The following is a 118834-nucleotide window of genomic DNA, read 5'->3' as shown; positions in this document are numbered from 1 at the left end:
GGTCTTGCTAGCCCACTAACGCTAGCACGCTATCATCAGCCGCTAATGTTAGCGCGCCATGATCGCTATAAAAATGATCATTATCTTTAAATAACGTGATAATATCACAAGCATGTCCAGACGCATGTCCTCTAGAAACACTTCTGTTGTGTTGTGGTCTTTGCAGCGAGTTTTCTAAATGCTGTGCTTGTGTTGTTCAATTGATGAAGATGTTTTCTCAGTTTGCTTGTGTTTTGTGTATTTGCATGCATTTCCTTATGTTACAGCGCTGTGAGCTCTCAGCGCCACCGTAATGGTGCCATCTTCTGTCCAAAAACAGGCATGTTTCTTAAGATATAAACTAGGTACAGTGTTGGGAAAACAGATCATTTTAAGATGAGATCAGTAACTAGTTCCAGTCTTATACTACTGACCTTAACTTTGTTGATGACTTCCTGCAAAATTTGAATACATCACCTTCACCAGTTAAGTGTTTTTCTTGTGTATTTTTCCTCATCTTCACCAGCAGACACCCCAAATCCTCTGGGTGCAGAGGGTCCTGAGGTCAACAGTGAAGTGTTCCAGGTATCTTTTTGCTTTATGCACATGCTAAACACTGAGACAATGTGTGTGTGTGTATGTGTATCCCTGGGTATCAGGGGTCAGAGGTGTAAAATAGCAGCTCTCCAGTGATGGGAGAGTATGACAGTTATGACTCTTCTGTGTGATGGACGTGATGTACGGGTCAGGGAGGACGAGGCATTCCTCAAAGACAATGTTGATTTAATGCTTCTCTGTGAACACTCGCCTGTCACTCTAACTGGGGACTTACTGATGTACTCACTGTGTCTCCAATCGGCTTATTATGATAAACAAGACAATAAGAAAATGGTCACTTTGTGGTTTTCATTGAACATAATAAACATTTACCTGAAGCTCTCATTCAAGTCTGAATAATGTTACTGCTATGTCTTCAAATGATTATCATGTGGAGAAGAAGAAGAGACAGTGTTGATTTCATGGTGTGCAGAGAATGAAGGTGTTACTGTCTGCTACACTCCTGCAGGAAAACTAATGCAGTGGACATGTGTCTGCAGTGGAGAGTGAGAGAGACATGCAGAAGCAAAGAAAAAAAAGAATGAATTATCTTCAGAGAGCTGTCATTCCAGAATGCCTCTTTAAAGTGAAGTGAGTGCATTAGAACATGTCAGTCACACTTCATCACTCCTGGTCTTGTCTCATGTTATCTAATCATTGAAAATGAAATGAAATGAAAGTATAATGTGATTATACTCATACTATACTGTTAGCATTTGTGTGTGTTTTCATACTTTTTTAGTGTTTTAATTTAAAATTTTCGATTTTGTTTTTAAATGTCATTACGGGTCTATCAAATACACACAAAAAAAAACACTTTTATTTTTCAATATTTTTAATTTTATTTCAGTGAGTTTAAGAATTCACTAAGATTTTAATTGGGGCCCAAAGTGTTCAATATTAAATACATATAAATGTATTATGACATAATAAAGGACAAAAGCAATACAATGAAAAAAGAAGCGAAATAAGAATTCCCTTACTGTTATGAAATAAAAACTATTATGAGAAGGGGCATAAACAAATTTAAATAAAAAAATAATAAAAATGAACTATTGATATAAAAACAATGATTAAATCATGATAATGTGAGTTACATACATTTAATAAATTACCTAACTTATTGATTCATTTATATATACATGCACAATTAATCATATAATTATCTATTTCATAATGTATTTATTTAATATCTAACACTCAGTGTCACTCTGAGTGCATTTTAATGAATTATATTTGTACAGGAGTCAGATTATTTCTCGTGAATTAACTGCAAAATTTAAAAGTGCTGCCACTTCAGCGTGTACTGACTCCACCTGTGTTTCTACACTAAACTGAGGTAAAGTGAAGTATTATGGCTGCAGTGTTCTGTCACCCTCTGCTGCCTGTAAAATGGATGACTCTATTTTCCACCAGCTTCAGCTGACTTCATTATCGATGAAGTGATCTGAACTTCCCCACTGCAGTTATAGCATCCAGCAGGGAAATATATTCTGATGTAACAGTGATTAACCTCAGTGACAGTATCATTACTGATCACCACTATCGTTACTCATAAGTAATTAATGCAGCCGTCAGTGGCCTATACTGCAACAAACTGCTCTGTAAGCATGTCATTGCATTTCCTAAAAATAACACATATGTGACCGGGGCAACTATAAGCCCCTGACAATGGATATGACAACGTCACCCTGGGAGTTTCACCCAGGGAAATACACATTTACTACCTCGGTTCTTAATATAAAAGGAGGAGCAGAGACGTGCGTTTCCAGGTATAGACAAATAGATGAGATTTTATTTAAATATAAAATAATGCACACAATACTTAAAAATGCGCAACAGTGACAAGCTAAAATGACTACCAGTACAAGGGAGGGGGTGTCAGGGAAGTCTGCAGGAGGGAGTGAGTGAGGGGAAGGGGGAACCACCACCAGGCCGGGATAAAGGGAAGTCAAACGCACTGCAACACAAAAGACACGCAATAAGTTTCACACAAAGTCAAAATAATCATGCAAAATGCCATAAATTATACATGCAAAACACAGGCAGGGGAGAAGCAGACAAAAAGGAAGACCTCCACCATGTGACTCACCGCCTACAGAAATATGGCCGCCCACCTGTACTGGCACCAACAACAACTATATAAAAATCACTCACAGGTAGTATACTAAAGCAAAATAACCCCAAAAATATACAAAGTAAATTAAACAGGGACAAAAACAGCAGTAGGTCAGAGCTCCTCCTAATAGGGCAAAAATAAACCATATTAACAAATTAAATAAATAAATATGCCACAAAATTGCTACTGAAGGTATTGCATTACCTTGGCAATTGTCTTACAGCAATTAGGTCATGCAGCAATCACCATCATCATCTCATTCCTGCCACGAGAGGTAAGAAGTCACATTAAACATGATGGCACACAACTCAAATGTAAAAGGTAGCATTTGTTAAAAGAAGGAGGAGTATCTGAAACAAAACCATAGTTAAAAAAAATATAACAAATGACCATTTTACCTATGTGATCTGGAATACAAATGCACTATGTGCTACACAGCACAAGGAGGGGAGGAGAGCAGCCACTGCATCCACATATAGCTCTGATCCTTCCGGGACAATATTGCTCCACCAGGACGGTAGGCAGAGAGAGCAAGGCCAGCCTGTTGCAGGCTGCTTGCAGCTACATTTCAAAGGGACTGTGGTGATTAGCACTCACCTGTTATCAGTTGGGTTGATTAAGGGGTGTGGCTGCACTGGCAAGAGGAAGGGGAGAGCCCTACTCATCACACATATAAGACTCCAGGGCTGCAGGAATGTGTCAAAGATGAATGAATTATGATTACGATGATAATAATGTTCTAAAGCTTTGTTGCTTAATCTAGTGTGGAGTCAGCAGTTAAAACCGTTTTGAATTGACTGAAAACTGTGATTCCAGAGGTGTAAATTAGATTAAACTCCTCTTGGATATGCCTACAAGTTGTATCCACATGAAACGGTTTTTGGAAAGCGTGGAGTATAAGAGAGCTGACCCACTTTTCTCACACTGCACCATCAGTTAACCATCAAATTCATATGGAACCCATATGGATTCAGGCTCTCTCATGTTTTCACATATATTGCTCTTTTTTTCGCTAGACAAGCTGAGTAGGTCAAATCTATTTATAACCCATACAAGATTCTGTATGTAGCCAGGACTACTGGTTTGAATCTTTTTGGTAGTTGCCATCTTGTTTTTTTTTTTTTTTAAACCAACATGTGACCATATTTGGACTGGAGCATGGAGCTGAGTTATTGACTAGGGCTAGTGCTAGTTAGCTTGGTAAACAGCTTAGTGTGGATTTTGGCTATAAAGTGTTTTGTGAGGTTACATTGATCTTGATTTTTGACCTCCAAATCTGATCAGTTCATCTCCGAGTCTAAGCGAGCATTTAGGACCAATTTAAGAAATTACCACAAGGCCTGATCTCTCATGTCACCATAATGCAGCTGTTTGTGTGGTGGTTCATAAGGCTAATATTGTCCAACTTGTTGATGAGAGAGCTGTTAAAAATAGGTGAAAACCCCCCCGCAGAATCTTGGTTCATTTACTAACAATGTAACTGCGTCTACTCACTACTGACTCACTACTGCCTCAAGGCACAAGTGATTGTATGCTTTGAGTGGTCGCAAAGCGACTAGAAAAGCGCTATGTAAGTGCAGGTCCATTTACAGAAAAAAGACATGATTTCCCTTTAAATGGTCACAGTTTTATCTTGTGGTGGTGTACGGTGGCCCTGAGAGCTCACAGCACTGCAATTTAAGAAAACACATGCAAATTGAGAAAACATCTTCATCAATTTGACAACACATGCGCAGCATTTAGAAAACGCAAAGACCACAACACAAGACAATAAGAAAAAGCGCTGCAAAGACCACAACACAACAGAAGTGTTTCCAGAGGACATTAAAAGTGATGCACGCACCTGGACACAAATGTGATATTTTCAAGTTATTTCAGGATAATGATAATTTCATGTCATAACCTGATCTATAGCATTAGCCGCTAGTCTGTGTCAATCAAACTGCAGTTAAACAAATCAAATAAATGAATGATACGTTTTAGTTGGTCTCTCTCAATGGCGAGTTGGTCTTGGTCTTGCTAGCCCACTAACGCTAGCACGCTATCATCAGCCGCTAATGTTAGCGCGCCATGATCGCTATAAAAATGATCATTATCTTTAAATAACGTGATAATATCACAAGCGTGTCCAGACGCATGTCCTCTAGAAACACTTCTGTTGTGTTGTGGTCTTTGCAGCGAGTTTTCTAAATGCTGTGCTTGTGTTGTTCAATTGATGAAGATGTTTTCTCAGTTTGCTTGTGTTTTGTGTATTTGCATGCATTTCCTTATGTTGCAGCGCTGTGAGCTCTCAGCGCCACCGTAATGGTGCCATCTTCTGTCCAAAAACAGGCATGTTTCTTAAGATATAAACTAGGTACAGTGTTAGGAAAACAGATCATTTTAAGATGAGATCAGTAACTAGTTCCAGTCTTATACTACTGACCTTAACTTTGTTGATGACTTACAAGTTGTATCCACATGAAACGGTTTTTGGAAAGCGTGGAGTATAAGAGAGCTGACCCACTTTTCTCACACTGCACCATCAGTTAACCATCAAATTCATATGGAATCCATATGGATTCAGGCTCTCTCATGTTTTCACATATATTGCTCTTTTCTTCGCTAGACAAGCTGAGTAGGTCAAATCTATTTATAACCCATACAAGATTCTGTATGTAGCCAGGACTACTGGTTTGAATCTTTTTGGTAGTTGCCATCTTGTTTTTTTTTTTTTTTTAAACCAACATGTGACCATATTTGGACTGGAGCATGGAGCTGAGTTATTGACTAGGGCTAGTGCTAGTTAGCTTGGTAAACAGCTTAGTGTGGATTTTGGCTATAAAGTGTTTTGTGAGGTTACATTGATCTTGATCTTTGACCTCCAAATCTGATCAGTTCATCTCCGAGTCTAAGCGAGCATTTAGGACCAATTTAAGAAATTACCACAAGGCCTGATCTCTCATGTCACCATAATGCAGCTGTTTGTGTGGTGGTTCATAAGGCTAATATTGTCCAACTTGTTGATGAGAGAGCTGTTAAAAATAGGTGAAAAAAACCCCGCAGAATCTTGGTTCATTTACTAACAATGTAACTGCGTCTACTCACTACTGACTCACTACTGCCTCAAGGCACAAGTGATTGTACAGGACAAGACGGGCTGGGGCTAGCTGGTTAATATGCTAGTATATGTAAATATTTCTGAAATACAATACACATCATTGACATCACGTCAACACTGGTAATTCTTCACATTCTGTTGATAATGGGTTTTAAAAAAAAAAAAAATCTGGCCAAATCTTACAAATTGCACTTTTATTTGTCAGTTGCCCCCTTTTATTGAGAATTGGGAGTTGTTGGTATAGGGGTGTTTAGGGGGAGATAGCATGTCAACAATAAATGTCACATAGAAGTGGTGTACATCATCTGAAATGCTCAACCATGCTCAACTATGTCCCTTAAGTTATTGAACCAATTTCTAGGATTTATACCATTTGATACACACATTTAGAGCTGAATTAGGCTTTTTAAAATTAGAGAATTGATTAAAATGGTCAAAAAACCCTCCTGCTAACAGGTTAAACTCTTCCGAGAATTCTACATGAGCCAGATCTTTTCTAGCCATAACTGCTCTGCACAGGCTCCCAGAGTAACCAGGAGTTAGTGAAGCCACAAGGACACGAACCCTCTCTGGCTTCCCATCTGCAAACACTATGTGTTCAAATGAGCATCTAGCCAAGCTAGCAACACCACAACATAGACCTAAGCTGTTTTGTTCTGGGAAGGAGATGTATAATGACTTTATCACCGCTTTAAAACTAAAAACAACAGCTGCGTGCTGGACACAATGCTGAACCTCAAACAAGTTGTCAAGTTGTGGCTGTAAAACCGAAAATAATGAGCTGAAAGACACTAAAACCTTCCATAGAGGAACTACAGTTATCTGATCATTTCCTGTGGTGACCTTTTCACATTAAAAAGCACTATTTCATCCATTGATAATATAAAATACTGGCTAGTATTTCAATGTGAGGGGTCTGTGTGTTTGTCTTTGGATAACGACATGTGTATTGGAGGCTAATCAATGAGGCTAATCAGTTAAGAACACTTCAGTTTGTCTTTCAGTTCCTTTGAAAGAGTGTCTGATGAGGGATTCAAGAGGGTTGTGATGTGTTTTCAAAGTTGCACAGCGAACAGAATGGTTAACAGACATCTCCCCACTGACACTGCAATGCTTGTCTTTGTTCTCTCCTCTTTAACCAAGAAACAACTGACGAGTGACCCCTGAACAGCAGGGGAGAAACAGAAAGACAAAAGGACACAGAGAGAAAGACAGAGTGGTTAAAAGAAAGAAAAGCAGAGAAAAAAAACAACATGAGACAAAGAAAAACAGAGGTGATATTAAAACCTCCATGCACACACACACACACACACACACACACACACACACACACACACACACACACACACTCACACACACACTCATACACACACTCCACCCGGCTCTGACTGTCAAACACACCAAACTGGCCTGTCAACTTGTTTCCCCCCCACCTGTTTAATAAACGACTTCAACTTCCCCCTACTGTAACAAAGACACATTTTCAGCCAGCGTCCACAATTAGAAACAGATCCAGGTGGTGACCCACTGAACAAACAAAAAGTCAGGGTCACACTGTGCTGACCTTTGACCCTTCCAGCAAATAGGTTTAACATTTTCTCCAGGGGATGCACAAGGTCTTTTCTTCTTGAGACTGAGCATGTGTTTTGGGGGCTGCTGTCAAGGCTCATTTAAAAAAATTTACCCTCCATTTACAGCTCCTGTTAACCTCTCGCCCAGTGGCTGTGAGGGGATAATGGTGTTGAACCTCAGCTGTGAATTGTGTTGTGCTTCTAAACAAGAAAAGGTAACTCTGAGGAGATGAGGTGATTTAGAGCAATTATAACAGAGTCACTAAGTTTTACTGTCGGACTTGTGGTTGGAAAAACTGCCCAAAATTTTGCATTGAAATTAATGGGACGGCCGAAAGAAAATGAGTGAAAAAGAACAATAATTGGAGATTTTCAAACTTCTACTTCTCCGGCATAATTTCAGCTAGAGACTCCATTTAAACTTTAAACAGTAGACACAAGTCTTGTGTATTGGTGTATTATTCCACATTTCGATAGGCCATATCGTTTTTTATCAATCCCTGTTCAATGACCATGATCATTTTTGTAGAAATTCTGAGATTATAATGGGTGTGTATTGCACGGAATGTTCGTGTCACAGTGTGTGATGTCATCGCTCAGAGTGTAGAGGGAGAGAAAACAATGTCAAAAAATAAATTTGAAATTTGCTTTGATCTGATTGCCTTTGATCTTTGATGTGATTACAGTTACAGATACACACACACACACACATGCGCGTAAGCGTGCACACTCCTCACACATACATACATATGCTTCAAACACACACACAGGTAACTTTATGCGATTTTCGCTACACACACACACACACACACACACACACAGAGGTAACTTTATGTGATTTTAATTACACACACACAGGTAACTTTATGTGATTTTAATTACACACACACACACAGGCAACTTTATGCGATTTTCGCCACACACACACACACACACACACACAGACACACATTTTGAGGTTAAAGGGCATAGTTTGAAATCTCTGAAGAATCTCATCATAGTGTACACACACCGGCAGTAGCCCCCGTGGCCCTTTCAGAATTTCCCCAGAGGAAATTTTCTAGTTTTAAATGTTGTGCTCTCCAGTGGTCCAGCAGGGAATACTGGGAATTTGGATCTACAATATAATATAAGCAGTTACGGTGTCGGGCTGCTTTTGAATAATCTATCCAACAAGTGCACTTCAACCTCAGAAATTCCTTCACTCTGTCAGTCAGGGGTCTCTGTTTTATTTTTAGATATAATCATATTTCCATCAATTAACCAATTCTGTAAAAATCTATACCTCATTGTGTCTGCCAAAATCCACAACACTGCTTTTCATGCATGCACTCAACTATTTTACTTTAGGTTTGCCATGTGGTTTGAATTAATCATGTTCTTTAGCTTGTGGCTAAATGGAACATATCAACATATAATGTCAGGGTATAAAAACATATCAGATACTGTTTCATAATGTTAAAGTCCTTCCAGTCTTTACTTCACTTTAAATCGATTAAATCTGGATTCTATAAGAAAATACACATGCAGTACAGATGCTGAATAGCATTTTAAAAGACTACGGACTGTTACTTTATGAATTAAACTTCATATTGCCACATGTGACTGACCTTTCATGAGTAGAAATTGTTTCTTATCCCATGTACAAAGCCAAATACATTTAGAAATGTTGGCAAATTTGAAAAAGAAAGTTATTTTGGGACAGTAATGACATTATATGAGGACAGGAAAAACAATTAACCCTGTCACTGGTAACAGAAAGCCTTTTGAGGATTTTGAAGTCTCCCTAATTCACTGGAATTTGGTGAAGAACTATGAACAGACCATTCTGCATTAGTTCAGCGTATTTATTGGGGCCAAACACAGATGTGTGCTTGTGGAAAAGTGAATTCCCCCCTCTGATCTCAGGGCCCGTCAGCTGACCACCACACTCTCATAAACCAAGGCCAGACCTCTGCCACGCCTTTGATCACCTTGCACCTTGAGGAACTGCTTCCCATTTATCACCACTTTAAAGGGGTGCTCAGAGATCAGATGATCCGATGCATTCCTCACGTGTTCCATCACAGCGTTTTCTCAGAAGGAGATAGAGTTTCTTGGTGTTCCCTCAACACAAAAGCTCTGTATCTAAAAACAAAACAAGTATCGGCTTTGGAAAAGAGCTGCTTTTCAATGGAAGCCCTTAACAGAAATTGAAGGGGTCTGTTTTTTTCTCCATGCTGGAACAGGATAAGTGCTTTGTGCTAAAAAACAGCAGAGAAATGTACAAAAATCATACCCTAATACTTTGTTTTGTTATTACCTCCAACATGGAGGTTATGTTTTCAGTTCATTTGGTGTGTTTGTCTGTCTTTCTGCAGGAATTTGTAAAAAAAAAACGATGGCCCGATATTTATGAAACTTGGTGTAAGGGTGTAGCATGGGCAAAAGAAGAGCACTTTAAATTTTTGAGCAGATCCAAATCACAGGGCGGACACATAAATACATTTTTACTCAAATTTACATTTTCAAGATGTATTTGTGCTGCATTCATGTGCCATCTGAATAATTGGAAAAATTATTTATAGCTCACCTGATCCGTTCATTGTGCCGCAAGTACTGGAAAAAGCTATCAATATTAAACGCTCTGAGCAATAAAACATGACACCTTCTTTGTAGTGTCCATGTTGTTTCCACATTATGCTCACGAATACATTGAGGTCGGAAGAATGACTTCCCAACTTTGGAAATGGGACCTTAAAGGAGCGCATGAATGCACCATTGGCCTTGATGAAGATCTGTGTGCCATTCTACTCATTGGTTTATTCTGCAGTTTAAATACTTAACTTAAAAAATATCTAATTAAAGCTGCACTTATAAATAACAACTTAAAATTTTGTGAAAAAAGTCCTCTTCCCCTGCCTCCTCCTAAATCTTGTAATGGCAAGAATCCACTGCTACTTAATGAAAAATAAAAAATGAAAAAATATTAATCATGTTTCTGTTACTGCATTGGTTAAATCTGAAATTATTTCAGAAACATTTTAGTGGCTGCTTAGCTATAAAAATGAGAACATAGCTGGCTTTTTGAAAACAAGTGCAAATGTTCTCAGTGGAGAGGAAACAGAACGCTAAAAAGAGGAGGTCTCACTCAGGTCTCACTCTGGCTGGGGTTTTCTTTTTGCTGCTTTTTCCAGTTTCCTGTCTATTTCAGCAATGAATGCAATGAACAATGAATCATCTGACAAAGTGCAATGTGGTAACTCATTTAGGAAAACCCACAGATATTCATCAGCTGACTTTGATTGTTTTGCTAGTCACTTGATCTGATTTATCATCCCAGGGCCTGATTAACAAAGTTATCGGCTAGCTGGTGAACATAATGGAGCATTTAGCAGCTAAAGAGCTGCATATTTCCCACAGGAGTCTGTAAGAACCAAAACATATCTACAATGTAAAAATGTGTGATAATTGGATTTGAATGAGCCAGATAGGTGTTCCTGACCATACTGTGTTGACTTTATAATGTCAGTTTATTTCCATCCACCTTTTCCTAAGTGCAATTTCAATTCATGCAATGCATTCAATGCAATTCATGTGTAAACGTGTAAAAAATATATATATAAAAAAAAAATCATTTCAATTTCAAGCCTGAAATCATTTAGATATTTTGTAACACTACATATTTAGTTAAAGGTTTTCAAACCACCATAAAGTGAACAACATTCAGCATGAACAGTAAGAGTAGCTCTAAAAAGTATGACCCCACTTTGGCTTTTTCAGTAAAACCCCTGCTGTGTGTCTCTTAACATCTTAGATTTTACCTTTACAGGTCCCGGCTGGTGTTTCCCCAGTGGTGCTGTTAAAAAGCAGGAAGGATGGAGGCATTCCTCCATCCAAGGCCTCCTGCTTTTGCCTATTAGTCCTCCTTTTGCTCTAAATCACGGCAGCAGGACCTGCAGGGGGCAGAGGGGAACATAAAACAGAGCAGCTCTGACATGCATGAAAGAGTGTGTCAGTGCTGCTCAGTACAGGAAGGCCGCTGGGAGCTGACGCCGGACAGATACAGATGAATAAATGGATGAGAGATGGATGGATGGATACCCTGAACTAATGTCCACCCCTACTGACTCGGACACGTGCAGGGAAAAACGTGAGGAACTCTCTTTACTGAACCCCCCTCGAATAGTGCCTCAACTGCTTTTCTAGAGTTTCACTAAAACTATGTGGCATTTTTAAAGGCTGTGTTATACTGTTTTTAATTTGAGACTAGGTAGCGCAGATATCTTTAACCCAATTTGTACATGAGCATTTAAAATGAATGTGATAAATACCCAGTATAATTTGAATGCTTCTGATAAGCCTTCCCATCTGGTTCTCACTCAGTGGAACACAAGAAAAAGTTATTGGCAGATGCAGAATGGTCAAGGTCTGGTTTGAATCATCTCTCAAAAACACAGCGCTACCTCTTCCCTGAACTTCACTAAGGCTTATCATATCTGCCTCAGTGCTTTTGTTTTTTAAGACTGATAATTTGACTTTCCCTCGCTGCCTCCTTTCACCAGGCTGTTAAATGTGTCAGGACAGATAGGGCAGTCAATTAGGAGGGGAGCAGCATTTCAGACAGGACAGTGTGTGTGTTAAGAATAGGCCATTACAGTAAAGCTCCGACACCTGTTATAATGTGAGTGGTAAGCATTCAGACAGTAAACCTCACTTACGGTTTTATTATGTGATTGTAGGAGTAACTTAGTAACAAGATTAGAATATATGATGTTGGTATCTGTTTGATGTGTTGAGCTCAACTTACAACAACTTATAAGTAACTTTTCTTTGCTTTGTAACCGTTAATATTTTACTACGATGTGCTACCATGACAAATAGCTCATGCTAGCCACCAAGCTAACGTTACAACAATGTATAACTCACTTTTTTCCCCGCTTTGTAACTAAAAATATTTTAATATGATGTGCTACAATGACTGTGTTGACAATGTAATTTTTAGTATGATTGTTTTGACCACAAACAACAGCTCTGGGCTACCCCATAATTTAATTCACCACATAACAAGTTAGTTGACTCATCGAATGGTAGCTTAGCATGTTAGCATGGCAGTGTTAGCTAACCTTACTCGCGGCTATAATGAAAAGCCATAAAATTCATAATTGTGATTAAATGTAACAAGAGTAAAACATCTAGCTGTTTTGTTGAGGTGCTGAAATGCTCTGAGATAGCTTAAGCTCCCTCTGGTAAGTGACAGTGATGCATTAGATATGGGCTTTTATTTTGAAAAGTAAGAACAGGAGTGAAGTGCTGCCCTGAAAGACTTTGCCATCTTGGTTCAGCCTAAAGAGTCTCAGTGTTATGAATCTATTACCTTCATACAAAACCCCTCAAAATTACTTCTGTCTGGGTCAAGTCATATATAACTGCAAGTACAGAAATGACTTAAAATGCCTGTCTTTGTAGATTATTATTGTCTTATATATGTTGTCGACTTTATCATGTCTTTTTGAATGGATTGGTTATTTTTTATTCGATGGTAACATTGGCTGGTTCAACACTTTGGTCTGGACTGAAATGCCTCAACAACTGTTGGATGGATTGCCCACATGGTCCCTTGAGAAAGAATCCTAAAGACTTTGGTGATCTGTCTTACAGTGCCTTTAAGGTTTATGGGTTTTTTGTGCGTAAAATATCTCATGAAACACATATTAAAGGTCTCCTGATGATGTTTTGAACTCACATTATTATCCACCAGAATACAACAAGTACCATCTCCATAATGTATTGGCATAAAATTGAATAGAGATAAAAACTTTTCAGACAATGTAGCTGAAGTTGGTGGTCCCCTGACTCCCATCTAGTTACACCAAAAGCTAAACATTTCCGTCCGTTTGGCACTTTGGTTTATAACCAACTACATGCAAAACCAATGACATTTCCATTTGCTCACTACTTGGCGAAAGGGGTAACAGGAATTTGTGGTGTAGAAACAAACAGTGTAGGTTTTGATTTAAAGCAGACTGTGCTTTATTATATCCCCCACTAAGTGTTTACATTGTTTTATTGTCTTCATGATATACAGATATTGTGGGCTATGACATATTTATACACCATCACCCATAAAGTTGGAATAATTTTGTTTTTGGACACAATACTCTGTTAATTGTGGTTTCATTTTCATTGGGATATGTTTGGAAGAGATTGATCAATAAAATTTTGAGAAGATATATACACTTTATCTGTCAAGAATAAATCACATTGTCACAATAATTTCATGGAAAGAGGTAAAACATATTTTATTCCAACTTTATAGATGGCCATGTAAAACTGGAGTTACATCCACATAACTGATAACATTTCCCCATGTCTCATTACTGAATAGGAGACCACTGTGCTACTGTCGTCTTTATGTTCCTTCAATCACTGTGATAATAGAGTTTGCAGACGAGATGTCTTTGTTAGATATGGTTACTGAAATGGAGACAACTACTGAGTGATCCTTCAACTTTATTAATGTTGTATGCATTATCAGCAGTTTCCATTGACATTGGAAACTTGGAGGAGAAAACACAAGCAGCCCAGGCTGACCTATCCTATTCCTGCAGTCCCGTGGTAACTCCATAGCCATTCTATCCCCAATGTTTAGATTCCTTACATACAGATGGACTCAATGCAGAGCTTTAAGTTAATGTTACATGCAAACATCAGCATGTTCACATTGTCACTGTGAGCATGTTAGCATGCTGATGTTAGCATTTAGTTCAAAGCACTTCTGGGCTCTGTACAATTTCACAGAGCGGCTGTAGCGTGCCTGTAGACCCTCAGTCATGTTTGTCTTTAACTTACATTAGAGCTTACAGTTTTACTGTCTTCTCTGTGATCTCATCATGTGCAATGTGCTTTAAAGATTAGCTCTCCCCAAATGCTCAAACAACTAGGCCATCTCATGCAGTTTCAGAAGAGCATAAATGATCAATCAGCCTTGACCATTAGCCGACTGTCTTAGAAATGAATCTTTTAATGATATCCACTGTAGTTTATTGTTGGTGAAAACTACAAACTCTACTTGAATTGTATTTCATAATTTTAAACTACATTTGGCACATAATAAAGACAACATAATCTCTATAAACAGATATCATATGAAGGTAGAATCTGGTGAATGGACAAGACTTTGGTATTGGAAGTGTTCTGTTTATTGTTCGTAGTCAGTTTGTAGTCCGAGTAGTATTCAGTCACAATCATGTAAGATTGGGCTTTGTTTGAATGCAGAAAAAACGTCTGTATGGAGGTAAAAAGAGATGGAATACATTAGCCAAAACGCATTCTTAGAACCAACCTTTATACATTTTTTCTGTGTCCCAGTGTGCGTAACATTAGGCATTTAATCTACACCATGTTTTTTTTTTACTAAACGTATCTGCTTAGTTTTGCCAATTTATAACTAATTCCAAAGAATTCAATGAAGAACAATGAAGTTTTTATTTTCTAAACCTAAACAGTAGTTGCAACAACAACATCTGGTGTAATCTTGTGGTAAGATTCTAAATGAGCGACACACAGAAAATATTGGCTATAGTCAGATGACGTTTCAGCTTTTTGTTTTCAGCTTGTTAAAAAATGTATCTGGATCACATCAGCTGAAATATTTTGTGGACCTAATTCTTCGGGGGTCTCAAGTTGCTAATCAGACAGTTAACAATGACTTACACACAAAGGAAGTTTTGGCCCAGATATCTGTTATCCACATATCCGCTAGCTACACCGGAACCCCAGAAATACTGTCTGTTGGCTCCAGGAGGCTAAATCGTTGTCAGACTGATAGCCAATGGGTTGAAAGAATGTAGACAACGCTACTGTTCTCAGACCCTGAGAAAGTGACTTATTGGAGATTCAAGGCTTTCACCTGACAGCAACCATAACTATCAAGTGACCATTGCCCAAAAACAGGAATATGGCTGTTTTTCAAACTGTCACCATGGCAGCTCAGAGGAAGTGTGGAATGATTATACTGCACTACAGGGAGTGTGCTTCAAGCATTGGGGATTTTATTGGGGAGAGGTGTGGGAGGGCAGAGTGTGAAATGTGTTGGCGTGTGTGTGTGTGTTTGACATGTGTTTAAAAGTGTGTGTTACAGTGCCTGTCAGGTCTGTTACTTCAGGTCTGTGGAAGCTATGCTTTGTTGGCGCTGTCGCTACTGTTGTGTGTGAGTGTGTGTGGTAAATTAACTTCTGTCTCTTTCCATTTAGTCTCGGGGCTAAACGTACATGACAGCCCCTAACTGTTGCAGCTGACCTCAACAGCCTCCAGCTTCTGATCATAGACCAGCAGGAGAAGCAGCTACTGACTCCAGTCACACAGTTTAATGCTCAGACAGAAGTGCTTCTGTTTAGTTATCGCTTTTAAAATTAAACTTTTACTTGAATTGTACCACACCATGATCAATGTCCCTCATCTGAAATATAATATAAATATTATTCTATAAAGAAAAACCCACCATAGAGGATGTTTAATATGAAACATATTTTAAACATCATTACAGTACATATAATATTACCTGTTGTTTCCTACTGTCCTTATTTTATGATAGTGATATTTTTATGTTATAACGTGATATATAGCGTTAGCCTGCTAGCCCGTATCAATCACATTGCAGTTAAACAAATCAAATAAATGAATGACACACGTTTTAGTTGGTCTCCCTCAACGGCACCGAGTTGGTCTTTGTCTTGCTAGCCCACTAACGCTTGCGGCTAATTTTAGCATGCTATGATAGGGCGCTAACTTCAGCATGCTATCGATCGGCCACTAACGTTAGCATGCTATGATCGTTATAACATGAAATTATCATTATCTTGAAATAACGTGATAATATCACAACTGTGTCCAGACGTGTGCATCACTCTTAAGTGTCCTCTGGAAACACTTCTGTTGTTGTGGTCTATTTGATCACTTTTTCTTATTGTGTTGATTTGTGGTCTATTTGATCACTTTTTCTTATTGTGTTGATTTGTGGTCTATTTGCATCGTATTTTCTTATTGTGTTGTGTGGTGGTCTTTGCAGCATGTGTTCTTATTGTTTTATGTTGTCAAATTGATGAAGATGTTTTCTCAGTTTGCTTGTGTTTTGTGTATTTGCATGTGTTTTCTTAAGTTGCTGCGCTGTGAGCTCTCAGGGCCACCGTAGGTAAAGCAATATTTGAATTCACAAATCAACTCCTGTGAGTAACCACCTGAAGACAACACAATGACAAAAAGTGCAACAGTACCGCACGCGGTTGTTAAATAGTGCACTCAATTTTAAAATTAAAATCCAACTCTGAAGATGGTTAAATTGTCCACAGCTGTAGCATCAGAGACAGAACACAGACATAACATAATGAAAAAATCAGCATGAAGTGTCTTTAGTGATGGTTGGCTTGCTGTGGCCATGCCTTCAGATATATGCTCTTGAAATAGATTAAAGGATACTTGAGATATTTTGACACAATGTGGTTACAAGTTCCCCACTGTTAGTGACAGCTGGAGATATACAGCAAACAGCCAGCTCAATGTGTAAATATGCCATATGTTACGGCCCTGCTAGCTGCCTTATTATTTATTTGTGCACACCACATACACATTTACACACATCGACATGCACACTGATGTTACTGATTTTCACACCTCCTACTTGTATTTAGTAGGATTTTCACACCTCCTACTTGTATTTAGTTTACTTTATATCTATACGTTTGGCAATAAACCATGTAACTTATTGGCATTTTGTGTCTCTTCACGTTTTTGTCATGACCCTGAGCCAGGTTTATGACACATATCTCCATAGTAACTGAGGCTACATTTGATACCTTTCATATAAATACAATTTTCTCATATCCTGACATAACAACATGAGACAGATAAAAAATAAAATGTTCCTCTGTCTCCTTCTAATGCTGTTAATTGTATATGCAAGAATGCACCCCACCTGACTGAAAAAAACAATAAGAGCCGAGCAGTCTCAAATGCAGCTGTCAGTCATGCCTATGGCAGCCAGTGTTTACCCGAGGAGGTCAAGATTTAGCACGGAGGTCAAACATGTGGGGTTGTGTCTGTGTGAATGCATGAATGTGGATGCAACAACAACAAAAAGAGGTTGCTAATCAGACAACTTTGGACACCCATGAGAGAAAATGTAGAGACATCTTCAGGAATTGTTGTTTCATGTCAGCTTGTCAGATCGGAAACAGCTGATCAGTCATGTGAGGTAAATGTTTGCTACGTCGGCATCTATTTGGAAAAAGCGTCTCCATCTCCCGTTTAGCGCATTAACTATTTTTGGACAAAGACAAAAAACATCTCAAGTGACACAATACTTTTTTGCCCAAATTTCGGTGAGTCCATCAAGCTTTTCTCATGCAAATCTTTAGAATGCAAATATGTTAATGGAAATATGACTACAATCTTACTTAGCAAACTGAGTTTGGTTAGTAGTCATTCAGACACACTGTGATTCTATTTACTGCATCACTTCTTATGACACAAAATGAGTCTGAGAGAAAAATTTTCACTGTGAGAAGTTAATAACGTTCTTGAGCAGCTTCAGTTCTTCTCTAAACAGTCCCACTGTAGGTTGATGGAGGTCAAGGTCAAGTAAACAAGCTAGCTGGATTCCTTCAGCTTCATTGGCCACCTGCTGCTAATCTGCATGGCTACTGGGCCTCTGGAACCATAACACTTTCTGCCATTTGTACTGTGCATGCAGAAACACAATTAATTCTGGCCTGCAGTTTTTACAGTAAAGTGTGTTTCACATCATGCACACACAGAACATGGTTGTAAACCTTATTTTATTTTATATTTGGTATTCACCTTTGGTAATAAATAATTTACATAAAGCTATTTCCCAAATCTAAAGTATGGTGTCTCCCACACTTTCACACACAGATATAGATCCAGCGCTACAACCTTGGCAGACATTCATCAGCTGGACCCTTTGCTGCTGCCTGTGAAAAGGGAGATTTCCAAAGTGCAGTGTGAAATTAGAAAGAAGAAATAAGGTAATGTCAAAGGAATGTTTTACCATAACATTACGCCTGTGGAAGGAGGTGCTGACTCAGTGTGTATATTTCCCATAATCCAGTGAAGCATAAAGATAGTTGAATGGCTTGAGAGCGATGGACAAATTAAGGCACAGAAGTTAACAGGGAAAAGAAACGCATAATAAATCATCTGAAGTTGAATTTACAATGTTTTGAACCACTAAAACATTTTTATTCTTTCACTTGAACCTAGTCAGAGGAATTTATGTGAAATATATCCAGAGTTCAGTCCAGAGGTGGTGATGTCATGGCATGGCATGAGAACAGCCCTTGATAAGACAAACCGCTCAGCCTGCCAGTTCTCAGAGATAAAAGGAAATCTTGTTCTCAGATCAGTGAGCCCAGCCTATCTCTGGCTTGTTGCTGAGGTCAAGGTGGCTGGCCATCCCACACAGCTGGCACACACAGTGCTCTGCACTAGCCAAAGCCTGTGGCAACACTTATTAAAGGAACATTTTGATGTTTTTAAAGAGACACAACTACAAGAATCTTTCAATTGTGTTGATTTTGGCAGCCCCTGTGGACAAAAATCACTGTGTTTCCATAAGCATAAACATAACAACGTAAACATCTTGATCTGGCTGGTGTGTGAAATCAAATGAAATAAAGATACAACTTGTTTTTTAAATTATCTGTCTTTTTTAAACAGCTGTTTGCAGAAAATACTAATAAGTGTATTTATTTGTGGCTGTGTAAATTAAAGACTATAATCCGACAATGTTGATACAAAATAATCTTTAAACAAACACTTTTGCATACCCTAATTTCCCCAAGCAATTCGGAAAAAAAAATTCTGTTGTGACCTGACGTAAGATTCTAGATGATAATGTTGCATCATATATCCTTATCCATAGGAGATCACACTCCTTAGCCCCTTTCAGACTGCCGTTTCTAGCTGCAGTATTAGGCGTCTTTCCACTGAATACTTTTTGAGTACTTTTTGGAAAGTGGCTGAGTGTTTGGCTATGCCCACTAGCTAGTTCCCCTCTGTTCCCATACAGGTACTTTTGGAGGGGCTAACCAATAGAGTTTGAATGTGACAACAGACCGACCCAGCAAGCAATGTTGCCAACTTAGCGACTTTGATTCTCTAAATCTCAAATCTAGCGACTTTTCCTGGTATTATTGGAGACTCGTTCCTACACTTCTTCACAAGTAGCACTTTCCCAAAGCACTCACAAGCGGCCCAGTCCTCCAGGCAGCGGTCTCTCCCAGCTGCAGTAAGAGGGAGCCAGAGATGTTAACCCCTCAGGGTTCAGTTTGCACCAGTCTGCAAATAAATCATGCATGCTAGTTGGTAGCGGCTCAGAAAGTACCTACTCGAGGCAGGTACTTTCTGAGCCCCTACCTGAGCCGCTGACCGGTGAAGTTTCGCAGATCTTCTCTCACAAGCCACACCCATAGAGGGAAAAGTACCAAATGGAAACGCGCCTAATTACACCTCTGTGATGTTTTGCTGTCAATCTGAACGTGCCTTAGGCGTAATGGGGGGACCAAGCTATCCTGGCTCTGTACCGCCTTCAGAGGTATTAACAGACGTATTACTTGAGTCCGGCAGTAATTGAATCATGTTAAGCAAAATGCAGAACAACTTTGCTCCATTATGTAGAATCTCTACAGCGAGAAACAGCACAACAGCAGTTCTTTCACCATCATTGTTTTGAATGCACTCGCTGCTGCTGTCACTTAGTGTACACATACTGCCACTGCTGTTGCATGGCACTACCACACACAAAAAAGTGATCTATTTAACTTCTCCTCTCTTCTCTGCCACAATGCCGGATTGCAATGTGAATGAACGCCAATATTACGCCATTGCAGAATCAGTATGAATGTCCTAGGTGTCATGACAGCAGAGCTTCGTTACAGAACCTTTGTGGAAACACAGTATCTTCTTGGTTCGAGAAGCAAGGTATCGTTACAGGCACAGAAGCAAAGTATTGCTCTATGCCATGTTAGTTCGTATCCGAGACCGGTAGTCACACAGCAAAACAAACACAATAACAGACAACTCCGTGTTCTGTGGGGTAGAATTACTATTTTTTTCAAAGGAGTCTGGTGGCTCTGAAGAGAGCACCATTTCCATTTAAAAAAACAAAACAGAAAACACACAGATGGAGTTGGCCTTTAATCAATTAAATCATTTATTTGAGACTTATGCTGCTTGCTCAGATGTAGACCTGAGTTTTGTTCCTGTAGTCGTATTTTCTAAATACCTGACATTGTAAGTGCAAAGTTATATGACTTACAGTCAAAATAGCCCCAATTATGATTAATAACACTCACACAAAACAAGTTTAAAAATATGACAGTTTCCCTTTAAAGCTTCAGGGCTTGAGATTCAAAGCCCTCAGTTACGAAGCTGAAGAGGTCATTGTGTGAAAGTGGGCTGTGCATCAGAGACCAGATCCCTGCTCACATTTGATGTATGGAGCATACATTCTCTAAGTGGGTTCTTACTCCTGTGAGCTGTAGGAATGAGCGCTAAAAGTGAGCGCTAAAACCCCCAAGTATAAATAACTGTCTCCAACCAAAGTCTTTTTCACACTATTCTCTGTAGTATAAACAACTTTTTCTTCCTGGGGATATACTGTAGTAGCAGTTACACCTTTGCTTTCCTTGATAATTAAAAGTACTTGAGCTTGAAACACTGCTGTGTTGTCCTCAAACACTACCCCTTCAGAACTCAATGCTAAAAAACTGCCTAGGTGTGTTGAGGGGACTATTCATTCAGTGCTATTCATGTTTTTCCTTTCCATGAAATATCAGCTCTACGTTTCTCTCCATCCTGTTGGCTGCTGCTTTTTGTATGCTGTCAGAGCAGTGGGCGTCGAGGACGGTGGACGAGCGTATGAATGCCGGGCTTTGTATGCTGGCATGTGTGGGCAGCGATCACCTCTAGTCTTACAGTTTAGTTGGAGGCGTGAGAGGGAAAAAACATTGGGTTCGCCTTACTACTGCTGTATAAAACCCTACTTTTAATAGGGAATTCCTGACATTTCCAGACGGGTGCTTATGATTTTCAAAACCAAAGTGGGTTTTGTTGAGCTCATCGAAGCACAGGGAGGAGCTGGGAAAGTTCTGGTTTAAATAAAAAACAAGTTATTGCAATTGGACATACAAGCAGTGCTGGTCGAAGCTTTGGGCCTCTTGCTTCAGGGGGAAATTCACAGGAAGGAAGGTTGAGGCAAGGGGTGTGGGCGAGCAGGGACCTACTGCCAGGTCTACGAGGACCAATAATCAACTTTGCAACTAATCGTCAGCGTGCATATTCAGGTGGCTGTATCTGTTTCAGCTAAACAGCCCTCATGGGTCAGTTTTAAGTAAGGGTTAACTCCCACGTGCCTTGCCAGATCAATACACGTCAGTGGGGACAAAGAGCGCCTTTTAGAAAACAAGAATTCCAAGTAGCGGGAATCCAAAGTGAAACAGAGGTCCTGCGGTGTTTGCTTTGGATGGAGTTTCACTGTAACACTGCTGCCTCTGCAGCTCAACCTGCTGCTACAGGCGACGGCTGATGAAGGTGGTGGTTTAAAAGTTGGGGTACTCCTACAAACACACTCCAACATGCACACACTGAAACAAACAGATTTAAACGTATTCTCTCTTTGTTTCTCTCACACACATACAACCTCTATTTTAAAAAAGTTAGGATACTGTGTAAAATGTAAATGAAACAGAATGTGATTGTTTCCCATTAGCTTTTTGACATAAATTAAATTCAAAATTGTACAAAAAATATATTTATTGATTTATGGATTTTTGTATATGCCCTTTCTGCAAGGAATTGGGACAGGGGCATCAACCCATCAAGAAACACCTGTTTGGAACATTCCTCAGGTAAACAGGTTAATTGGTAACAGGTGAAAGCATCATGATTGGGTATGAAAGGGGCATCCTTCTGTTCACAAGAGGTTCACTTTGTGAAAAACTACATGGGCAAAAAAAGAACAATGTTTCTCAACAAACAAATGCACAAATTTAGGGACTTTATGATCTACAATCCATAACATCATTAAAAGATTCAGAGAATCTGGAGGAATCTCTGCATGTAAGGTACACAGCTCAAATCCAACTTTGGATGCCTGTGACCTTTGACTCATCAGGCAGCACTGCATTAAAAACCAACATGTTCATACAGAGGACATTACTACATGTGTTCAGGATCCTCGCTGCATCTACAAATGCAAGTTAGGTCTTTACCATGCAAAGTGAAAGCCACGTATCAACAATATCCACAAAGCAGCCGACAGCTGGAAAATTGTCTTTGAAAATCCTGCCGAGCAGGACCACAGCACGACACCCTGTTTTGGAGCAACATATGATGCCAATGCCAACGTCTTTTCCAGGGACGTCCCTGCTTATTTCAGCGAGACAATGCAGAGACACATTCTGCATGTTGCAACAGCATGGCTACAAAGGACATTAGACTGACCTGCCTGCAGTCCAGATCGGCTCCCACTGAAAATATGTGGCACATTATGAAACCCATATCACAACAACAGTAACCCCGGACTGCAACTGAAAGTCATTTATCAAAGAAAGACTTTTGCTTTCAAAACTTTAAAAAGTTCCTGAATGCTTACTGACTATTGGTAATGTAACACAGTGGTAAACATGACAGGCAAACCCTGCCCCAACTTTTTTGGAATGTGTTAAAGGCATCAAAATCAGAGTGTACATTTACAATTGACAACAATTAACAATAAATTAAGTCAATTTGGACATTAAAAATATTGTCTTTGTACAGTTTTAAAATTAGTATATAAGGATTAAAAATTATCATATCGTTTTATGTATTTTCTCCACAGCGTCCCAATACACTCATGGAAAAGCGTCCTTCCTTTTAGCTCTACTCTCATTAAAGCCCGTGCTCCTGCTGCAGCCTGGCTTGCTGGTACATGAGTGAATCAGTTGAGCGGTCAGCAGTCAAGCATGCGTTTGGCCCCAGAAGACCCTAAATTCTCAAGGTTGGACATTCCCTTCTAGGGAGTTAGGAAACAAGGCCACGGCTTTGGAATCACTTCAGTATTAAATTTTGACATTTTACAATCAGATTATGCAGGATTAATTCACTTTGGTGACGTCTTTGAAAAATGATAATCTCTTTGGTGTATTGACATGGTGTACATTGCATATTGTATGTCTTTTGTTGTATATCTTTCTCCCTTTTTATTTTCTTTTTCAGCTACCGAAGCCATAATAACTATCAATACATTGCCAGATTCTCCTGGTTATCCCGTAAAGGCTACTGTTGTTGCTGCTGGAAACATAAAACATATGACTTCCTGTGGGGATTTATCCTGAGAAAGACCTACCTGACACCAGATTTTGGAACAACAGAGTAAATGTTTTCATGAATTGGATATAGGTGGAATCACAGCTGTGTTTAATCAGTTAGCAATAGAGAGCAGAATATAGTAAAGTGGTCATTTTCTATGAGACTTATAATAACGATTTAAAATTAATGAAATGTTATTTTTTACTCACAGCCAACAGATCTGACCTGCTGCTCTGACCTCTGTAGCCTAGAGTCATGCAGTGGTCTGTCTTTAACTCGAGGACACTTCTGCTACACAGCAGCAAGTCACCACTAGAATTGGCATTTTACATTCCTTCAAACCTCATTTTCATTGTGACATGTGACAACTGCTGTTTAAAACATGCTGGAAACATTACCGCAACACATTGTAAACATGTAATTATTGCCGTTTTGAACACTTAAAAAGACCAAAACCATTTGTTTAGGTGTGAAAATGACAGGGTTAGGTTTAATGGTACAAGGCAGACTTATCTTATCAATTATCATTATCAACAGAATGAAGTGTTAACATTATGTCAAAGACATCTATTTTTTGTGTTGTAGAGATATTTAATGCATATTACGATATTTACGGCCCGTAATACCACTTATGCCTCAAGAGGCAGTAGTGAGTCACTGTAGCGTTCAGTCTGCCCTCAGACAAAATTAATAAAAGACACAACTACACTGCTCCTGAGGCTGTACATCAGTTAGCAGCTTTAGTTTAAAACTTAAGCTACAGTTAAAACCAACACACAAACTGAGATTCTGCATTTAAAAGACTGTTACAATGGTTAAGTCTCCAGAGTGTTTACCCTCTTCCCAGCAGAGATGAGTCACAGAAAGGGGCGCATAGAGAACAACAGCCGGCAGAGAGGAGTCACATCTTTGTAAGAGGAAGCAGAATTGAGTAAGATGATCCAGGATCCAGTCTAGGCTAGGAGTAGCCCCACATAACCTGCTGTACAGCATCTTTCTTGCCAATGCCCGCTCTCTCATCAACAAGCTGAACAACAGGGGGATGTGGTTTATGAACAGCTGCGTGTTGGTGATATCAGAGACCATGCTGCATGAAAACAAATGGACTGAGCTTAGCCGTGGAGCTAGCAGGCTGTATTGCCTGAGATAAGACTCTCTGGGGACCTGTCCATTGCAACAGTTTCTTAAACACAGAATATCAGTTCAGGTGTGGGTCTTAATTTTACATTGGAAAGTTCACTCTACATTTTGAACATTGCAGGTTTAATGCATGTCTAACGAGATTACTCGAACGCTACATTTGGTTGCACAAAGTGAAATACTGCCCCCTATATTTTTGGAGCATGTGGCCAGTGATTACAAATTGCAAAAATCACTACTTCTGCACAAAACTTCAAACACTGGGACATGAATGGCAGCCTCTTTAAAGTCCTGGGTTAGCTGGTGCCATTCACCACTCCCATTCCTCCCCTCAGCAAAGCTACACGACTTTTAACATCACATTGCTTTATCACAGGACAAAAAGATAAATCATCACAGAGCAACATATGCACATTGCTTTTCATAAACGTAAAAATTGCTTACATTTTTTCCTATAGACCAGGTTACTGATTGACGAACAAGCACTATTACAACAAGGAGACAGACAACAACATGTCTTATCTATTTTTTGTTGTCCGCCAAAACTTTTGACCTTCCATCGGCACAACACACAAAGCACAAATAAGCTCACTCACAGTTGGGTAAGTAGAGCACAGTGTAAATGTCAGAACAGGCTGTTACTATGCCAGAATCTAGCTGTTGTTCTAAGTTCAGACCAATGTTTTGCCCAGGAGTACCAGCTTCAGAATGAAAGTTCAAACAAGGGGCTGCTGCAGCTAAATGGCCAAAATAAGCTGAGCACTGATAATGAAGACTACTTAGTTTCAAACAAGGGTAAGGCTTAGGTTTTTGTTCCCATGGGAGAGCTACACAACGACAAAGCAGCCGCCACAGGATGCGTGCAACTGCTGCAGACACATGGTAAACATTATGCAGCAAGTGGAACGCTCATAAACGCAGAAATTGTGCAAATGTGTTGTTTTTATTCATGTATTTGGACCATGTGTGTCACGGTGTTGCACTTCTGGTTTATATTCGGGGTTAAGACTTTGCAGATGGCTCCTGTACTGATAGACTCTCCCTCATCTCTTCCTTCCTTCTCTGCCTGTCTGTGTCTCACGTGCAAAACCTCCCCATCTGGCCTCTCCCGCAGTTAGTGTGAGAAAACGACTTTTATAGCTCACAACAAAATGAAACAAATCTTGTTAAGGTTATTTTACTGAATATAAAACTGGTGTTGCTGAAGTAAAGCAGTGGTTTCAGCTTTTACTGGACTTACTGTGTGCAGGATATACAGAACTCAAGATTGTTTAGAGCGGCATTTTGTGTACATCTGTGTATATATATATATATATATATATATATATATATATACAGTGCTCAGCATAAATGAGTACACCCCCTTTGAAAAGTAACATTTTAAACAATATCTCAATGAACACAAATAAAATTTCCAAAATGTTGACAAGACCAAGTTAATATAACATCTGTTTATCTCATAACATGAAAGTAAGGTTAATAATATAACTTAGATTACACATTTTTTAGTTTTACTGAAATAAGGGCGATGCAAAAATGAGTACACCCCACAACAAAAACTATTACATCTGGTACTTTGTATGGCCTCCATGATTTTTAATGACAGCACCAAGTCTTCTAGGCATGGAATGAACAAGTTGACAACATTTTGCTCCATTGATCTTTTTTCATTCCTCAAGAATGGCCTCTTTTAGAGACTGGATGGAGAGTGATGCTCAACTTGTCTCTTCAGAATTCCCCATAGGTGTTCAATTGGGTTCAGATCAGGAGACATACTTGGCCACTGAATCACTTTCACCCTGTTCTTCTTCAGAAATCCAACAGTGGCCTTTAGATGTGTGTTTAGGGTCATTGTCATGTCGGAAAAGTGCACGACGACCAAGGGCACGGAGTGATGGTAGCATCTTCCCTTTCAGTATGGAGCAATACATCTGTGAATTCATGATACCATCAATGAAATGCAGCTCCCCGACACCAACAGCACTCATGCAACCCCACATAAGGACACTGCCACCACCATGTTTCACTGTAGGCACCATGCATTTTTCTCTGTAATCCTCACCTTTGCGACGCCACACAGTTTAGAAGCCATCAGTTCCAAAAACATTTATCTTGGTCTCATCACTCCAGAGTACAGAGTCCCAGTAGTCTTCATCTTTGTCAGCATGGCCCTGGTAAACTCTAGACAGGCTTTTTTGTGCCTGGGCTTTAAGAGAGGCTTCCTTCGTGGACGGCACCCATGCATGCCATTCCTCTGCAGTGTACGGCGTATTGTGTCACCAGAAACAGTCACCCCAGTTTGGCTTTCTAATTCCTTAGATAACTGCAATGAACTTGCATGCTGATTTTCTTGGACCCTTCTCATCAGAAGACGCTGCTGTCGAGGTGTTAACTTCTGCGGACGGCCTGGACGTCTCTGTGAGATGGTTGCAGTTCCATCTTTTTTACATTTTTGTACCACTTTTGCTACAGTATTCTTGACTGATAAGTAAAGCTTTGCTTATCTTCATGTAGCCTTCACCTTTGCGGTGTAAAGAAATTATTTTCCTTCTCAGGTCTTGAGACATGTGGTGCCATTGCTAACAACATGAAATGGGAAGGGGTTTTATTTAAGTAACACCCTTTTATAGTCAACTGTCTGCTGGACATCTGTGTAATGAATAATTAGACTCACCTGGGGTCGATTATTGTTAAATTAGACATTTGTAGTCTAAAACTTAGCTTTGCTCCCGAGACTTTTAGTGGGGTGTACTCATTTTTGCATCACCCTAATTTGAGTAAAACTGAAAATTATGAATGAAAAGTTATATTATTAACCTTACTTTCATGTTATAAGTTAAACAGATGTTATATTAACTTGGTCTTGTCAACATTTTGGAAATTGTATTTGTGTTCATAGAGATATTGTTTAAAATGTTACTTTTCAAAGGGGGTGTACTCATTTATGCTGAGCACTGTATATATGTGTGAATGAGCGTGCATATATATGTGTGTGTGGCAAAGGCCCTGGTGCTTAAACCCCTGCGGTTCCTAATTCATTCTACCTCACATCCCCATAAACATCCTGCTGCAACTCCCTCGTGGTTTGTTTATGAGCTCAGCCTCTTCAAACAAAGCCCACACAGGAGGTCGGTTTCATCTTGAACGGCGCGACAGGGGATTCACAGCAAATGGCATCACATCATTCACATGGAGCACAATCACTGGCAGCTATTAAGTAGCTTATAATGTGCTGTAAAACAAAAAGGAATAAAAAAAAACTTTAGCAATTATCTAAAATACAAAATAAAAGAAAATAGGAGGCTTTTCTTGGTAGAATGAGCCTGATTATTGTGTAAATAGAGGCATGTGGCACTTAGAGTAAATTGGTGGCTGAAACCATGCATCTATTTTCCATTTGCACTGCATGATTTCCCTATTAATCACCTGCCTTGTCTTATGCAAGGACAATATAAGACAATTTATATGATTTGTGGGGTGGTGTGCTGCACATTGAAGGGCTGCTTTCTACTGAATAAACTATGAATGACCATATAGTCCTGCTTCATCAGAGACATCTTCTATCTCACAAAGGATAATACCGTCCCCATTCTCATAAGGGCCGTGCTATTGCAGAGTTTCTTAGACAAACATCCGTGATAAGGGCGAGGGGTAATGACTACAGTGATAGAGAAATTGCTTCCCCTGCACCCCACCCTGCATCACTGGGACACTAGTTTCAACAGTGCAGCAGAAAGGGCCAAGACCCAGGTCTGAGTATTTATTTCTACATGTGATAGTGATGTGAAATTATCTTGAGAAAATAAACGGAAGCGTGCCTGTGTTGGTGTTGGAGAGTATCAGATTTGACAAGCTTTTAAAGTGAAAGTACAATAATGAATCTTTAGGTGAAATTTCGGTGTGAAGGCTGAAAAACAACACACATCTATTTAACAGCTGGCCTCATTACAACTTTTATAACAACAATCAGTCAGATGACTGTGAAATGTGAAAGAGGCAGCTCATGGTGACAAATCCACTGATAACTAGGCCTGCAAGCAGGACTGAACGGGACCGGGCAGAGTGGAGCCGTCGGAGGAGGCCACATCGGGCGTGTAAAACACAGACACGCCAAATTATGGCATCTCGCCATAAAACACGAAATCGTTATAATTTCTCCATTCTTTGTCCGATCTGCTCCAAACTTCTCATGCTTCATCAGAGTCCAGCCCTTAACACTAAATCATAAAAATTCATAAAGCCCCGCCCCTTATGCTATATCCACGCCCCCTTTCATTAAATGACCACATTTCATATTTTAATGAACTCCTCCTACAGATTTAACCTGATTGACTTCAAAGTTGGTCAGTACCATCACAAGGCTTTTGGGATCAAAAGCTATTCAAATCTTTACCAACAGTCACACTATGTGGGTGTGGCATGGCGGCAAAATATGGCGTCTCACCATCTAACACCAGACTGGATCACTTGACCATACACTGTCCAATCTGTCCCAAATTTCACACACGTGATTAGGGTCCAGCCGGAACACACCCACGTGTCAATATTGACACACAGTCATAGCGCCCCCTGCTGGCTACAGGAATTAACATCTTTTTCACCTACCATGAGCACTGTAGTAGGAGACACGCCATTTGGTACTCATAGGTAGTGAACCCAGCGCAGCGCCCGACCTGGCCTCCCCCGACGGCTCTACTCTGCTCGGTCCCGTTCAGTCCTGTTTACAGGCCTAGTTAGTCTTAGTCTAAGTTTTCTCTGTGCTGCAAAAAAAATATGATTTGTAATATCATGGGCGAATTGAAGACATGCGCACTTCGGATTACCATAATAACTGAATGGTTTACGCTATCGGAAAATTCCAATGTTTTCTGAAAGCTGAGAAATTGCTCTTGGTAATGGTGTCATTATGGTAATTTCACTGGCGTCTCTCCTGGAAGCCCGCAAAGCAGGAATACACACACTCAGCTGTGGAGAAATAGAAACACTGGATTAAGTATGAAGAAAAGTTGAGAAAGACGAAATACTTAAGACATTTTCACTATAATTTTAGTTAGTTTTGTAACCACACAAAACAGTTTCAGTAAACTATTGCTTTTAAAAAAAACTCTAGCTTTTATTTTTATTTCAGGTAAGGAAAATGTTTTTTCAATTCTAGTTTTCGTTATTTCGTTTTCGTTTTCAGTAACTATAATAACCTTGGTTCACAGAACTGGAATTATGTCCAGTAACTAGTACTTCCCATTGGTAAGAGTTGGTAGAGCAGTCGGCCACTGATCAGAAGGTCGGGGAATTTGATCCCTGACCACGGCAGCCTACATGTCGAAGTATACTTGGGCAAGATACTGAACCCCAAATTGCTCCTGATGCTGCGATCATCGCATGAATTCCTGATGTAGGGTAGCTTCAGCCACCATTGTGAATCTGTGTGTAAATGGGTGAATGTAATCTGTAATGTAAAGGGCTTTGAGTGTTCACAAAGACTAGAAAAGCGCTATATAAGCACAGTCCTTTCCCATTTTACCATTGCTGGTCCAAATAATGTGCTGTCTAGTTGTGAGTTATCAGTTCCACCTCCTCTGCTACTCGTGGCGTCTTCATACAAGTTGTATATATGTGATATGGTGGTTGGATGTGATCTAAACTATTTCACCAAACCCTCATCCTCTAACATGTTAATTGGTCTGTGACAAACTATAGATGTTTTAGGGCTAATAGGTATCTGAGACTAGATGTACTCCAGCAACATATTCTTATGAACAGGTTCATATGATTCATGCAAAATCAATTGCAACGCGAATTGTATGATATCCTCCAAAACACAACAAATGACAAGCACTGCTTTCTACATGTTACTGACACATGACCACAACACATTGCTGATATGTGACGATCGGTGTTTTAACACGTATGTTGTAAAATGGTTAGGACAGGCATCAAAAACACTTTCTTCAGACTAGGCACCGCAATCACCAAGAGAACAGAGCTAGGCTCAAAAAACACTTCACCAGTGTCTTGGCTGAAAGTGCTGAGCTCATTTGTGCGGTCCACTTCCCCTCCTGCCCGCCAGATAGCTTACTTTCATCATACCCATATAAATTCCAGGGCATTACTTTTTGTCAGAAATTATACAAATCCTTCATGAAAACAGCCTGACTCCTGCGGTACCTACTTTTAGTTTAACAGTAACTGAAAATAACTTTCTCAAAGACAGACCCATTGGTCAGGGTTTTGAAGGGTTTCGAACTTGCCATTCAAAATAAAATGTCTTTATCCATTGCTTGAGAGTTGCTATCCACCTTTGGGCAAAGGGTTATCATAACATAACCTGCCTTCATTCATCAAAGCAATTAGTGCTGTCAAAATAAAGTTACCATAATGTGTCATTATCACGTAAACTCTGACAGTCCTGATAAGTCCAAAATAAACAATGCAAAATTAATATTCTGTTCACCATATGATCATCATCATCTTGGCTTGCCAATTCCTGAGAGTTTTCTACTTTTTTAGATTCTATTTAATTTTTTATTTGCTTATTTTGGCATCGCAACTTAGTTCAGTTGGAAAATTCTTTGAGTCCCAGCTGCCTCAGGGTCTTTATGCAGGTCTCTGCTGTATTATTATCTCTTGCAGCCAGCTACTGAAGGCTTAGATATTCTCTCATCTAATATCTCTGTGACTGTCACGTCCAGTCGTAGTGTAATAGTCATGGAAATGTTTGCTTTAGGAAGACGTTTTTTTAGTGCCCAACGTATTTCCCTTTCACAGTACAGGGCTGCTCTGATGACATGTTGTTGGCAGCTATACTACTATTGAAGCTCTGCGGCATGAAATTCTTTTCACTCTTTTGTAACTGCCTTAAATGGCAATTTTACAGTGGATGATGATAAGAATGATGAAATCTCATCAACATGCACCTTCTTAGTAAAAGGGGACAGGCTCAAGGCTGGTCCAGTTTGGTGAATGAGAACTAAAAGACTTGTACAGCCAAGTCTCAAACAAACAAACAAACAAATAAACAAACAAACAAACAAACAAACAAACAAACAAACAAACAAGAGAGATTAAGGAATAGAAACATTTTTAACTGAGGCTTGTTATGGATTTATGACTTGCATTGTCTCACAGCTCTTAATGGCGTTGTTTCCAGGCACAACAGGCAGCTTCAGTCTAAAAGCATTGATAAACCTACATGCTCAGCACTAAACAGTGGACAAAGTTAGCTTTTCTTCATTAAATATGATCCAATGAAATGGATGATCGTACTGCACCGTTCTCCCTATTGCAGTCACTGTAGAATCAAAATGATTTTAAACCTGCAATTTAAAGGTGAAATTGTTATGTAATCTTTCTTTAAATTGTGTAACTACAGGGCTAGCAGTGGGGCTTGGAATGATGCATGAACACCCTCATTTAGAAAAATGGGATTTTTGTCTACATTGTGTGAATGCAGCAGCTCAAATGCCACGTTTCCCTCAGGAGTTAGGGTAGGGGACCAAAACAGAGTTCAAACAAGATTGAATATTTTATTTACATTCACCAGGTCCATGGAAACACAATTTTAAAAAATGCTAATGATGCTCTCTATCTGCTTTAAGTATAAAATAGGCAGCTGTTTGCTAACAAGTTTGTTTATCCACTTTATAAGGTGACTATATGTTTACAGCTTAACATTTGCGTCAAGGCCTTGCTTTGAAAAGTTCTAAATATCTATTAAGCAAGTAAAACACATTGTAAGAATAACTGTTGTTTTTATAAATGATGTAATCCTACTTAGAAGGGAAAGTCATCCGTTTTATTGGTACCAGAAAAGTGTTTAAGCGTTACCAGTAAATGTCTGACCACCACAGCTGACTTCAGCAGGATTAAAGAAATGAAACATAGCATTCGTCATCCTAAGAAACACCTTGATCATGGTCCAAAAACACAGCTCAGCTTATGGATTATTACTGGGGGATATAAGTCATGCTACCGTTCTCTTCCGTGCCTCTGCATCATAAAGAATTCCTGTCACAACACAGAGGTGAAACAGTAAACCTCAGAGTTGAAGTTTCCAATAACTTGTTAATGAACTTGGGCCCTGTGTGGGAGGGTCACTGCAAGATAGAATGTATTTACATTACCTTCCTTTTAGGAATGTGAATGTGCCAATCCTAATGACTTCCTGTCAAACTGCAGCTTTTGACTCATGATAGTAACTCTGATGATTAATTCTGAGTAAAAACAGGCTGACCACAGTCACATTACTTTTTGTTTTTCTTTGTCTGACAAGAGGCAGACTTTAAAGTGAAGTGACTTTTTGTTGGAAGAATATAAAAGAGTTGAGATATGTTTCAGAAACAGTGGCTCCTGTTGTGTGTGTAAAGTCTGGCAAAGCATGTGTGTGAGGAGCCTGGGTTTGCTTAGGACTACTGTATGTTTGCTACACACACACTGCAGTGTGACTCATGAATGTAGGCTGTCTTGTAAGCCATGTGGCCTGGGCATCTAAAAACTCAGAAGAATAAAATCAGTCAGTGAGTCCTGACAGAAGTACACTCTAAAGACACCTCCCCCGAGGCTCAAGTGTTTTCTGTGCAGCAGAGCATACCACACCAGCAGAGGCATTTTTAAGGTTCCTTCAAAGTGCAAAATAACAACTGGGGGTCTCCCATAATAGTTAAAGCAAACAAAACACGCTGACCTGCACAAATGTGAAATGCAGGCCAAGCCTCGAAGAATGTCAACATGGCAGCCGCAAAGCATCAGAAACATGCACCGGTCACACACCACACACATACAAAGTCTAGATAAGGGGTGTAGAGGAAGCAGTGGGAGTAGATAGAAAAGGAGTGGGGTACAATGGGAACAATTGAAAGCCACAAAATTGTAGTTTTTCAAAGTATACACATTTCAGACTTGTATGCTGTTTAGAGAAACTGTGCCCTCATCAACACGTACTGTATGTTGCTACAACAGAAAGCCTTGTTTGTTTTGTTGTGTATGGTCTAATCCTGCCTATTTATAATGGCAAAGAAACAGTGGTCCCCCCGCAGGAATGTTAATCTGCCAAGGGCTTTGGTCAAGAGTCCAGTGGCCCAGCCAACGAACGCCACACAGCTGACAGGGTTGATCCAAGTACATCCCAATGCAAGTTGGCTCTTTAAGGAAGATGCAATTAATCGAAAGCCACAGGAAAGGAAAGAAATGCTGTTCAGTTGCATTTTTTAAAGGCAGCTTCATGGTGCAACCACAGAAACCGACAAAAAGCCAGAGATTCCAGTGAAATGAAGTAAACTGTGAGAAGGAGAAGTAGAAGGGACTCATCAGCAAGTTTCACCCTGCAGCATCCGCAGGAGAAAATAAAAGTTAACAACACATGAAGTGAAAGAAACAGCCTGTCACACTGTGAAATGGTATAGACCTCCCATTGGACATGGGCTCTCGGGTATCCTAAACATGAATGTTATCACGGCTTGGGGACCAGAGGAGGGTAAAGCCATGTGGATCCTTAGAGACCGGGAGGGAAGTATTACTATCAACATGGGGGTTCTTTTTGAAAAAGTTTATTTTTCAGTAGCTAGTGCCATGGCTCTAGAATAAAATATTTAAAGCTAATTGGGTGGATTGCCATGAAATTGGGCACCAACATTCATGGTTCCCCTGAGGACAAATCTTAAATACTTGGTGGTCCCTGTACTTTTCCCTTACAGCCACCATGAAGTTGAGCTGTGGTTTATAGTGGAAAGTCTGCACAACTATTGGATGGATCTTCATGACAATTTTGCACACATTAATGTTCCCTTAACAATGAACTATATACAATGGATGATTTTCATAAAAAAACAAAACAATGCAAAGACTCAAACAAAAATAATCCCTCTCAATCAACACTAATGACCAATTAGAAGTGTGTGGTTGTGTCTGTATCAGGCGCCAACCTCCAGGTCTGAGCAGTGAGGCAAACCAGGAAGTGCCTTCAACCTGCATTTTACCGAAAATTCCAGTTGGGGGTGCTGATGGTGGCTGCAGAAGCATTTGCCTCTATTCATTTCAACACAAAATGAGAAAACTTCTCACTTGATTTATTAACTCAAACATTTTTTAGGACAACATTATGGTCTCCATCGCTAGCAAAAGATCTTCTTCAAGAAAATTTTATCTTAATAATTCTAATAATGGCTCCATTTAGAAGAAAATAGAAGACAAAGAATCATATGATTTGGGGCGTGGCTACCTTTGATTGACAGGTCACTAACGTTTACCGGTTTTCTCTCATAACTTTGACCCTTTCACTGTATTTTCACTTGTTTAACTTTTTAAACATTTTGTTCATTAAAAATGTCTTGTTCAGTGTTTGGTTGTACTAATAGACACTCCAAGGAATCGCTGTTCAGTTTTCTTAGGTAAGTAACGAACATTTTGTTTTTATTTTTTGCTAGCCAAAATGAACATCCCAGTTAATGCTCAAGTTAATGCTAACATGAATTAGCAGCGACTTTGCTCAGTCAGGCAGGTGTAGAGAGGTGTGTAGTCAGTGTCGTCAGATCCCCAAATATGTTCTGCTCCCCGTTTCATAAAAAAGGATGGCTACACAAGATGGCATGAGAGTCTAACGCTGAACTTGATGCCTGAAATGGGCAGTCCACAAACCAATGGGTGATGTCATGGTGTCTACGTCCATTATTTATACAGTCTATGGTTTGTATCTGCAGAGGAAACCCAGATCTCTGCCTGTATTTTCTCTTTTCTTTTCATTTTGCTGTGTTTGGGATATTTTTAGGCGCCACCATTTGGGCTCAAAGTTTTAAAAATAGCGGACACTGCACAGAGAAAACTCAAATTTGGTGAGCGGAAATGCCTAGGGGACAAAACTAGTTCTAAAATCTTGGTTTTCTTGGTTTTACTTTCAATTTGTTGAGCGGGGGGGAGGAGGAGCCAAGTTTGCATCTTGTAACTTGTAAACTACTCACAACACAGCCTCACAACTACAGGACTGGATCTGGACTGACTGACTTGTACATTGACAATAAAGACATCTTTGTAAACAGAGTAAGCAACACTTGCTACATAGTATGCCTTTGGCTTTTTCCTAGTACTATCACCAGGTTAAAGTTGTAACCTATGACATTCCCATCAGCCTCAGCTGTAGTTTGTCTTTGGCACCAATAAGCAAATTAGCATCAAGCGGCAACATCCAGGGCTGAAAAATGAAGCCAGTTTGAAAGTGGCAGTTCCTCAAATGGCCACATGAGGCTGGCTCCAGTAATGAGTCATTAAACATAGACTTCCAATTTATGAATAAGCAGGTGGTTAGAAAGAGTAAGGCACTGCTAAGATGCCACCACCTGGAGCCACAGGACCCACCCACATAGAGCTTCACATTGGCTCTCCGGAAACGTATAGATAACGTCATGGAGGATCTGTTCATATTTTATACAGTCTATGATTAGCATGCTAAAACTAAGATCATTATATTTATACTTGCTAAACACTGAGAAGTTAACACTGTGATTGCTAGCCTGTTAGCATAATTATTTTACCATTTAAACAACTCTGAAACTGTTTACTGTACATTTATTTGGTTGCACTTTTTGTTACTTTTGATGGGGTATTTCCAAACTAAGTTAGCACACAGTCAGTCTTATTATTGTAGCTATCACCTTTCTCTTTCATGGTAGAAAGAATTCGGAAAAAGTCCTCCACACACTCATAAGAAGTGATAATGAAATATACAATGCCCTGCACAGTACAGAGAAGTTGAATGAACTTCAGTTTGTTGTGCGTTAGATAAGCACCTGTCTCTATGACACACAGGCCCATAACGCTCCTTAATCATAACTGGTACTGATTCCCCCATCTGACTCTGGAAATGTAACAGATAAATCTTGGCAAGCTTACTTCCTTCAGAAAAGGAAGTAATTTAGGGGAAGGAATGTAACAGGGTGTGACTCTGTCTATGTGTATCTGTCTAGATGAATTGCTTTTTTAAGATTTATAGTTAACAAATGGGGAATGTTAGTAATAATTTGTAAGTCCTTACAAATTGAATGCCAACCTTCATTGAAGCCTTCCCCCCTTCTTTCAACTAACCCGCAGTAGAGTTCTTCTTCTATCTGGTCTGTGTCACGTATCACGTGGTTTGTGATGCCTCTCATTTATTCTCAGCCTTATCACCTATACCACTGCCTGGCCAGCATCTCACACCAGCCACACATCATTTGAAAGGTACAGTAGCCAAATTGCAGCTGCAGTTAATGAGCCATAGGCCCTTTGGACAAAGTACAGACGGCCTCCTCATCACCAAACAGAGGTCACCACTTCCTAAATCTGGCAAGCATTGTAATGCATTGTTTTGCATGGACCCAAAAAAGGTCAGAGGTTTGTGCACTTGGAATCCATTTTACAGGAGATCTAGCTGGCTCTGGCTAACTTTATGTATCTGCCAGACACCTTGACTCTTTTAACTGTCATCTAGATTTATAGTGATGGTGAGTTACTAGCTAGAATGCATACAAAGCAAGACAAACATAGCAATCACGGAACAAATGTGCCACATTTGACTTTAAACACTGGCACTGTATCTTCATTCATCAAACAATTTATTTGATGCATGCCTTGGGTTGGTGTAGCTGATGAATGTTGGAATTAGATACATTGTGTTAACATTATGCATTAACAAGTTTTGCTTGTATGTTTCTGCAATGGTCATCCTCCTCAGTATGCCTGGTTACCCTCTCAGAGGGGAGTCAGAGAGTCTGTGTCAGAGCAGCTGGGAGAGCTGATCTCATTAGTGGGCTGATGGGAGGATTGCTGAGCCGGGCATTCCTCTCCGGCAGCAAAGGAGGAGATGCTCAGCTTTCATTCACTAAAAATGTAGAAATGAACTGGCATTGCATGGGAATAGGAAAAGAAAATAACCCCCTACAAAAGTTCTCACAAAAGTTGGTCATGAGGAAAAAGACAGTGTTCAAGTCTCTGTGAAGACGAATAACCAAATAGAAAAAGGAGTAACGGAACTGGATGACATGGAATTTCACTGCTGAGATTGCAGATGTCTATTTTTAACTTTTTGGCATGTATGCTAAATTTGGATACAGATAATGACAGGAAAGAGGTACAGGGGAAATGAAGACCAGTGTAAATCATGGCATGGAGTCAAAGTCTCACTCGGCTGTGGGAGTACAACAGCATCAATCACACCTCGAGAACAGCCTCCTTATCCAGTAGATTAGGAACAGCTACTACGTGCTCAGTGTGTCTGTCCCAAGAGTGGGGCTGTTAGAAGTCATGCACTTCTTGGATTGGAATCTGCCATACTAATCAAAATGGAGACGGGGCAGACAGGCTTATTACGTTGAGATTGACTGTGATTATGACAAAGCAGGCAAGGGTGCTATAGCCATCACTATACACAGACATTCATAGGCACACTCACTCCTCTATTTACTGAATGTAATTAACCTGCTGCTCAACCCATGCACTTAAAGGTGGAGTCAGCAACTTTACAGAAAGATTGTTGATATTTAGGGCCCGAGCAGGCAACGACCTGCGAGGTCCCTATTGTATTTCGAATGTTTATTTATTAGGGCCCGAGCAGGCAACGACCTGCGAGGTCCCTATTGTATTTCGAATGATTATTTATTATTTTTATTCTCGTGACGAAATGATTGCATTTTTCACTGCCTGAACATACCCCAAAACTCATGAAACTTTAAATATAAGTCACACATGGTGAAAAATTTTATAATCTATTGTCATCCTGAATTTCCACCACTAGGTGGCGCTATAATAAAGGAAAGTGCGTTTTGGCTAATAACTCCCACATACTTTATCGCACATTCAAAAAACTTATATCCACGCGTTCACTGAGTTGTGCTGAATCTCGTGATATAGGCCACTCCTATTTTCGCCTAACGATTTTTTTCGCAAATTCGCAAAATGTCGGAAACCTACTTTTTCGAACTCCTCCTAGGCAATTTCATCGTTTTGCACCAAACTTTGCACACAGCATCTATGGACCCTCATGACAAAAAGTTATTAAAAGAATTTTGATTACCCAAATAATACTCAAGTTATTAAATAACAACTTCCTGCAGGTGGCGCTATTATCAAGACAAAACACGAAGTGTTGCATATCTCCACATTGGTGTGTCTGAATGACATGAAACTCAGGTTCCTACTTCCCCATGAGCCCCTGAGGCTCGCTGAAAAATTTTGGGCGATGACCACTAGGTGGCGCTCTTTAAATTGAAGTATTTTATATCTCCAAATCGGTTGGTAGGATTAACACCAAACTTGATATACTTATTGTCAATGCCCTCCTGAGGATAACCCTTGAAGGTTTTATTGATCGGCCCCTAGGTGGTGCTTTGGCGGCAGTTTAATTTAATGAGTCCCACTGTGCCCAGACCATAAGACTTAAGGCAATGAAATTCATAGGGGTGGTATAGACTGGCCACTGTAACGCACAAACCCCGACGGCAGCATGCCCCGACACGCGTGTACTGCGAGGGCCCGTTCAGTACTGCGCGCAGTCCTAGTTATTATTATTTTTATTATTTTTATTCTTCTTCCCAAATGATCGCATATTTCACTGCCTGAACATACCCCAAAACTCATGAAACTTTAAATATAAGTCACACCTGGTGAAAAATTTTATAATCTATTGTCATCCTGAATTTCCACCACTAGGTGGCGCTATAATATAGGAAAGCGCGTTTAGGCTAATAACTCCCACATACTTTATCGCACATTCAAAAAACTTATATCCACGCGTTCACTGGGTTGTGCTGAATCTCGGGATATAGGCCACTCCCATTTTCGCCTACCGTTTTTTTTCGCAAATTTGCGAAATGTCGCAAACCTACTTTTTCGAACTCCTCCTAGGCAATTTCATCGTTTTGCACCAAACTTTGCACACCGCATCTATGGACGCTCATGACAAAAAGTTATTAAAATAATTTTGATTACCCAAAGAATACTCAAGTTATTAAATAACAACTTCCTGCAGGTGGCGCTATTTTCAACACAAAACACAAAGTGTTGCATATCTCCACATTGGTGTGTCTGAATGACATGAAACTCAGGTAACTACTTCCCCATGAGCCCCTGAGGTTCTCTGCAAAATTTTGGCCGATTACCACTAGGTGGCACTCTTTAAATTGAAGTATTTTATATCTCCAAATCGGTTGGTCGGATTAACACCAAAGTTGGTATACTTATTGTCAATGCCCACTTGAGAATAACCCTTGAAGGTTTTATTGATCGGCCCCTAGGTGGCGCTCTGGCGGCAGTTTAATTTAATAGGTGTCACTGTGCCCAGACCATAAGACTTAAGGCAATGAAATTCATAGGGGTGGTATAGACTGGCCCCTGTAACGCACAAACCCCAACGGCAGCATGCCCCAACACGCGTGTACTGCGAGGGCCCGTTCAGTACTGCGCGCAGTCCTAGTTGAACTTGTTATTTGAACCCAATGTTATTTACGATTTATTACAATCATGATGTAGCTCTATTTCTCATGGAACAATAGTGTTGTGTGGCCCAGTCTCAGCCCCTTTGTTTGTTTCCCATTTAAAGAGCCAGGGCTGTGTATGAACACCAGATTTATTTTCAGTGTGCACACAAAATGGACAGCCAGCGGACCATGAGGAGATATTTGCCTAATTTGACAAAAAGTGTATTGGATGAGAATCACTAAACCTTTAAAGGGATTTAATTTTGTTTCTTTTCTAAATTGTAGCCTGAGAACCATACAAATCTCTGAGCTCATGTTTTATTTGCTCTGGCAGATATGTCTGGTCCCCCCTCCCATTCCAGCAGACATGGCCCGGGTCAGGCCAATCACTGTTAATCTTATATATGGGGTGGTTTGAGACAATTGTGACAGCATGCGGAGACTAAACGCAAAGTATGTGATGACGTCATTCTTGGCCTGCACATCGTTGTGCCAAAGATAATAGCTTAGTAAAGAGGAGCACTGAGTATTTTCAAAATCAAGCAAGAACCGCAACACTCATTCACAGACATAATGATGCTACATTATCACAGCTCAGCTATGCATGTTGTAGTCTGTTTACATGCGTCCTTCATCACTGCATCAAGCTTCATTACACTGAATGATTTAAGGTCTCCACCCTATATTTATCTATGGCTGTTGATAGTGCCCTTTTTCTCACATTTTCAATTTGGTCAGGGATATCAGACCAAGAGATTGAAAGTTTATTCTTGCCATTGAGAACAGTAGCTGACAAAATGATCTCACCAAATTTTGTAGCTATTCTAGAGTTCCCATGATCTCTATCAGCAGATGGAGTTTGGGCAGCTGTCGTGAAATTGTACAAGGTTAGCTGCCAGAAATAAAAAGATTGTGATATGAAATGTTTTCTGCCCTCTTTAGCATGGTGCACTCTACATCACCTCTGTAATGGCGCCCAGTATTTTTTTTGTTTTGATTCATGTTAACCGTATTTTTGAAACTGTGGGGCTCACTGGTAGAGAGCAGTGCTTAACGCAGTGGACGTGGGTTCAAATCTGTCCCAGGTCCCTTTGCTGCTTCTCCTCTCTCTCCCCATTCCATTCTCTCTGTCACCATCTAATAAAGTATGAAAAAAAGGCTTTTCCCCCCTAAAAACTTGGGACCACAATTTAAAAAACAAACATCATGCTGTATTGAAGAACACTTGAAACTAGCGATTGAGAATGGTAAATAGACTGCACTTGTATAACGCTTTTCTAGTCATATACCACTCAAAGCACATTTACACTACGGATGATCATTCACCCGTACACACACACACATTCATACACAGGTGGCCAAGGCTACCCTACAAGGTGCCACCTGTCACCTGTCAGTAAACCATTCATACACCGATGATACAGCATCAGGAGCAATTTTGGGTTCAGTATCTTCCCCAAGGATACTTCGACATGTAGACTCAGGGAGTCATCGTTCGACCCACCGACCTACCAACTCAGCCACAGACCCCCCACAAACTTATTATGAGAATGTTTAGTGAGGTGATAAATCAAGTGAGAAGTAGGGTCATTGTTTTATTGACTTTTTGCAACCGGTGGTGTTGCCAGCAACTGGCCATTGGATAAAATTCAGGTTATAGGCACATCTGCACTGGGACATGCTGCTTAGGAGGAATCTATGTCATGTATTTATTTTAATCCCAAACATGATCTTTATCAAAAACCTAACCAAGTTTTTTTTTTGTTTCACAATGTTAACTATGTGTTTAAAACTGAAACAGCTTAACAAAATTAAATGGATTGGTCATATAGCCTATTTGTCTTTTTAGAACGGTCATAAATGTCATGGTGGGAGTCACAGGCAAATGGCCTTTTCCGATCTTTAGGTATGAGGACCTGTTGACTGATACACACTGCTCCTTTAAGCTAACATGAGCAAAACATATCTACACTGCTGTGAAATAAATGTAAATTCAAGCAACTACAATTCACAATATAGAGCTGTAGCTCACTGGAACAGTCTCCCCCCACACTTGATCACAACCAGTGGAGCGTCAAATTTTAAACTGAAACTGAGAGAAGCACTGTTTCGTCATAATATTATGTTACAAAAGCCTTCTATGAAATTAGGCAATCATGTTAAGTTGAACTCAAGCATGTTAATACATCTGCATTGAACATCATGGTACATTTTATGCTTACCTCGTATACTCATCTATAATCATGTAACTCTTTTATAATAGATAGATAGATAGATAGATAGATAGATAGATAGATAGATAGACTTTATTTATCCCAAGCTGGGAAATTACAGTGTAGCAGCAACATTACACACTTAAATTATTATTAACACATTACATTATACACTTAATAATCATGTTAATATACATTATAATCATGTAAGGATGAATGACTTCATGTTATTCTCTGTATAAATGCTGTAATGATGTAATTGTGTAATAATTGTTTGATTTAATGTGGACCCCAGGAAGAATAGTCTTCATCTCTATGAAGACTAATGGGGATTCAAAGGATACAATACAATAAACAAATGGTAAAATTGGGATCAGTGTACACTAAAAAATTTAATGTTTAGGCTTGAAAGATTTCTGGACTCTCCTTGTTTCTCTTGGACTGCCTTCTTCATTATTGTGTAGTAAAATTGCTTTGGCAAAGCTGAAATAATTACCTTACTATAGTTTCAATTGAATGGGACTGAAATTCGTTGAGCTGAATTGAGCCTAAAAGAGAAACAGAGAAAATATACACGAGGGTAAAGGGAGGGAGAGAGATGCAGAGAGCACAGAGGGAGGGAGGGAGAGAGAGAGAGAGAGAGAGAGAGAGAGAGAGAGAGAGAGAGAGGGCATGACTGCTGCTGGAGCCCTGACAGGAAACTTTCTTCTTGTTGCTCCGCTCTTCAGCAGCAGCAGTTAGCAGACTCCACCGCTTCAGCCGCAGTTAGTTTACCATCTGAAATGCACTTGACTGGACTCTGCGGGGCTAGCTGGAGTTTGTCATCCTGTGAAGTCATGGCTCTCCATCTTCATCTACAGACAGCACGTCACTGAAGATAAACATACCGCGAGACTTTTTGAGGATAAACTTTGGAGCTAAATGACATTTAACCCACGCCGGACATGAGGATGGAGACGGTGTTTTACCTGCTTGTCTTCGTGTCGGCCCGGGTTAGTTGGGGTCTTGGATATGCGGAGTCGAGTGTTCAGTCCGGACAGAGAGCAGCCAGCAGACACAGGTACGTCAACATGAAGGATTCACACGTGTGTAAATGATTTCACCTGTGGCACGTTCAATGTAAGACGTACTAACAAAAGAAAAGAGCTGCAGTTCAAAACCTCTATTGGAAAAAGTGTTAATTTAAGACCAAGGATTACTGCTACAGCTCTTGTTCTGTGGTTCCCAAAGTGAGGTCTGGGGAAGCTCAGGGGTAATGTTGCACTTCCAGTGGGTCTTCCTAATATTGTCTAATGTGAAAACTCTGTTTTGGACTAGTAAGGTGAGAAAACATGGTATTTGAAGACATCACCCACAAAGTTAATTGATAATAATAATAATAATAATAATAAAAAACCTACAGATTAATTGATAACGAAAATGTTATGCAACCCTTACACTACTGTACAACAAATCTAAAAAAATCTCACTGAATAATAATGAATAAAAATAAATGAATAATGAATACTCCGTCAACCCTCCCATATTGGGATAAATGGGAGAAAATCATCTCAATATTGAGAAACATTTTCTACATGAATTTCTCTTTCAGACATAAAATATAATCCCTTGTAGAAGTATATGAAGCAAATTGGTTATTTTTAGAGCAAGTATCTTATTGATGATAAGATCTCTTACTGCTGGATCCCTCACTGAATGGGAGGTGATGGGTGTGTGAGGGGGTGTCATGATGCAGGGGGCCCTGAGCTGCACAGGGCTTATAGGGATTAGAGATATTTACTGTTTCAGGGCCCCAAGTGAAAAGTTTTCAGGGGGCCCAGAGTTTCTTGCAGTGCCCCCAGCCTCTGCCCTGTTGGAAGAAAATTCATCATTTTGGCCAACAGCATGTTCCAGTCAAGTAAAGGCTAATGGGCTCTACAGGGAGTGACAAGTTGCAGGGATACCGCACTTTGGACGCCATCTATCCAGAAGACTGATAGCGTGTAATCTTTGGATTTTAAAATGAGAGATTCAGACTTCCTAAACTGCCACCTTGCTCTCTTTTATGTTGCAGTAAGGAAATAATTTAGATCTTAGAGACAGTTGATTAATGGTTGCTTGTAAATCAGTGATGGCTGTAGCTCATAAAGCTCTTACTACTGTCAGTGAGCCAACACATGTATGTTTTTATTGTGCTTTTGCTGCCCCACAGTGTGTTATTAGCATGTAATTGAGCTTCTGCCTGAGGGCCCTGTGTGTGGACGACCCCCTCACCTCTGCGGACAGATGTGTGACTTGTGTGTGTGCTTGTAAATTAACTGCAAGAGGAAGTTTTGGCAAATTGAATGACTGAAAATGTAGGTGTGTGTACATGAATAAAAGAGTGAAGGAGTGAATGAATGACAGAGTCCATCTCTCACATGTGGTATGTGTCTGCCTGCATGCCTGCATGTGTTTGTACTTAGCGTGTGTGTATGTGTGTATGCAAGGCAGGCCAGGCTTCAGAGAGTTGAGCTTCTGCAATATGAGCTTCTATCAGGTTTCTCTCCACATCTGAGCGCAGTGTTCTGCTGCTGCTGCTGCTGCTGCTGTGGCTGCCTGAGTGATGAGACATGGATGGCTGGCCTCTTTGGTGTATGATGAAGCAGAACTGGTGGCTACTATGAAAGAAAGAAAGTGGGAGGCATAGAAAGAGTAAGACACAGGGCATAAGTTGGAGGAAAAGAAAAAAATATTGATTGACAGTGAAAATGATTTATTAAAAAGTCAAGAAAAAAAGGTGAATAGAAGAGAATGAAAAAGATAAATTATCTGATTTAATTGAAATGATTAATAGTATGATGCTAGAAAACAAACACACAAAAACACCAATTATACATCATGTTGCTGTGTAGACCACACATTGTTAATTTCATGTCAATCAGACGATGTTTATCAAATAAAGACGACTTCCACTTGTCAGTAGGTGGCGCTATGACTCAATATGGACATGAAGATGGGGCAGATTGGACAATGTAAAGTCAAGTTACAACAGCTTCCTGTGTAATGCCGAAACTTGCAAATCTGCTGGCAACAGCAATGCCCTCTGCGAAAACACAAAAGCCTCCCAATGTGAAATCATTAAGGTCTTGAGATTCTGCTGACCAAACTTTGGATTGATCTGTTGTTATCCTCTAAGAGGAGTTTCAAAACGTTTCATACCTCTGAAGTGCCTAAAATGTCTTATTGTCATATGATCTGTGACATCATCGTTCAAGGTATCGAAATTCCCTCACAGTTTATTGCCCCATCAGTCAGAGGGTTATATCTACGGCATTTGAAACAAATCCGATAAATCTCTAGGAGGAGTTGGAAAAAAAAAAAAAAAAAAAAAAAGGCCGATATCAGGTGGGTGGAGCTTAGGGCTGGACCAAAAGTTATATCCCGATATGTTTAGGCTGAATATCGATATACTATATATATATATCCCAAAATTTTTATTGTAAAGTGAGAGCAAATGTTCAGTCAAAGCCAAATATGACATGTCACAAGTAAAATAAAATAAAAATATCCTATGAAATTAAATAGGCCAACCTTTTTCTGAAATAAATATATTTATATGAGAAAATAATAATGAACATTATAAAATAACTAAATATGACAAAACCTAGTAAGGTCAGCATTTATATGTATAAAGAAAGGCTTTTTTTTTAAACTATATAGATATATGCGATATGGTCTAATTCCATATCACATTTAAAAATATATCGATATATTTTTTATATCGATATAAACATGCATGCAAGTGATTGCTCAATTGGAATACCCACGAGTTTAAACATGGGTTTCATGGGTTTGTGTATCCTAAAGTCCTAAAATATGCGTCTTTAAAATAAAAGATAATGCATGAAATCCAAGATGGCAGACTTCTTGTCGGATGAAAAAAAATCTTGAGTCTGTTCTTTAAGATGAGCGCAATGATTCCATCAAATATCATAAACATCAAAGAACTGGAGAGAAAGAGAGAGAGCTAGAGCATGAATGACAAGAGAGAATGAAAGAGTGAGAAAAGGCGGAGAGGAACATAATTACAGGAGAAAAAAAACAGACTAGTAGACTAGCAGAATTTGGGACCTGGGTCCTCAAATGCCTTCCCCCTGCTGAAACTAGTAGGAGAACCAGAAGGAGTCAGCATGGCTGACCTGCGACGTACACACACACATACAAACCACACACACGCAAAGTGACGCATCGGGGGGAAGAATGCGCTGGCCCATGGCAATGCGGTTTGCCCCTCTGACATCTGTTTGAACTCAATTGATCTGTTTTGACAGATGTGTGAAGTATTCCATAAGTGGTAAAGGCTGTTGAATGAACTGAAGACATCCAGCAGGGGTCTGAGGGGCTCAGGAGGACCCTGAGCTGTCTGTCCGACACATCTCCTGCCAAAATGTCAGAGCTACACGTCATCCCGCCAGCTCCAGACAGTGACAGGAAGAGGGCTGGATGCAGGTGGACTACTGATCTGTTCAGGCTCATGTACAGTTGAAGGACAAGACATGACATCACCACTGGGGGGTAGCAAGGAGAAGATACAGAGCATCCTTTATCATCATCTTTCTCTTTCATTAATCACAATTACTTTCCCTTCACTTTTTTCTTTACATTAGCAATGGGATGCTCTATACAGGGGCCATAAAAATAGACAAATGTAGCTTTTATTCAGACACTGGAGTCCAGCTGTTTAAAATTGACTGTTTTATGGCCTTCTGCTTTGTGGATTGTAATAGGAAAAACAGAGGGGTCAAATAGACAAAATTTATGTTCTAGAGCTATTAGCCAAAACAAGCCAAAAACATGTTGACATGCCAAATTAATTTCCCCATGAACTGGGCAAGGGCATGAATGAATCCTATTCACAGAATATAATCTTAATTACTAGTGTGCTTCCAACTTTGTGGCAAGTATGGGGAAGGCCATTTCCTGTTTCATTGTGACAATGTTCCCATGCACAAAGCCAGGCCCGTAAAGTAAAGTAGTTTTCCCAGTTTGGGGTGGAAAAACTTCACTGACCTGCGCAGAGCCCTGATTGAAACTCCATCCAACACCTTTGGGATGACTGTATCTCCCAAGGTCAGTGCCAGAATCCTGACTGTAAAGCCTACTATGTTTGAAAGACATGTGGCGGCTGTGTAGTAACACAAAACATGATTGTAGCCGCATTAAAAAGCCCATAGTTTAGTAATTACACAGCTGAGAGTTGCATGTCTACATGCTTTTGGTCATATGGTGTAAATCTCACACATTCTGCAATTGAAGCTCATTCATTAGGACACACCAACATGATATTGCTCTAGAAGGCACATCACTTGAGGAGAATATCCAAATGGTCAGTACAAATGTTGTCCTGGCAATTAATAATTCTAATGGTGATAGAGTAGCTAAGGAATTACCCTTGATAATGGAGTAGGTTTAGGCAATCTGGGCACTCAGACAGAAAAATTGTCAGTAATTAAGCTTCTTTTAATAATTGCCCCAGAGCATGCTAATCGACCCAAGTGGCTCCAGTGCAACAGAATCAGACTCTGTCTACTGTTACTCAGAATTCAAATGGATAGTTTTGGTTTTTGGACAGTATGAAATACTTGTTAGTAGTTTAGTTGATAGATAGATAGATAGATAGATTACTTTATTCATCCCCGAAGGGAAATTCGGTAATGCCAAACCATTACCTTACTTTCTGACCTCCGGTGTCGGAGTTCTGGCTGGTTCCAATCGTAGAATAGATAGTTCTTTATACTTATAGTAACAAAAGGTTTTACTCCATAAAACTACGCTACACTAAAAGGTCACCCATTCCACCACAAAACAATGGTCCCCGTGCATATTAGAAACCACCTTCATCCCCATCAGCCTCAGTTTCACTTTGTGTTTAGCAATACTTAGCTAATGTTAGCATTCTGACATGCTAAAGTAACAAAAATCTTTTGCAGACTGCATTCATGCAAAATCTGACAACGCTTCACCTTCACCTTGTTTCACTGTGAAACAAGCAGAAAATAACATTTCATTTCTGTAATTCACTGTTCTCGCTCCCTCTCTTCATTCACTGTCTAGCACGCTTGATCACCAACTTTAAATGCTGTGTGTTTCCAATCACCATCTGAAAAAGTAACATGTTATAACTTTACCTTAAGTACCTCAAAAAGGTACAGCCTCACAAGCCGTTAGCATGACTGTACGAAGTTAGTCTTGTGTCTTGGTGTCTGAATCTTAAGGCACAACTGTGGAAAAGCTTTATAAATTATATATTTCCCACAGTGCATTGTAACATCGTAAAAAGGTTACTATGATGGTGACAGTATACCAAATCGCGCCTTCATGTCGCCAAGCAATTAGACTAACAGGATTGTCCTCTTGTTGACCAAACTTCGGTAAGGATCCAAATTCACATAATCCGTGTGATTTTCTGCTTTCTGCTAATTAGGGCAGTAAACAAATCTCATTATATATGGTGAAGCAAATGTGGGAAAAAGGATCCTTTCCGGTCACAGCCATTGTAACTTAATTACCATAGTTCCCAGCATGCATTTCATTTGAGAAAGCTTTCTTTACCCTGTTTACATAAATTTACAGAATACTATAGAGATTTGGATCCCTTCCCAATATTCACTCCAGCCTGCCACACAAGAACTACTTAAACTTTCACGCTCCTCTCAACTTAAAGGATGAATGGAACAACTGTTACTCACTGTTTTGTACTTCAGAGACCCTAATAAAGTTTTACCTGCATAAATAGCCTGTGCTATTTTTGGCATCAGCAAATTTAGGGCTTTGAGGAGACTTGTGTCTCAAGTGCACATGCCTCCATAAATGGTTAAAATTCAAGTGAGCCACAAAAACTCCTGCAGCCCTCTGAACTCTGACGTATCTGAGCAATAATGCTAAAGCAAATGTCAGTATCATGGCCATTCTCTGTATATCTTCATGACCGCCAGGCTAAACAATCAGAGAGAAGTTTACACAGTCTCGTTGTCCCTTGATTCTGGAACAGATCCAAAGAAAAGTGTGTGTGTGAGTAAAAAACTTGATTTTAAGACAGTGCAGAAAGACTGGAGGAATGTGTGTGTCTGCCTTTGTGTTTGTCTGTCGGCGTGCGATCACTCAAGCATGAGTGAGTGCACTCGAGTGTGTATGTTGTCGTCTGTGACAGTCTGTGTGCTTTTCTGTGTGTGTACGGGGTATACCTTTACAAGGACATTGGAGGGGTGCTTGACCTTTGGGCCACAGTTCAAACACTGGGACACGCCCCTTTCCGCCCTCTTATTCAGGTCGCTGTTGAAGCCTTCTCTTGAAGCTAAATGAAAGATCCTTCAACAATAGGCGCCGCCAAGTGATTTCTTTGTTTAAGTAGCAAACCTCTACTCCCCTTTTTCTTTCTTTCATTCCCTTTCCTCCCACTAACTCTCCATGTCACTTTTGTCAATGATTATTCCAGTTTTACACACAATTCTCCTCTGCAGGGCTCATGCAGAGATAGTGTTGAATAAAATGAACATGGTATGTGAGGGTTGAGATGTCAGACCGCAGCTTCCTGCTTGTCTATGAAGTGTCTGTCTGCAGTTTTATAAGGAGGTGAAATTTATTGGGAAATAAAAAAGATGCTCAGACAGGTGCAAGAGTTCCACCCATGCTGAGTTATGGCTCAATAAATAAAAATAAGACGTGTACAATGAAAGTTTCACTACTCGGTGCCTGGCAGAGAAGTAATAAAAGCTGTGTTTGTATGTATGTGTCTGTAGGAGAAGGACAAAGAGTATTTTGTGTTAATTTACAAGCATGTCACAGTGTTCAGGTTTGTTTCCTGTTCTTGTTTGTGTATCTCTCTGGCTGTGCTGTATTAATTGTGAAAGGTCACAAACAGCTCCTGGTATGTCAATCTTACTTTGTGTGCCAACATTTTGTCACTTGATGCTACTGTCGGTTTCATCAGTGCATGTTTCATCATATGTGTCCATGTTAGCTTACATCTCAATGCTGCTATAGTCAGTATTTTATTATATGAAAAAGTGGTCACTTTTTTATCACTTTCTCTCAGCTCTTCCGAACATTTTAATGTCTTTTAGCTCATTGTTTTGTTTTAAGCTCTTAAAACCTACTTTACACCTGCTCAGCACCAAACAGCAGACAGACAAAGTTAGCAAATAGTTGCTGAACATTGTGAAGTGTTTATCAGCTTAACAGGTGGATATTGGGCCCCACAAGAATGAATTCTTTAACCAGGAAGTAAGTGAGCACTTTAGGGCCATGGGGTCTAACCTCTCAAACTGAGGATTTTGAATGGGTTTTTAGTTAGAAGCCTGAAAGAAGGTCTGTGGTTAACACAAGCTGAAGATATGTTGGCGCTTTGTTGTATGACATAAAATACGTTAGTAAGTACCTCCATTTATTGAATTTTGGAGTTTTTACGTGTCCTTAAAAAGGTGGTTGCTAACAAGTGGCTAAATAAGACTACAGTGGTTGTCGGGGACATTAAATGTCATCAACACGGACCGGAACTCACTCACTAGTCCGCTGTGACACTGGAATCAAGCGAACGTGGTGTAGTTCTCCAGAGCTTAATGTTAGCTTACTATTACTTTCATCGGCTGCATTAAAGCTACAAACGTCATAAAAGTTGTGTTAATTTGTGAAGTTTATCCTGCTGAACAAAACGTGTGTTTGCCACAGAGCTTATTTTCTGCAATGATCCAAAATCCAATGCAAAAATAACAGACTAATTCTCAATAGACCCCATGGAGATACTACTTCTTGACCGCTACAAACGTAATACGTGATTTTGTTTGCCCTCTATTTCACTCAGGAGTTAGTAGTTGGCATATAGACTGTTAAAAATAATGGACAAAGTCAGAAGTTCAGTCTCTATATTGTTTTTTTCAAAGAGCAGAGGCTGGAATGACGATACATCATCAACTATCACTATAGTGCTAGCTAGCTTAGCTTAGCTATATGGTAGCCCCACCCTAAAGCATACCCTGCTTTATCATCTGTTTTACTCTAAATGGGACCATTATCAGAGACCACATCACCCCTGCAGCTTGTTCAATTCACAGTGAGTCATGACAGTTACAATCCAAAAGGTCATGCAAAAGCCGCCGCAACAAGACAAGCATACTTTATGGTTGTTTTTGTTATTTTGTGTCTCTTTTTAGTTGTTACGCACCTCTCTGTTTTTTTGTGTTTTTGTAGATGCTTTGAGTTCTTTGTAGTCATCTTGTGTCTCTTTGTGGTTGTTTTGTCCCTTTTGATGGTCATTTTTGGGGTCTGTTTGCACTTGTTTTGCCTTTCTTTGTGCTTGTATTGTTGTCTTTTTGTGTCTCTTTGTAGTCAATTTATGTTTCTTTGTGGTAAAGCTCTTCCTAGTTGGTCTCTTTGAGTTTCATTTTGTAGATGAAGACCAGGGAGGTCCATGGAAATGCTATACACATTATCACTGATGGTTAAACTCTGCTCCACTGATGACTGACTGACTTCACTTTAGTAAACCAGATGCAAGTTTGCCAAACCAACCAGTTAGACCTCATCTTTGAAGTCTTTCCACTTGTGAAAGGGAAACATGGTGTTACCCAACACTTGAGATAAAAAAAAAATTTGGTTTTACAAGACAGAAGGCATTGTGGCTGAGGACTAACTGGTTGGTTGGTTTGTCACATCTGGTTCACTTTCCCTCTTATGAGAAAAAGCAACAAACAACTGCGTCCACAATGTCTTTTTTTTAAGGGAAGCATGAGGCAGCACTAAGTGGGGATAAACATGACCCCAAAACACAGCCTGACACATTTGGTATCGTGGAAATGTCTGATTGACTCTCTGCAAGAATTGAAATAAAGTTCTGTAGGTTTAAACAATGTTTTGTTGAACATCACCAATGAGCATTGTACTCTAGCTTTCCATTTCTGTCTTTATCTGCCGCTTTCTGATAAACATTCTCCAAATACATATTGTGGCTATAAACATTCAGTAATATGTGCAGGAACTGGACTGTTTATGTGCAGTGTTATCCTGTGTTGCTGATATAGCAAAGGAAACGGGGAGATTAGCTCCTGTATATGCCATTGAAGGGAGACATTAGGTTGTATACTGTCATGTTTAAGTGTCCTCAGTTTATAAAAGCATACGGTGTAGTAAAGTGGAAAAATGTATCTACGCGTTTTATCGCCTGTGTCCTTGTCTGGCTGTGTGAGTTTCTTGTGAGTGCATGAATGCGTGTGCAGTGTGCTTGTCAGTCTATAAATGACGTGTGTGCTGGTAATTGTATTTTACACTTATGGAAAAGATGCCAAGTCTATTAGTGGACTTTCATCTGAGCGATTTCTCTGCAGCCATTTGGATTAATGGGACTTTATAGGATTACTGTTTGGAATGCTTAACTTCACGCTGGTTAGACAGAGAGAGAGAGAGAGAAACCAGGCCTTTGAGCTTGGAGCAGAAATGTTGTTTTGAAGGTGTCACCCATGCAATAGAAAACTTACATGCAGGCACACATGAACAAATCCACTCTTTTTTTGTGAAAGGCGTACGTCTAGGCACAAGCACACCCACACTTTTTTTTAGAGCTGCACTAACACTTAGTCATTCTCCCAGAAATATAAAGGCTCCTCTTATGTGTTTCATCGGAGTGAGAAGCTCATGATGGAAAGATGGAAAATGAAGCATCAGGGAGGGGGGTATGTACAGTAGGTGTGGATGTTTAAAGTGTTTGCATCTGTATTTATATGTGCGTGCATGTGTCCACATCTGTGTCTGCTCAGTAGTGAAAAAAGAGGGATGTTAGGTTTATTCATATAGAACGCAGTGCCTGTTCTCCATCAGTGAAGATAGGGTGTAAACGCTGCCAACTTTTTGCTTTATCTGCTGTGTCTGTGACCCTGGGAGTCAGTAAGTCAGGATAATAGATTGGCAGAGCTGGGCCACTGAATCACAGTGACAAAAACAACACAGTGGAACTCCAGGGGGAAAACAGAGCTGTTTTGATTTATCACCACTGTCTTACTTTACATGTTGTCTATCCCTTCTGTATTAGTCGAACTCCTGATGGAGATGTTAGATTCCTGTTTCTTAGAAACTTTGGGTCCAACATACATAGTGCAGTGTAACAAACCACAGATAACCCTCACAGAGTGTAATGCACTAAGAATCACTGCGAAGAACCGCAAAACTGTGGAAATACATGAGAGGAGAGACAGCTGTGTTTGACTCATTTCAGATGTATGGTGGCAGAGTTTTGCTCTGAGTCACCAGCGATCCAAACTCTGACAGTAACATTAAATGCAACGTAACAAACCACAGAATAGCGTAATACTATTCAATGCATAGCTCGAGGCCATGTGGATCACCGTGAAGAACCACAAATGTTTGGAAAGGGAATCACAGAGCAGTTTGGATGCATTACAATGGTTGATTTCAGCCAAATGACTTTCGCTTATGCTCCGCTTGGTGTTGACTTCAGGCTGAGCTGAAATTAGATTTGATTTCAAATCAGCTCAAAGCAACATGATATACTGTGAATGTCAGCAAAATTTTTCAGTGAAACATTTCTGCACAAGCTATTTATCTGCAATCCATACTCGTGTTTTTTTTTTCATAAAGCCGGGCCTCCAAGAATACATTCTGTATTGTTTTGCATAAAACACCCAACCATCACACACATTACTTGTCTACAGTACTATATATATATGTACTATCAATTATTGTATAAGTATGTTAATTAAGAACTTTTCCTTAATTATATGATGATATAATGACTTACATAATATTGAATCATTTTATGTTGACTGGATGCTACTGTGACACACTCACTGTGACACTCAAGTCATATGGCCCAAGTCTCAAGCAAATCCTAAGTTATCTTGTCTTGGGGAAATCAAGTCAAATCATGTCACAAGTCAAGTGTCATGTCAAGTCAAAACATAAAAAATAAATGTTCAACAGATAGCTGCCATTTAATGCAGCATCGAATGACACAAAAATTCATCATGTCTCTAGGCGGTATAAGTGAATTTTTAACTTCCAAGTCCTTTTCAATCTCAAGTCATTCATTTTCGTACAGGTCAAGTTGCAAGTCATCAAAACACATCTCTAGGTTTTACAAGACAGGACAGGCCATGACTGGCTGGTTAGTATGCTAATTTCAAGTCATGATAAGTCACGAGTCTTGAACTTCCAAGTCCAAGTCACGTGTCAAGTGATTTAAGTTCTGTCAGTCATCAATACATTGACTTAAGTCAACAAGTCCAAGACACTACAACTTAAGTCCACATCTCTGGGTTTTACAAGACAGGACAGACCATGGCTAGCTTGTTAGCATGCTAATTTCAAGTCATGATAAGTCATTAGTCTCTAACTTCCAAGTCCAAGTCACGTCACTGGTCATTTATTTTCTGCCTGGTTGCAAATGATCAAAACAGTGACTTAAGTCGAGTTGAGTCCAAGTCACTACAAATAATCCCACATCATTGGGTTTTACAAGACAGGACAGGCCAAAGCTAGCTGGTTAGCATGCTAATAACACTATCTCTGCAACACATAGACTCTTTTAACATAATGTCATAACTGTTACTTCTTCACATTCATTTGATAATATTAGTTTGTATTTCAAGGTTTTTAATAAATGCTGGCCATATCCGACACCTTTAACCTTTAAGTTGACCAACCCTTTGAATGCTTGTGATTGCGGAGAAAAACCTTGACAGTATTACCGAAGAATGGGTTAATTATTTTTGTTCACTTTCCCACGTACAGTAGCAACAGGAACAGGAGGTCATGGGGTACAGGGGAGGATCAAATCATGATAAACTCTTTCTGTCAGTCAGAAAGCTCTGGAATGAAGGGGAGGATCACGTCTAAGGGGAACAGGGGAGAGCTGTAGTCACACAGAGGGGGAAACAGAGGAAGAAACAAGTTGAAAGGGTGAGAAAGAAGAGGGAGATAATAAACAGAGATGTACAGGGAGAGATGTGGAGTGAGTGAATTGAAAGAGACAGCAAGTGTTAGATGGGAAGAAAGAAACCCACATGGACAAGGAGCCTACAAATAAACATAAAATGAGTGAACAGAGCCACAGAGACAGAGTGACAGACATGGAGACGGACAGAAAGAGACATAGAAAGACAGACATGAAGACAGACAAAGTGAGGAAAGCTGCTGATTGACTTCCCAGCATGAAGGAACTCCTTGTATGTTCCAACTTTTATCTGTAAACCCTTCATAGCGCTGCTCTGATGAATCTGAGAGTGACACTAATTGGCCATAATAACCACTGGGGAAATAGCAGTGGATGAGGATTCTGGGTAATAGGAAAATGATGATAGAAAGCGACTGAAGGACGTTTGTGTCTTAAATCTGTCTGCAGTTGTTATCAAGAGAGATATCTGAGGGTCAAAGGAGGTCAGAGGGATGAGGACAAATTGGGTAACATGTAGACAGAGGGAGTGCGTGGGAGTGTGTGTTTCTTGTAATTCTGTCCCTTTAAGTTTGAGTTCAAAGACATGTTTAAGGACATTTTTGTTCTGTGTATTCCTTTTGGTCAGCCTTCACAGGGTTGTTTTAGGATTAGTATTTGACTTGGGTTAAAGGTTAAGAATAGTTTAAACATGAAATAACATTAAAGCTGCTGTAATCAATATTTTTTATTAACAATAGGTCAAATGTAATATGAAAAGTTGCTTGTATTGTCAAACCAACTGCTATTTTGGCCACCACAGGCAGCTGTTTTTCTATAAAAGCCCATTGTTCACCAGGGCTCAGACAAAGTTAGCAACTAGCTGGCGGACGTAGTGGAGCATTCAGGAGCTGTGATCTAGAGATTTCCCTTAGGAGTTGGTGGAAACCGAAAAAATACCTTAAAGAGTGAATATTCCATTTATATTTGCCAAGTGTCCAGAAACCAGACTCCAAATAAATGCTAATGTTGCTCTGTGTCTGCTAAGACACTCACTATATAACCTCATGTGGCCACAAATGCAATGACTTCCAGGTTGCATATTAAAAATAGATATTTTACATTATACACATTAATTTTTGTCATGCTGTCCGTCTATATACTTGTATTCACTTAGACCCACCCATCGTTGTTGGGTCGCTGCTACTCTGTCAAGCTATTGGAGCTTGCATGGAGCCAACACTGATACTGGCTGCATTCCCTGAAGAAATCAAATTTTAGGGGAAATTAAAAAGGTATTTCAGAGAGACGGGGAAGGTCTTGTATGCATTTGAAGGATATATCCAAGATGTCAAAATGACTCAGCGGAAACAGGTTAATTTCCCGTAAACTGAAACTGTAATTTCCCAGCTTGGGATAAATAAAGTCAGTCTATCTATCTATCTATCTATCTATCTATCTATCTATCTATCTATCTATCTATCTATCTATCTATCTATCTATCTATCTGTCTATCTATCTATCTATCTATCTATCTATCTATCTATCTATCTATCTATCTACACCTAAACAGGTACAGGCAGAAGCTAAAGCCTGCAGTTCACAATGTAAAAGTGAACCACCATTTTAACTGGCTATGGAGACAGAAGAAATTACGCTTTGGAGGAACAGTTTAACTCCTTAAAGGGATAGTTCAGGATTTTGGACATTAAGTTGTTTAAGAAACTTGCCAGTAGTGTCTCGGATGCAAAGCTATCAGCTTACTTGCCAAGTTCTGGTGTCCGAGTTGTGGCCGATTCTGATCTTAGAAGAGATAGTTATAGGAAGCTGTCAGGGTCACAAAACCACAAGGTTAACTCTACAAAACTACGTGTACACTAAAGGGTCACCCATTCCACACAAAAAATGGTCATCATGGTGGTAATGTCCAAAATCCCGAAAAGCTATCGTTTTAAGGGAAACATTGCAGATTTTCAGATGAACATTTAAAGTCGGCTACGTCTTTATTCACTGTTACAATGTTTAAAAAGCAAAAGCAGCATGTATATAGTATACATTCAGAACACCTTGACTAGCTTGCATAACATAAAAGTGCTATCTTAGTTAATAATATGCTGTACTCTTCTGATTTTAGCTCCACAAATTTGTACATGTCCTTCAAACCTCTCCAGATAACGAGTTTTACAATTTAACATGTCTGATACTGAATCTCCAACGTGTTCAAGGGGAGAGATTTAACGAAGGGTTAATTCATCCTAGATCTGAAACACTCTTGGCGTCTCTGCACCATCATTGCAGCCGGGGAATTTCTCAGATTCAGAGTTTGGATATTATCAAAGTATTTATAAAAAAGACTTGGAAATCTTTCAAAAAGGAGGTTCAACCTCAACTGATGAACCATAAATTATATACTGTGTATTACCTTTAACACAAATCATTCTTTGTAATGTAAGTAGCTCTATGCAGCCAGTTTTAGCCCCATGTTTTGGTTTTCCAGCTGTGTGGAATGAGTATAACCAATGGTAGTTTTTACATGGATATGCAGGGTGTGTGTGTGTGTGTGTGTGTGTGTGTGTTGTATGGATTGGTTAGTGTGGAATTTGGGAGGCATACAATGGTAGCCATTGTTGAAATCATGCAGTTATCATGAACTGATCTGACATTTGCACCAGCGGAACATTTCTCTCGAATGTTGTACAGAATAATAATCAGTGTGGGGTTTGAGATATTGATCTTGAAACTCACAGTGGAGCCTCACAGTCAAACAAGTGACCAGATTTTTGATTATTATTTTTGCAAATCTTTCCCTTATTTTGCCTGGAAACAAAGAGCAGCCACAGAGTGTATACTGAGTGTGTAAAGGGACTGCTATGTTTGTGTCACGCCTGACGCTGAACTTACAGTAAACTGCTGGTCATCACACAGTTCATTCATTTGTCATTTCCTCTTGGCTCCGTTTTGTGTTTTTTCTTAGGAACTGGTGTGCTTATGTGGTGACACGCACTGTTAGCTGTGTGATGGAGGATGGGGTGGAGACGTATATCAAACCAGACTATCAGCGCTGTACATGGGGCCAATGTCCACGAGTTGCGTAAGTATCTGTTGCCCCTTTTCTTCTGTATTTTGTATCTCCTTTGATTCTTCCTCTCTGTTGCTGGAATCTCATCTGTATTCAATCTTGCTCCTACAACTTCCTGTCCTCTGTTCCACAGGAGTTTGTATCCTCTGTCCGTCCATCGTCTTCCCCTGTTTCCTGTCTGTGGACACTGAATACACTAATTTCTTATTTACTTACTTATATTCTTATTTTCTCAGGAGAGTCTGGTCAGGAAAGTGTCTGGTTGTAGCTAGGCTTGTGCGTATCCAGAACATCACAAAAGAAATAATTACAGCTCAGTATTTGGCCGGTTAAGCCTCTGAGACCTTTTTCTGGGGCTCAGTCTTATTGCTGATATCATATCATAGGAACTAGAAGACCTAAGGAAACCATATCATGTCAGGAAGGGGAATTAATAACACTCCAAAGTGAGGCTAAATTTTGACGTTGAAAAAACTGCCAAGGCCATTTCTCTAAAGGGTCCCTTGACTTTTAACCTCAAGACATCTGAATGCAAGTGGGTTCTATAAGTACCCACAAGTCTCCCCTTTATGGACATATCCAATTTTGCTAATCCCTGTCTTCTATTTCTTCATCTATTCTAAAATGGTGTATCTGACTATTTCTGCATACTTGGTAGGGGTGTGCCATATCGTATCGTTCACGATAATACCGGTATATTTTTTTTATGGGTAAAAAAAATGCATATCACGATATTGGCAACATGCCCTACTTCTTGACAAAGTGGCGTAAGGATTTCCTATTAATTACCTAGACCTTGGCGGCCCGCCAGAGTCTCTTGTGCTGCTCTAACGTCACATTTCAAGCTACTGAAAGTATATCTACACTATTCATAACATAAAGTTATTTTGCGTTGTGTCTCTGCTCAGCAGTGTCTGTCACCCGTCAGTCAGTCTAAGCCCCGACCCACCTCTCTGTCCTCCTCCGAGACATGCGCACGCATTCACACACACGTACTGAATATACGGAGCTGCCCTCCCACTGCGCTTCAAAACAAGCACCTACCTGTCTGTAATGTATCAGTCGCGTCCCCTCTCTCTCTCTGTGCGTCTGCGTGTGCGTGAGCCGATCTAAATACTATTAACATGTCCTGTCAGAGGTCCAAACGGTCCGAACACACTGTTGCATTGTGCCGTTCGTTAGCCGCGAGCTAACATTAGCTAACAATTAAAGTTGTTTTAATCACAAAAAGCTACTATTACTTCCTGTCGCTTCACAAATGCAGCTTTCAAAATAAGAGCACAGAATCCACCACAGAAATTACAAGAAGACAGTCAAAATAAGATGCCTTAAATAAAACATAGAAGAACCTTTATTCTGCTTTACAATAATTAATTAAAATAGCCAATGATGTGTTTGTGAGGTGTTTGCTCACATTTAGCTCTCAAAGTGGACGAGATTGATCACATTGTACTATAAAATGTACAAAATTTTCTCCCAGGGGGCCCCAGACCCCCTAGAAGGTTATTTTTTATTATTATTCGCTAATACTCAAGTAAGTAATTTTTTTGTATTTGGCAACTGTTGAGATTTGCAATGTACACTACATTTAGATTTATGATTGATTTTTATTTTGTTGTACAATTTTTATTTATTTATATGGACTAAAAAATAATTTTCTATATATTTTTCAGTATTTTTGATATCATCAAGAATATCGTTATCGCGATAATACTCTGAAATATCGTGATAATCTTTTAGGGCCATATCGCCCACCCCTAATACTTGGGTCCCTAAACAGTCTCGGAATTGCATAAATGTGGGTGTGACTGGAAAGCTCAGATTCTTGTGGATTCAGTGAGATCAACTGTATTTATTAGATGTTCCCATAGTTACATTTCATTGCAGTGATAAAACTTGACCTCACTGTATAAAATGACCTGTTGTGACCTCTAGGAGAATCACACCATGAAGATGATATATATATATATATATATATATATGTGTGTGTGTGTGTGTATGTATTTATTTTTTTGTCAATAAAGGGGTTTCTCAGCAGTTTCCAGAACAGAAGTGCTAAATTGCTGAAAATACAGTAATCTCCAAACATTTTGAAAACCATTCACAGCATGGATTCTTCTTTTATTTGGTGTTCCCCGAAGTCCTGGTGTCTTGAGGAATTCAAGTTCTGGATTGGTCAATATTTTTTCAACTTAGAACCAAATTTGGTCACAAATGGTATCCCAAAAATTGTGACGAATTATGAGACATAATTGAGGGAAATAGCCTTCATATACTTCCATCATATGTTCTAAGCCTTTCTACAGTCTAAATCTTTCAAAAATTGAAGGTGCCTAACATTTTGATACAATGTTTGTTACAGATTCAAGACTAGAAAAACTTGAAACACATCTCAATTTATTCTTCAGATCCCTAGCTTTCAGATAATGTACACTACTTTTATGTGGCACCTACTGTTGACCTGCTATCTCCCCCTAAATACCTCGTTATCTCACAAATATCACATTGATGGAGCAACAGTATGGCTTACAAATATCGATGAAAATGTATTCTACATATGACTGATTTAATGATTCAAATGTGGATATTGTGCTGGCAAGACAACATTAATCAAGCGCCTCCTGATGTTTTTCCTCTTTTGAAGTTTTCACCATTTTGTCTGACCCTGTCTTGGCTGCCTGATCCCCCGCGCCTGCCAGAGGCCTCAGCCTAAACCTGGGCTATGCTAAGAATGACGCTGACAGGGGTTCCAGGCACCACAGTCTAGTCTTCTGCCCTGTAAAAACAACCTCTTCTTCTTACTCTGTCTTTCTTTTTATGACTCTCCTCCTTTCTTACTCTTTCTCCAGCTCAACCAACTCCTCCTCCAGCCACCTCTCCAGGCTCTGTTTTTGTTTTTCCTCTGAGAGTACGTCAAATCCCTTTTTCTCACGCTCTCAGAGCAGGGAGCTGGAAGATGAAATCTTTACTATGGCACAGAAAAGGCTCTGCGATACCTACAGTGATGTTTGTGGGTTGGCATAAAGGAGAGCAACCTGCTGAACTCACAGTCAGGCTTGTTAATGTGCCTGTGATGCTGCCATAAATCTTTAGGGAGACTTCCGGCCAATTCTGGTCTATTTATTGCATTGTTACTGTAACAGGGAGTCTCTTTAGTTGCAGAGCCAAATGACACATTAATGATAAAACTACAGAAGAGCTATCCAAATAAAACATTCATATTTTTTCAGATGGATCGTCTTGGAGCACAAATTTAAGATTTAGTACTGGCTAAATGCAGTGGATTTCTTTTGGAAAATGGGACAGAAATAACATTCGAAAGTTTACAAAGCACTCTTAATCCCATCCATCATCAGCAGATGATTTGGAGCTATTTCCCAGACATCCAGTGACTTACTGCATATTAATATGAACAGAGTACAGGGGTGGTATTTAATACAGGGTTCAGGGACTGCTTTGGGTCTTTGACTTGGTAATAACGGTTACACTACAAATTTTAAGTCTTAATGTTATGGTCTGGCACAAATCAGCTTAGCTCAAGTCCAAAATTGGTCTGGATTGTGATGACACAAATTTTGTCTTTATTTAATCTGTTCAACAGCAGCATACAGAACGGAATATAAAGCCATTTGAGGCTAATTTGTGATTCTGGGCTAAAAAAACAAAATGTAATTTAAATGGTTATAGTTAGAAAATGCTGTCAGGTAGTGAGTCTCATGAGTCTTCGCTAATCTATGGTTAGCATCTAGACACAAGCACATTGTAGTGCTAAGTTAATAAGTTAGCCAATATATATAGTCTCTGGAGCTGCTGACATACTTTACAGCAACACTTTAGTATTTTCACCATGACAACTCACAACTATCACCATTTTGTTACGTGCCAATCAAATGACTATGGAGAACAGTGTAATATCCTTTCTACTTTTTTTTCTCTCCATTGGCTGTATTTAGGCGCAATAGTTCTTTGAGATAAATGCTAACATCAGCATGCAAATGTGCTCACATGATAATGCTAACAGGCTGCTTTTTATTTGGCATAATGTCTACCATGTTTTTGATCCTAGTTAAGCATGCTAATTTCTGTTAATTAGCACTGTAAAGGATAGATGGGGATGTCAGGTTGGTTTTGCAGGAATGTGGGCATTAAACCAAAGAAAATGAAATGTTCAGCCTAATAAAAAGCCTGAGGATCACTAAGATCGATATTATTCATTCCTGTTGGAACTGTGATGGATGTACAAACTTTCTTGACAATCCAATACATGCCAATAGTTGCAGAGATATTTCAATCTGGACACACCAACATTGCCATGGATGGAGCGGCGTCTCAAGCATTGCAAAAAAAATCAAGTCAAACGTCCATGTCATTCTCTTGTCCAATTAGAACAGTTTAAAGTTAAGATGATATTTTATATCTGAAATTTCCATTTCATCTACAGATACCGGACATACAGAAGACCAAGGTATAAGGTAGCCTACAAGATGGTGACAGAAATGGAGTGGAAGTGTTGCCATGGTTACTCTGGGGAAGACTGCCATGATGGGCCAAAGGGAACCTCCGACACTCAGGTCAACGGAGGACGACCTCGCGTCACACAGACAGGCTACAACACAGGCGGTGGACAGAGAGGAGAAGGTAGAGACCATCAGAAGGCTCAATGAAATACACAATGCATCTTAAAAATGGTTTAAGGTTGTCAGGATTTTTTGAGACAGTATCAAAACTCTAAATAGTTCCAGATGTGCATATTTCTCCCACTATTAGTCTTAAATATGAACGAATAAATGAATTAATATGCAAAGCAAATGGATGAAAAACTGCTGATACTAATACAATTATAAAAGACAGCATTGTCATCACTGCAGTCAGTTTCTTCCTATTAGAATTCCTTCAGTGTTCTTTGTTCAGGACGTTTTTACCAGGAGTAAATTATCCTCAGAGTTTTCCAAAACAAATAAACCAGATGATTAAAACTGTTGAAAACACTGACTATAGAAGTTTCCCCTTAAAAATCTGTTTTTCTCCAATGCTGTTCAGCACATCAGCACAGGGACTGCTAGCCAAACTGCTACTAACGTTTCCTTGGCCGGTTTTTCTGATAACTTATGATCCTGACATTCAGGAAGTTTTTACAGTAAGCCGAATTACCTGCTGACGTCTCCTCCTCTCCAAAATAAATGGACCTGGTGATTTAAACTGGTGCAAAAACACTGAATAAAGCTGTTTCTCTGATGCTATTCGGCACATCTGTAGAGGGCCTGGAGCCAAGCTGCCACTAACGTTTGCTCACCTTGTGTCGCTGACAACCCAAGATCCAAACATCTAATGACAAAAATCCTTTAACCAGTTAGAATAAGATCTAAAAAGTCTACCTTAAAAATGTAACGTAAAACTGGATAAAATTCCTGGCAGACAACCACACGGTTAACATAGGGGATAAGACACCTTTGTAGTGTTTTACAGATATCTCTCAGCTTGTTGGAAACATTTGAGATAATGTAAGTACACACCTTAAACATGAAATAAACATTTGTCTAGTCACTTTCATGGATTTTTTAATGGGAAAATGTCACATTATATTTAAAACCCCAGAAAACTTGGTTTCAATCTCAAGTACCTCTCTTATTCATGATAATATAAGTTGAGGTTCAGGAAAAAAAGTGTCGCACAGCCACCTCATTCAAATGATGAGGTAGTGGCGCAACAGAAACTTTTAAAAAGGGATCTTTAAAAAGCCGCACAGGAAACACGATGAATGCAAAAAAAAGTATTTATTTACAAAAGAAAACTAACTCAAACAACAAACAGAAAAACAAAAAGCAGAGAATGACACCGTCCAAATAAACTAAACTGAGGCAAATTAAACTCAAACAAAAGGAAACTGCAGCCTTGGAGCAAGCTGCCTCCTCCCAGCCTCACCCCCCAATAGAGACTGGAACCACTTATACCTTTAAACCTCACCTAAATGGAACTTACCACCTGGTCAGGTAAGTAGAGGGTGAGCTAAGCTGACAAGGCACCATTTAACACTTAATTTACAACAATACTGGTCATTTATTGTGATCAGTTCCTGCTGACATTACTATATGTATATTTTATGGGAACACCTAACCAGACGCAACCCAAATATAACCCAAATGTCATCTACTATCTTACCTGTTGTCCTTCACATTGGAGAATAGAACCAGCCTTTTCACATTGAGTTTAACACTCAAAAAACCAGACTGTGCGGGTTTGGTTGACAGCACCCGCAACACAAGAAAACAACCCAACTGTCATCAGAGTGAAAATGTTGCTTCAGACTCTTTTCCAACACAAATACAAAAATATCACAATTCCATAGGTTCCATACTTTGTTGGCTTGTATTTTGCAAGCAGTAAATATAACATATTGGAATATAACTGCACACTTCCTCTTTAAATTTGGCTGTTATTCTTTGTCTGCAGGTGACAGTGAGAAGATCAAACAGCTGGAGGAAACGATCCGCGGTCTGACCAAAGACCTCCACAACATGCAGACCACCATCCACGGCATGAACCAGAGGCTGTACGTCAATGTTGTTTTCTATCATCATCATGTAGTGTATTCTCCCGCAAACCAAAATCCTGTTTACATTGAGGAAACTCCGATTTGCAAGTTTTGTTGTACTAGTATCACCCAGTGACCTGTGGAATGTATACTATCCTGTCTATTATTTCATGTATATTGTTTATTATAGCAGTTTAGTTTAGTGGGAGAGGATACGGTTGTTTATTAACACATACAGAGATGTGGTTCAGAAGATATAAATAGTTAATCCTCAACAAGAACTTCATAGATTGCTACATAAATACATAGAAAGTGTCCTTTGACACACATCACTTTTCTGTGTGCATGTACATTTTCATATGGAGCAATGGGTCTTTCATTCTCTTCTTACATATAACATATGTAGACTCACCAACATGTTGGATATGTTGTGAGTTCAGAGATGGTCTTCTGCAGAGCTTGGTTGTAACTAGTGGTTATTTGAGTTCCATTTGAACCAGTCTGGCCATTCTCCTCTGACCTCTGGCATCAACAAGGCATCAAGGCTCACTGGATATTTGCTCTTTTTCCGATTATTCTCTGTAAAACCTAGAGATGGTTGTTAGATCAGCAATTTGTGAAATACTCAGACCAACAACCATGCCATCTCCTTTCTTCTCCATTCTGATGCTGCTTTGAACTTCAGCAGCTCGTCTTCACCATGTCTACATGTCTAAATGCATTAAGTTGCTGCCATGTGATTGACTGATTAGATATTTGCGTTAATGAGCAGTTGAACAGGTGTACAAAATAAGGTGGCTGGTGTGTGTCTATGCAACCCCAATTCCAAAAATAATGGGACACTGTACAAAACATGATTGAAAGAAAGTGTGATCATTCGCTTAACCATTTTCAAAATATATTTAATTAAAAACTGGACAAAGATAATATATTCATTCATCAAACTTGTTAATTGTAAATACACAATAATTCTGAATTCGATGCCTGCACCATGTTCCAAAAAAAGTTGTGAGCAGGGGCATGTTTTACATGTGCTACACCTTTCCTTTAACAAATGTGTTTTGTCAGACCACAGCACACAGTTGAGTTCAGGTCCAGAGAATTGGGAAGCATTGCTGGATGTTGATGATCTATGGCTGTCGGTGCATCAACAGACTTTGCTTATCTACAACTTTTTTCCCAAGTGTCCCAAGGCCATGTAGTAGTGTCGTTTATATGTCTGCCAAAACTTGAGGAAATCTGAACTCTGCTTCTGTGTAGGCCTGGTCTAAATGGGGCTGTTGTCCCAGCTGATTCAGCTCAGCCACACATGAAGGAAACCATCAACAGCATCCAGACCAAGCTGGACCACCTCTACAACAGGACGCAGGTAAACACTGTCTGTTTATTTGTCTTGGTATTTCAAATTTACATCCATTGATAGACCATTTTACTTTATGTGGACATTTGCTTATTCAGGTCCATGACCAGACCCTGCTCAACATTAACAACCATCTGGTGAATGGGGGAGGCAATGAACTGGACGGAGCGTCCAGAGGAGGAGGACCTGGGGGAAACCAGCTGAACACTCTAAAGGAGGAGATACTGACGGAGCTGGAGAGGAGGGTGACTCTGTCCTGCTCCGCCTGTCAGGTGAAGCTCAATATGTGAAAATGATTACTTTGTTGTTGTAACCATTTTTAGATGTAACCCTGTGTGGTTTCTAGTTGTAGCTTGTGCAGCTCTTTTTATGTTTTTACTTTTTCCCCCTGTGGGCTTCTGTAAGTGATTTTCTGCTGCCTCTAGCAGTAAAAAATATTAGCCACATCCAGGCAGTAAACAAGAAAATGGCATTCCAACATAAACTGCTGCACTAACAAAAAATAAAACAATAAACAATACTGGGGAAAAAAGAAAGATTGAGCGGTAGAAGAAAGATTATAAAGAAGGGAAATGGCAAAATGACAAATACAGTTTTCCAGTGGTTTGAATTATTGGAGGGTTGGAATTTAACATTAAAACAATAATTATTTTTCTAAATTGAGTTTTTCTTCGTCTTACGTTCAAGCAAAATCCTGCAGCCCTGGGCACAAACACATAAAAGGCCCCTCACTGCTACCTACCACAGCAGTAACCCCCACCCCTTGTTGCTCGCAGTTGTTCTGCACATTTTTTAAATTAAGTTGCTCTTAATGTTTGGAAACTGCACCTGAAGTGCAGCATTAGTATCGTTGATATAGGCAATGAAGAGGGACTATATAAGCCCTTTCCTATTCTTCCTACCTCAGAGGATCCACACTGACAAAAATCATGAAAATAAATTCAACATTCAGGTTCTGTTTTCTTAAACAGTATATTTACACATATATATTTATATTCTTTTTTAATTTACTGAGATTTTTATCCTCAGTCTGCACTGTGCAGCTGTATGTAGTAGGAAATAAATATGCTAAAAATAACTGTTTCTTTTGGAGTATGGTGACGGTTCAGGAGCAAAATAACAAATGGTGAGGGGATCCCAAGTTTTGACTGAGCTCTCCACCCCTCCCGACCAAAGAACCAGTTTGTCTTTAGGTATTTGGCACATAGAAGTGGTGAACATCATCAGAAAGGTGGAAACCTGAAGGTGAATTTGAGATGCAGCTTAACACTGTATGTCAAGATGTTCTCATCATACATTTGTGATAACTGTTGTTTTTGTTAGGTGCTCATTTAAATGTTAAAAGTTTAGAGCAGAAGGGGTTAAAACCTAATGATAGGAGTGTATGAAGGCCTTGTCCATGCTCAGTTATGTCTTATTACAGCAATTATTTGGGTTAATGCAATTTGTAACCAGAGACCTTGATGAACACACTTTTGCTCTGATTTGGTATCAAATTCGCAGATTTCTGCTGAGGAATCCCATAGAATCCATTTTCATTCAAATGTCTTGAGGTCAGAGGTCAAAGGACCCCTTTGAAAATGGGCATACCAGTTTCAAATGATACCAAACCTTAATGCCCTTGATGCTCAGGTGGCACTTTAAGAACACATTTCCTGCCATACACATTGCTTCCTATCAAACAATTTGTGGTGCAGATACACAGCCAAAACCTAAAACCAGCATACGTTATTGATACAAATTATACAACTAGCAAATTAATTCCGGTCCTCTTATTCTCTGTTCCCTCCAGGCTGGTGTGGAGGACCTTAGGCGCCAGCAGCAAGAGGACAGGGAGCGGATCCAAGCACTGGAGAAGCTGATGAGCTCCATGGACCAGCACCTGAGACAGAGCCTGGACATCTCCCGCAGTGAGACCCAACGCTCCCAGGCCTGCTGCAACACAGTCACTGAGCTGGAGAAGAGGCTGTCTGGTCTCGATGTCCGTGTCACCTCCACAGCTAACAAGTGTGACACCATTAAAGGGCGGCTGGACAAGGAGCTGGCTGGGACAGGGGGAGGAAAGGGGAGAGTGACAGAGGACAGGTTGAATGGTAGACTCAGAGAATTAGAGAAGAGAGTGAACAACACGGTGAGGAAGACGGAGCAGAGGTGTACTAACACCGGTAACAACGTGAAGGACAACGTCCAGAGAGACGTCACACAGCTACGCAACATGGTCCTCACGCGACTGGATGACCACACCTTTAGAATCGGCAAGATAGAGCTGGACGTGACTGTTCTCGGAGATACGGTCAGTGACCACAGTCGGCGTTTAAGCCAGTTGGAGAACATCACAACCTTCCTAGACAGAAGGCTAACATCAACCACAAAAATGTGCAATGAGACCTGTGGACCTAATGGAAAAGGCCGTAAGACTGATGACACTGTGAAAACTTTAGAGTGGAGAGTTGTGACCAACCAAGAGGAGATCCAGAAATTTAACACCAGGTTAGATGACTTGTCTGTGTCAGGGGACTCGCTGATTGACAGAGTGATCAACTTAACAAACGATGTCAAAAAGATAATAGCTGTGACGGGGGAGAGCGGTGATAACTTCAATCGGATTGTCACAGAGGTTGAAACATTGGGTCGTGATTTCGAGGACTGCTCTATTTGCAGAAGTTTCGAGGAGGACTTGCGCTCGCTCACCAACTCCACCGAGAGCCGCCTCAGCAAGTGCCAGACAGAACTGACAGACCTGCGGAGAAAGGTCGACTCAGGAGAATCTGTCTGCTCTCAGGTGTGCTCCAACCTACAGGAGGAGGTTGGGCGACTCAGAGAGGAAGTGGAGGAGTGTACAGGACAGTGTAAAATCAACATAAATGATCTGAAGAAACGCCTGGACAACCATGGCGTCCATAGTGGAAGATTAGGAGGGGACCTGAAGTCCATCCAAGGAGAGCTGGCTGGGGTCATGGTCACATTTGACTCCATTAATAGCACTCTGAAGGGCCTGGGAAGGACTGTTCAGAGACATGGGGACACACTGACTGACCTGAGCAACACGAAAGACAACATCATCTCTGAGGTAAGATCAGGTGGTGATGATGGAGATAATATGATGCTGATATTGCTATGACACTTTGTGCATTAGATTTGGCTTCCATCACCCTTAAAACTGAACAAATGTCTAGTCATGACCATAGTCACGACTATGACAGGGTCATAGCCACGTACAAATACTTAATGGCATTTTTCATAGTTAGCAAAGTTAGCTGTTTAATAATATTATCTGCAAGTTGTTGAATGGACCAGGTATAATTCCTTGATGGTAGATACTGTCTTGCTGAACAGGGAATATGGTAAATGGGCTGCATGTGTACAGCACTTAGCTACCATAGCAACCACTAGTGTTTTTACATTACAGATCATTCACCCATTCACACCCATTTACAGATTGGTGGCTAAGGCTACCATACCCTTCTCATCATTAAAATAACCATTAACGCCCATTCATACACCGAGGGTGCAGCATCGGGAGCAATTTGGGGTTCAGTATCTTGCTCAAGGATACTTCATCATGTAGACTGCCATGGCCAGACCTCTGATATTTTGAGTTCCGACCTTCCATCTATTCTACCACCTGCGCCACAAAATATCTTCAGTATTTCAAAATAAGAAGACTAACTCTGTGTTCCAATATCCAAACTACCATACTATTTAGTATGCAAGATACATATTTAATGCCCTGAGCTAAATGCTAACCAGCATGTTATGATGCTGATGCATCATAACATGCTGGGCACATATAATGTTATACTCAGAAGTCTGTTGTCTTTAACAGATCAACTGAGGGATCATTCAATCAGACTCTACACTTCTTACCCTAACATTATCCAGTCTCACTCATCATGCCTAAACCTAAACCTAAACAACTTAAAGGCAATGAGTACTAGCCAATCAGAGTGTACCAGTGTGGTGGAAACACTACCTGCTATATCTTAAGCCATGTTGGTTGTGTGGCAAAATATATCAAAGATTTAGTGAAAATAACGATTATCTGTGTAGCATGATGTGATTTCTGCCCTCGTTTCTTGTTGAACATCTCTTGACCCCTCAGATTTATCTGTGACCCCTTTGGGGGTCCTGAGCCCCAGGTTGGGAATCAATGTCAGCAACTATAATATGTAAAACTAGCCCCCAGAATTAAACAGGAAAGATCAAACTTCCATTATGATAATAATGATGGTATTTGCACTGATGATGTATGTGTTGTTTTATGAACTGTACCTATTGAAACATAACTTTTCTTTATGGACTCTAAAAACAACTCTATGTTAATCAAATATGCCTCATGGTTATCTTGGCAACAGTGTTTTTACATAATATTATTATAGTTAGAAAAATATTTGAGCATATTACAAACAGAGTCGTAATCTTGACAGACATGGCTCAGATTAATATGCTTACATATTTTTGTGTGTACAAGATACCATAGGAAAATAAATTGGAGCAAAGACTGACTAGAGTATATTTTTTGAAGGACTTTGACAAACAGAACTCATCCAAAATACACACATTAACAATAATCTACATTCTTTACAAGGTGGACCATTTGCAGAAGGAGCTGACAGATCATGTTGATGATTCGAAGATTCGATTCGGCAGTCTGGGCAAAGAGATCCAAATAATTAGGAGCAATTATGTGACAGAGGTGGGGGAGTGCCGGCGCTCCAGCGATGGCCTGGACAGAAGACTCTCCAAGCTGGAGGGAGTGTGCGGACGCTTCGACTCTTTCTCAGACAGCCTGGAGAGGATCAAGGAGGGCCTGAACCGACATGTGTCTGGGCTGTGGAGCTGCGTTAATGGACTCAATGTCACTGTAACGTCCCAAGGAGATCTTATCGACGGTATCCTGAACGTCCAGCTGGAGAACGTCCACTCTGACATACACGGACTGAACTCTTCAGTGGTGAACCTGGTCAAGGAGTTCCACAGTTTCATAGAGCAGGACTTCGTGGGTGAGTCACACAGGACGGAGGGCATGGGATTTGACTTGACAAGAGATAGCACACTGTTGAAGGGAGGCAAGGTCAGGGTCGGGGAAAAAAGACCAAAGAAAGAATCCAGGCTGTCATCCAAAGAAGCATTTACTTAAAGAGTCTATAAAGTCTGCAATCTGTCTGAAAGAGGAGTTTGAGGGTGAAAGACACATCTTGAGGCACGCCAGGTTAAATGTCTTCTTGGCTTGCTGTGCATGGTTTTAAGAATTCTGCTACACTCAGAAATAATGTGCTAAATTTGTACCTCTAAGATAAAACGGATTGTCACTGGGGCCTTATCCTCTAAGGTACAGATATTGTACCCTTGACAACATATACTGCTCTACTGAACATATGCTGCATGTAAGTTTTTGGCCTTAAAAAAGTACATGTACTAATTGAGATCCAAAAATGAACCCTTGGAGGTACTTTTTTTGGTGCTTGGGGACCAGAAATGGACTTCTACTGTAGGCCTATTTCTGATAGTGCTAATTATTGGACCTCAAGATTTGTATCTTTTTAAAGGCCCAGAAGATATGTTCCCAAACTAATGTCAAGGGTACTACAGCTGTACCTTAGAAGGTACCGTCCCTGTGTTGTACCCCTAAATGTACAAACTTTATTTCATTACATTATTTCTTAGAGTTTATGGGATGGTAATGTCTCATTAAATATTGGTCCCCCCAGGGCCACCTGGTCTACCGGGCCCCCGCGGAGAGAGAGGCGAGCGTGGATACCAAGGTCTTGTAGGACCCCAAGGGAGGGTAGGACCTCAAGGCATAGAGGGCAAGCAGGGACCAGCTGGACCCCCAGGTAAAAACATCAAACCTAATTTGATTACACCTGTTTAATATAATAGCATCTTTCTTTCTTCACATCTACTGTGGAAACACTTTGATAAGAATTAAAAGTAATCAACAATAAAGATATTGTTGAATGATTAACCCACTGTTTTTATCTTTCATCCTACTTCACAGGTCTCAGAGGTGAACAGGGTATGTGTTGTTCTTACTAAACAGCAGATGAAAGCACTCTTTGCTGTTTGATCTTTATTTTATACTAACACTGTTGTTGTCCTTCTCTCCACCATGATCAGGTCCTGCAGGGTCTGATGCCCACGTGCCACGCCTTTCTTTCTCTGCTGCACTGACTCGCCCGATGAGAAGCGCAGGAACCATAGTGTTCAACGAGGTCTTTGTCAATGAAAACAACGTCTACAATCCCAGAACAGGTGAGCTTTAGATTATCTGGACTTTACACAGTTGCCTGCCAAGATCAGTACTCTCTTTTTTTTAAGTCACCTCCAGTTATTGGAATTTAAAGTGCCAGTTCACCTTAATTAAAAAAAAGTATTCATACTTACTGCTAGTGTTACCTAGCCTTGCAGAAGTTTTATCCCAGGTTTTGTGATATCCATTGTCTCCCACAAAGACTTTACTTAGGCAGGCCGCCCAGGTAAAGGAGAGGCTGCCAAAGTATATTTGGTGACCGATTTTAGCCTCCCTTAAATTATTGGTGGGACCCAAATTCAATGGTGAATGGAATTCTGTTGCATTTTTGGAACTTAAAAATAGTACTAACAGTCCTCAGACCTTACTGTGAGCAGCTTGCATTTAAAGTCATTTCCTATACAGAAAAAAGTCGCCATTAAAACTTTTGACAGTTACGTTTGTAGATTACCCTGCGTAACAGTGTTGTTGGCTCTAAAAAAAAGTGCCCAAGATTATGTTTATGTTAGCAAATTTATTAGGGAGGTTATTCTGTTTTGGGACCCTGGGCAGAAGCAAGAGCAAAGCAAGACACGGAATTTGTGATGGTTTTGCTTCTTTTTTTGTTGTTGTTGTTTGGTGTCTCTTTGTAGCCGTTACACACCTCTCTGTGTTTTTATGTGTGTTGTTTTGTGTTTTATGCTAGCAAGCAATGTGGGGAGAGAGCGTCCACATTCATAGTCCCAACTAAAAAGCTCTAACTAGTCAATTGTTTCTCAGCTGGGGAAACATAATAAACTCTGAGCTCTTTATCACAGAAAATAAGTCTTGCTTGTTTCTTGCTTCTGTCCTCCAGGTTATTTCACAGCTCCGGTGAGTGGGAAGTACTTCTTCAGCGGCATCCTTACCGGCCATAAGAACATGAAGATCGAGGCCGTGTTGTCTAAGTCCAACACTGGTGTGGCCCGAGTGGACTCAGCTGGGTATCAGCCTGAAGGTCTGGAGAAACCCATGGCAGAGGCCAAGCACATCCCTGGAGCTCTGGCTGTCTTCAACATCATCCTGCCCATGGAGAAAGGGGACACGGTCTGCATCGACCTCGTCACTGGCAAACTGGCTTACTCCTCCGAACCGCTGACCATCTTCAGTGGCACGCTGCTGTACGAGACCAACTGATTGGATTGTCTCTCAGGGAGTGGAGTCTCTCTCAGTGAAACATTCAGCATGAGAGCTTTTAATTTGTCTGCTAGACTGTAAGAGACAGAGCCACCTGCTGAACAGTCAAGATACTTAAATAGCAACTGGACTGAATTAATTCAGTGAGGAGAAAAATACTTAATATTTTACTTTATGTGCTGAGAGGAAAGGACAAAAGAGTCCTCTTAAACCACATTATTTTTGTGTTTCACAGCTTTAAGGAAAACTATCTGTGCAAAAAGCGATTGTGTTTTTAATCTATGGTATGTTATGTTCAAGAAAAAAAAAGCCACCGCAGGGTTATCTTATAATTCCATACTTTATGCTGTTCTGTAAACTTGAATTCTTCTCATTACACCAAGATAGCCTTCAGGTCTTTAATGAAAATTAAAGGACATTTGGCAAGATGATAACAGATTAAGGATGTGAGGGTGTTTTGTTTTTGTGTGTAATCCACCTAAAGCATTTTAAATGTTCAGAGGTTATTGCACACTATTTCCTTTCTTCATGCTCATAGTTTCATTTTGACCACAAGCAAATTCCCAGAAACATAACACTCAATGCCAATTGTGTTGGAAAAAAATGTAGTGTTGGAGGCGGAGGGGACACAGTCCAAACCACTATTCTTTTAGAAGGAAGTACACAAATGAAGTCACTGACAGTTCATTCGAGAAACCACAGGATTTTATAAATCATACAACAGCAAAACAATAAGACCATTTTAGGGCATTGGCCATGCCCAGAAACACGAGGAGAGGAGGAAGATGGCCAGGAGGAAGAATGAGGATTTTTTCCCCCTCTATCCTAATAAGGGCCATCTAAACTTGGCGGAGGATCAAGTCTTTAAAGTTATGAAGCTGTTACTATCATTTTATCTTACAGTGGAATTCTTTTGTAAAGCTAACAATAACAAAAGTTTGAAGCTGAACCCTTGTTTCTATGCTACAAATCCCTTGTCTTTCACGAATAGACACACTTCCTGCTTTTAAAAGTCAAATTAAAAATTCTCCAGAAGAAAATATGTGCATAATATCAGGTTTGTAGATATTCTTGAATGGATTTTAAAAGGAACATTGCACATTTTCTGCAGAGATGAAACAGGCCACATGTTGCATTATATTGACATTATGAATTAATATCAGCATATCAGGGTTGGCTCACAATGTGTATTTTTTTCACGTTTTCCTCTGTGTTCAATGTGGGAATGTAATTTTATATGTTTCTATGCATTGTATAACCTTGAAGGAATGTAAATATTTTTCAGTGGTTTTGCCCATATAAGATTTTTACGAGTTACCACTTCACCTTGCCAGGTATTGTATATGTTTTGTATGTTTTTGCCACATGTGTGCCTCAAATACAGATACCCAGTTTTACACAGCTGATGTCCACAGTCTCACCTTTGTCTGGATCATGTTTCTTTATTAAATTAGCCAGTATGTGCCATTTCCCCCCGCATTGTTTAGTCTGCTATATACTTATTTAATCTGGCACCTTTTTTGGTTTTAAAATACACCCAGCTGGGTTGACTTTTTATTTCTGGCTCCTGCTTAAACTTTTCACATCTCCTTCTCTAGAAAGTTAATTTTAGCTGAACACTTCAATGACATAGTTGTAGCTCAATTTCTTTTTCTGCACTGCAGTGACACCTTGTGTCCGTTATCATTACCATCACAGCTGTGATGATGCTGCTAAAGAACTTCAAGACTTTTAAGATGTCCTTTTAAGGAAGTAGTATCACTTGTCTTCCAGTCTTTGTGCATTCATTACTTATCAATGGGAAGTACAGGTCTCTTTATAAACCTCTCTCGGCTGAATAGCTGTCATTCCTCTGTGACTCACACAAACAAAGTCATCCCCAAGACAATGTAAATTGATCTATGCACTGGCGGTCGAGGGCAAAGAACAGGTAATTCTACCTAGGCTACTCAAGGACGTAAGGATGCATAATCAGTGGGGATAGATAGATGGGGTAGATGTACATAGTGTCTATGCTGGTAGTTCTGTAAGGGATTGGATGATAAAAGAAAAGTGGGACTATTCTGACACATGTTGCTGAAATGTGACGTTTAAGGAACAAAGTCTGGCTCGTCCATTGTGTAAGGTAAAATCAGTTGACTAGTTTTAAGTGTATTTTCTTGTTTACTTATTTGGCTAGTGAAAAAAAGGATATATATTTTTTTTTTTATCAGGATAAGATTAAAAGTAACATAAGGAGAGTTACAGATTAATTGGCCTGCCTGGTTATTGCAGGTTATTTTTCTATAGCAGATAGAAGACACGTGCTTCACATTTATCCTTACTACAGTCGTGTTTTCAGTCAAAAACACCGTATTACCGAGCTCACCACCAGTACTTGAATGCAGCATCAGACACCACCAAAACACAAATGTCCTACCGGGATTTCCACGTTCGTCGTTGCCATGGAGCTGAGTTTGTTTCTTTTCCCGGCTTACACAAAGTGAAAGGTTGAGCTTTAGATACAAAAAAAGGACTTTGAATAGAAACTCGACATTAATGCGACTGTCTTCGCTGTCCAGACGTGCTGGGCATGTGAACAACAAAGTGCAAGGACTTTTAAAGTTTTCCAGCAAGGTAAGAAGCGCCTGGCAAACAAGGAAATGCAGTATAGCAGGCTAACGTTCATTTACATCTGACCCAGCTAGCTTAACTCCATGGAGTCTGGGGCTATTTTGTCTATATTTGAATCCGTTTCATCCTGCCTGTATATACACTATAAAAATGTTTAAATGCCATGTTGGCATATATTTTTTTCCAGCACAACCTCACCTATATCAACATTTTGATCCAAAAAGAAACAAAGAAAACCCAACATAAATGTGATCTTGTGATTGTGTGTGATCCTGTCATCCAACTCTGGTTTTTATTCTAGTGTGACTCTATTTCATTTGTAGTCATTTTGTGTCTTTTTTGGTCATTTTGTGTCTTTTTTTTATTATTTTGTGTCTTTTTTTGATCATTTTGTGTCCTTTTCAGTACTTTAGTCCAACATAAAATATAATTTTGTATATTTTTTCACACTATCACTATCACTATCATGTTCAATAAAGAATTTTAAATATTGCAAATGTGAACGAAGGTTGCAACTATAACATATAAGAGGGTTATATCCAGTTCTGTCATTTTATACAAAATATATTTGACCTTGTCTCCAGTTTTACTTGGTATATCATCATCAAACTGAAACTGGTTTCATGGGGTTTACAGCCAGAACTTTAGAGGTAAATTCACAGTCGGGCTCCGCGCTGCTTTGTTTTTACGTCTGGATGTGATGAAGTAGTCATGCTTTGGTGCTTTTGGTGACTCCAGAGGGTTAAGTTAGATATTGTTATAACGTCAGAATTGTATCAATTGAAGTTAAAATGAGGTGAAGTAAACTAACTTGCATAATATACAAGCAAAACGCCACTAAATGGCATCTAGTTTCGAGTTAAACTGAGGTCAAACTTGTTTTAGGTGAAAGCGTAACAATGAAAAAACACAATGCCCAAATAAAGCAAAGCAGGTGTGCTGCACTGACTACCCGTGGTGGAAAAGATATTCAGATCCCTTACTTCAGTAAAAGTACTCATACCACACTGCGAAATTACTCCACTAACTTACATTAGTTTCATGTAAAAGTCCTGTATTCAAATCTTACTTATATTAAGTAAAAGTACAAACCGTAGCAGCATCAAAATGTACTTAAAATGTTTTAATATTATTAGCTATATTCTAACGTTAAATGTATCATCAGATTAGATTAGAGTATTGATACATTTATGTAAACAGTGTTTTATTTTGCAACGGTATGGCTCATTTTAACTACTTAATATACTGTTGTGAGGTTTAATTTTAAAAAATGTCGAATCACTTTAAATTGATCATGTTTTTATGCTGAATCTCACCCTGAAGAGTAACTAAAGCTGGCAGCATAATGTAGTGGAGTAAAAATACAATATATGCCTCAAAATGTAGTGTAGTATAAGTATAAGTTACATAAAATGGAGATACTCAAGTAGAGTACATGTACCTCAAATTTGTACTTAAGTACTGTACTTGAGAAAATGTTACATTCCACCACTGCTGACTATTTACTATAACGACTCCACAGATTGTTGTTAAGAGAAATAACATACAGTATGTTGTCTGATATTAATGAGTGATTTCAACTTTACAATACACATGTTAAAAACCTACCTGAATAAAATGAATGACTCTTAAAAAAAATCCACAAAATTCCTTCCACACATTGCCCTTAGAAAGTACATGTTGTCTATTGAAGTATGAATACGATTGGGACGTATTCCTTCATCCTAATATTGCGCCTTGAACCCTGACCCTCACAGTCATCAATACACACACATCATACATAAAGGATTCAGAATAGCTAGAACAGCATGCTGGCTTTCATACTGCTAGATGCTACTAGATGTAGTGGGACATCCTGGTATTTTTGAAATGCTGCATTCGACTTACTATGTATTGGAATGAACAAAATATTTTTCTGGCATACTAAATAGTGGGTATTGGAACGCACCTTATCTCGCTCTCTTTTTTTTTTAACCAGCCCGCCTGACCCCATAATGTGTAGCAGAGTAGCAGAGGGTCGCCTGCAGGTCCTTCAGGTTTACCGCCTGCTGCAGTATGTCCATGAACAGGATAAGGTGCATATAGAGAAGATGATGAACCTTGGGACAGAAAACCTCATCAATCTCACTGAGCCAAAAGACGGTGTAGGAGTGCTCCACGTGGCAGTTTCAGCCAACAATCAGGGTGATAGTCCTCTTCTTTAATACTGTGAATATCCAGATTACTCTAATCTAATTTTTATTACTTCCAAAATCCCTATTTTATATAAAATTTTATAAATAAATTGTATTTTTTTTAATTGATAGATTCAATTTAATCTTCATCCAAGGCATTTTTGCTGTTCAGTAGTTTAAGTAATGTTTAAAAATCATAAGAGTGCATGTACACAACACTGTGTAATTGTGAGAGAGAAATTTAGCAGTTTACAGAATTTACTGCAAACTAAAAACAGTGTTGTTTCAAAGCCACTTCACTGACCGGACTGTTTCTCTACTCCTCCTGACTTCTTACAGACATTGTCAGCTTCCTTCTCTCCCAAGGAGCACACCCCGACATCCAGGACAAAAAGGGCCGCACCCCAGTCATGTTAGCTGCTGAGCTGGGCAATGATGGCATAGTGACACTGCTGACACAGAGCAATGCTGATCTAAGGCTCCAAGACACTGAAGGCAAAGGTGAGCAGTAGCAGGCATTGCCTTTTGCCATATAATGTGCAGATGGTGGCTTCTGGAGAAAGAAGAGCTTCTGGAGAGCAGAGTTGTACATTGCTTTATAGATTTAATACTTTAATAGGTCAAGTAGTTTTATTGAGATTGAAATCTTTAAATAGCATTTAACAATGAACAAAGAAAGTGTATTGGCTAAAACATCAAAATTGTAATATTATAATTGTACATTGTAACAAAAATCCAGATACAGCACAGAAGAGGTGGTATATAGATGAGCAGCTGGATGAAAATGGTCACATCTACATTTACTGCATCCAGTGGATTTAGTAAGAAGTGGAAATATGCTAGAATTATAGGTAAGGTTTAAAAAGATTACTTAATTATTTAATAAGTGGCAGAAAATTGATGACAATGCTCATAATTAAGTACTCATGTGTCAGGTAAAATTTCAAACATTCGCTGCTCATTGATTGATAAATATTTCAAATTAAATCAAGTTTTGGACAGATAATATTTCTTTTTTTAAGTTTTTTTTTTTAGCTACTTACGGCACATAAGAGACTGGCCAGTGCTACTCCCACTATGTTTATCTTTATACATCAGTGGCCTTTTTTTGCTGTCTTGTGCACAGTGGCTGGAATAGTGTTTTTTTCCATTTAAAGGGGGCGAGGTCTGTGTATGAACACCAGATTTTTTTCATTTCAGTGCACACACAGGACAGACAGCTAGTGGACTGTGAGGAAATATTTGCTGAATTTGACAAAAAGTGCATTGGAGTAGAAAAAGGGTTGGATTTTTTTCAACCAATACTAATGACCATAATTCCCTCCTTCTCATGGCCAGTACCGATAAGATAATCAATAATTTCACATTTCCTTTAAAAAAAACCTCATAACCAGTATTTTATGCACCCTGAGGGGAAGGGAGGCTGTGATGTTGTGAGCAGAGATGGATGGATTAATATCCCATAGCTCTGACCTAACCAAATCGAACTGACATCATTATTATTAAGACAACAAACAACAGTTATAACTGAAATTATTTTTTTTTTTAAGAATTTGAATCAAATAATTTGTGATTTGTATTATCGGGCAATAATTTATCGGCTATAATTTCAATATCGGAATAATACATAATAACATTCATTTCCCATTATCTGCTAATAATTTATCGGTTAGGATGAGGATCACTGAATGTACCGTAACTTGAATGTATACTCTTAATTTATGATATATATAACCATCATTGCTGCTGTTTGTATAATAGGATAACCCTCATGTGCTGTGCATAAGCACATGATCCCTGGTCATCTCTATGGCTATTTCTGTTAATTCACCTAAAAAGGCACAATCCATGATCTAAATCTAAAAGAGAGCCCTACTGATAGAAACACAAGATTAGAAACTGCAGCAACTCTCCAACACAGAGGGAATGGAACTGTCAGCTCTGATTTGCACTTGACAACTTGCCTTTATTGCAATTAATATTTTCTCTAGCAAGAATTTTTTAAAAAATAAAATAATGTTGTATAATGCACAAAATGTACATATTATATAATAGATTATATGGCTTTAATCGTGGAAGGCAATGGAACAACGTCCCTTCCACTAATGTATTCTCATTTGAGCCTGAAGTGTCGATTTCTCAAATAGAGGTGTTATCCATCTCATGTTAGACCAGCAGGTTCACTGTGAATGCCTTGCCTTGTCTTACAACTCATAAAAATGCATGCTGCTTCTGTTTAGATATTGATGAGGAGGCTGTATCCCAAACAACTCCAGTCAGCAGGCCTACACTTCTTCTTCAGGAGCTTTTTAAACCAATTGTGATAATGACCCAAATTACAATGTGACCGGGGCATCAGTTACTGCAAATGGCTCTCTTTTCAGAGTGAATGAATGAGAGAGGGAGACATAGAGAGCTCAAGTTAGGAAGAACAGTATTTATGTGTGTGCTTGTGTGCATGAATACATGCTTTTGTGTAATATGTGCACTGTACGTGTATGTGTGTGCACGATTGTGCGCAGTGTGTGTCAGACCGTGTGGGTACACCTAATTACAGATCAACCTCTAATGGTGATCCTCTCCTGTGAAACATGCAGAGTAACCTGATATCATCCTGCACTCCCCAAGGACTCTTTAGGCTCAGTCTTAACACTCACAGCCATGCATTTTCCCCAGTAGGCGTGGAGTATCAACAGTCACACGTTACCCTGTATTATCCTCAGGGTTATAGAGGGCTAGGTGGGGAAAGAGCAGCTCTTGCCCCTTCCTCAGTAAAGTGACTTATGTACCAGTTAGGCAGCACACCTGCATTTACAGTTATAGATCTGTTGGCCTGAACACACACTGATTTACTGACAAAATTAAAACCATGGTGTGTGTTTACTAGATAACACCTATAAACCTATGAGCAAACGCATCTGGTAGCAGGTAATAGGATTCTTCTCCATTGTATGGTAAAAACAAACTTGTTTATATATCTTCCATCTTAACATCGACCACTCTAGTGTGACCAAAATTATTGATATGATCGTTTTTAAATTTGTTCTAAGTTAGGGTGGGGGGGTTGTGTGTGTAATATATTGTAAATATCGTTTGTATATGTCCAACAACAGAGGTCCCTGGTCAGACTTGGAACTGAGATATTGCAGTTATGTTGTTATTCTGCTGCAAGGACAGCCCCGCTCAAAATTATTTTGATCATGTTAATGTTAAAGTAACTACAAGGAACTTTAACTGTTGACAACACTCTCAATTTAATATGGATGCCTCTCTATGACCTACATACGTAAGCAGATGACCGAGAAAATGGTCTAGTTCTATCTATTCCGACAAAATCATGCAGGTTCTCCTGAACCTCCTTTTAGCTCAGACTTGAGCAGTGAAAAACCTGTTCTGGATAGACTCTGATCCAGCTTTTCTGCTGCCTTGGACCTGCAGTCAGCCACTAGCAGTGGCCTCTCCCCCCCGCCACCAGTAAAGCTTCACCCAGTTCCTGGGAGCAATCACTGACACTGACCTGTTGGAGGGAAGCGAGGCACAGAAAGCCCAGAACAAGGAGTGAGCAGGGGGGGCTGTCAGACCAGTCTGGTGCTCATGAAACACTTGTCTTTGTCCACAGCCTTTTAGCTGCTAAAATATTTTTTCTTCAGTTGCAGCTTAAAAACCAAATGTCAATCAGATGTATCTCCCTCTATCACTCATTTTTTAATCAACCTTCAACTTTTTGTATCCCTTTCCTTCTCTCACTTTAGGTGTGCTATTTTACTCTATGTACCCCACCAAGCGCCACATCCGCTGCCTGCAGCTGGCTCTGAAGTGTCAGGCGGACGTCAACAACGTGTCATCGCAGGGGGCTCATGTGTTCCAGTTGATGTGTGAAAAAGCCTTGGAGTGCACCACAATGTGTCTCATCATGCTGGATGGAGGGGCAGACCCCAATGCAACAAATCAGGTGAAAAAAATTGATTGGGACAAGCACTGAGGCATTATGGGAACTGAGGCAGAGGCATGGAGTATGTGGGATCTTAGCCTATTTGAGTACACAACACAGCGTGATGCTGAAAATTCGCTGCTGACATGCTGTTTGTTTAACCTAAGCCTGACTCCTGTCCTCTCTGTGCTCTCTCTTAGCAAACCGGCATCACAGCGTTGATGGAGGCAGCCAGGGCGGGCTCCCTGCCACTCGTTAGAGCCATTCTCAGGAAAGGGGGAAACCCAAATGCCCTGGATCGTAAACGCTTCACAGCAGCACATTATGCTGCCATGGGGGGCTTTTTTGAGGTGTAGTATGTGGTAACCAGTTGTCACTATTTTACTATTGAAAAGGGAGAAAAAATAATATTCATAATTAGGGCAGGGACTTTAACGTGTTAATTAAGATTAATTAATTACACAAAAATTAACGCCTAAAAAAAAAAATTTGCACCACGGAACGTTTCTCACTGGATGAGTTTCAGGCGGACCGATTATACTGGAGCACCAACTCGCGTTTATGAGTTCAGACAACAATAAACTGTGGTTTGTTGTTGTCTGAACTCATAAACGCTAGTTGGTGCTCCAGTATAATCTCCAGTATAATCTCAATACTAATCAAATCCTCAATGCAAAACATATAGCAGCTAGCGGCTAGTGTGGGAGCTAGCGTGGATTGTGTTTTACAGGGCCCACTTTAATTTACTACCCTTTCGAGCCCTTTGGGCTGAAAATGTCCACCTCCAAAAAAATGCTATAAAAACTTTACAGATTAATATTTTTTTCTACTTTTTTCTGCATAAACCTCTTAAACCACGTCTGCCCTGCTCAAAACTATTAAACATTCAAATATTTTGAGGATTTTAACCCTTTAAATGCCAGTTTGATTGCATGATGTCACTGATGTTTTATATGAAAAAAACACAAAAATTTAGTTATTTTTCATATAATAAATAATTTTTGGCTGGGGCCCTGGTTTTTATCACAGCCTTGGGTAGGTCAAAGATTAAGAACAAAATTGATTTTGATGCATTTTTAGTTTTTGTGTAGTGTCAGATTTAAAATGAAAAAAACCCTTTTTGGCAGACATGTCCACTTCTAAATAACGCTTTAAAAATATTACTGATATATAATTTTTTCCAACTTTTTTGGATTAAATCTTTCAATCAACTTCAGTCCTGATAAAAACTATCAAATATTCAATTATTTTCAGGATTTTAACCCTTAAAATGCCAGTTTGACTACATTATGCTAATGTTTCTTTTGAAGACAGATTTGCTGTGTTTTGTTAGATGTGTGTGTGTGTTTGCGGTTTCGTGTGTCTTGACCTCACTGTAAAACTGTTGTATATGTCATATATGCACTCTTCCAAGTCAATAAAAACATGGGTACTTAAAAAAAAAAGCTACAGACAGTTTGTGACAGGACTCCAGCCAGGTGCAGAAACTTACAAACCGTCGTTTTTGTTTTCTCCACAGTGACCTCTTTGAAGTGTAGTAAGAGAAGAGGGACCATGTTTTTATTGACTTGAAAGAGTTAATATATGGCTCTGTATGACAGGAGTAACTTTATTAGACATTACAAGTTTTACAGTAAGGTCTAGACTTTTGATTAGGATGGAAGTTGATCAAAAGATTTAACCCAAAAAAGTTGAAAAAAACATCCATCAGTAATAGTTTTATAGTGTTTTTGGAAGTGGAGATGTCTGCCATAAAAGGGTAGTACATTTTAAATATGACACTACACAAAAAACTATAAATGCATCAAAATGAATTTTGTTGCATTTATAGTTGCAATTTTTGACATAGCCAAGGCTGTGATAAAAATAAATGCCCCAGCCAAAAATTATTTATTATATGGAAAATAACTCAAATTTTGTGTGTTTTTTATTTTAAAAACAGTGACATCATGGAATCAAGCTGGCATTTAAAGGGTTAAAATCCTGAAAATAATTGAATATGTGATAGTTTTTATCAGGAATGAAGTTGATCAAAAGATTTAACCCCAAAAAGTTGGAAAAACATATATTTCAGTAATATTTTTATCTTTGAATGTTTGGTAGTTTTGAGCAGGGCAGAAGTTGTTTTAGAGGTTTATGCAGAAAAAAGTAGAAAAAAATATTAATCTGTAAAGTTTTTATAGCATTTTTTTGGAGGTGGACATTTTCAGCCCGAAAGGGCTCGAAAGGGTAATAAGTTTGTACACAGTGTATTATAGAGCCATTAGAAAAAATTAAATAAGATTTTCAAAATATATCAAGAAAGAAATCCTTCTTCCAAAAAGCATGTCATTTGCAGTATTACAGCCAAAATTATTGCCAAAAATAAAGTGAAAAATTTCTGAAATGGCTGAAAATGTCCCTAGTGGGCCCTGAGGGTTAAAAAACCAAAGTATTCCAGTTTATAGAAGATCTACCTACCTATAGGCTACCTGAATTTCTGAAATGTACTATATTTCTAAATATGCTATTGCTACACTTAATGGCAAAAATTGCACTGGTCTGTTGGACTTCAACAAAAATAAACAGTATTTTTGTTGCTTAAGCTTATGTATTCATTTTTCAATGGTATACTAAAAATCCATGTGAAAAAAATTACTTCTCACTGTTCTCAGGTCAAATATTTATATGCGATTTAAAATGCAATTAATTTTGATTAATTAATTACAAAGCCTCTAATTAATTAGATTTTTTTTTTTAATCGAGTCCCAGCCCTATTCATAATAATAGTAGATGGGCTGTTACTTTCTCCTTACATTAGCGGGTTTCCTTTTATACCCTAAATCAAATTACATGGGATTTTAGATCTAGGATTCTGTCGTTGACATTTTGCTCTTTGCTGTTTTATGCCTTCCAGTTGATTCAGGTGCTCTCTGCATACTCAGCAGACATGGGGGTGATTAACCTGGAGGAGTGCACAGCTTTACACTACGCAGCTGCCACGGGCAATGCCAACTGCTGCAAGTTCCTGGCACAGAGAGGTGCTGTAAAAGAGTCCAACAATAATATGCATCCTGATGTCAATGCATTACATTTCAGGGTTTTTTTTGTCAAAGAGAAGGCTCTGTGGTAACTTTTCCTTGTGCCTCAAGGATATCTGTCACAGGGTCAAGGCGGGATCTCTGTTGGATGTTTTTGTAATTGTATGTCTTATACCTCTGTTGTCATACTAAGTTGAGCCAGGAAATTAAATGTTCTTGCTCAAATATTTGTCCAAAAACAGAAAGTGGTAGAATATGCAGCTGCAAACACTGTCCCAAGTTAAATTAAGTAATTTGATCATGTGTTTACAGAATATTATCCGAAAACTTTGCTCTGTGTTCAGGTTGTAACCCCAAACTAAAGAACCAGGAAGGTTTGCTGCCACGTCAGATTGCCAAAGACGCCGGTCATAAGGCAGCAGCCAAGGAGCTGAGGAAAGCAGAGCGGAAACAGGGAAAAGGCAACAAATCCAGTGGCATCAGCCTCATGTCAGATCTTTGGAGCTTGACTCTCCACGACTGGTCTAATGAGTACGAGATGGAATTACGGCAAGCCTTTGGGAATTCAGATACAGTTACCACTGAGATGTTTACTTCAGTGATAGAAGAACTAAAAGCCCCGGTTGAACTGGACCAGCTTCAAACAATCATCTCAGCCCATGATAAGGGAAGAGAGGGGTGCATCAACATTAATGATTTCATCAAAGGTGTCAAATACATCAAGAAACCATTCGTCCTTTCTTCTTATATGCCTAAAAAGAAAAAGGGAGAAAAGGGAGGAAAAGGAGGAAAGAAGAAGAAGGGTAAATTTGTCCTCCCATTCCCCATTTGCACTGTCCCACCAGAGCTTATGCCCCAGCGACCAGACGGAGGCCCCCTCTTCATGATTGAGAAATACAACAACTGCTCAGACATCCTCCGCTTCGACCCCGATCACCCACCAGAACATCCCATAATGAATGACTCAGCGTGGTACATAGAAAAACCAGAGAAGGTCTATGTCAATATCAACTACTGTGTGAGAAGTGGAGACCTGGAGTCTCTGGACCTGGCTTTCAGTCAGGGGGTCCCTGTGGATGTTCATGACCAGTTTTACCAGACCCCACTGATGGAGGCCTGCTCAAGTGGCAACTACGAGGTGGCTCAGTATCTCCTCAGTCGGGGGTGAGAAAGATCATCTTATCTATTTGGTTCTAGACTTTGGAGAAAAAATATTTTACAATAGCAATGCAGACATGCTTTTTGGTAACATTTGAGAAAAGTAGCACCATTAAAGGAGCACCATGTAGGATTTAAAGGGATCTATTGGCACATTGAATCTAATATTCATAACTATGTGAGTGTTAGTGTAAAATCACATAAAACTAGAAATCGTTGTGTTTTTTAGTTTAGGATTAGGGCTGCACAATATGGCTTATAAATAATATCCTGGTATTTTTGCCATGGTATATGAGATGTCTCAATATTTTCCCTAACACAATTGTTTGATTTAACCCTTCGATGCGAATGATCAAACCAGTTGGATCATTTTGGAGAACAAACATTTTAGAGGGCGATGAGAGCGAGGTTTTTTTTATTCTTTATTTTTTAAATCATTTTATTAGGGCCATGGGGCAATCGCACCGAGCACTGGTCCCATACAGCAATAGCTGAAGGGACCAGACACACACACACACACACACACACACGCACACGCACACGCACACGCACACACACACACACAAACACACACACACATTTTGAGTGTTGTTCTTTTTCTTTTCTTTTTTTACTGTGTTTGTCAATTGGTGATTTATGTTGTGTTTTGTTTAAATTAATTTAAAAAAAATTAGGTGTATTTTGCTTAAAATAGAAAAATTATCTGCCAATGGAACAAGAAAATTTGGCTTGTCAAGACTTTCCAAAACAAGTAAAAAATATCTAATATCTTTCTCATTTTTTTTCGAAGCATTTATAGATATTTCTAGATCTTTTCCTGGATTTTCTAGATTTTTTCTAGGTCATCTTCTAGACTTTTTCTAGATTTTTTCCCCTAGTTCTTCTGAGAGCTTTTCTAGATTGTAGATTGATTATTCTTTTGATTTTTGTTGATCCTTCTCTAGATTTTTCTAAAGTATTTCAGATATTTCTAGATCTTTTTCTGGATTTTCTAGATTTTTTTTCTAGAATCTAGAAATGCTTTAGAAAAATCTAGAGAAAGATCAAGAAAAATCTAGAAAATAATCTAGAAATATCTAGAAAGATTTGGAAAAATTAAAAGGATCTAGAAAAATCTAGAAAATGATCTAGAAATGCTCTTGTAAAAACTAGGAAAAAAATCCAGAAAAACATTTAAAAAAAATCTAGAATATGATCTAGAAAACAAATATCTAGAAAATCCAGAAAAAGATCTAGAAATATCTAGAAATGCTTTCCAAAACTCTAGAGAAGGATTAATAAAAATCTAGAAAAAAATCAAGAAAAATCTAGAAAAGCTCTAGATCTCTAGATTTTTTTCCAATATCACCTTCTAGGTTGTTCTAGATCCTTTAAAATTTTCTAAAGCTTTTATAGATATTTCTAGACTTTTTTCTCAATTTGTTTCCTAGTTTTTCCTAGTATTTTTGTTTCAGTGTGTGACATCATTGCAAGAGTGTAGAGGGAGAGAAAAAAATATCAAAAAATGCATTTGAAAAGTGCGCTCTAGGCCGCAAATTCCACTCTACAGAAATAATTTATACATAGAAACATAGGAAAATTTGTCTTCTCACTCACAATCCTCTGGTAAAGCTGTCAGAGTTATAGTTTGGGCGTAGGACGCACAGACGCGCCACCAACACACACCAACAGCCTCACTTGCTCCCATATTAAAAACGCAGGAAGATTTCTGAAAAAGGGAGATGTAAGAGTTTTTTTTAGATCGCTCTAACAAAGCTATTTTTTCATTTTTCTTAAAAAAAACAAAACATGTAGATGTGAAGTCGGATCAATGATAGGTATTATGGTTTTGCCAAAAATGCTTTCTGTTTGAGGCCAGAAAGTCTGTCCACCTCTGGCTGCTGTCACTCTTCCGGGACATTGGCGGGTGTCAGTTAATTCTGTTGATTGCTTTGATCTGATTGCCTTTGATCTTTGATGTGATTACAGTTACAGATACACACACACACACACACACATGCGCGTAAGCGCGCACACTCCTCACATATGCATACACATGCTTCAAACACACGCACGCACACACACACACACACACACACAGAGGTAACTTTATGTGATTTTAATCACACACACACACACACACACACACACACACACACACACACACACACACACACAATGCTTTAGAAAAATCTAGAGAAGGATCAAGAAAAATCTAGAAGCATCTAGAAAAGGTTTCGAAAAATTCAAAGGATCTAGAAAAATCTAGAAAATGATCTAGAAATGCTCTTGTAAAAACTAGAAAAAAATCCAGGAAAAAGATTTTTAAAAATCTAGAATATGATCTAGAAAAATCTAGAAAATGATCTAGAAATGCTCTTGTAAAAACTAGAAAAAAATCCAGGAAAAAGATTTTTAAAAATCTAGAATATGATCTAGAAAACAAATATCTAGAAAATCCAGAAAAAAATCTAGAAATATCTAGAAATGCTTTCGAAAAATCTAGAGGATTAATAAAAATCTAGAAAATAATCAATAAAAATCTAGAAAAACTCTAGCTCTCTAGGTTTTTTTCAATATCACTTTCTAGAGTTTTCTAGATCCTTCTCTAAATTTTTGTAAAGCTTTCTAGATATTTCTAGACTTTTTTCAATTTGTTTCCTAGTTTTTCCTAGAGCTCTTCTAGATTTTTCTTGATTATTTTCTAGATTTTTTGAAAGCATTTCTAGATATTTCCAGATATTTTTCTGGATTTTCTAGATTTTTTTTTCTAGAATCTAGAAATGCTTTAGAAAAATCTAGAGAAAGATCAAGAAAAATCTAGAAAATAATCTAGAAATGTCTAGAAAGATTTCGAAAAATTAAAAGGATCTAGAAAAATCTAGAAAATGATCTAGAAATGCTCTTGTAAAATCTAGGAAAAAAATCCAGAAAAAGATTAAAAAAAAAATCTAGAATATGATCTAGAAAACAAATATCTAGAAAATCCAGAAAAAGATCTAGAAATATCTAGAAATGCTTTCGAAAACTCTAGAGAAGGATTTAAAAAATCTAGAAAAGATTTCAAAAAATCTAGAAAAATCTAGAAAATGATCTAGAAATGCTCTTGTAAAAATTAGAAAAAAATCCAGAAAAAGATTTTTAAAAAATCTTGAATGTGATCTAGAAAACAAATATCTAGAAAATCCAGAAAAAGATCTAGAAATGCTTTCGAAAAATCTAGAGAAGGATCAAGAAAAATCTTGAAACATCTAGAAAAGATTTCGAAAAATTAAAAGGATCTAGAAAAATCTAGAAAATTATCTAGAAATGCTCTTGTAAAAACTAGAGAAAAATCTTGAAACATCTAGAAAAGATTTCGAAAAATTAAAAGGATCTAGAAAAATCTAGAAAATTATCTAGAAATGCTCTTGTAAAAACTAGAGAAAAATCCAGGAAAAAGATTTGAAAAAAACTAGAATATGATCTAGAAAACAAATATCTAGAATTCCAGAAAAAAATCTAGAAATATCTAGAAGTGCTTTCGAAAAATCTAGAGGATTAATAAAAATCTAGAAAATAATCAATAAAAATCTAGAAAAGCTCTAGCTCTCTAGGTTTTTTTCAATATCACTTTCTAGAGTTTTCTAGATCCTTCTCTAAATTTTTGTAAAGCTTTCTAGATATTTCTAGACTTTTTTTCAATTTGTTTTCTAGTTTTTCCTAGAGCTTTTCTAGATTTTTATTGATTATTTTCTAGATTATTTTCTAGATTTTTTGAAAGCATTTCTAGATATTTCTAGATCTTTTTCTGGATTTTCTAGATTTTTTTTCTAGAATCTAGAACTGCTTTAGAAAAATCTAGAGAAAGATCTAGAAAAATCTAGAAAATAATCTAGAAATATCTAGAAAAGCTTTCAAAAAATCTAGAGAAGGATCAAGAAAATCTTGAAATATCTAGAAAAGATTTTGAAAAATTAAAAGGATCTAGAAAAAGCTAGAAAATGATCTAGAAATGCTCTTGTAAAAACTAGAAAAAAATCCAGGAAAAGGATTAAAAAAAATCTAGAATATTATCTAGAAAACAAATATCTAGAAAATCCAGAAAAAAATCAAGAAATATCTAGAAATGCTTTCGAAAAATCTAGAGGATTACTAAAAATCTAGAAAATAATCAATAAAAATCTAGAAAAGCTCTAGCTCTCTAGGTTTTTTTCAATATCACTTTCTAGAGTTTTCTAGATCCTTCTCTAAATTTTTGTAAACTTTTCTAGATATTTCTAGACTTTTTTTCAATTTGTTTCCTAGTTTTTCCTAGAGCTTTTCTCGATTTCTCTTGATTATTTTCTAGATTATTTTCTAGATTTTTGAAAGCATTTCTAGATATTTCTATATCTTTTATCTGGATTTTCTAGATTTTTTTCTAGAATCTAGAAATGCTTTAGAAAAATCTAGAGAAAGATCAAGAAAAATCTAGAAAATAATCTAGAAATATCTAGAAAGATTTCGAAAAATTAAAAGGATCTAGAAAAATCTAGAAAATGATCTAGAAATGCTCTTGTAAAATCTAGGAAAATGATCCAGAAAAAGATTTTTTTTAAATCTAGAATATGATCTTGAAAACAAACATCTAGAAAATCCAGAAAAATTTCTAGAAATGCTTTCGAAAAATCTAGAGAAGGATTAAGAAAAATCTAGATGATAATCGAAAAAAATCTAGAAAAGCTCTAGATCTCTCGACTTTTTTCGATATCACCTTCTAGGTTGTTCTAGATCCTCTAAATTTTTCTAAAGCTTTTCTAGATATTTCTAGACTTTTTTCTCAATTTGTTTCCTAGTTTTTCCTAGTATGTTCGTGTCACAGTGTGTGACATCATCGCAAGAGTGTAGAGGGAGAGAAAAAATTGTCAAAAAATGTATTTGAAAACTGCGCTCAAGGGTGCAAATTCCACTCAACAGAAATAATTTAAATTTGTCTTCTCACTCACAATCCTCTGGTAAAGCTGTCAGAGTTATAGTTTGGGCGTAGGACACACTGATGATCCACCAACACGCACCAACTGCCTTATTGGCTCCCATATTAAAAATGCAGGAGGATTTCTAAAAAATGGAGATGTAGCAGTTTTTTTAGATCGCTCTAACAAAGCTATTTTTTCATTTTTCTTAAAAAGAAAACATATGTAGACGTTCAGGAAGAACTCAGGATGCTCAAAGTGAAGTCGGATATTAGGATATATAGGTATTATGGTTTTGCCAAAAATGCTTTCTGTTCGAGGCCAGAAATTCCAGTCTGTCTACCTCTGCTGTCACTGAGCCGGAACAGGTGTCAGTTAATTCTGTTGATTGCTTTGATCTGATTGCCTTTGATCTTTGATGTGATTACCGTCACAGATACACACACACACACACACACACACACATGCGCGTAAGCACGCACACTCCTCACACATGCATACATATGCTTCAAACACACACACAGGTAACTTTATGCGATTTTCGCTACACACACACACACACACACACACACACACACACACACACACACATTTTGAGGTTAAAGCGCATAGTTTGAAATCTCTGAAGAATCTCATCATAGTGTACACACACCGGCTGTAGCCAGAGGAAATTTTCTAGTTAATACTATTGTGCAGTAAACAAAAACCTGTTTTTGACATGATACCAGCAGAGGTCATTTTGATTAGATATTGGCAACTAAATTCATATATGATGCAAATGATTAAAAAAAATGAAAAAATCGAACCTAAAGACAGTCAGTTAACATAAAGGCAAATATACTAAGAAGTACACAGGTCTGATTTATTGTAAATGTGGCCAGTGCTCTGTTCAGGGACTCTTTAAACACACCATGTTAACACTCCTGTTCCTGACAGGGCCGATGTGAATGTGTGTGGCCAGTTCTTATGGACAGCCCTTCACCACGCAGCCTTCGCCGGCCAATTAGAAATTATTGAACTTCTGGTGGAGGCCGGGGCCACCATAGATGCCCCGGCCCTCAATGGAGGCACGCCCCTCATGAGGGCCATTGAGAGCTCTCGACCTTCCTGTGTGGACTTCCTCATCAAGGCGGGTGCTAGTGTCAATGCAGAGACCAAGAAAGGTTTGACTGCACATTTAAAATAATAATAATGTATACGTTCATTTAAGATGCTTATGTTTAAATAGACTTAGAAATAAGTTTGATGTATCCTATTATGAATAGATGAATATAAACATATGGAATTATAACTGAATGCGATTTCATTCATTTTGAGGAAGGAAAATAGGAAATATGAGGCATTAGATTTGGTTTAAAGGGCACACTGAAGCATTCAACTTTCAGGGAAACTGTCCCTCTTTGATGGTTAACACTGTTCATTTTGTAGTTATTTTATTGACCATATTTTAATTTCTCTTTAGGAGAAAACTGCCTCGACATCGCCAGAGCTTTTGCAGACTCCAGGACCATTGACTTGGTCAAAGACAAAATGGATTCTCTGCCTAAAACAAAGGAGACAGGGAAGGGGAAGGGAAAGGGCAATGTTCAAAAGCCTAAACCTGCAAAAGCAAAGGTAAAAAAGTAACTCCATTAAAATCTCCATTAAAACCAGCTAGTTACAAACATTAAAATATTGTGGCCTCTCTTTCACTCTGTTCTTTGTTCACAAAACCCATTCAGGTTTATTTCCTTTTTTCAAGTCATAAATTAATATATATATATATATATATATATATATATATATATATATATATATATATATATATATATATATATATATATATATATATATATATATATACTATATTTATATATCTATATATATTTATTATATATATATACATACATATAATATATATATATATAATATATGATATATATATATATATATATATATACGTTTTTCCAACAGAATATTTTCAGACTTTCAGATTGTGAGCGGTTAGTGTTGCGTCTTGGCAACCTTGCTGTTCTGTATTTTGAATAGGCGACAGCAGTGCATGACAACACTGCTGCTCTCCACTAAGTAGAGTTTCATCACATAGCTGAATAGAGGAAATGGTTAACAGAATTACATGATTACTATAGCAGGCTTGGACTGAGACAACAGGATGAGATAGAACACTGGATAGGCTACCAGATAAATCAGCTGCGCTTGTTTTCCTGTGGTCTATGTGGCTGCCATGGTCACATGGCAAGTTGAAAAGTATGTACTCTAAATGTGCATATTTTTCACTTTGTGTGTTCACCAGAGACGCAGTCACCCTCTCCTTATATGGCATTATATGGCATTATGTCATAGAAATACGTAACAACATTTGCCTGGATGTACTCTCCCCACTTTTTTCATATGTGTACTCCAGCTTCTTCCTTCAGCATGAGAAACCTAAGCCTGTCAGGAGATCTGATTACTGTAAGGCAGCAACTTGTAAGCAAATTAGACCCGATGTTTTATGTTACAACTAGAACATGTTGGCACTTCACTTTGCATTTCCTATAATCTGACAAAATCTATAGATTTTGTGATTAGGAAAGTAGAAGGTGGTTCTGAAGCAAATATTCATAGTTCAATACAGCTGCAAGCAGCAATTCTGGGGTCAAGAAAAGTCCATCACAGAATAAACTGCACACAGGTACAATATGGAGCTGTCTACCCCCTGAACATTTATTAATCCTAAATGAGGAAAGCACAAGATATTATCTCAATACCACTTACAGAAACTGATAAGCCTATTAAACATTCATCCACTGTGATTTATGAGAAACCCAATCACTGTAAATAATGCATGCACCTTCAAGATGAAGTATATCATTTTCAATGTAATTAACATTAACATTGATATACGGCTTTGAACCTATAATACCTGTTTGAACCACACCTATGATCATGTGTAAGTTTTAAATGTTTTAACCCATAGGAAAAATGAGTTGCTCATGTGTTTCTCAATTTCTTCTCTGAGATCAGTTTGGGCTTCTCATATTCATATCATTCTGTGATCATTTGTCTCTGAATTACTTCTAAGGGACCCTTAGGAGCAAGAGATAAGCTAAAAAGAGACAAGACATCACTAAGACAAAGGAGGTTGAGTTGAAAAAAAAAAAACATTTCAGCAATACTTGAGAAGTGGGATCAACTGAGGAGATCTCATAGTTGTATGCCCCTGATCTCAATTATGTCTCTGTTATTTTGAAGGAGAATTGAATTGAGACATAACTGAGATCAGGGGCATACAACTATGAGATCTCCTCAGTTGATCCCACTTCTCAAGTATTGCTCAAATGGTATTCTCAACTCAACCTCCTCATTTTTCCTACGGGAAGTTGGGAAAAATAGTTTCCAGTGTTGTATCATAATTTATTCACACTGGATCACGGTTAGACAACGTCTCAGTATCTTTGAACCAACCAACTGATCCAAACTATTGCCCCCTTAGTGACTGTTGCTAGATTGGACAAGCTTGAGAAACTGTGTTGACATTTAGCCAGGTGTCGGCATATGTATTAGTTTTTGGACATCAGGTATAATAGCTTCAATAGGCTTCTCTTTCACATTACCACCAGGATTGGAAATTCACTTCTTTGTCCACCTGCCACTGTGGCTGGTGGATTCCAAAATCTACCTGCCACTCATTATTGTTTGCTTGGTGAGAGAAGTCTAGCAAATTTTACCAGCAATTGGCTGCTCGCTGGCTTTAATTTCCAACCCTGGTTGCCACAAAAAAAATGAGGAAGTAAACTTAACAGACAGTACCAGTTATCTAAAAGTGTTTTATTTTTCCTATTTTGCTGCTGAATTGATTTGCATGTCAGTTACCGTAAATGTTTTGGGTTTCAAAATTCAAATGATAACCAATAATAGTGACACCAAAAGGCCTTTATAGGTTTAGCCAGTCTTTACTTCACTGTTGTCAAAGTTAAAATGGTTATTGACCAACCCAATGATTATTGAATACAATCTGACTCAAAGAATGTAAACCAACAAAATGATGGGGGAAACTTATATGCCAAAATGTTAGTTGAACTGTTAAGATTGAGCAGAGAGATTGTTGTATTAACTCAAGAATTAGAACCTGCATTTCTTGGACTGACTCCATCATATTTAATTTAGACATCAATCCGGTGGTCTGTCATAGAACACATTCAAGCGTTGAGACCTACAGAATACACTTTACTGTACGTACAGGTTTGTTGCTAGAATGGTGTTTGAAACTAAAAATCTTCAAAAAAAATAAGATAAGACAAGGACTGTCATTGATGTAAACACCTGAAACGTGGCCAAGAATGTATCATCCACCTGCAGAGGCACACTCCAATCTACACCACCCATAGGCCAAAGTAACAGCAGCAGCAGGTTAAAATTCCAAATGCTAACATCCTGATGTGTGCCATATACAGGCAAGAAAAGACAAAATTGTTGTCACAACAGCAGACTTTTGTAAGTTGTGTTTGTGCGTTTGTGTTAAGGGATTGTATTTGTAATTACTAATTTTAGATTGGATCTATCAAAAGTAAAACAAAATATCTGTTGTTTTACTTGTTGTCTATTTGTAGAACAATTTGCTCTGGACATATTACTATTCCAGGGCTACATAGTGGTGTACTGGTTAGCACTCTCGCCTCACGGAAAGAGGGTTGCTGGTTTGACTCTGGCCAACAGCTCTTCTGTGTGGAGTTTGCATGTTCTCCCCGTGTCAGCATCTCTCCGGGTTCTCCGGCTTCCTCCCACAGTCCAAAAACATGCACTTAGGTTTAATTGCTGACTCTCAATTTCCCGTAGGTGTGAATGAGAGCGTGATTGTCCGTCTCTATGTGTCAACCCTGTGATAGTCTGGAGACCCCGCCTCTTGCCTAATGTCAGCTGGGATCAGCCCCCAGTGACCCAAGTTCAGATAAGCGGTTAAGGATAATGAATTATTGAATGAATGTTACTATTCCTACAAACAATTAGTGTCTGAAATAAGTAAATGGTTCGCCCAGCCAATCAATATTTGATCTTTATGACTGTCCCTGAACACTTTTTGATTTAAAGGCACAATGACTAGGATATGTGGACACAACATTCAAAGTATTATTTCTTATATTTAGAAATCAGAAGTATTGCCGAGATGTCCTGGCCTACGGATCGTATTCTAGATACTTGAAAAAACCCATGATTATATTTTTCAATTAAAATTAGAGTAACGGGGCAAAATTGATCATCCCTTCCAGTATCATAAATCATATCAACTGCTTTATCAATCAAAATCATCACAATTGGATGTTTCTTCCAAGCGGTGCAGCTCTAGTTGTAGAGAGGTTTTATGTCCTCTATGTAACAAAGGCTAATTTCTACAACCCCCTCCCTGCAATATACCTCTGCAGTGATTTATTAAATAATCAGTAAGGTCACTGTTTTATTCTCTCCCTATTCTGTCTTACATTTACATTTTATGAACTTAATGTGTGTATTATTCTTGATGTAGCAACTGCACTTGGATAAATTTAGGCAAATCTGAAAGTCTCGGTGTCCCCTACAGAGCGTTGCTGCAGAAAGTGCAGTGCATGCAGAGACATCGACTGCAACAGCAGGGAAGTCTTCTCCTCCGAAGGATTCAAAGAGCGTCATCCTGCAAAACACCAGGATCACCACAGGGAAAGCCAACACTGTGGATGTCTCATTTGTGCCAAAAATGGTAGGGTTCATCACCATTCACTGCAGGCTGCCTCAATATAATGCAGCATCTGCTTACTAAACACAAGTTATTACTTCCTGTCTAAACATGTCAATGAAAACATCCCATAAGCTGCCTGTGGAATTGATATTGAACTTCACAGATTGTAGATGTTTAGCTGCTAAGTAGGGTCATTAGGCAAATGCATAAAGCCTTTTCATATACGGTTATGACATACCAAAGCCATTTTATTTGTTTGCAAAAAACATTTGCAAAAAACACTGCTGTCAGTGTAACATTCCCAGCCGGTTTCCAATCCAGAAACAATGAAACTGGAAGTCCGATATCTTTTCATGACTTGTCTCATTTGTCTCAGGTCTGGGGGAAACCGCCCACCACCAGCCAGCTGATGTCAAAGATAGAGAGACGGAAGGAGCTCTTATCCCTCGAGGTGGACTTTGATGACTTCATGATGCCTTTCAGCCAGAACATCCAGAGGAGAACCATAGAAGTGGCCAAATCCACAGACTAGATTGAATGGAGTTTAGGCAGCAAGAAACACAGTCTTAAACTCAAACAGGCTGACCACCTTTGGATTAATTACTATTTACATTACAGCTGCTTTAATCAACATAGGTAGACATCATGTTACTCAACCTCTCAGTTTTATGCCTCTGTGTCAGGTTGTCTGTATGTCACATTCTCATGAACATGACTTGTCGAGAACACTTGAAGGGATTTTCTTCAAATTTGGCACAAACATCCAACTGGATTTAAGGGTGAATTGATAAGATACCTCAAGGATTATGACACAATTTTACAAATGTCTTCATAATATCATGCAAAAACACTTAACTCAGGAACAGAAGGGGAGACATTTGGTCAGATAGTGAAGTGGTGTCCACCTTGAAACTGTGACCCTGTTTCCATTTAACAGTAACATGTGGTCTGAGTGATCCGAACACAAGTGGACAGCTCCAAATACAGATGAAAACACTGTCAGGACATATTTAGAATGCATTGAGATCGGATGTTAAAAACCACATTCGGGGGAGGTTCAGGCCACATGTGTTCACATTCAGATAGTAGTGAGAATGGGTATGTGACTCTTGTCCACATTAGGGGACCGCCCACTCAACTGTCGTCCAACTCGGCTGGACATTTCCAAAAGCCCAAAGAAAAAAATTACGAGTGTTCTAACATCTTCGGTGATGTGGTTTGCCTGGATCACGCCAAAGAATGTATTGTTTTGATTTTGTCTTCTGGCACTGCTGCTACTTCTTCTTTTATTTCCAGCCGACGAGGCACGGGAGGGGCAGCTGCTGCCACCCACCGGTTAAAAACAGCAACACACTTGGTGTTTGGCAAATGGAAATGATGTACGCGTTAATTTACATACAGAGCGGGGAAGTGGAATTGGTTCAGTGGTCACTGAAGACGCATGTGGAGACGCATGCCAGGGAGAACACACAGACTGAGAGCTGTCCACTTGTGTTTGGATCACTCAGACCACATGTTACTGTTAAATGGAAACAGGGTCCGTGTGTGAAGGATCCATGTTATAGAATTTGTAGCTTTTTTGCAGCAACATCCATATTTAAAGCATTGTCTACTTTCATCCCTCTGTGTGAGTCTGGACAGACATGGATAATGATGGACGGGGGCGTACAACTGCAAGGTTTCATTTAGTATCAGAACAATGTCAATACATAATCAAAAACACAGTACATTAATTATTTAATTATGCTAACTTACCATAGGTAGAATCTACTGTTAATAATAACTTTGTCTTATGATAAAGTAATGCAACTACTAAAAAAATAAAGTTTTTTTTAGTTACATCCATAATGTCATGAAATTGTCAAACAAAACAAAAATCTAACATACAATAACTTGTCAATACCTATTTATATACAGTCTATGGTCAATACACTCAAAAATGTGCGAATATAAATATTTTTTACATGAATACAGAATCGGTGGCTACTGTACTTACTCTGCTTTGTTCAAACTGTGAGCCATTTTCTTTTTCCATGCACTGAAAGTTAAGGGATAGTTGACAGTTTTTTAAGTCTATCTTAAGACAGTGATCTATCCACATGAACATTGAAACAGGTTTTTAATATCGAAATGTATTTTTGCACAGAGCAAGACTGACGAGACTGTAGATTGTGTCCCCCATCACTAGCACATTGAAGAGATCTTTCAGTGGTCAAGATATATATAGGATCTATATAGGTCAAGTCTATATAGGATCCTGAACATTGTTTGAAAATAAAAAAAATGAATGACCCAGTAGGACCACTGAAGTAAGACATTAATGACATTACACTTGCTGAGCGTAACTTAGTCAAATGATCCAAGCAGCGAATAGGCCCAGTTAGATGGATATGGTAATAAGTATCCAGAGGAGAACAGTCTTAGTGCTACAGGCTGTGAATTAATTATAACTGGGAGCAGAGCACAGTGGCAAAGCTCTACTGTACTGTAAGTACATACTGCAGTTTGGAAGTTGGTTAAAATCCTCCCCTGACTCTGCAGTGGCAAGAGCTGCAGTGAGAGACATGTAGGAGTTACTGAGGAGAGACTGGTGGCTCATATAATGAGTACTTGCTCTTTGTTTGCATTCTTTCTTTCTTTCTTACTTATTTATAGTGTGTTGTGAGACACAGAGATGTACTGCAGTCACACAAAGGCACCACATTTACTCAGATAATCAGATTATGAACTCTTGCAGCTATAATATAACTCGGCTTAGTTTTCACTTTGCCTCTCTAATGCTGTTGAATTTGATTTCACTACTACAAAACATCAAGCTGCTGGCAGAAAACAACTGCTCTCCAGCTGCATGCAGTTCCATGTTGAGACCAGCGTATGGCGCTGTTTGGCAAATTTAGCAATGCAGGGGTTTGGTTGTTTATTAAACTTGGAGGGAGCTCTTGTATTTAGCACAGAAAGACATCAAAATGGCAGCCATGTGTATTTACTGATCTAATGTTCGCCACTCAGACTGCTTTAAAACAGGAATCTGCATTTCACATCAATGAAAAAGATTTTAAGAGGGTTAAGAATTTACCTGAATCCTCCATGTGTTATTTTTGTTGAGCTGAATGGTTTCAGGGTGGCTGACTGAAGCCGAACAGTGTCCAGGTCGTATTTTAGTTGCTGATGTCCGTATAGGGAATCATTTGGGAAAATAGACATGCTTTTCTGTGTTAAATGTCGCATTGATGCACACTCTCATCATCACCACCACCATCACCAGATAAAATTAGATTGCAGTGTCCTCAAGGTCCATGGGGACACAGTTATATAAGCAAATATACAGATGGAGGGGGGCGGGGGGTAACGGCTTTGAGGTTTGTAATATGGGGCCTAGATTGTTTAAATATACATAGTCACAACACCAGTGATGACAAGAAAAGAGGCAGAGGAGGAGAGAGGAATGAAAGCAGAAAGAGGCACGCAGATATGCGATGATTTACGGAAAGAGAAACAAAGAGAGGGAACAGAGAGTAAAAAACATCCCTGAAAACCCAGCAGAGTCTTTCATGAGGCGAGAGATGAGAGGAGGAGAGGACTGACAGCGAGGGAGAAGACAAGGACATGAGGAGAGGAGAGGAGAGAAGAGGGGGAGGGGGGATGGTGATGGGGATGGAGATGGAGAAAGAGCAGCGGAGGGTGACTCAGAAGATGGGGAGGGAGCATGGCGGAGGGACGAGTGGGGAGCAGAGGAGTGGGCGGGAGCAGAAGATGAGGGCTTTTCTAGCACAATAAGTGGCACACAGGTTAGAGGGAGTAAACAAGGCTGCTGGCTCTGATTGTTGGCCGTGACGCAGTGTGTCTGTAAGGGCGTGGGCCCGGGCTTATATGGTCTTGCAGTATGTGTGCTTGCCTGTGTGCGTAGTGTTTTCCGAAACATGTATTTTATGCTATATATAGAGATATATGTATAGGTTTTATTCTTGGTACGTCATTTAAGGCTCTATTATTTAGTTCTCTTATGTGAATGTTTGTGTATGTGTATGCATGTGTGTTGTACTCCTGTGAATGTGTATGTAGGCCTGTGTGATTTTGCATTATACTATATGGATGCTCTAGTGTGCCTCATCAGGAAAACATTGGATGTGTTATGTTTGACTAAAATGTGCTAAAATATGAGCATACATACATGCTAATTATGTACGACCAAGGATATTTTTTATCCTCCTCTCCTCTCCTCTCCTCTCCTCTCCTCTCCTCTCCTCTCCTCTCCTCTCCTCTCTTTCCGGTTCCGGTGAGCGTGAGTGTGTGAGTGGTGGCGGGCGCGTGAGAGGCGCAAAGTTTGGATTGGTTTTCTGTCCCTGATTTTCGGATTTCTTTCCCTTTTCTCCGTGTGGGCCTTTGTACATGATCAGGTAAGATTGAATACTTTTGTTGAGTGTGTTTGCTGACTGTTTGGCTTGTGGTTGGTGTGTTTCGGGAGGAATGGCGTCCTCCGAGACGCCACCTCCGTCCCTCCGACAGGGAGTCCGTATAGTCCCGTCTGACAGTAGCTCTACTGTGGAGGAGGTCCTGCTGGCTGTAGGGGAGCAGGTGGGACATGATAAACTGGTATATGCATCTAGAATGAACAGAGCAGTGGTTGTGTTTCTAAAAGATGTATCGCATGTCAATCAGCTGATTGAGAGTGGCGTGTTCATCGGAGACACCTTTGTGCAGGTGTCCCCGCTGTCGGTCCCCTCCACGCGGATCACCGTCTCCGGTGTTCCGCCGTTCATTCCCAATGAGCTGCTGGAGAACGAGCTCCGCAGGTTCGGTAAATTGGCCAGCGGCTTTAAAACAGTGAGTCTTGGGTGTAAAGACCCTAAGCTGAGGCACGTTCAGTCCCTGAGGAGGCAGGTGTTCATGTTTCTGAGCTCACCTGCTCAGACACTGGACGTGTCTTTCAGAGTGAAGCACGGAGATGCTTTCTACATGGTGTACGCCAGCTCAGGCTCGCTAAAATGTTTTGAATGTGGTGATGTGGGGCATAAAAGGTTTGCGTGTCCGCATAGACAACAGGGAGCGGCTTCCTCCGGTGGGGAGACCGGCTCCGCTGGCTCCGAGCCGCCGGCTGCCGGTTCGGCGGCCGACCCCGGGTCCGCGGCGGCTGGCGCCGCGGCCGGGTCCGCGGCGGCTGACGCCGCGGCCGGGTCCGGTGCCGGGCCTGCGGCTGGTGGCTCCGGCGCTGACGGCCCGCTGGCGGAAGGTGCCGTGTCGGGTAGCGGTGATGCGGGCACGGCGGCCTGCGCTACTGTCTCTCTGTCTGAAAACATTGATGGAGAGAAACAGAGTCAGCCTGAGGAGCAGCAGGTTTCTGTGGCTGCAGAGAGCCTGAACGGCTCTCAGTCTGCAGACTGTGGAGCGTCTCAGTCTGAGTCAGCAGCTGTTGCAGCTGAGGGAGTGGTGACCAGAAGTGCAGGTAGGGATCAAACTGTGTGTGAAGGACAGAGTGTGTGTGGTAGCCAGGTGTCCTGTGAGGAGGACATGGAGTATGACTCTGAGTCAGACACAGGTGAACCTGCAGTCAGGAACACTGACCTCTATTCTTTAGAGGAGATTAATGGGTTTTTGGATGTGACATACAAAAGATCAGTTAAAGTGTCTGATTATTTCAGCGACACCGAAAAGTTCATCAGGTCAGTAAGTGTTTTAAAAAATCTGGTAGGTTTTGATTTGTTGGACGAAAAAAAACGTTTTCGTCTGAAAAAACACATCACAACTCTAAGGAAGGCTGCAAAAGGAAAAAGTGCCAAAAAATTAAAAAAGTAAATGATCATGTATCGCACGGTGTTTACTTCTATAGACTGTTTGTTTCTGTTTTCTACCTGTCTGTCTCTTTTCTGTATCTCTATGGCGTGCCTTAAGATAGGGTCTCTTAACATCAATGGTGGGCGAGATGGACACAAAAGAGCCCTGATTAAGGAGGTCTCTAGCCAAAAAAGCTTGGATGTGTTGTTTTTACAGGAGACACACACCACTCCTACAGATGAGACAGATTGGGGTTTATGGTGGGAGGGTCCATGTGCCCTTAGTCATGGCACTAACTTTAGTGCAGGAGTAGCCATTCTCTTTAAAACAGCAACAAGCGCTACTATCCTGTCTTCTCATGAGGTAGTGCAGGGTCGGCTCCTCATAGTCCGGGCAGAGATACAGAGCTCTGTGGTTGTTTTTGTAAATGTCTATGCCCCAAACCAGGGAAGAGAGAGAGCAGACTTCTTCTCCTTGGTCAAAGATGAGCTCGTCAAATACAATCAGGAGCTTTTAATCTTTGGCGGGGATTTTAACTGTACTGTAGATTTCACCATGGACAGAACAAGTGAGGAACCCCATCCACAGTCATCTCAGAGCCTCAACACCATCATCACACATTTAGACCTGGTAGACACATGGAGGGTGAAACATCCACGGGCTAGACAGTACACATGGGTGAGGGTGAACAATAACAGGGTAAGTGCAGCGAGATTAGACAGAATTTACATATCACAAAACCTCAGCTCTAGACTGATCCGCAGCAGTATAATCCCAGTAGGCTTCACTGACCACCACCTCACTAGCACAGATCTGATCATCTCACCAGGCGAAAGGACTAAATCCTACTGGTGTTTTAATAATAAACTACTGCAGGACAGGTCTTTTTGTAAAGGGTTTGAGAACTTTTGGCAACAGTGGAAAGAAAAGAAAACTGATTTTGTTTCCTTGAGGCTGTGGTGGGAGGTCGGGAAAGCACAGATCAGGGTCTTTTGTCAGCAGTATACATCTTTTTCCACTGCCAAGATCAAGGCAACAGTTCAGGAGCTGGAGCAATCTATAAAAAACATTGAAGAGGGTCTACACTCAGATCCCTCCAGAGGTCAGATACTGCAGGAAAAGAAGCTTGCTCTAAGTTCCTTCCTGCAGGAGAGGGTGAAGGGAGCCCTGGTGAGGTCTCGTTTTCTCCAGCTCAAGGACATGGATGCCCCGAGTTCCTTTTTCTTTAATCTGGAGCGGTCTGTTGCACAGAGAAAGCAAATGACCTGCCTGGAGCTTCCTGGAAACAGAGTCACCACCAGTCCGACTGAGATGAGGAGCCACGCGATGGACTTCTATGCTGGCCTCTTTGGTGCAGAACCATGCAGCATGGACTGTCGTGAGGAGCTCCTGGAGGGGCTCCCTCAACTCAGCCCTGGGGAGAAAGCGTCTCTGGACCTTGGGTTGACTCTGCAAGAGTTGACAGAGGCGGTCAACCAGATGTCAACAGGACGGGCACCTGGAATTGACGGTCTCTCCACTGAGTTTTATCAAGGGTTTTGGTCTATCCTTGGACCTGACTTACACACTGTTTTAATGGAGTCTTTTAAAACTGGATCCCTGCCTCTTTCTTGTAGGCGAGCAGTTCTTTCCCTGCTGCCTAAAAAAGGGGACCTTGCATTATTAAAGAACTGGAGGCCTGTTGCCCTCCTCTGTGCAGACTACAAGGTGCTCTCCAGAGCACTTTCCAACAGACTAAAGCTCATCCTGGAAATGATTGTACACACTGACCAATCCTACTGTGTTCCGGATAGGTCCATCATGGACAATATTTTTCTTGTACGTGATGTAATTGATGTGTGTAAATGTGATAATGTTAATGTTGGCATTGTTTCACTAGACCAGGAGAAAGCTTTTGATCGGGTGGATCACACGTATTTGTTTTCTGCACTTAGGGCTTTTGGTATTGGTGATGGGTTTCTGTCCTGGGTGAGTCTGTTATACACTGGAGCACAGTGCATGGTGAAGATGGGGGCCGGTCTGAGTCGGCCAATTCCTGTACAGCGGGGAATAAGGCAGGGTTGTCCCCTTTCTGGACAGCTGTACAGCCTAGCCATCGAACCCTTGCTCTGCAAGCTTAGAGGTCGGCTCAGTGGTCTTTCGTTGCCTGGGTTCTCCATCTCTGAAAGTCCTCCTATTGTGTCTGCTTATGCAGATGACATCAATGTTTTTGTTACCAATCAGGAGGACATAAACAGTTTACAGGACTCCCTGTCCCTCTATGAAAAGGCGTCATCTGCACGGGTGAACTGGCAGAAGAGCGAGGCTATGTTGGTAGGGCAGTGGCAAGATCAATCTGTTCCCAGCTTGCCTGGTGGGCTTCAGTGGGGCAAGGAGGGACTGAGAGTGTTGGGGGTTTTTTTGGGCACTGAGGGGTTTCAAAAGAAGAACTGGGAGGGAGCTCAGGAGAAAGTGTGCGCTCGGTTGTCTCGATGGAAATGGTTGCTACCCCAGCTGTCGTATAGGGGAAGGGTTCTGGTAGCCAATAACTTGGTCGCTTCGACTCTCTGGCATAGACTGGTCGCACTGACACCACCAAATGGCTGGGTGGAAAACATCCAGAGAGCCATCCTGGACTTCTTCTGGTCTGGGCACCACTGGGTCCGAGCAGCAATTCTCTACCTGCCTGTGGTTGAGGGGGGGCAAGGGCTTATCCACATCCAGTCCAAAATTGCCTCTTTTCGCCTCAGGACTGCACAGAGACTGCTGTACGGCTGTGGCCCAGGCTGGATGGAGATGGCTCGTCTTCTGCTGAGGAAAGCCGGGCGGTTGGGATACAGCAAGCAGCTTTTCCTCTTGCAGTCTGGACAGGTGGACTTATCTGGATTAACATCCTTTTATAACTCTGTTCTGCAGGCTTGGCAGATCTTCAAAACTTCACGTGCCACTAACCAGACTCCAGGCATGTGGCTGTTTGAGGAGCCTTTGTTTTTTAACAACTTTTTAAAGACTCAAACATTGCAGTCTGCCAGCCTGCGAGCCAGTCTCAGGGGCGCTGGCTGCACCAAACTGGGCCACCTGATTCAGGCGATGACGACCTCCGTAGACGCCCTGAGAAGGACGACCAACATCACCTCGGCCAGGGTCTTCAATAGAGTGGTGGAGGAGGTCTGTGCTGCCCTGCCACAATCCCTACAACACTTTGCCAGGAACTGTTCTGTCTGTGACCAGTGGAGTGAGGGGTCGGAGTACAGCTTCCCCTCTCTGTCCGTTGCCCCAGCTGTGGGGGAGTGGCAGGAGGGAGGGTGCCAGCTGCTGTCCCTAACAACTCCACACTTGGACAAGTTTCAGGACGCAGACAAGAAAGTTTTGTATCAGACCTGTGTGAAGGTCCTGAACCTGCATCATCTCGCAGGTGTAAAGCAGTCGAAGTGGACTGAGTTTTTTGGCCCAGACGTTTCCCCGAAAAGCAGTTGGCGGTCTCTGTACAAGCTGCCCGTTGAAAAACGGACAGCAGACCTCCAGTGGAGGATTGTACACGGAGCTATAGCTACAAACAGATACAGAGCGCATCTGGATCCTGAGCTAGGGGAGGGTTGTACTTTCTGTTCCCAGACTGAAACACTCGCACATTTATTTGTTGAATGTTCACGCCTGTCAGTGCTGTTCAAGCTTTTAAAAGGGTGGTTTCAGGCTCTTGGGGAGGTTTTTTCTTTTGATTTGTTTGTTTTTGGACCCAAATATACAGCCCGGAAAAAGACTGTCCACAATATGATTAATTTTGTATCAGGTTGTGCGAAGTTGGCCATTTGGCTGACTCGCAGGAACCATGCTCAGGGTGTGGGCAGCGTGGAGCTGGTTCTGGTCCTGAAGGGACTGCTGAAGGCCAGACTGAGGGTTGAGCACGCCTACTACCTCATGATGGACAATGTGCAGGGCTTCAGTCAGATGTGGGCTGTTGGGGATGTTTTGTGCTCTGTGGGGAGGGGCGGAGAACTGAATATTAATTTTTGATCTGAATTGGGTTTCTGTGTTTTTGTTTGGTGTTTTTGTCTTCTTTGTTTGTTTTTTGTTTTTGAAAAATTGTTTTTTGCTTACCCTGTACTGATTGAAAATTAATTGTGTTCATCCTGTAAGATGGGTGAATAAAGGGACTTTGAAAACCAAACCTCTCCTCTCCTCTCCTCTCCTCTCCTCTCCTCTCCTCTCCTCTCCTCTCCTCTCCTCTCCTCTCCCCCCTCTGCTGAGCCTTAGCAGTCTGAGCTCAGATCAGTGTGTGTTGTTGCTGCCAGCAGCACTGCAGTCTCCCAGCTCTGGTCGTGGACCGCTTACTCAGCACTCAGAACTCCAACCTTCACTTCCCAAAACAACCCACTGGGACACACACACACACACACATACACAAACACACACACACACACACACACACACACACACACACACACACACTTAGTATATTATCACTGTTTACCACATCATAGTATGTTGTTATTAGGATCTATTATAGCGCACTTACATTTAGTATGCATGCACACAGATGTGCTCAAACATGCATACTGTATAATCCAATAATTGCATACTGTATGCAAGCAAGCATACACATACAGACACTGTGGACATCACATGCTTACATATACACTGAGTAATACACACATGGACTGGCAGTACTGCCTGTTTCAGTGATCTAGATACACTAAATAGCTACTTTATTAGGCACAAATATACAATCTTAAGTGTTGATAGAACATTCCTTACAGAGAATGTCACAGTAGAATAGGCAAAACATTAGTAACATATGTCATAATGCAATCCAGTTTAACACCACTGCAATCTACAACCTTGATATGAAACATGTAATAACCCCTGTGAAGCTCTTTAAAAAAGTTGCTGCTCTGAAAAATGTCTGCGTCACAAAGCTTCCATTAAATTACATATTGATATTATTTTCCCCTTTCCCTTACATCTTTTAAAAAACTTCTGTCATGATCATAATACAGGTTTTTTTTTTACATCAACAAAATCACTGTTATTTATATTTAAAAAATACACACAAATTAAATATTTGTCTGTATAGTTAATGCTAGGGGGACACAAGGGGACACACACATTCACATTTTTCACAGTCTGCAAAATGCCAATGATGAGCAAAAATATTGATTATGATGTATTGCATCAAACCCTGCAGTACTATAGTACAGAAGCAATAAACCTAGAAGAAATCTGAAAAAATGTATTTCCAAAACATGAGCAAATGGCTAAATGGTGGAAAATAGCAAAAACTACAATTTTGAAACCATGGCTCGTGATGGCTGTGGGATCAAAAATTGTGCCTTTAATGGGATTCAATGGGGATATTTTTATATATATTATATAGTAATTAAGGGTCTGAGTGTGTATTATGGCTACAGAGTGTCCTCACACCCAACATGTATGCCATATTCATTAAAAAGACAAAAAATGTCCCTCAGGATGCACAAGAGTTGAATGAACACCTCTCCAAAAGGTATTTCCAAAAACCGATTAATAGCTTTGAAAAGGTAGACTTTATGGTTGAGACATTTTGATAGATTACAACATAAATTAGATTTTATAGGTGTACCTAATAAAGCCACTGAGTGTTACACTTAACATCAATTCCTTAATTATAGTATGTGTCCCGAGTAACCTCATTCTCAGTACTGAAGTGTGAATAATGATAATTTGTTAAATAGTTAGCCTTTTCTGGATTTCCCATTAATTACCTAGCACAAGATTGTTGCATTTTACTTAAAAATGTACAAAGTTTTCTCCCGCGGGGTAAGGGGGTGCATGCCCCAGGACCCCCCTAGATGGTTGCTCCAAGACTCTCATAAAATCCTGTGGGAAACACTACTTTATATTTTTAATTGAATGAATAAAACTAAAAGAAGCACATGTCCATTACTTAAAAAGTTAGTTGACACAAGTAATTCATAGTTTCAAGTTTAAAGAAAATTTCCATTTCCTGTAATTTCATGCTAAAATGGATTCAGGGTCTGTGGTGTCTCAGTTTCCCCAAAGAGCCAATAAGTGTAAACACAGTAGCTGTGTATGGAAATGCTGTGTCTAGTGAAACAAAGCCAGTGTTTCTCAGATCCTGGTTTATCATCCATTATTGATGAGGGAGTCATATTTCACACCAGCCTGAGTGGCTATATGTAACACAACAGGACCTTGTGTGTGTATGTGTGTAAGCATTGTTTTGCATGTTTGTTACCTGTGCAGGTTTACTGAGTGAGCAAATACATTTCTGTGTGTGTTGCAGTGATTCATCATTCATTAGGGCAGTCTTGGCAGTGCCATAGATCTCTTTAGCTTTCCAAGCTATAGATTCCAATTTGCTGCAGGACTGAGACTTTTATTATGAGGATATTGATTTGAATTTCATAGTGAGACCAATAATGCTGGGTGGTAAACAGAGGACTGGGTCTTGGCTCAGATAAACAGACCAATTCCTGGGAAAAATACCAAAAACTGATACAATAAATATCTGGCAGGATAGATTACAGCTGCAGCATTTTACTGACTACACTTACTTTGTGAAGGATTTGAAAACATGTAAATTATAGAAGATCCGAAAATTCAGTTATCATTTAATTTCATTTTAGTTTAATCTTTATGTTTTCTTCGATGGAGTTACCCAGGAAATGCTCTGCAAATAAATAGGATTCAACCCTGCAGCAGGTTAGATTTTAAAACAGAGTCCATGGCCAGCATATGAAAACACTGAAGATACTGAACCCTGTGATGATTTTCTGTAAAGGATACATTGACTTAACTTTTCCTTTTTCTTTGAATTGTAGGATAGTAGGATAGGATAATAGAAGTTTCCTCTGGCCTTAAACAGCTCATTAGTGTTGGTGGCAGTTATCATAAAAACAGAGGGGTGCCATTAGCCTAAAACCATAGTGTCTGCCTCATTTTAACTTTGGTTTACAGTGTAGAATTATGAAGTCTGTTTTAGTAATTTTCTTTAGACAGCAATATCTTAACCTATCATACCTTAAAACACATTTATCACAAAAGTGGCAAAGAAACACAACCACAGATGCAGATACAGACACAGTTTTTGCAACAATCTTTAGGTTGATACCATTTGTTATACACATTTGATGCAAAATGTCACCATTTTTGACCATTCAAAATATCACATTAAGAGACCGAGGCCTTGAGGAACATCATAGAAAACCCCATGCTGTGATCTGGTTTCAAGAGGTTTTTACATTTTAGAGATTTTAGCAAGAATTAAATTTTTTTTAGTGATTGGATGGTGAGGCCTTTTGTTCTGGAAACCTGTTTATGGTCACTATATATAGGAGAGCCATACACCCTCTGAATGATCCTGCTCTCTAGTTTGTGGTTGTAAAGTTTTGTGAGGTTTTTATAATCCCAGAGGTCACAGCAGCTCATTTTATACAGTGAGGTCAAATTGCAACTCCAAGTGTGGGCTAATTTCTGCTGTGTAAATAAGCAACTGTTTGCTTATGTTCACCATGTTCAACCGTTTTAAACATATCGATCATATCATATATACCATCCATTTTAACAAAGTTGTGCTGTTCTTTAAGTTCAACCTCAGTTCCTATAAGAAGTCTATAATACTCTGTTTAGCCGAAAAACACATATTTTAATAACAAAAATGGTCCCCATTAAAAGCCATGAAAAACACAACTTTTGACCCCACAACCAGTGGAGCATAAAATCATGCATTCTGTTATGTCAGGCTTTCAGTCTTGTGTCTCGGCTTCAAAACTGCATTTTTGGTGTTTTCCAACAGATTGAGTCATTAGTCATATTTGCTCTATGGGTCAAATACACGCTAATTCCCTGGTTTGGACCTGGACAACCCAACTCCCAAAGATGTTGTTTGTAAAATCAGAATGCATCAAAATCCAGAATTTCAGGGACCCAAATTGTATATTCTTAAACAAGTTGAGCAGGTGTTGTTTTAGGGTAAGTTGCCTTCAGTAACTTTATGTAAAATGAGACAACACTAACCGAGAGGAACAACACTGCAGTGTTAGCACGCGAGCTGACCGGCCGATATCCATCCATCCCAGCGTAGCATGTAGAGTTAGATCGCGTGTTTCAGCCTGCCTCAGTTCCAGCTCCCATTTTAGATTATCTGGGAAATTAGGCGGAGTCAGCCCTGCCAAGATGGCAACTGGAAGTCTTTATTTGCACTTGCGTCTATGATTTGAAACAACACAACTCCCAAAAAATTGGGACGCTGTGAAAAAGCGAAATAACGACAATATGCATCAAATTCTAAATGAGTGTATATATTTACAAAAAACAAGATTCTCACAGTTTAAATATCTTGTGTTTGTACTGTATTCAATTGAATGTAGGTTTCAAAGGAATAGCAACTTTCTGCTGTTATATTATGGGGCCCTGCACTGTTTGTAAGTAAAATAAATCTTGTTGCTGATCATGGCATTTAAAGGGTTCCTGAATCCTGAAACTGTATTTTCTAATTTTATGGCATGTTTACTGCAAACATGTTTGTCTCCTAAAAAACTCCTCCAAAAACTTTTTAAAGTGAGACACAAGGTTTAAGGAGACAGTATGACAGTGTTGTGTGCACAGCTTGTTGTGCTGCCCCCATTTGCCTCCCCCCCAAAAAGCAGTAAATGCAGGTTCAATATTTTTCCATTTTTATTAACTATAGCTTGTTATTAACACATTTTCTATTACAGTCAATTCAGACTTAATTTTCTATTACATTTTTGATTCTATTAAATAATGTGTTCAGGAACTCCATGAAACTGCAACATGTTCCACTGTTAAAGTTTAGCAGCTGTTATTATGTCTTAGCATTTGGCTGTAGTTGTATACTGCAGTATCATCTGCACCCTCCCAAAACTGTCTCCCTCAGTCCTTTGGAGAGAAAAAAAGGAAAGGAGAGATGGGCTCAGTCTCTCTTTCTCTCTCACTCTCTCTTATTCACAGACACTTATGCACACACGCTCCCTGTTGATTAAGGCCTCCTCAGTGGCCAATCGCTCAGCAGTAGTTGGAATCCTGAGCAAGAAGGATGTTTTAATCAAACTTCAACCGGGAAACACAGTCATAAAATATGAATGTTATATAAGGAATTGTCGGCAGGGCTTTCTGATAAGCCTATAAATAATACAGATGAATGTTATGTAAAAGAGTGCTACAAGGAAGCAATCCTGCCACTCACATCAACACAACTGGTAGCAACTTCTGTCTTTCAGGATATCCCAGTAATTATATTCAAATCTCTGTAAAGTTTTACTTTCTTAACAGTGTCCATTTTATTTGCATATGAAGTCAGATTATGTATTATTTTTTGATTAATTTATCTTGTAAAATATCATGGGGCCTAATGAGGAGTCTGAGGAGTTATTGTCACATGTGATTATGTTTCTCATTAGCTTTATTTCCCTTCCAGCTCTGCACATCACATTTATCATTCTCACTGTATTCTCCCACTGCATGGTAATGATGCTGCGGCCATAGCTGCAGTTTGCCAAGAGAAAACAGTTAACTCAAACACCAAACATCCCTGACTATTCATACGTATGATCCTGATGTTATCATGTATGCTTTTAAAGATAGAAACATGCTGCAGGGATAGGAGAGTCGCAGTGGTGGAAGATTTGCTCCCTGACAGCCTGTGGAGGATAACAAGGAGTTAAGGTAAGTGAACAGAGGAGACGAAGGAGGGTGAGGTGACTAAATAAGAGGATCTGCATGGGGGTTATGGTAGGTCAAGAGAGAGGAATGGTTGTTTTTCAAGCCAGGCACAAAAGAATGTGAGGTGAGATTTAGCGGAAGTCAGAAGTGAGAGAGAGAGAGAGAGAGAAAGAGAGAGGGAGAGGGACCAGATAAAAAGTGGTAAAGGGGTATATTCCGAAAAATTGGCCTGTCATCGCTGCATATGAGAATATCAAACAGCGGAAAAGGGTGGCGCGGAGGGGATACAAATGTCAGAGAGGTGGGGAAGGGGGTTGGTGTTGGGGTGGGGGCGTTAGGAGTGGATGCAGCAGTGAAAGGAGAAAAAAAGGGGGGGGGGTTCCCAAAGCAGAGCAGTCACTGCAGAGCCTAAAGTTGAGATTTTTTTTTTTGCCAGAGATTTGTTATGCTGCTGCTGCTGCTGCACCACTGAATCGATGAGAAGAGGAGGGGAAAGGAAAGGAGAAAGGGGAGGAGGGTCAGCCTGGTCGGGGTGTTTCACTGCAGTGGAGGCTTTTTGTCCTCCCCCTCTTGCTTCACATTGATAGACTCCATCTCTCTCTCTCTCTCTCTCTCTCTCTCTGTTGTTGTTCTCATTGGAGTCTCATCTGTCCGTCTCTGCTTGACTCCCTGTCTCTTTCTGTCCTTATCCTCATTTTCCTCCAGGCGGGACTCTGTTTTCTGATACCTGGCGCCCCGCTGTCCAAAACTAATCTGCCAACCTCTGGTGAAGTTGTGTCAAAGTCTTCCAGCGTGCAGACATCGCATGCTAGCCAAGACATACACTTCTACTTATTAGCTGCATCAGCGTCTGCCAAATAGTAACTTAGCACAATTGCACAAAACTTCTTGAGTTTGTCTGTGAGGCCATTTAAAGGGGTATGGTGTGTCTGCAGGGGGTGATTGTCTTTCAGTGGGGATGTACTGATCCAATCTGTTGGATCGATAACAGCACCGATACTGACCTAATTAAGAACACTGGGTATCGAGCAGATGTGACATGAAATACACTTTCCTGTTCTGGTCTGTTCATTTACTGTGTTAAGCAAATTATAGGAAAAGTTAATGTTGGAGACTGTCCTACCACGAAGAAGTCATTTTAGTAAGAGCACCAGAGCAGCTTCTACATTTTAATGACAAAGCTCTCTATTGGCTGTATTATCATGACAAGAGCAAAGGAGAAAGTCAGTTGATGTTTTTACAGAGCAACATAGTCTATGTAGGGACCAAGAGCAACATCTGGGTCTAGAAAGTGGAATTACCTTAAACCCGCATTCTTTCTAATAGCCAGCAGGGGCTGACTCCACAAAAAATGTATCCAACTGTATGGAAGTCCATAAGAAAATGACCCAACTTGATTTATTACCTCAGTAAATATTTTCCCTAATGAGTTTATGGTCTTAATCTCTAGGTTAGAGTCATACAGCCTGATGGACATTTTATGAATGATGGTCACATTTATAGTAAAATAGATGATAAAGCAGGGCAGATGCTTTAGGGTGGGGCTACCTTATAAATGTGTATTGTGTACATATCACCCAACCTTATTTTATCCCCAGGCCAATAACCTGTATTGACCTTAACCACTCAAGGTCAGTGCATAACATCAACCAATCAGACTGTAAAGCAGGGCGGGTCTTGTCAAGAAAGTCATGAAATTCATTATCAAGCAGCGAGGATGTGGTTTCTGCAAAGCTGGATATCAACATTTTCCACAAATAAAATTTAAAAAAGGGATTGTTTTTACACATTACAAGTGCAACAGTTACAGTCTCACGTTACCTGCACATAAAACTTTCCTTACTTTCAGAGCTGTGTAATCCCAGTCAGGGATAGCAGCAGGTCACATCTACAATCCCTTTGGTATGAATAATCACTGCCTTTTGGCATGAGCCACACTGTTTCCCATTGCTGATACATAAAGAACGACACATCTGTTTGAACCATAACACTTTTGATCAAAGCTTCGCTAATTCTGTTTAAAAGCATCACAGAGGAACATAATGATGCCACTGTCCTTATGATGCATGCGTTTTCCAATGTATTTCATATTTTGAATATGTAAATGTACTGTGTATGATGTGTTTGTGTTTACAGCATGAATTGTGTTGCTTAATGTGTGTGTGTGTGTGTGTGTATGTGTGTGTGTGTGTGTGATTGTGTGTGTGTGTGTGTGTGTGTGTGTGTGTGTGTGTATGTGTGTGTGTGTGTGTGTGTGTATGTGTGTGTTTGAACTACATAGAGAGGGAGAGAGACACAGACTGTGAATTAGTACGAGAGAGAGAGAGTGAAAGGGAAGCTGATAGAAAGGAGCAGGAAACCACACCAAACATGGGCACAGGTGACGCACAGAGGATACCCAGTTTCCATAGCAACAGGCAGGTGCAAGACACTGGGAGCTAATCTAGCTTTCGATCTGCTGAGGTGAAACATTTGCATGCACATCGCAGCCCAATACACACACACACACACACACACACACACACACATAAACGCACATTAGCGAGAACAAAGTATGTGATTCTTAGAGGAAAATACACAACATGTGAACAAACACACTGTGATACGTGGTGAAAAGCACGAACATGACAAGAGCAGAGCATGTGTCATGAACATCGTTCCAGTAACATTTGATTGGCCAAGCAGGACCGCGACCTTACTGACCCGACACACACATATACTGGGAAACGCCTAACACATTGAAGATGCAGGGGGATGGGGGGAGGATGAAAGGGAGTTGAGAAGAAGGATGAGGCAGGAGTGCGAGATTAAAGGGGAAGAGTAGCTAGGGGAAAGGAGTGTTGATCTGTACCCTGGGGGTGAAATACATGATGAAGAGGAGCGAACAGACATAGAGGAGGGGAGCAGGTGGAGAAGGGGGTTATTACATGGTGAGGAGCCCTTGAAAGAGAAGAAAGAGGTTGAGAGGGAGGGACAGGAGAGGAGGGGAAGCCGAAAGTAAGAAAAGTTGAGGAAAGTGAAGGCAGCTTTATGCAATTTTAGGTTCAGGAATGTTCTTCGGTTTTTATAAAGAAAATGGGTCATCAAAAATATTTTTTTTTCTCTTACCTATAGTAATATTTATCAATCTGGATTGATATAGATATTCGCCACAGGAATGCCTGCCTTCTCTTGAATATAATGGATGTCTCTTTCTTGAAATCATGACCCAGTTCGTCAAGATATTTCATAGCTGGGAGCAGTTTCGTAAGATTTAAATAATTTTCTTTCTACTGAACTACACCTGCGAACCATATCACCATGCAGGAGGACATGAATAGCTGCATGCTTCCTTCTGCATGGTGATTTGGCTAGTGGGTGACGATTTTATACTTGATCCTGAGGACCACATTTCATGACAAGACGTTTCACAAAAAAAATCACAATCGGCAACCTTCGGCCTGGTCCCTGCTGTTTTTTTAATTGGGTTTTTCCTCTTTCTAACAAATTGAAATTAAAAATGCAAAAATCACTTTTAAAGCACTCTCAAGAGCATCGCAACCCAAAAGGCAGCAGTGTTGGATAGCAGTTGTCTCATAGCCAGAGCTATCTACACAGCACTGTGTCAGCTCGACTGCACCCATTATGATTCTGCTCTATGGGATAAATGTATCCAGCTTGTTTGTATTTCTTTAAACTGATCACAGTCATCTTGTGTGGCACTAGGCCCAGAATGCAGCAACATTGCCTCTGTAAAATAAATATCCAAGATAGCAAAAGGGGAGGAATGTACAGGTGCATCTCAATAAATTAGAATATCATGGAAAAGTCCATTTCCAGTAGTTCAAGTCAAATAGCCCAACCAAGTATTGAGTGCATATAGATGGACATACTCCAGAAGCCAACATTTCCATATTAAACATACTTTTTAAAATGTTTTTTTTTGCAATATTCAAATTTTTTGAGACACTGAATTTTAGGTCTTCATTGAATGTAATAATCATTATAATTAGAAGAAATTAAATAAATTAAGACATTAAATGCTTAATTCTGTGTCTAATGGATCTATATAATTATTTCCACTTTTTGAATTGAATTACTTGCATAAATAAACTTTTCTATGTTATTCTAACTTATTTATTTAATTTATTGAGATGCACCTGTTGTGCATGAGAGACCAATTGAAGGATTATAGCCACAATCTACATCTGGTTTGTCAGACCAATGAAGCAGTGACCTCCATAGTGCATTCTGCAACCACTTTTCCTCAATGAAGTGGAAGAGAATCTGTACATGAATGTGTAAAAATGTGAAAATGCAAAGTTAAAACCATATGTTGCCATGTTCAGGCTGGACCATAGTGGTGGTGCATTCAAAGAGCTGTGCTGCTAGCATGGCTAACAATCCTGATCAAAATAAAATAATATAGAGGAGGAAGAATAGTCAGAAGCTTATAAGAGAAGGTATTAATCAACTTGCAAGGAAATATTTTTACCAAATGTATTTTTACCAAGTGCAATATTCTCTTGTTGCCATGACAAACACAAAAAAGTCTTGTTTTTACCAGACTTGATACAGAACTCTTTGCATTTCCCTGCTCACTGCATTTCAACCGTAGTCATGCAACAGGGCAATCTCAGCTGTTCAAACATTCACACACACACACACACACACACACACACACACACAAACACATTTATTTTAAATTTTATATACACACATATGCACATATGGGAGATTGAGAGTACGCACATTTTGACTTCAGTCGGCAGTAATGTGCCACTTCCTGTGAGCTAGCCAGGAGGGACGTTAGATTCTGGGCCAGTGCACCCTCACAACTTCTGTCCTGTTTGTTTCCTTTTCCTCCCCTGTTCTCTCTCTCTCTCTCTCTCTCTCTATATATATATATTGTTACATTTCCCTGTGTAACATTACCTTATCTTGTGTTACTTTATGTGACACTACTCATGGTTTGTGCATGTTTTGTTGTATAAGATTAGGATTCTTGATAACTTACATAACCTTACATCATGTGGTGCTATGTTTTTCTGCTCTGTCTGGCTGCTTCGCCTGGCTCCGTCCTGCCCCAGTCTGTTGTTCTCTGCTCGGTTGTACTCAGCTGTTGACACACACAGCTTCTAACTTTGGCCTTTGCTCTTTTTTGTTCATTTAAAAATAGTACATGTCACCCAAAATCAGTTTTATGTGCTACACTAGCAAAAAAAAACAACAATTGGAAGTCAGAAAGGAAGATGAGGATAGGAATCTGAAAAGAAGACAAAACATAATGAGAAAGTTAGTCAGGCAAAAAGGCAAACAAAAGAAAGAAAAAAGAAAAGACAAGGGTAGAAAAGACAAGGAAAAAAGAGGCAGATGAGGTGTAGAGCTGCGGGTCGATGCCGATCGATTCTCCCTCTGACAACCATCCTCACCATCGGATACAAGACCTTCAGTCCCACACTTATCATTGTCACCACTCACTCCTGATCTATCAGTGCCTCAATTATCAGATTCAATATCACTCTCCCCAGTGGGCTGGATGAGACGCAAAGCTATTCTTCATGCATGTCTTTGTTGATGTGCGTTTGCTCACAGTTCAGCGCCTCTGTAAAGACACAACAACACAGAAACACACAAAACAGGCCTGCCGCTAACCGCAATCACAAAGGAGACAGAATCCTGAGAGGACAAAATGCAGAGATAGTCTGTTGTAGTTAATCTACAAGACATTGTTCAGACACATGTATACACACCAATAATCATTTATCAACAGCTTTAGGCAAATTTCACATTTAGATTAAACTAGGAAAAATAGAATAAGACTATAAAATATCTAGTAGGGCCATGGAGCTTATATCCGAGCTCCATAGCCCTACTAGTGGTCAAAATCTCTACAGTATCCCTTCAATATGCTGCTCACATATATATTTTTCTCTTACCTATAGTAATATTTATCAATCTGGATTGTTATAGATATCTACCACAGGAATGTCTGCCTTCTCTTCAATATAATACATGTCTCTTTCTGGAAATCATGACCCAGTTCGTCAAGATAATTCATAGTTGGGAGCAGTTTCGTGTAAGACTTAAATGATTTTCTTTCTAGCTTATAGCTGCATGCTTCCTTCTGCATGGGGATTTG

The 118834-nt window shown here is 39.6% G+C and overlaps 2 protein-coding genes across 2 annotated transcripts; both read left to right on the top strand.

Moving 5' to 3' along the window:
• Positions 1 to 43208: 43208 nt before the first annotated feature.
• emilin1a (elastin microfibril interfacer 1a) lies at positions 43209 to 75200 on the top strand. The gene is made up of 12 exons (XM_059356044.1): positions 43209 to 43563; positions 58376 to 58492; positions 62922 to 63118; positions 64931 to 65030; positions 66273 to 66381; positions 66471 to 66644; positions 68165 to 69442; positions 70961 to 71375; positions 72084 to 72209; positions 72374 to 72391; positions 72493 to 72627; positions 73461 to 75200. Exons 1-12 carry the CDS (start codon positions 43448 to 43450, stop codon positions 73778 to 73780), a joined length of 3105 nt encoding a protein of 1034 aa, XP_059212027.1. The 5' UTR covers positions 43209 to 43447; the 3' UTR covers positions 73781 to 75200.
• A 131-nt stretch (positions 75201 to 75331) lies between these two features.
• On the top strand, positions 75332 to 100113 carry ankef1a (ankyrin repeat and EF-hand domain containing 1a). The gene is made up of 11 exons (XM_059356046.1): positions 75332 to 76396; positions 78372 to 78577; positions 78907 to 79068; positions 82320 to 82519; positions 82699 to 82848; positions 85395 to 85518; positions 85863 to 86682; positions 92526 to 92752; positions 93052 to 93203; positions 97147 to 97302; positions 97658 to 100113. The coding sequence occupies exons 2-11, from the start codon at positions 78388 to 78390 to the stop codon at positions 97811 to 97813; spliced, it is 2337 nt and encodes a 778-aa protein (XP_059212029.1). The 5' UTR covers positions 75332 to 76396; positions 78372 to 78387; the 3' UTR covers positions 97814 to 100113.
• Positions 100114 to 118834: the final 18721 nt, after the last annotated feature.

The sequence above is a fragment of the Centropristis striata genome, chromosome 18, assembly GCF_030273125.1.
Source record: "Centropristis striata isolate RG_2023a ecotype Rhode Island chromosome 18, C.striata_1.0, whole genome shotgun sequence".
NCBI classification, from domain to species: domain Eukaryota; kingdom Metazoa; phylum Chordata; class Actinopteri; order Perciformes; family Serranidae; genus Centropristis; species Centropristis striata.
Note: the sequence above shows the minus strand (reverse complement) of the source record. Positions and strands in the feature narration are given on the sequence as shown.

What these genes read in the sequence shown, in the direction of transcription:
- ankef1a (XM_059356046.1), top strand. Translation starts at nt 78,388, where the DNA reads ATGTGTAGCAGAGTAGCAGAGGGTCGCCTGCAGGTCCTTCAGGTTTAC. An exon ending in AGTTTCAGCCAACAATCAGG is followed by an intron (nt 78,578 to 78,906) that starts GTGATAGTCCTC and finishes GACTTCTTACAG; the next exon opens with ACATTGTCAGCTTCCTTCTC. An exon ending in CAATGCAGAGACCAAGAAAG is followed by an intron (nt 92,753 to 93,051) that starts GTTTGACTGCAC and finishes ATTTCTCTTTAG; the next exon opens with GAGAAAACTGCCTCGACATC.
- emilin1a (XM_059356044.1), top strand. Translation starts at nt 43,448, where the DNA reads ATGAGGATGGAGACGGTGTTTTACCTGCTTGTCTTCGTGTCGGCCCGG. An exon ending in CGGTGGACAGAGAGGAGAAG is followed by an intron (nt 63,119 to 64,930) that starts GTAGAGACCATC and finishes CTTTGTCTGCAG; the next exon opens with GTGACAGTGAGAAGATCAAA. An exon ending in ACCTCTACAACAGGACGCAG is followed by an intron (nt 66,382 to 66,470) that starts GTAAACACTGTC and finishes TTGCTTATTCAG; the next exon opens with GTCCATGACCAGACCCTGCT.